Genomic DNA, 144,179 nt, shown 5'->3' with positions numbered 1-144,179 from the left:
GTTGGACCCAAAACTCCTCCAGCATGTCAAGACTGTGGAAGCTACTGAATCAAAACAGTTTCCTGATCCCAAGAACCTGAAAAGCTTTGTTAATTATATCATATACTGTTGGTCTTTCTCCTTTGGTGAAAGAGACTACATCTTTTTGGGATGTTAGTCTGACCATGGCTGAGAGCTGGTGTGCTGCAGCTGCTGGTAAAGGTATTGCTGATATACCACATTACCACTGTGGGCTTGTTGGATCCAAGTGCTGCTTCTCATTGAGTATGCAAATTTTAAAGGCTTTGATGCTGAAACCAGACCTTTAACTTTATGAATAGGACACACACTATTTTAGGTAGCAAAATTTTCAACAATTTGGGATTTGCAGGCATTTCTGAAGTAGCAGTGAAACAGCCTTAGCCTCAGATGTCTCTTCACAGTTGCCAAATATTTATAAAGCTACTCTATTCTATCTATTCTACTACAGATTTCTGTTCTACTGCAGGTTTCTTTCATCCTGTGTAAGCTGTAAAATCCACATTGCAGTTGCTTGCTTCTATGGAGGGTATAAACTCTGAAAGCACATTCTTGCCGACAAGCTTTGGCTAGAGCTTGGATCAGAAGCTGAGAAGCCAAGGCGTACCAGTATCCTGCAGAGCACTCTAAAACCAAAAATGTTCCCTCGCATGAAAAGATTTTAAACATAGAACTTCAAATACATGGAACGTTATTGGAGAGAAAAAGCAAATGTAATGAAACATCAATTTTAAAAACTGACAGCCAGGGTAGTGTAACTACAACCATGCAGCACACACTTTCAGTAGCTCTGAACCTGGGCCTCCTCCTTCAGCTGGAGCATCAGCCGAGGCAGACAGCTGTAATGCCTTCACAGTTGTGGTCTGGATTTACAGCAACCCAGCTCCTGGCCACACTGATCTCTTCCCTCTAAGGCAGTTTCCAGCTATTTTACTCATCGAGCTGTTTGTCTGTCTTCATATTGCTGCTACTTACACTGCCTCTTCATTACCACTGCGGGTTGACATGTTGGAGAAGGTAATATTTTACTGTCAGCAGCACTCCTAAAATTCTTTTGTTCATATGTTTCTGGTCTTGGATACCAATGTCTTCTTTCTCTTAACATCCAACTGGCATGTCATTTCAGTAACACTGTCCCAAAGCTGTACATAATAAATAAACAAGATTTGGCTCATCCAAACATCTCTCCTTGTCTTTCAGCAGATACTGATGCAGAGCTAAACATTTCTCTCTCTACAGCTCAGCGGCTTTCTGCAGTGGGTACCATACTCTTCTCAGCATTTCTCTTGAAGTAGGTTGTCTTTCTGATGGAAAGTACTTATTTCTTCCTCTATTTCATCAAAGATTTTCTTCTATTAGGCCTTAGTCTTACACAAGTAAAGTAAGAGCCACATCCATTACCCCAGAACTGTCTCCGAACAAACATACATTCATTTATAAAAATCCAGAATGCATCAGTGAATAGAGATTCCCTAAGTCATAAGAGTGATGGAAGCAGACAACTTCCACTTTTGCATGCAGACTTTTTCAAAGTCCCCATTCTGGAGACAGTGGAAGGGAAAGTATTCAACAAAAATATCACCCAGATTTCATAAATATGGTAAGTCTTTACCAAGATGCATAATTCCGTAATCCAGGACACACACTTTGGTGGAGAAAAACCAAACTTGAAGAATAAGCATTTCCTCTTTAAAAAGATCTCATTAACATTTTTGCTGTTCTTAAATATTACCTACACCCACATATACTTGTGGCTGAAAGATCTTCACTTTTCTGTCGATTTCTTATTTCCTGGTTCTTTTTCACACATTTAAGACAATGAATTATTGAGGAAATAAAATGGAAGCATGAGTCCTTGGAATGCTATTGCAACCTCACAAAAACAAGGAGCAGACATATGACAGGACACTGCAGCAGAAAAGGATTAACCTTGCACTGGCCTGACTGTTTATGGAATTATCCTCCGTGGAATTAAGAACATTTTCCTCTGTCTTCCTCGTAGTTCTCTGGCTGATGTTGCTCATCATCCTTGTGCGCATGTCTGTATGTACCTCCGAGGAGGGATTTTCTGTTTTCCTTCTCCCATCCTTGCCAATACAATTGCCAACACAGAGTACCGGGGAATGAAGAAGGAGGGAGAGCTCTAAGGGGCCTACTGGCAATTCAATAGGGCTTTGATTTAACAACTCCGAGTCCTTTGAAAACATTTTGCCAAGAAAAGCTTGCCATCAACACGTATAATCTCTTATCAGGGGCCATTGAAAGCCTAGGCTCCGAGGTTAATTCTTCCATCGCAATGAGTTTCAATCAGTTCAAAACTCACATCGAGATGAAAGCTACGAAGCCTTCTCGCCCGGTTAGTCCCGCAAAACCCACTGAGATCAACCGACTGGGGAGGATTAGGGCATGTTCATCTGCTGGCTCTCCAGCAGGACGGGCAGGCTCAAAAGAAAAACAATAATTAGGGATAATTGCTTGTGTCCAAACACAGGCATTAAAGCCCCTTTCCCCTTTGGTACTTTGTGAGCTGGAATGAAAAAGACACCCCCTGTTTTGACAGCTGGGCAGGCGAACAGAGCTGGTGACAGATGAAGCGAGACGTCCCCGGGCACCCGGCGCGGCGGGGCGGGCCCGGGCGGGCCGGGGCCGGGGCGAAGGGGCGGCCCCGCCTCGGGCCCTCCCCCGGCGGGCGGGCCGGGTGGCCGCGCCCCGGGCCGGCTCCGCCCGAGGGCTCTGCGGGGCCCCCGGCGGCAGCGGGGCTCGGCGGCCCCGGCCCCGCACCCGGGCGGCCCGAGGGAGGCACCACGGGCGGCGGGTCCCGCTCCGGGGGGCGGGTCTCACCCGGTCCGCCCTGCCCGGGGCTGCGGCAGCGCCCAGGGGCAGCCCCGGGAGGCGGTGGCATGTGTGTGTTGCTCGGGTGCCGCGGGGAGCCGGTATCGGGACTGCTATCTACAAGTGCTGCGTTCCTTGTACGCTTAATAGACAAACGTAAATCAGATGGGAAAAGAAACGCGCTTCAAAACAACTGACAAAAATTATACTCTTGAGCTGTAATGTATACAACGGCATGAGTGATTAATTAGGGAAACCCACATCCGACAAGAATGATTTCTGAAAGGAATCTTGGAAAACACTGCAAATACAGCTGGGATCCAGATTAATACATTTATCTAATAAAGCTCTTCCCGGTCGCCTTCTGTCTCTCGCCTGGTCCTGTCTCCTTCTTCTTCTGGCTCGCATTAGGGTCGGCTCAGCCAGTACTCTGCTGCCTAATCGGACCAAATAAACTTCTAAACAAGAGATTATATTTGTGTATTAATGGTCCATACGATAGCGTTGAGGCGCTGGACAGTATGCTTTCCTTTTCCACTGGGGAGGTAAAGCAAGGCTCTCATCTGTGAAGCGAAGATGAAAATGGACCTATATTCCTCCTCCAGAAGAGTGAGGCACCGCGAGCGTGTTTCGTAAACGAGGTCTTTAGCAGCAGCACTACCGCTGTGGCAGCGCTGCTTGCAAACATACATCGACATACGTTTTTGGAACTGTTGTAGATTAGGTGGTGTGGTACTACTGCAGGCTAAACTAGAACACGGATTAACATACAAAACTGGTCTGAAGAGTGACGGGGAAAAAGTGAGGCACAGAAAACGGTAACATATCTAATTCCAGCAGAGCAGACTCCACTGCTAGAGATCACGTCCATTAAAAACAAACAAACAAACAAAAAAACCCCACAAAAACAAAAACAAACAAACAAAAAAAATGTAGTTTCTCCCTTGTAAAATCCCAAACACACGGAAAGTGGTTGACTTCAAAATACACCGAGGAACAGAGTCGATAAAAGGGTTTAAAACTCCCAATCTTATTTTACAATATTATGAGAACTTACAAACCATAGCAGATTTCTTCTCGTTTATCCTGGATTTTACACAATTCACAGGAACTAATCTAAATCTGTCTGTGTAGACAGACTGTCTATACTTTACAAAGAAAAAAAATTTAGTCATATATAAAAATGTTAAGGATATATAAAATTACAGTCTGTTTCCACAGCTCCAAAACAAGTAAGCATATAAATCGCCCACATCCGTGCTCATATCTCTTCATAGCCCAGGCAGGCGCAGCACCAGGCTAGGCAGGCTGCCTCTGCCTCTGCCCTGCCTTTGCCTACGCCGTCCATGCCTGTGACACCACAATCCCATGGAAAAGTTAGGATAGCAAACTCTGGAGGGAAATACGATTTCTCACACACGGGCAATGCCAGCAAGAACGTCCTCGCGGTTATTTTTTGTTGTTGTTTTTTTTTCCTCAGTTGCACAAAAATAATGAGCGGATGTTTGAATGGAGAAACATTAAAATAAGTATATTACAACACAAAATGTAAGCCTGGTCCCATGGGGAAAGATGGAGTACGTCTCTGTACTTTCTTGAGGCAGCTGTGGATATCTGTGGACCGGGAAATGGAACAATTATTAAATCCAGCGATAATTAGTTTTAAAGTATCTCTGAATTGGTTTAAACGCACGAGGCACTTCTTTGAGATTCCCGGGGGTCCCCATAGTATAGCAGGTTATTATTTGTATGAGGTAGTGTGTGGGTGTCTAACGTGTGGTTTCTTTTTTTCTTTCCCCCAAGGGTAAAATCTTAGCTCTTTCTCACGAGAATATTTCGGGTGATTTTTACGGAGAAAAACTGACACCTTATCGGCGATATTTCCTAGCCCAAATGCCCACTGCAACCTCACCGGCATGGCATAAGCAAAGCCTATTCTGCTCGATCCCTAACCCACCTCCCAGCTGAAAAGATACACGACAAAATCTCATTTTTTTTTCTACCTCACTTTCACTTCCTCTGATTAGACAAGATTCGACAAGCTGATAGAGCCCTGATAGAGACCTATCCTGACTGCCGGGACTCGGAGAAGTCTACCGAAATCTTCTATTATGGCAACTCTCAGTTGCCGTACTGCTGCCTTCTCTGCTTCTCGATGAATATATTTTATTGGTAGTCTTCGCAATATTCATGGTTGTGATTATAATGGTAATAATCGTCGGTGACTTGCTAGACGCCGTAGTTTGTTCTGAAAAGGTACTAGAAAACACAGACATAGGTATAAAAACACTAGTAGCAAAAAATGCCCTAAGCTACGTTTCTCCAGATACTCCTGGGCAATCTTCCTACCTAGCGCAGAATCAAACCCCAAATAAGAAATATTGAACTTCGGTGTAGATAATAATCTGAAGTTTGAAAGAAAAACACAGGAGACATCTCGGTCTACTACAAATCAGCATCCGAGCACGAATGAGAGGACACCATGTGTTTGTTCCTTAAGCTTCTCTTTTCCTAAGAAGCTCTAGAGTAAATCAGTAAGAAATTAAAAGTGAGCAGGAAGTACCACGTAACCTGGAATTGGGATTTGCCTTGTGCAGGTGTACTTCCGACCTTGTACATATTGTAAGTATAGATAGGGAGGAAAGTGGCCTTTAAAACGGAATTCGAAGAAGTACTTTTACATTTCTTTTTCAAACGAGGTCACTTATTCTTTGACTATCACTGCGTGACAGCCTGCCGCGGCCGGGCGCCTGTACCCATCTGATTATAAATATGCCGATCAAACCTGTAGGCTGTATGCTGCATCAGTGTCTGGGGGTTTTATTCTAAATGCTACACTTCGAGTTTACTTTTCTACTTGTCTAGTCCAATTTATGCCAGGTGAATTTCTTTCAAATTAAGGAAGAGTCGCCGACAGCTGTAAGAATTATCGTGTCAAGTTTTAGGTGGAAAAGGGAATTTGAAAATGCCGCAGTCGAATATTTCAACAGCCATTTACCACTAAAAAGTGCAGCTTCCAGAGTTATCTACCTTGTACTACAGTTCATAAACTTGATTTATGATGAAATAGAATTGCTGGGTTTTACTGCTCTGGCTCTCCCAGTTGGTAAGAATTTGACTGCAACATGTGGGATTTACAGTGAGCGAAAACAGCATTATATCGAAAGCTCCTCCTGTATACGTGATCCCAGTCAACAGGTAACGGAAAACTCTCTCTCGCAAAAACACACACTTAGTTAAAACCAAATTTCCGCGGTCAAATGGCGCAGAGGGAGTCTGCCTGCCTCGCCGCTCTCTGGTCTGCCCGGTGCCGTATGAACAGCAGAAGGGTCCTGGCGATGCCTTTCAAGGAGCGGGGAAAGCTTACAGCGAGGAAGCGTCTCCCCCGGCTCGGGGACTGCCGCCGGGCAGCGGATGGGAGCCGCAGCAGTGCCGGAGGGCGTCGGGAAGCCGCTCACGGTGCTCACGAGCGGCTGGCGGCGACCGAGGGGAAATGCGGGCGATAAATTTTTAGGAACAAATCTTTCCCCGAGCATCCGCCGTTGTCGCAGTGCAATCGCATAGACGCAAGTCGGGGAAGGGGGTGGAATTTTTGACAGTTTGATATGCTAATATTTGTGCCTGAAACAAGCTGTCGATGCAGCCACGTAACCAACCTGGCGTGTTTTAAAACATCGAGGTGGACAATATACACTATTCGGTGTAAATCCCCATCTCTCGGTTCGGTCCCTTCATAAAATCAGCCCGGCACAACGATACTGTGAAGGACGACCGTGCAGTTACCAAAGCGTTAAAGTGTTATTATTAACAAAAAGGCTGAGAAATCAGAACGCCGCCCTTCCGCAGATCCTTCGCAGTCCCCCACCCTCCCGAGGGGTGCACGGAGCTCTCTGTGGTCGTTCCCCCACGGAGTCCCTCGCATCTTCCACGCTGGGGTTACGGAGGCTCCGTCAGCCCTGCGGAGGCACCGGTGCCGGCGGCTGCCGGGGAAGGGATCCCCCAGCCCAGCGCTCTCCGCCTCGCCCCGCGGCGAGCAGCCCGACATTCCTCCGCCTCGCCCCGGATTCGGGCGGCGGATGCTGGAGGGGACCTCGCCGCTGTGGGGCTTCGGCTGTGTCCGCTCTGGGGGCAATGGGCTTGTGAGGGGGCCCGCAGGGGTCCCTGTGGGCACACCTCTGCTTTTTGTCCTCCTCCGACCCTCTTCCTTCTGCCTACGCACGGCTCTGCGGCCCTGTCCTAGAACGTGAGGCGTCTTACCGAGGCGCTTGGCAGAGGACTACCTCTCAACAGGAAAAAAAGGTGCTTCAAGCCTGTGTGGAGTACATGGGGTGGCCCAGAAGAGCGGCTTTTGCTGTCTCTACCCCGGAGAGGCCGTGGCCGTGGGGTGGGAGCGGGAGTCTGTGGTACAGCCCTGCTCGCTCGCCGGCTCCGAGCACTGCAAAGCGACACTCGGGGCATTTTTGTGGGTGATTTGTACAAACCCGTGGAAAGGTCGAGAGAGGGAGGGAGAGGGAGGAAGGGACGGAAATGGTGAACATTTGTGACAGTGCAAAACCCGTCATGGTAAGGGAGCTTGGCTTTGGAAGTACGGAACTGTATCTCGCCAAGGTGATAATTAGAAAAATACCCCTGCAAGCCAGAGTTCGTATATGTTTAGCTTATTTATTTATTTATTTATTTATTTTTAAATTTTATTTTAATTTCCCTTCCCCATTCCCTTCCCAACGCGCTTTACCCCCTCCACCCCCCCCCGCCCCCCGTCCCCTCCCCCCGGTACAGTACTAGTTCATGTGAGCTTTCGACAGCTGGACTCGTCAGAGTTTCCATCCCTCATTCAGAAACCCACTAATCTGAGTTGCTTTTGCTGTGGCTATTTACAGGCAATTATAGGATAGGCATATGTTACCGAAAAGCAGGAATGAATGTAGTCTTTAGTCCTCTTTCATGCTTTTAATTAAATGGTTCTCTCTATTCGTGCACACTTAAACACTTTTTTTTCTTGCCTCCGAAGCCCTTTGCTTATAACATTCGTAGATTTTAAAGATTTAATTTATTTTTCCTGCATCCCCTCTGGGCTAAATGAAAGGTAATCGTTTCACTTTAGACCATTCTTGCGCTGATAAAAAGACCCAAATAAGGATTAACGAGCGTGTTTCACTGCAGGGGGTCCCAGGGAAGGGGAGATTTTGCTGCGCTGCCGGCCGCAGACTGAGCTTCCCCTCCGCGCCTCGACCCTCTGAGTGGGTGCTTAGGGGCCGTGGGAGTGTCACAGGGGCAGAAGGTGCTGTGGAAATGAAAGGTGGCCGGTAGTTTTTTGCTGTTGTTGTTATTGTTATTATTATTATTATTATTAAGCAATAAGTGAACAAATTCTAGTTTCAATGGCTTTGTGGGATTTACGTCTTCTCGTGGGCTTGGTACTTTAATTGTTGCTCCTCTTGCTGTAGAGATATAGTATTGACACAGCTGAATTGTGAAGTCAAAAAACCACCAAGAGACAGTCACAGGTAGGACCGTCTCCTTCACTGAGAAATAATAACTGAACACATTGTAAACGCAGAGTTATAGTCTCAGCAGCAGTTTAACTCATGCTCACCAGGGCTTTTAGCATACAGATGCTACTATTCGTAAAAAGTCCTCTGCAATAAAATGGTTCATTCTCGTCGAGGTCTCTATACATACTATTTCACGATTTTCTGTGGTGTACATTCTTTGGTTGGAATTCATAACATTAATAAAAGTGGATTTAAAAACTTCGGAGTAGTGCCTTGCTGAGAGTAAGTGTCGTTTTCTCAGGATAATATCTGCTATTAAATAACATCGTTCTTCTCTTCTCCAGATGCACTGTTTGGGGAACAGGATATCAGGCAACTACTCCTTGTTTGCAGACACATGGGCAAGGGGAGAACCCTTCTTGATAGCACTACTGAGAGTGAACAGGACATTGAGAAATCTTAACACTGCCAATGTGTTTGTGTAGTTGGTTTTGGTTTTGTTTGTTTTGTGTTTGTTTTTCTTTTTTTTTTTTTTTTAATCCGAATCTCAGTAACTATCCCCTTCCATCCCATTTCTCCACACCTCAGTTTTTGCTCTTTCTCAGCCCAACCTACTTCTCCCTTCTCTAGACCCAAATTTCCTTTTCTCTTAAACTTTTCAAACCATGACTTTCTTTTCCTCACACACCTTTAGGACCCTCTCTGTCGTTCCTGAAAGATTCTAGTTATTAGGAGACATCCCTTCAGGTTGGTGCATTCAGCCTGGACTGTAGCCTGTATGTCTCCAGTTTGACATACCGAGAATTCAAGGGGCACACTGGGTGAAGGTCCAGATCAAAAGAATTCAATCCAAACGATGCTGAAGTTTGAACTGTATCGTTTCTCCTCTCTTTCTAAAATATTTATTGAAGGTAACATTTCATCAATTGCAGTAAGATAGGATAGCTCTATTAATGCAAGTGGTATACCACAATTTGTAGCAATTACAGATCTGTATCGTGGTCAAATGTCAACCTAACAGAAGCAGACACTTAAGCAAAGAAGAAGCCTGTTATGGGGTTGGAGAGGAAGGGAAAAGAGCTAGAGTTAGGAGGTTTTTTTAAATCTAAAAAAAGAGGCAGATCTGATTCCATTTGAGGCTTGTGCCATTTCTTATTTTATCCTTGTGGTTCACCAATTCCTCGCTAAACAATAATAGACATTCCTCCATAATTTGATATTTAGCTATTAAAACAATTCAACATGTTCTATATATAAGTTAATCAAGGTCCCACCTTAAAACAATCGCTGATGTGTAACAAGCCCAAGTCCAATGTGTGGCAATTTCTCTACTGCTTTGAAACCCTGGTGTGGTGTGTGTGCCCACATAACATGGGGCAATTCCCGGGCTGTTTGCAGACAGTCACCGAAGATCTGGGCCTTTCCCTTTGTTAGACACTTGCCATGTGATCCGTGCAGAGGACTGGAAAGGGCAGCCTTGTAACAACATTATTTCAGGAGGATAATAAGTAGCCATCATAAATTCCTTTTTTAATAGTTTATTGCCGGTTGTAGTCTATTGACAGTGCCTGTTTTACAGCATGGAGGAAAACAGTTCCTTGTTGGCACTAGTCACTAAAACTGTTTGATAGCTCTGGCCCTTTTTAGTGCCTTCAGAGAAAACCTAGTGGCTCATGAAATGAATCATAAATAGCTGAGTTGAAGTCGAACAAAAGACGGACAGAGGGAGGAAAAAAGTCTTGCACTTACTGAAATATGTTTATTTTGGACAATAATCTATTAACCAGTTCAACAAAGATGCTTTAAAGCTCAATCCTGCTGTCTTAGCTGGAAGAAAAAAGTCAGTTCCATGAGGATTGTGTCTTGGGTCTTTATAAGGAGACTGTTTGGCAAATATTGTTTTTCTTCTAGCTCAGAATCAGTACATACAAAACTCTTAGGTACAAGACTTCACCTTTTGGAAAGAGGAAGCAGTGAAATCAAATGTTTAGTGTTGTCTTGCCATCGCTATCCTGTTCTGTAACACTGGACCCTTATGCAATCTCTTGGGTGGGATACAATGAAACATACAGGCATTTAGAGAGGGCTGAGAAAGAACTTAATATCAGGCTTCGCTGGACACATAGGAGGACTTTCAGTCTGTAAGGGTTCCATTGTACAATTTTGCTAAAGGTTACTATCTGGTCTTTCTCTTCCCCCCTTTCCTCCCCAAAGGCTGATGAATGCAATATGGATCCCGAGACTCCAGTTTCAGATTGAAATATTAATATATTAAATTTTTTGGGCAGGTTTTCTCCCTTTCCCATGTGACCTCTTTGAACAGGAGAATTTTAAGCTCATCTAGAAGACACCAGGAAGATCTGGCTTAGGACCTAATTCATTTTGGATGAAATATGCTGCCAGATGCCATCTTGAAAGGCAGGGCTAAATGATGGAGCCCATTATATATATATAACATTGTGACAGAAGTGCGAGGGTTCAAAGTCCTTCTCAGTCTCAGAGGCTGAAAAATTTTAAATGAAATCTATGTTTCCCATTTGTCATGAGAATATCTGAGTCATCAGCCTTCTTAAGCAGAGCAGCACTGCCAGTGGAAGGGAGTACAGCTCTGGATCCTTGGTTTTCAGGTGTTCAGTTATGCTTCTGGTGCCTGTTTCCTGTTCTGCTAATACTTCTAATCTAGTGGTTTTGGTTTTAATACCTCAGAAGAAGACTGAAAGCTACAGACCTCCCATGTCTTCCAGGAAATGAAGGCATCCTTACTACTTCCAGAGAAAATGCTCTAAACCATGTCTTCCCTCCCCCCATATAGCTAATGGTAACATTTCCTTCACCTGAGATAACCCCATACTCTGTGTGGACAGTATGATCTAAACAGGGTACTGGGCCATATTGCTTATGTAGGTGAAGACAGTTTCCTACAGATATATCCATGAAATGCTTAAACAGCAGAAGGTCAGATGAGATTTCATGTGCTCCCCTGTACCCATCATTCTTTTTTAGCCTGTTCTGCACAGCTCTGTGCTCCCATCTTGTAGCTGCTAAGGCCCTCTTCTTAGTTCTCCTCTTATGTGTGTAGGCACTGTAGAGGAAAGTTGTACACTTTAGGTTGAATTATGGATTTTCATAATTCAGTCCAGACAGACTTGTGTTGGCCCTAGTTTGTGTCAGCTTTCATTCCTTATTGTGTTGCAGTCTCATGATTTTATGAGGTGAGAATCTGGTTTTTTCTTCCAAGTAAGCTCACATTGCTATAGTAATCCTTGCATTGTTCACTTTAGGATTAGATTTCTCTTGAACCCTCCTTTTTAACACTCCTCCTGAACATCACACATTTCAGTCTATTTCTCCATCAAAAAACTTTGTGCCTATGATTTATGACTGGCAGTGGTTCTCAGTTTTGTCCGAGGGTCAACACATAGCATTGGCCTTGTCTGATGACCTGAAATCTTGTCCCAGTAAATTATTCTCTCTTCATGTTGTCTCTTGAGTGTTGGCATCGGCTGAGAAAGAAGGCCTAACATCTTTGGTTTTAGTGCAGGGAGAGAGAGGCGCCTTTCTTTAAAAAGTTTTAGTGAAGAGTCGATGGCAGAAATTGCATACCCCCTGTGGTAGACTTCTCTGAGGAGTGAATAGAGTCTGATCTGTTACAGAATGTGTTGGAAACCTGAGGGGGGATTAGGGAAATCCAAACAGAAGTCAATAATGAATATCAGATCACTCCTTCATTTCTGGCACTTATTCTTTTTTATTCCCTGTATGCTTTGAGTAAGACCTAAGGACATAAGGACATTAATAAATTAAATAAATGCTGCAGTAATCCTGTCTGTTATTTGTCAACCATCTGAAATTGCAGATGAAAGATGTGGTTGGTGCCAAAATGAGTATGCAATGCATATCTTGTCTGGTTTTTTATGCCAAGAACAAGGCTCATATGCATGAATCACTGCAGCCCCAGTGAAACTAACTGTGCAGCTGTTTGTGTGCAACAGGTTGGAGGGTTAGGGCCACAAGTCCTGATTTGTACACAGTTACACACAGGTAACTTTGCACTGATGAATGGTTTCCTTTATTTTTATGACCTCTGAAGCAGAGAGAATTGTCTTCCTTATTTCATTTATATTGTAAATGCAAAGTTGCTTGTTATCTTTCAGCACTTGCAGGATCCTGGCCCACAGTAATAAATTAAACAAATAATTTACTGTATTTCTCTGTTTCTTTTTAAGAATATCAGTCACCTGTGAGCATCTGGCAGAACAGCTCATGTTTTATTAGTGTGTTCTACCATTCTTTCACTTGGGTTTCAAAGTCCACTTGCTAGACAGAGTCAGAAAATCCATTCTTTTCCACTGTTGTAGGACACTCACCATTTTTAGAACTCTGCAGAAAAGTCTGTGCATGGGAAAGGAGTACAGGGTTTTTTGTTGATTTTTGTTTGTTTATTTAATTGTTGTTATTGGGTTTGTTTTGTTTTTCCTGTGTTTTGTTCTGTTTTTCCTGTGAGGTATTTTGTATATTCTGTCGTAACACTTTGTCTTTCCAGATGATTTATTCACTATTTTATTTGATATAAAGTCTTAAAAGTTTTCTGTCCAGCTTTTCCTCCCGTCATTGGGACACAGTATGGTGTGGAAATGCTGTGCAATACTGACACCTGCCAATACTTGTTTGAAGAGCACCAATCAACTTACAGTGTCTCCTCATGACCTGACTCTCCTGCAGGGAGGAAAATCCTCTTGACTTAATAAGTAGTTTGAGAAGGCAGGCAGAAATGTTGGAGTCTTCTACTCTTTCCTCTATTTTTTTTCCTTGAGCTGGGGAAAAGAAGTGTAGAGAAGTCTTCCAAACCAAAGAGAAATTTAGAATCATGTAAGCAAAATACATATGCACCCAATCATTTTAGTGATACATCACTGTGCCTAATCATTAACTTAAAATGCCTTATAAGAATTTGTAATCCACAGTAAATCATTTAATAAGAATGATTTAAATGTACTTCTGACTAATGTAAAACAGTCTAGTTTTCACACTTGATTAGCTGCCAAACATTGTTTAAGAAAAAAGGGGGGGGGTGATCCAAGTTGAAATGAATTATAGCAGATACAACACTCCAATATAGTGCTGGTTTGCAGTTTATTGGATTTAAGAGATAGGAAGAAGATGACATACCATGAAGATCGCCAGGTCTATTTTGTGCCTCAATTAAGACTTTTTGCAACTCTGTTTCATTCTTAAAGCCTCCTTGAAATGCCTTTATGACTGTCTTTTCTGCAATGATATTGGGAAAGTGAAAGTGCTGGAACAGGAAAAAGTTCTGGAATTGGAAAAAATCAGAAAGTGCTGGTTCATTTACTAACACGATAGGAAAATAAAGAGGCTGCTTCTATGGTAGATATACAAAGTTGCTCTTCTTAGTATGATGGTGGATGAGTTAATGTTTAAAAGACAGTTGAACCAAGCATACTCTGTGCTGAAGTTCAGAAGGAAACAAGGAGCAGTGATAGGAGACATGTCAAGTGGATGCATTGTTGAGGAGGGCGAAGGGCCAAGGGCTCTGGGTTTAAAGAACAATAATATGTGAAACACAGCAAGCAGTGAGTGTGAGGGAGACATCTTCTCATATTCCCAAGTTTTTAAATTCAGGTTTTAATTTTAAAATAAAGGAGAAACCAAGGATATGTAAATACTGATTTTAATACAGATAACCCTGAGATTATCTCAGTTGGTTAAAGGATGGTGACAATAAAGCCAAGATTGCAGGTTTGATCTCTGTATGGACCATTCACTTAAGAGCTGGACTTGATATTTCTTGTGGGTCCCTTCCAACTCTGAATATTCTGTGACCTCAGAATATTTTGTGAACTCAGAATATTCTGTGAACAGTCATTTCAGTGAAGTGCTTCCTACTTACTATCTTGTAACAGATATGTTATTTCAGCTGTCACAGTCAAAATCTTCTGAAAAATGAGACACTTATGAATTGGTTGGAATTCTGTACCTTTTGTCTTTCCTTTGACTAAGATTGTATCAGCATCACAGTGGTGCAAGAAGCAGGGAGGAGGTCTGTTCCATAGCCACTGCAATGTGATGCAACACAGCTGAAAATCAACTGTGACACTCTTATTAGTCCAGCTGTAGCATTATGAGTGAATTGTTTGCATATTTAGTCAGCTTTAAAAACAGTTTGTTGAGCCCTCCATGCTGCTCCCACTCCATCATTTTCAGTACCTGAGGCAACTAGCTCTAGCCTCACTGGTATTTCTGCCTCTTGTACTGCAGTCACAGATCTCAGCAATCTGGACAGGATACCTATGATCTCAGATCCCTTTGATGCATTGGAAAACATCTATCTCATGGTACCTGACTGCAAATCACACTGTCACAGCTTTGCTCTTGTGTGAAGTATGAGAGCATGTTCCCAGCAGAGAAATGATACGGAAATCAGCTCATTCTGCACAGTTGCTATGCAGTTCCTCCAGATATCCACTTCATGCCATCCCCTCCAATGCTTCTTCTAAAAATACATCATGATCCATCGGGTATAACTTCTCTAAACATTGTACAGAGAACAGCCTTCGCAAATACAGGGGTTAAAACACAAGAATCAATGGGTTTACAGAAAAGCAGATTTTAACAACATTGGAAACACTGTGTATAGGAGTATGGAAAGCAAGGCTGCTCTGTTCCCTAGGATGTTAAAAAATCCCTTTCATTCATATATTTTATAGCCCAAATGGCCACAAGTGACTAGTGACTTCCGAATTAATATTTTTTGGAGTACCGAGATACAACACCTTAAAGCTATATGGTTTTCAGAGTGTTATTGAGCATTTTCTGACAGTTTGGCTGCTTTTAGCAAGGGTACTCAAAAAGCACATGCGTCTAAAACTAGTGTTATGACGCAGACTGCAAAGAGGGGAGGAGGCTGGTTCGTATTTGTTCGAGAGTAGGTGGTGTTGAAGGGGTGCAGCAGGAAACAAGACATCCTGGCAATTAAAATAAAACTAGGATAAACAGTTTCAAGAGAACTATTTGACCTGTTTGAACGTACTTTCTCCTGCCATTATCACTGGTCAGCATCTGTATACCCAGGGGTAACTTACCTTCTGCATGGTGCAGCATCTGTTTACGTGGAGCTTTATCTCTCGTGCTTACAAGTCAGAAGCCCCCAGCAAGACTTGCTTAAGGTAAGGTTAGTTGTGGCTATGGTTGGAGTAGCAGGGCAGAGCCCTGGAGAAGAAGACACAAACATGAGTTCACCTGCAATATCAAAGTACTACTTGGACACAGGGACAGAGTATTAGGGAAGATCCAAAGGAGACAGTGGCAGAGGATGGTGAACCCTGCTTTTGTGACGTTTATGTGTCAGGTCAGACACACTGGTGGACGTGAGCACTGGTGTCATTGAGTGGGGGAGTTAGTCACCATTTCTTCTGCTTTGGGCACTGCACAGGTACCTGACCAGGAGCTGGAGGGTAAACATCCCTTGCAAAGCTCCTGACTCCCATACATCTTACAGTGCAAACTTGTCACGTTTGCACCACCACCTCTCTTCCCTCTCTTCTTCTCTCCACAGGTGATGATGCAGCAGAGGTCTCTCATGGCTAAATTAAAACTGACCAATGACATCTCATAGGACCTTAAAGGTCAGGAATGGGGCATACCTACAGTGATGTGACTGTAGGTAGATGGTGTCTGCTGGGCATACCAGCTTTCCCTGCAGCGAAAGAGAAGGAGATCATGTCTTCTGCTCTGGAGTTCCAGTTCTCTCTAGATGCCTAGGATTCAGGGTCTGCAGCTGTCTCCCACACCAACCCCTCCACACTATTTTTCATCACATCTGTAGCTCCTGGTTCAAAAGGAAGCTATCTTGTAAGACACCTTCAAGGCCCCTCTGCTTGAAATTCTTGCCTGTTCTTTTCTGAAATTTCCTTTAATCCTGTGGCTCAACCTTCCATAACCTCTAGCACTAGAGGATTGTCCTTCCATCCCATTGCGTCCAGAGCCTGTCATGCTCCTAAGTGCTTGACCTATCCCAGTAGTATCCACTACTGAGGGAGAAAACCCTGCAAAAATGGCATTCTGGGCCATAGCTTTTCTTTGTCTACCTCCAAAACTCTTTTCTACTTAGCTGATAGCCTATGTTACCTATGAAAAAATTAGTGTGTAAAAGGAGTCATATCTGCACGTATGTGCACATCACTATTTCGTCTAAACAGCGACATCTCCTGATGCCCAAGCTGCAGCTGTATTAGTGGGTTACTACTCCAATAAAGTTGTTGTTGTTACACACAGTAAATGACCTCCCGAGGGCCACCCTTAACAAGAACCATGTCTGCTCCTGCGTTTCATTCAATGCCAAGCATGCTGTCAGCACTTAACAGCTATTAATAATAGCAGAAGGAATTACAAAGCTTCATGGGATAGAATAAAGCCTGCTTAAAGGCAGTTCTTTGAGGGCTGTCCTACTTTGCTTGTATTCATGCATCCAAACTGGATCTATTTAAGATGACAAAGTTAAAATTACCAATGTAATGTAGTTCTGAGTTTGAAGCTTTGCCAGCCATTAACTGCTAAGACTATTTCTATAAACAAAGTGCACTTTCTAAAGGAACATTCACTTCAGATTTTAATTGTGATTTCCTGGGGGAAACAGTTGTGTTGGTGAAAATTCAAATATGCAGTTTATTCATATGTTAGTTACAAATTGTTTATAAAAGCAGCCAAGATTTCTGTTTTGGGCATTTTCTGTCAGCTATTTAATTAAAACTGATTTGAAGCATTCATCATATTCTTCAGCTCCTATAGCTGGCCGGTAAATAACAACAAATACCTTATATGAAGGTAATTATTTTTCAGATGCATTGGACCAATCTTGCATAATAGTGGGCAAGTAACGCTATTTTAGTTGGTTCCACTTAGGAAACCATGGCTGAATTTATTCCAGTTTTGCAGATAATGCACATCTTAGAAGTTTTCACAGCGAGATGAAAAAACATATTCATGTATGAATCACGAAAAGCAGTGTGAAATTTGCCACTTCTGGAACAGATGGATTTCTCTCAGTTCTCTGTGACAGGTCAGACAAAGATTCCTCTCACAGTAGGGAGAGGACAGAGAGTTGGATAACATAAAATTATACTGTTGATGGCCACCAAATTAGGATTAGGAGGCTCATTAGTTAATGGAAGATGGAAAATTTAACTGCAAGACACAAATTTTGAATTATTTTTATTATTATAAAACATATTGTAACTCCTTTCAATGGGAACAATGAAAATAGTTTATGCTCTGACAACAAACAATAATATCAACTTCTGAAAAATACCAATGGATACTTTTTCCTAATATTTCCATTCTTGCTTTTCAGTCTACAGTAACTTAATACAGACACCTGTTAATACGTTCAATCAAGATGTGTGCATTTTTGGCATGATCACATGTGATTATCAACTACATGCAATCATGCAACCCAAGATGTTCTAAGTGGGCTCATGACATGATTCTGCGATCACATAAACCGTCTTCTGACATCATTGCTTGTACTGTGCATTTCACTTGACTACAATATGTGTCTAGTGCAGCAGAGAAGAATACAAGCAGAGATCCTGTTCTGCATTCAGGATCCTGTTATCACCTCTATGCCTTTGAGAGTGAGTTCTTCAGACTAGCCTTCTTCTCTTATATTCCCACATTGATTTTCATACACTGTTGAAATAATAGCAAAAATAATAGCCAGAGGAAAAGGGTTATAGTCGGTTCTGCTTGCTGGACATATAAAAGCACACAATGAATCTGGCAACCGTAACATTTTTTTTAGTTGTTTTATGGGGTCTAAGGAAAATCTCTGATTTATATTGCTCTGTGGCAGTTTAATGGTGTTGCTCATTATGAAAAATTGAGGGACCTAATGCTCCCAACACCAATATAAGCAACTAAGTGCCAGATAAAATGAGCCTGAATTCATTAAGTTACACCTGCACCAACAGTACTTAGGCTGATATTCATTCTGAGCTGATGATATTAGAAGTGAATTATTATCCAGTTAGATCACAAACAAGGCTTTGCTTATGATGGCATGTTTATTCACATTAAGGTTTCACTATTTGTTTGGAAGCAGGGGCATAGTTTTGCAGCTCATTTGGATTTTTTTTCCTAAACAGATGGAGTAGAGGTTGTTTTTTGTGAAAATAACAGGAAGGTAACATAAAATACTTGAATATGTAACATAAAACTAAAATATCTTAGTAATGCTACCCTGTGGGTCACCACCTCCTGGTTTGTATGGTTAAGTAAACACTGAAGATTAACACATTTGTTGCTTGATTTTGATTAACCATTAATAGTAAGAGCAACACATAGAGTACAGGCTGAGAAGGCAGAGGCTTTAAAAAAGGTAGCAAAATGTGCAAAAGAAGTTTTTTTTTTCCCCCAGCCATTACCTAGTTTTCTCTTTACTGCCATGTTAAGACTTACTCTCTCTTCTTGACTTTTTCCTTCTTTCTATTAAAAGCAAGGCCAAATCCTAACTGATTTTAACATGGAGCTTGAACAATTTATGAAAGGGCTTGTGCATTTCCTACCACAGCAGGAGTCGTGCAAATCTTTTCCACTTTGATGCTCCCAGTGCTGCAGTCTGCCATCAATTGCCACATTAGTCCACTTCCCATTGAACAGCCCTACAGAAGGTGATTTTAAACGAGTCATTCTACTCTCTGAGTGTGTGTGCTGAGTTCATGTGTATCTATGTTTGCCTCTGTGGCAGCACAGTGCTGTCTATGGGTGTCCTGATCAGTCCTGCCCAGCTAGCATGGAGAGCATGAAGAGCAAGATCAAAACAACACAGAAGAGTCTACAATAATGCGGAGTGTTGGCACATTGCAAAACAGTTAAGTACCTCCAATTTGAGGGCAAAATCTGGGGAAGTGGGATATATAAGCCTTATTTGAGCAAACACAGTAAAAATAATACTTAACTTGCCCTAATGTTTTATCAGGATTAGTAAAACCAGTGTGTTGATGGGTTATAGATGTAAAATTTGTAGCTATGTGACTCGCTATTTACAATAATTTGTCTTTTTCTGTTCATTTTCATGGAAATTTTTTCAGGGAGCTGCTGTTTTGTGGCAAAAAAAAGTACTATAGCACCTCTACAAGTTTAAAGAGATTCATTTTTGCTGAAGTCTTAGTTTATTTTTCTCCTCCCTTTTGAGGGTATGAGCAGAGTGAGGCCAACTATTTATCTAATGAATGTGTTCTTTGAAAATGATAATTAACAGTTACCATAACGCATGTGCTGTGCTAACTGCTGTTCTGCTCTACATGAACGCAGAAGGTAGCGTCAAGTGGTTAAAAGCAAAGGATGACAAAATAATACAGTAAAGAGGTGTAAATCACAGCCTTCAAGCTGCCAGCTTGTGCCAGACCTCTGTGTAGGCAAAGCTGTGTCAGCTGACCACAGAGATGTGTGACAGGTATTGGGGGACACAAGGCAATGTGACAAGTCAATGCTGCCTTGAATGCCAATGTTGACTGTTTCTGCCTGGGTTTGGGTTGTGGAGCAGCAGAAAAACAAGAAGGATACCCCAAGCAGTGTCCGTTAACATGGAAGCTACCATCAGTTCCATGGCTAGAAGTTTAAAATGCACACCTCTTTGTTTTGGTGTTGGTCCTTTTGTTTTCATTTGTTTGGTTGGTTTTTGTTCGGTTGGTTTTGTTTGGTTGGTTTTGTTTGTTTTGGTTTGTGATGATTTGTTTGTTTGTGGTTGGGGGGGTTGGGTTTTTTTGGGGGGGTTTTTTTGTTTGTTGGGTTTTTTTGAGTCATGGACTCGGACTGCATTATTGTTCAATATTTCCTTAGGTATGTCTTCTAGCTGACAGAGCCTGAAGCTTTACCTTAGAGCTAAGCTCTTGATAAGACCCACTGAACTGTAAGTAAAGAGGATGCTGCAGCTATGCAAAACATGAAATTATCAGGTCATCTGCCCAGAGCTGTTAAATAGCATGCCCTCTTCCCTAAGAAGAAAGAACAGCATCTTACATATAGATTAATGATTCATCTGCAAAAATAAACAAACAAATAAATAAAATCTGACACTATATAACCCAAACAAGAGAACAACAATTTCATCATAGGATTTTATAAAAGAAGTACAGCAACTGCTCTGCTTCAGCATTCCCATGGTGTTTGCTAAATAGCGTGTGTAGACGCAATCAATTGCTCATTAGACATGCCACACATGACACAGATACAAACAATCATGGCATTACTGATTTACCCTTGACCCTGTGCTACTATCACATATGGGGCGAGGTACGAGAACACAATAGCTGGGGAGCCATTTTTCCTATTCCTTGTAGAAAAACTTCTCCATTGCTTTGCAAATATTGTTCAGGAAGACACAAACCTGCTGCATCTCAAGATGAGACAACATGTACCTTTGGAGGGTGTGGACACTGTACACTGAGACCTCGGAAAGTAACCTCCATCAGTACTGGGAAAGGCTCTTCCGTGAGATCGCTGGTGTCAGGAAGCTGAGCCAAGCCTCTCGGGTAGGTCTGCATAGGTCTGCTCTACCACATGCAACTTCTGCAGCTGCTGCTAATGACCCTATGCCTGTAGGGCAAAGAGCGTCTCTAAATCAGGAACTTTTGAAGAGACTCTCCCTACAGTCCCCACTTGCCCTATGAGGCTTTGCAGAGTAATTTCTATTGGATGAAGATGGACCAGAAAATACACCATAGGAGAACAATATGTGTATTTCAACTACTAATCAGCTTCCAGTCCACATAACTAGCTCTGATATAAACCTCTCCAACATGCAGTGAATGTGGATACCAGGTTTTCTGCACCTGCTGTTTCCTTTTCAGACCCACTCCTGCTGAGCAGCACTGCACAACCCACCTGGCTCTGCTGTATGCTTCTCCAACAGACACACTGATTCACACTGAGGATGGAGTGGCAACAGTGATGTTCTGCACATCCTGTTGATGTCTATTCATCCTGACAGCTAAAGTGGAGCCAATAATGATACTTGCAGCAGGCACAGATTATGGTAGGTGCTGTATATAAACAGCATGCCCTAGTTCTTCATGAATGACCCTTGGACTCTGCCCTGCTCCTTCATGTAGAGAGAAGCCTGTCCATTAGGTCACAGGGGTGAGGAGGAGGAGGGCAGGCGGTGCATGTGAGTGAATTGTGCAGTGTCTTCCCCCAAGCCGAAGTCTTTCCAGATGTCCACTCCTGCTGTGGGAGCCAGGATACCCTTGGCGGTTTCCCTGGGTCTTTCACCACGGGTATTTTTTTCCGTAAGCAAGCCAACTCTCGGTCGTGAGTGATGGCAGGGAACTTTTCAACAGCATCTTAGCATTCGTAGCAAAGGAGAAAAGCTTCGGCTCCCCGGGCTCAAACACCAGGTGCCACATAACGAAGCAGCCGGTTAAAAGGTACCGGCCCGGCACTTCTGCCCCCGTCGGGTCAGTGGGGGGGACACGATCGCCTTAACCCCGCACATCACAGCAGCGCTGCGGGGCGGGGCCGCGCGCGGGGGCGCGCGCGGGGGCGCGCGCCCTGCGGCGCCCCCTGGCGGTGCCGGCGGGACTGCGGGCGGAGCGCTCCGGTGCGGGGGGAGCCCGCAGGGATGGAGGGGCCGCCGCGCCGAGGGCCTGCCGTGTGCGTCACTAGGGCTCTCTGGAAAGGAACAAGCCCTACTCACCAGGGTTGGTTGGTGGTTGGTTGGTTTGGTTTGCTTATTTGTTTTTGTCGGTTTGGTTTGGTTTGGTTGGTTGGGATTTTTTGGTTGTTTTTTTGTTTTGTTTTGTTTTGTTTTGTTTGTTTGTTTTCTTTTGGTTTGTTTTGTTTCGAGACCCAGATTTCCTAAATCCCAATTCAGTTTAAAAATATCTCTTCGGAGGATTTCAGCGCCCTCGCCATCGCAGGTTCTGCGCTGGGATACGCGCCTGCAGGGGACCATCACTCGCACGGCAGCATCGGTGTCAGGAGCGGGTACCGCTGGTGGGATTCCGCTGCTGTGGGAAAGTGCTGCTAGAGCAAAGCAAATCGAACCCTGTCTCCTGTACTCCCGTATTGCCTCACAGACGCGGCAGTGCCGATGTTAAAAATCAGACTTCGGATTTAGATTTTATCCGAGAAGAAATTCGCACCCTGCAGCTCCGTTTGGTACGTGGTATTTAGTGTCTGGAACTAGGTTTTTGATCTTAGAGCAGCACTGTGCAAAGTTTTTACTGCAATGAACAGGTTATGCTCAGCTTCATATCAATAGATGTCTCAACCGATTTCATATGTTAACCAGCTTATGGTCAAAATCTTAAAAATAGAGTCCTATTAGGAAAAATCTCAACAACTCATGCAGGGTTACATAGTTGAAAACTCACATACAACATTCTGTCACTATGACTAGAATGCAAGGTGCCTTTAACTACAAAAACCCCAACATTCTACAGCTCTGCAGTAGTGTGGCAAGCAATGTCGAACAAGGTAATTTTGCTTGAAGAGCTCCAGTTTAAATGAAAACTAGATTGAGCAAAATCTCAAATACAATCTTCCAGATGCTCTGGGGAGCTAAATCAGTATAATCTAGAAGGGCTGTGACAGTTCACCTAGGTTGAAGACCTTTGCAAACAGGTTTGTTCTTTCACTCATTATAGAGCAGAAAGAATTCATAATGCTGAGAGGAGAATTCCTGTGATGGTTATATCACAGTAAAATAAATCGAAACCAAAACAATACCCCCCCCCACCAAGAAAAAACAACAACCTCCCCCAACAAAAAACCTCCAAGCAAACAAAAAAACCACCCTAGAGATAAAAAAATTGTTTATAAAAAATGGATGAAAGGAGAAGGTAGAAGGAGGAGAAGGAAGAAAAGCCATCATAGAATTTTTCCCTGTTCTTAAAAACAATAATCAGCAATCAGTACAGCAAGGAAATGTCATCAGGCTGGAGCCTCTCATATCTGTTCATCATTAAAACACTCCCACAGAATTCAGGTAGAATTCATCTGATCGGTCAAGATCATTTTAATATGTAGCTATTTAAATTCAATATTCAGTCTTCTCTTCAAAAAGAAACTGAGGACTCTCACAATGAATTTAGAGTCTACAGAACTAAACTTTAAAATAAATATGGAGTCCACAGTGCAACCTTCTAGGTTTTTTCATTTACTCTGACAGTATGATTTGATGCAATAAAGATATGATTACCCCATGAAACACGTTTATGCCATGTATATGGGAAGGAAGAGCAGCAGGAAAAGTCTGTGGTTTCTGACTGAAGGAATTTTCCTGTTGTGGGGGAGGGTGACCGAGTAGAAATTTTGACCCTAGTCCTGCAATTGGATCCATCAAGCCTGACCTCTGTGCTATTGCAGTGCTTGCTGGAGTCAGCAGAACTACGTGCTAAGTGCAGGGATCTGTCCATGTGGAACTAACTGGGGATTTGGGACCTTCCAGTTTCCTGCTGTGGAGGGAGGATGAGTTCACCTCTGCGTAAATTCTGGAAGAGGAGCAAGAGACTTCCATAAGAGAAACTTGCATTTATTTTTAGATCTTCTGTTCTCTCACTCAATCCCATAGAGATCATACTGAAAACAGCATGCCTCCCTTTCTCCAACCACACGTGCCTACCTGCTAACTCCAGCCATCGCTGCTGAAAACCAGCACGCCCCATATTTCTCTAGTGAGAAAAACCCCGCACATAGTTTGTAGTCACTGTTTCGTAGTTGCTGCTTCAGTTGCTAATCCAACTTTGAGTCAGTTTACATTTTGTGACTCAAATATGACCTCTGTCAGCGTCTGTCCACCACTGTGGAGTGCAGTGGTTGGCTTTTGTCCCTCCAAAAATGCTTTATTTCTTGGCAACCTCTATGTATACAGGACAAGGAGGTTGGTGTGCACCTGCAGCTCCATGCAACTGGACAATGTTCTGAATGCACCACTGCACCCAGAGCCTAGGGAGGCTGCATGGAAACTCCATGACTTCAAGCTGTCAGATACATCCGGTTGGTATGCAACTGTCAGTGCTCAAGTGCCAAGCTTCTCCAGCCCTTAGGAATGAGATCAATCACAGATGAAATCTGGCAAGAGCTGAGAAAGCTGCGTTGACAAGTAAGAGAAAGTTGATCCATTCCATAATGGGCACCTGCTTTTAGCTGTGCTAGGCCAGGCTTGGAGACTGACCCACAGGCCCAACAGCAGTGCACCACTTGGTTACTTTGGATGACCATTTGGTGACCATTACCTCTAGAGCATTTTGTGTGATGTCCACTCCCGCAAGTGAGGGCTGAGAACAGCTTTTGGGTTGAGCCCTTCGAGACAGACAGACAAACCTGACAGGATTCTGCATAGGGAAATACTGGCTTGTCCAGCTGTGTCAGGGCACTTCTAGGCACAGAGTGTGGAAATACAAAATAAAAACATAGAGACTCACAGCAATCTCATTGCTCTGGGGTTTAAACAGTCCCTGAGCAAAGTTTTTTTGGACCTTCATTCTGGATTGCAAAATTTCAGAGCTTATATTCTTTGTTAGATGCAGCTGTAAACACACTTTAGAGGATCACAGAATATTCTGAGTTGGAAGGGACCCACAAGTATCATCAGGTCCAGCACTTGAATGAAAGGCCCATTTAGGGATCCAACCCACAACCTTGGTATTCATTAGCACTGTGCTCTAACCAACTGAGCTAATACATTGTTGTGGATACAATGCCTGGAACCATGTTGATCTTGAAAACTGAACTTGCACAAGAAAGTTCACTGTGGCCCATAGTTGCCTGAATGCTCTGGGGAAACCTACAGACTGAGTTGTGTGCTCTACCACAGAGTGAGGGTGCAGCAGGTAGAAGCTGTGATTGTCAAAGTCCTTAACAGTGGTAGGACCACACACCCCTGTCAAGGCTTCAGAAAGGTGCCGTTTTCTTTAGAGACATTAACCTAGTAGTTATTATTTGGACTTCTGGTGGGAGACAGTGCTTTGCATCCCAGCAGGTGGAGAAGGGAACTGAATTTGACGCATGCAAGATCTCTTAGAGATCTGTGTAAAGTGGGCAGAAGTCACTATTTGTATTTTCTCTGTTCTGAGATGTTCTGGTTTAAGCAGGGTGCCCCAAAAATGCCTACAGAACTGAGCTGTGCTACAGGACTGGGTTGTGCAGATAAACCAAGCAGAGGGAGTCTAATCTGTAGACTGGACTTATTAATGAGTAAGCTAGTCTAAAGAATCAGACAGAATTAAGATATAATATGCACTTTCATGGATCAGACACTTGAGCACTTTTGAAGTTTCCCAAGCAATCAAGAGTAAAAATATATCAAGAATAAGTCAAATGTTTTCCAGTGATGCTGAATGTCCAGGAGCAATCAAGCTTCTTACTGGGGAGTCCTAGTAGGGACTTAGATCCCTGAGTTTAATAGCTTTGCTATTAATAGTTTTGCTATTAAATAATTAATAGCTCTGCTATTAAACTGCATCACAAAGGGCTAATGAATTTTGACAGAGAAAAAGAAGGGATTGGATAAATATCTTCAGTGATACTGAACTGTGTATCAATACCAAGATCTTGCTCACACCTGCTTATCACACAAGTGCTTAAAGAAAAGATTTTCTGGGATTCATGTTGGCATTTCTTAGAATTGTCATCTGTTGCCCATGGTGATTTCATGAAGACAGTGGGTATATTTCCTCATAAGGTGGAGGTGACAAGTTATTACAGTCTTCCCCCAGTTCTTCTGGCTCATTAGAACTGTCCTCTGACCTGAAAAGAGGAAGAGGAGTAGATGCAAAAAGAATTTACCAAACACAAAGCATACAAGTAACCTCAGTGCTTCATCCTGATAGCCTTATCTGGGTGAAGTACTTCCTGGCTTCTTGAGAAAATGCTATGAGATGAAGTTTTACTGAGATTCTGCTGTTTGCTCTGTTCTTTTTGTGAAGTATAAACATGCCAGGAGGTGACCTTTGTCTTCATCCTGCCTATGCCTGTCACTATGTTGCTGAGGATGAGGCAGTCAGCAGTTTTTCAAACAGGCTTTGATAAATGAACTAACAGTGACTCGTGTTCTAGGAAGGATATAATTCTGAGTAATTCCTGTAATCAGAATATTTTTCCTTAGAGGAAAGAACTATATATAATTATTTTGTGTACAATTTAAGAACTTTCATACTGCTGTGTAATATTAGTGATCTGGTTTATGCCTCAAATCTACTAAAAGAGTAAGAGCTGGAAGGTTTCTACAGTAGGAAAGGAGCATGTTGTCACCAGGCATATTCAGGAGGGAGAGCATCTGGTACCAGACTGATTACTGCATTGTTGCAGAAATGCTCTTTGCGTGCTGACTCATGTGTTTGATTGCGTTTGAGTGGAAGCCTCTGGCTGTACATACAAAAACCTAAAGGCAGTAAGATAAGCATTAAAAAACCTCCACAGACAGGAGCATATATAGTATCAGCATATACTAGTATCTTCAAAAATAACAAGAGATTTAGTAGAAAATTGAAAGGCATTTGTAAGTGAATTTAAATTAGACAAAAATACTTTCAAGACAAGTATGCCTCCTTACTCTTTACTTGTGAAGAATTTCTAACAAAGACAAAAAAAGTCTGAGAAAGGAAAATACCCTAGACTAGCTCTTGTTTCCTATGAAACCACACATAGTACTTAAAATACTCAGAAGCCTGTGTCCAAACACGCTAAGGCATTTCAGAAGATGTACCTGTGATTCCTGGTATTCTCTGCAGGATAAGTGGTGTAGTTCTCATCTCCAGTAAAAGCCAGGTTATCCAGAGGGTAAGCAGGGCAGAAGTGAGGAGAGCCTGGGGTGGGAACTGGAGAGGCACTGGAGGAAACAGCACTGCAGCAGCTAAGCACTGGGTGAAGGTAGCTGGGACTCACAGGAATGCCTTCCTGGGATGGGTACGGTGGAGGGATGTACTGTACCACTGTGGCACCATGAAAAGTTATAGGCTGGTTAATGCCGGTGAAGACAAAGGACTGCCCGCTTGCAGTCTGGTCGAGGTCTGACACATTTTCCTCTCTTTCTTTACAGGGCTTGCATGTGAGCATGTTAAATTTGCAAACAGCGATCAGAATAAAAGTCACCCCAACAGACAGCAGAATAGGTCCTAGTAACTGAGTCCATTCCAGGTGAGTAATGCCATCGTATTTTATCCATCCCATCACGGTGAAAGTGATCCCCACCAGTCCCAAAAACACACCTGAAAAGAGCAGAGTGGTGCCAGCTTTATCCCCGTCTGACACCAGGGCATCAGATCTGTTTGTCTGACAAGGAGTAACAGAAAAGACATTCAAGGAGAAATCATCTACACTGTTGTTGTTTTGCTCCATTACTGAGTATAATGTATCTTCTGCCTCAAGAGAAAGGGGGCTTGTAAGGGACTTGGCAGAGCATTTAAAGTCGAAGGTTCAGGTTAGTTATACAAGAACTTTGTGTGTGTATGGTTAACAGAATCCATCATGTGAAAGAATAAACTTTGCTTAGGAGAACAAAGGTCTGGGAAGTGAAGCCTGAAGCCATTGCTAAAAATTTCTTGAATTACCACTATCACTTCCGAAATGGTTTCACCCTTGAATGGCTGCTTATCTCTTTGTTTATCCTCTAATTTAGCACCTGTGATACTTACTGTGCCCACGCTGGATGGGAGAAAAGGGAAGCCAGAACTATTGCAGCTTTTCCTAGGCCCCAGCTAGCTGATGCATCCAACATATGGACAGCATCTGTTTAGTCAACAGCAGTGTGGCAATTCTGGCTCTCCCACTTCCAGCTCCATTTTCTGCAGGAGAACGCATGGCCATTGCTAGGAATGCTTTGCTGTGCTCTGAAACGTGACATTTATAGCTGTGCCTGGACCTCTTTTGCAGCCGGTTCTGCAGTCCAGAGCTTCCACGGTTTAAAAAAATATAAAAGTAGCCTTTCTGATATTTTGCTGGGGCAACCACCGGGGGGGTGGGGGCGAAGGGTAAGCAGCAACAGGGTGGTGAGCACTGAAAAACCTGAAGAGCTGCTGGTTATGGGAGAAATGTTATTTCAAGCCAACCACAGCTTTCCAGCTGCTTGAAGGTAGCGTAACTGCCCTGTAATTTCCCCTTAATTGTGGACGTTTTTGGTTGTGGGATCTCCACCCCTTCCTCAGAGTTTATACAGATTAATGCCTACATACCCTGAATAGCACATCACTGCAGGAATGGGAAAACATCTCCTGTAATGCTAAACCTGGTAGAGCAAGGGATCTTATCCTGTACTCAGAAGTACCTCGAATACTTTTTCACATCACAATGAATTGTTCTGCTGAATTTATGTGCCATATATTAAGCAGGAAGATTAACTGAATTTTGGGATTTTCTGTTTCCTAAGAGTTTCAGACCAAAGTAATTGCTGTTGGAGGGTTATGTTAGAATGTCTTTGTACAATTCCTTAAGGAAGAAAATCTCCAACAACTTGATCTGTTTGACTAGCATGGCAGAGGACTATACACAGGACATTGATTACTACTCAGGCAGTAGAACCCATAATACTATTTCCTGCTACCAGCAGCTCTGGGGAAGCAAGCTTATCCTGAGATTTTTAAGACAAAAATAGCTCTAGAACTAGAAAATTGACCTTTCAGCCTGCTTCTTCAAAGTCAGTAAAGGCGCCTTTAGTCTACTGTGCATTCATATCACAGAGTGTGACAACAGCTCTCTTCTGAAAGAGGCTGCCCACCAAATTTGGCACCTTTAGAACTGAACCCCATTGCTGAATGCAATTAAGATGTGTCTTTCTCATTTGTTAGCAGACAGACCTTGAGCAATATTAGTGCTGGATTCCTTCAGAAAACATCTGTGAAGTTACCAAAGTCAGTATTATGTCTCATCCACTATCCAGGGTGCCAGCAAATTTTTTGACAAATACACTCAAGACCAGCTTTTCCCACAGTACCAAGTCCAGTCAGGATTCTCTGCACCTCTTAAGGAGCAAAGAGTTCAGGCTTGCAATGCAGTGGTTTCATATGATAACTAAATTAGAAAGTGCTGAAATACTAGATAATCTGTCCTTGTATTGGTAATTATAGCCAAAATTTAAGCAATCTTTAAACTTATGTTTGTTAAACTTAATGGAATGAACTTCCGTGATTGCTCTTTGAAAATCAGGTTCTTCCATACCATGAATCATTCTTACCACTGTTGAATCTTCCAGGTTTTCCAACAACCTTTTAAAAGCAGCACTATATTATATTATAATGGCTCTCTTACTAATAGTATATACAGATGTATTGTCACCTTTTTCCTCTCATTCATTCAAGAACTCTGCAACTGCTATTTGCAATGGATTGTGCTGAAGAACTTCCTCAATCCTAAGCAATGGTCCTTAGATGCTGTTTGGAATCAGAATTTTCCAGGTTGGGTGTTGCATCAACCCTCACCTCTCTCTTTGCCTCTGGTCTAGGACATGACTTCATGACTGTTGAGCAAGTGTACAGTAGAGATGGAGAATACAGGTTTCTTTTTTTTCTTTCCCAGGCTACTTGCCACTGGAACTTTGAAAATAGGATGGAAAACACTTTCCATTTGGTGCAGTAGAATCTAACCCGAGATTAGCTCAGTTGCTTATAGCATGGTGCTAATAACACCAAGGTTGTGTGTTTGATCCCTGTATGGGCCATTCACTTAAGAACTGGACTCAATAATCCTTGTGGGTCCCTTCCAATTCAGAATATTCTGTGAAATTTCTGTGAAACTTACATTAAAATTACTTTCTCTATAAACTGCCCTCTCTTTGTAAGAGATAGTTTCCTCTAAGCCTTCTCTGATTATTTCCCCAGACAATGCTAATGCTGCATTTAGGCAGCTGTCAAGGTCCTGAGAGATTACTGGATCACACTGATTTTTTTAAGGCCAGTACTTCTCTTTGCCAATAAGTGTGTGTTCTGGGAACTCACTTAAAGATGCTGATTTACTATATGCATCCCCTTTTACCTTGAATAACTCCTAAGCAAAACGGTTTTGTGGAACCTAAGAAATTGGTCAGAGTGAGGTTTTTCAGAATGAGTGCCGTTTTCAGATCTCACTACAGTTTTGTTCTTATCTGCTTCAGACCTTACCCCTCAACACATGCACTGCTTTGCCTTCTGTTCTTCTATGTAATTTTCTATCACCAACGCAGACTTCTCCTGCAGTGTTTGGTGCTGGAAGCAGGTGCTCTGCATGTCCTCAGTTCTCTAACCTGTTTCAAGAGCCACCCCAGTAAAGACTAACAGGCCCTCACTTAACCCTTTTCTTCTCTCCTTCTGTTACTTATTTTTACACAGTTGTACATGTTATCAGCCTGTTGTAGTAAGGTTTTATTTTCTCACACGCCTGTAACGTAGGCAGGGACTTAGTCAAAGAACATGCAAATGAAGCCACATAACACGTGGTATTGCACACCGACTGGCTTAAAAATGAGCAGGTGCAAATTATCACTCCATAATGAAACATTCAGTTGCAGGGAGATTTAGCCAATGACTTGACTTAGTAAGACTTTTTCCTAGAGAAAGGCAACTGCATATGGCATCCTTAGTGGAAAATACAAATAATATGTGTAAGGCCAGCATATGAAGAACCACCACAAGTGGGCCTTGCACTCCAGGGCTTTGAACTACTGCACTGCCAGCACCAAAGCAAAAACAAATTGAGAGGAGCAGGTTCAGCCAGCTGCCCACAACTATGTTTACCTGCAAGGTAGTTTTATGTGCTCCAGGGAAATCGTGTTGGCAGGCATACCAAATTGAAAGTATTTCCATACTTAACTATTCAGATATATGCATGTGTGATAGAGGGAGGAGCACTGATCTAGATGAAGTCTGGCACATTCACTGCAGAACTGTGGAGGGATTGGACTTATATAAGTCATGACTCTGAAGAGATAGGACGGAAAAGGGATAAATGGATACAGCAACAGAAGGGGCAAGGGTGGAGTGGGTGCAATCCAGGGAGTGTCATTGTCCTAAAAACATAGCAACATTACAAAGATCTGTGCAACCTCAGTTTTTCAGATGAGGTTTTTCAGATTTTTGTGAATCCTTCTCATATTCAAAGGATTGCAGTGCTGCAGTTAGAAGCAGAGCAATGTCAGTGCTGGCAGCAAGAGAGACCTTAACTTCACTCAGAAAGGATAAGCAACCCTTACCTCCCACTTTGCTTGTTTAAGTAAGTGTGAATCAGTAACCAACTTGATTTGCTCCCTAGCATTTGTATGTCAAACACTTCAGCTAACCTTAGGACAGAAAGAGGGTTATAGCACCATTAGTGTGACAGTAAAGTATCTCATTTCCTCAATAAAAAGGCTATTCCATATTATTTTAAGCTACTTTTATAATTTTACAAGGAGTTGCTTCCTTTCTAATATAGACATTTCACTCCTACTCCCCACATCAAAAATTCCTCCCTCTAATGCTGTTCACCCAGTGGTAGTCTTCAGTGCTGAAGGCAGATCTGCTTAGCCCCTTACTCACATTTTCTGACCTTGCTGCAAGATTTCAAAAACACAGTAGGCAAATACTGTTGCACTGGCTATGTTAACTCCCTCAGTGCTGAGCACTTTATGGAGATGCACCCAGTACATCCTCTGAGTGTTCAAGTAATGATTCTTCAAGTCAAAAGTAGAAGATGCTTATACAGCTACACACTGAACTATTTCCTAAGCATCTTCTCAAAATTATACAGAAAGAAATTCAGTTTTCAATCATTGTTCTCAGAGGTAACACCTAGCCTTCACAGGAAACTCAGGTGCTGAGTCTGAAGTCAGGTCAGCAGCTTTCTAAACCATGCTTTCTGTGAAGACTGCTTTTTTAGAAATAAAGTGATCCACACTGAAGACTCTGCAGTAGATGATCAAAACACAATGATCTTGAAGAAAAACAAGAAGATCATGTCACTTTTACAGAGGACTCAGCTGAGTCAACATATACTACTTGATTTGTCTGGTCTCTTGGGTGCATCTTGGGAACAACCAACTCAGCAGGTTGCAGGCAGCAAAAAAGGTTAATACTTTTTCAGTTAGCAACCAGATGCAACTGTTTTGTTTTTTTTTTTAAGATGGTGACATATTTCAAGATTTGTTTAAACACTTTTTTGATGGTAAGCCTTTTGAGAAAATGAGTGCTCCAGACAACAGCACAAACCCAACATAGCTCTTGGTTGCATGATATCTTTCAGGTAAAATATCCCAGCTTCTGTCCTTGTTATAGAATAGCATGAGAAATCCAGAGATACACAGGCTCCTTCGACATGTGCAAGGCTTTGTATGCACAAATCATGCACAGCAGTGGGCATCACTGTTAAAACAGGTCAAACAAAAGCTAAAAAAAGAATAATCAAAAAGATGGCAAACCATAGCTTGTATTGCAGATGGCATATAAGGAGCAGCATCCTTGAAAAACTCGCTAGGTAAGAAACATTTGAGAGAAAAGAGGACAATATGCCTACTGGCTTTTGTGGATTCCCTTTTTTCATACAGACATTTCCCATGGCTGAGTCATGCCAGTTTAATCAGCTCCCACATACAAAATCCCTCTTTGTGCTGTGTTTGCTCATTACTTTGCGTGCATAAGCCCCTCAGCTCTATTGCTGGCTAAATATACCTCTTGCTGGCTGGTTTGTTTTTGTGTAGCTACACAAAGAGTTGCTCTAGCATGACTGAGTGAACAACACAGAGTTGGAAAAGGCAAATGCAGGAGCTCCTGAACATCTCTCTAAAGCACTCAGCAGGTGAGGGGCATGTTCATAGAAGGATGACACAAGGTAACCACCTTTCGCTAGGCACAGGAGGGAATTCGAATGCTTAATTCATAGTTTGGCATTCTGTTACAGCCAGATTCAGCAAGGTAGAATACAAGTTTGAGGTGTAGGTGAGGTCCCAAAGCACGCAGGTGTTCAGAGACTCAGCTGAACAATACAGATATCACTCTTGAGAGATGTTTTAATGATGGCAAGTTCATCATTCTGAACCAAGCCTAAAGATTAGCCTTGCCACTTCTTTTTCTGGGCACAGAATCATGTCTGCTTTTCTCAAACAGGGTTCAGAGCAAGTTGTAAAATGTCAAAGATTACCTGCTACAAGCAAACCCTTCTGCTCAGGAAGAGGTGCAAGCAACCACAATATAGAACTAGAACCTCCAGCTGGAGGACAGGCTGCTACCACTAACCTAGGGGCTGCAGAGGGATGGAGAAGCAAAGAGGGCTGTATTTCTGAAGGGTCTGTCAAGTGCTGTGTTGGTTAAAAACATCTGTTGCATGTGTTTCCACGAAACTGCCTCTCCTGCATTTGCTGATAAGTAATGTCTGCACCTGAAAGATACCATTGCTTTGTGGCTCTCACTCACACAACAAGCACAGCACTCCCTGTATAAACCATGAATAATGGTAAAAAACTGCAGTATAATCCCCCTGAAATCAGTCATTACCACAGTTAAACTGTCAGCCTATTAACTATCCTCAGGGTTGCCTTTGGGCTCTTAACTGTAGCTAAAACCGATTTTCACAGGGATTATACTTACATAAGGACCAGAGACAGTCTAAATAAAGCTATGGAGTGTTTGCTACCAGGCAGAACAAAATGTAACCATTTAAGTTCTTCACAGCATCTCTGGTACCAAGCTTAAACATCCTTATTTGCGAATGGTCTCAGAATACTTACAAAGTCAATAACTTCGCAAACCACTATTTTCCACAGAAGTCATGCAAAAATAGAAATGAAAACACTCTAATTATTTCTCTTTTTTTGAAGCTCCAAACAGATTTAATTAAAATAATCAAAAAAAGTTGGTCTCTACTTAACGCCTTCATTATAAAAAGAACAATTAAAAATAGAAACTGAAGCTGTAACAGAACCAGATGAGTGTTTAACATTCCTGCAGTGAACTCCCTTCAGACTACTTTAGCAGAAGCCTAGCATTATCTGTTATTTCTTGAAATCCAAATTCATTGTTCTTCCTGATGAAAGATTAGACACAGCCAACATTATTGCTTTTATTACAAAATGTAAATAAATTCAAAAATTGTAAATCTCTGTGTACAATTTAATTTAAAAATTAAGTCAACTGACAGTCTTCTATGAGCTGATGTCAGATGTGGCTAAGGAAATAGATGAAAAAGATGAGGAAGAAGATGGTGAATATTCATTATTTGTTATTGATGCTTTTTCTTCATATTTTGGAGGAGATTCAGAGCAGAGGTATAGCATTGGTAAAATATCTGAAGGTGAGCTGCTTCCAGAAATTGTACATATGGTTTCATAGTCTCTAACAGCAACCATTCTTTCATCATCTGCAAGCTGTGCTCTATAAAACACAAAACTGTGTATTAGCATAATTCATTTATCTACAGAGTGAAATTCTACTTGACTTACATAAACATACATGTATGCACACACTTCCTAAAAATCCCTGAAGCAAAGAACTTGCACAAGAATTAGGAGTTCATTCGGTGGGCTACATTATGACTCATATGAAAATTCTATCATTTCTGAGGGGAAGGGCAAAACAAGCTCCCTTCTAACCTCTCAAATCACCAGTCACAGCCTGGCTTATGGGCATTAGCTGCTTTTGGCAGTGCTATCTCACAATCTTATTAAATCTCCTGATCCATAGCTCCTAAAGTATTCCCTTTTGTAGTATATCACATACGTCTTCCCTTATGAAAGACGGTTATTAGACTTAGAACTGCATCACAAAAATCACAATCCTGAGCCATTTGAAATCTTGCATGAAAGGCCATCTGAAACTTTTACTAGGCATTCCAGCAATCCATGACAGACATAAGGAGTCATATTCCTGCTCAGAGCTGGAGAAACAGAAGTAACCGGACATGACCAGATTGCAAAGTTCCCAGTGACATTCAAGGCAGGCGGCCAAGTATTCACTGTCCTCTTCTGATGATCACAACTGAATCCAAACTGGTTGAACCCACATTATTCTGATACCCTGCTCATCTTGCCCTCAGCACATTGCTTCAGCTGCTTTCCAAGGAAAGAGAACTCCTCTCTCCTCATGCCTCGCTCCCAGAGCTGACTCTTGCCTTTGTGCATACATCTGTACCAATACTGAGTGAGGAGCCAGAATACAGGGCGTAGTCACCTCGTCTTCAGTGCTGTGACGAATCGGTGAGCGTGCGTGTTTAATAGAGAGAGAAATACTAAAAGACAAATGCTGAGGTGCTACGTAACAGATTGCAGGAATAAAAAAAAATAATTCTGGGATCACACCATGACTCAGCTTACTACAAGCTTTCTCATCCAGCACAGCCTTCACCACAGCACTTGCTGTCAGAACACCAAGCAATGGACTGAAGAGGCAAATCACCTTTGCCTAGTAGCCATCCATATATGAAATATATATGAAATACTATACCCTGCCATATTTGGGATCTTCAATCATGGCACTATGTTATGAGCAATGAGGCCATTGCTTCTCTTCTATTAAAGCACTTGGGAAACAATTTGCATTATTCAAGATGCCCTGTCTGCCAGCAAGTGCTGAGCCATGACAGAGCAGGATTGAGTGAAAAACCCAGAAGTGGTATCAACTCAGAGGGTCTCTGTGAGGACACTAGGGAACATGGAAGGGCAACAGCTAGAGCACCCCCAGTCACAGAACATCAAAGCAGGAGGTCAGAGATTCTGGGTTTCTGCATCCAGTGTTGAGGTGTTTTATGCACTCCACTAGACACTGTCTCAACAAACTGCCTCTTTGTGTATATATGCTCACAAGACAGAGAAGTCCAGACAGGCAATCAACAACGCTGACCAGATCACACAAAGTTCAGAGCACCAAAATTGAACATTTCTGTGTTGAGACAGTTGATCCAGCTGGAGAGGATTTTGTAGAATTGATGAAGGAAAGAGGGGTTGACTGGTATGTCAGCTCTCTTTGCTGCTCTGTGCACCAGCAGGGAGGGCTCAGAAAAAGTCTGAAGAACTAGATTTTTTGCCATTCTCTCACCACCCTTTGTTTGACTTTTTTCAGTGCAGGATGAGCTCTTTGAGTTCTTTCACACCCTTTGATAATCCCTTTCCAAGCAACACTGCAGAAAAGGACTGTGTGGCCAACCTTGTGGGGGCATCAGGCAAAGCATTGCCAGCTGGTCAAGGGAGGGGATTGTCCCGCTCTGCTCTGCACTGGGGTGTCCTCACCTTGACTGTTGTGTGCAGTTTGGGGCACCACAATATAAGAAAGATATTGAGCTCTTAGAGAGTGTCCAAAGGAGGGCAACAAAGACGGTGAAGGGCCTTGAGGGGAAGCTGTATGAGGAGTGGCTGAGGGTACTTGGTCTCTTCAGCCTGGAGAAGAGGAGACTGAGTGAGGGGAGACATCATTGCAGTCTACAACTTCCTTGTGAGAGGAAGAGGAGGGGCAGGCACTGATCTCTTCTCTGTGGTGACCAGTGACAGGACCAGAGGCCTGAAGTTGTGTCAGGGGAGGTTTAGGCTGAGTATAAGGAAAAGGTTTTCACCCTGGAACAGGCTCACCAGGGAAGCAGTCACAGCACCAAGCCTGTCTGAGTTCAAGAAGCATTTGGACAACACTCTCAGACACATTATGTGATTCTTGAGGCTGTCCCTGTGCAGGGCCAGGAGCCAGACTCAATGATCCTTGCTGGTCCCTTCCAACTCAGGATATACTAGGATGCTATGAATCTTGCACATTTTACCAAGCACATAGCAGGCAGCCTACATCTGAACTCAGAGCTTGAAATTGCAGGATAGAGAGAACTTGTGGCTCTGCACTGTACTTTTTCAGACAGGTGGCACAAAAGTCACCCTCTCAGCTGCTTGAAACTCCACAGCAGGTCCAGGTTCACACTCAGGACAAGTAATTTCTTCACACACATTCATTTGCTTTCTACATATATCAGTGAACATGTCAGAAGGGAGTTACAGCACATGCTGGAGCTGTAGCACAGACAGGCTCAATGTGGTGCCTAACTCCAGCAGTAGCAGCAGCTGGTATGAAGCACCATCCAGCTGCGGACACCTTCACTCTGCCCAAGAAGAACAGTTGTGTCATGTAAATCTTCTTTTTCAGCAGCAGGAGCTTACTGGCTCTCCTATTGCTCTGTCCTTTGATTGCATTAGCATAACTCCAAGAGCTGATATATTTTACTTGCAACCTGACAACAGGCAAAAACTTCTATACCGAACAAAATAAAATGTTTCTTCACACAACAATTCATGCCTGGTCATAAGAGCTGCTGTCTTCCACAAAGCACTTTTGTTCTATCAATTCTGACATCTTCTCATCCCTACATCTACCCTTGTCATCCTGAATTGGCAGGTAGGCACTGAGTAATCAACAGATTCTCATCAGCTTAGTACAAAAAGAACTCTCTATACAGCAATTTAGGGGGAAAAGCAGCAAACTGAATGAATTGTGTGTATAGCTAGGCCTTAACAGGCATTGCAACCCTCAACACAAGTCATCAACCTCAAGCTGGACAACCTTGGCCCATGGAAACCAAACACTGAGTATCTCCCTTCCCTAGGTGATATGAATATGTTCATTTTTTTGGGGGGGACCAGTCCCCCTGTGCACTAGAGTGTTATACTGGTAGCAAGGAAGAGTGAGTAAGGTTTTTGATAGAGGTGTTTATTCTATGTTAATAAAGAAGAAAGTGATTTTGACAAAAGGCAGAACCACAGTCTGGGTTGTGCTAACAGCAACAGAAGGAGACATTTGCTGTCTCCAGCACTGATGGGGAGAATGAGTTTGGAGGAGGGCACTACAAAACAAGATAGTACAATGAGCTTGTTGAGGGTGATTGACTAGAGAACTGAGTCGATCACACAGTGAAGCTGAACCTCAACAATCCACCAGGTATACTTCAAAGGATTGCTAAAAAAAAAACCAACACAGACATGTCTGTACAAAGTGTGGTAACAAGAATAAACACCAGTGCTAACACAAGCATCCCTTTCCAATGGCATTTAGGCCTTCAGGCAGGGAAAGGGTTTGTGCTTGCTTGCTTTAAAAGGAAGATTAGCACTAGAGTTTTGAAGTACCATTGACATCAGGCACATGGTACAGCTGGTCATGGAACACACTGCCTCATGTGAGTGGAAAAATCAGGAGTACAGTGGAAAGCTCTTAAAGCAGCAGTCCATCAACTACTATGACTGGATACAGCCAGGTAGCTGGGGCTCTTAGAATAACAGAATTGTTAAGTTTGGAAAAGATCTTCAAGACTGTCAAGTCCAACTGATGGTCCAACCTAGCACCATCACCATTAAACCATGTCCTCACTATTAAACCATATCTACAGGATTTTCCAACACTTCAGGGGATGGTGACTCCACAGCTTTACTGAGCAGTTTGTTCCAACGCTTTACAAACCTTTCTGTGAAAAGGTTTCCTAACATACAGCTAAGATAAACCTCCCCTAGCACAACCTGATATCACTTCCTCTTCTCCAGTCACTTGTTACCTGGCAGAGGAGGCTGACCTTCACCTTGCCAAAACCTCCTTTCAGGTAGTTGAGAGAACAATATGGTATCCCCTTGAGCCTCCTTTTCTCCAGACTGAAAGACTCCCACTCCCACAGTCACTCCTCAGAGGATTTGTGCTTCAGACCCTTCATGAGCTTTGATGCCCTTCTCTCACCTCCTCATTCTCTAGCACTTTAGTATTTTTCTTGTCATGAAGGGCCCAAAACTAAACCATGGAATCACAGAATGGTCTGGATTTGAAAGATCATTTAGTTCCAACCCCACTGTGCCATGGATAGGGATATTTTTCACTAGACCAGTTTGCTCAGAACTCCATCCAACCTGGCATTAAACACTTCCAGGGACAGGACATTCACAGCTTCTCTGGACAACCTCTTCCAGGGCTTTATCACCCTCACAGTAAAGAATTTCTTCCTAATATCTAATCTAAACCTACTCTTTCAATCTGAAATCATTCCTCCTTGTCCTGTCACTACATGCTCTTGTAAGAAGTCCCCCTCCATCTTGAGGCTCCCTTCAGATACTGGAAAGCTGCAATTAGGTCACCCTGAAGCTTTCTCTTTTCCAGGCTGAACAAACCCAACTCTCTCAGCGTTTTCTCAAAGGAGAGATACCCCAGACCCCTATAACAAACTTGGTGGCTTTCTCTAGACTTGTTCCAACAAGCAATGTGGCAGCTCCTAATCCCTGAGCTTGGTGGTGGCAGCATCTAGCACATCAGCTATACAAAATGTATTTAAAGAATGGCTGCATAGATGCACATCATCTTGAGATGAAGTTGGCTTTGCAACCTCCCTTATCAGCTCTCTGGTCGTTCCTGCAATATCAAAGTATCCTTTGATCTCAACACACTGCCAGAGTAGGAACAAGGTAGACCAGCACAGCAGGTCTCACTGCGAGCAGTGAGATAAGGGACACAGGAGAACTGAGCATACTGACAGATGAAGTGACTGTGGGTAGATGTCATGAAGGGTTTGCTGCACTGGTTCTAGAGAAGCTTCTAAAATATGGCAATGTGGATATCATGCCGTTGAAGCACTGCTGCCAAGGGCATCTTCTCTTGGACAACCTGTGGAAGAAGTCTACTCTAAGGGCCACTGATCTAAGACTTTGTTCTCACTTCAGACATTCTTTCCAATCATAATAAACTGGTAAGAGTTTAATCCTCATAAAGGACACTCTGCAGTTTGTAATTCCTCTTGTATACTACAATGTTTTAATGCCAATTCAAGTAATGTAGCTGAAGTAAACTGAGTTATGCACTAGAAAATTTTGTCATGGCTAGTAGTTAATTCACAGTGATTATATAAGATCATGATCTCAGATACCTTGAGAAACAGCTCAGATTTCCAAAGACAGAGAAGAACACAGTCTTACCCATTAGTGAAGATAGAGTGATATGGTGGAGGATTTTCACTTGCAGGCAAAACACTCGACATAAGACAATGTGTCACAGTTGGTGACATAGGGTCAGCAAAATAAGGAGGTGGTGGGGGTGGGAATACCATTACAGCATCACCTAGAATTAAAAACACCAATTACTACCTCTGAAAAACTGAGCATCACCGGTTATTTTAACAGTATCTTAGAATTTGTACTTGCCTACCTTTTAAGATAGAGTGCAATGATCCCACATACAGAATTGTTATATTCTAGGTTGTTAGAGAACACCAGAGGTACATTCAAAACTAAAATCATTGAAAAATAAAGATGCAGCATATTCATAAATGAAAGATTTAATTTAGAAAATTAAATTTCTGAAAAAAATTAAATTTCTGGGGAGGGGGACTGTTCCATCTAGCTAAGAGACACAAATACTGTTGTCTGTCTTCAGAAACTGAAAGTGCAAAGCACATAGTTACTGTTGGCTCATTTTAAGGGTAGGCAAGCATTTAGTTTTCCTCATGTGTCTAAAATAGGCCAGTCTAAGTTTCTGCACATCTACTGCAGTGCTATAATGAAAGAATTCAAGTCATTAATGGTTCCGATGACTGATTTTGTGCGTCTTGACAGTTTCTCTACTGAATTACTTGCAGATCAAGGAACAATAACCACAACCAGGACTACTGATACACAGTTTGCTATTAAGTATACTATGCAGCATATCTGTCAATTGCAACTTCAGAATTGAAAAGTTTGAAACTTTTAAACAAAGTTTGTATCAGTCAGTGAGCTGGCATAATTTACATAAACATTTAAAGCTGCCTGGTACCCTTTCTTCCTTTGTAATTTGTGTGCTGGGACAGTTCAGAGAGCATCAAAATTCTTGATTTGTGAGGTAGGCAGTGTTTTCTAACAAAGTCACCGCTGTTCCAGAACAACACTGTAAATCAGACCTCTACTCTCAGCCTTTCAGTTTTACTTTTCCTGACTGAAGTATAAAAGGAATCCACTAATTTCGCTTTCTTGCCTTAAAAGACAATCTGAATTCCTTCCTACTGCTTTATCCTGGTGGCTGGAAAACTGACTTCAAAGCCTCCTGTTTCCTAAAGGTCACCAGGTTACAGGTCTATAAATAGGCTTGAATTTCATTATGGATTTCAAGTTCAGTCAATCAGATGACAGTCAAGCAATGACTGACTTTTAATTAATCAGTGAGTTTATTACAATAATCAGAGTAATCAGAATTATCAGAACAACCTACACATGGAATGTATTCATCGGGCATTAAACCAGTGCTACATACAGAGTATTATTCTCTGCTAACACACCACATTTGCTCAAATACTGTGCAATTAACTGAGGCATCTTGCCATTACATCTCTGACGGACAGAAGATATGGCCGCAATTTAAAAAGAAATACAATACACTGCTTATGAATCAGATTATTCTGTTTAAGGGGTCAGAGGCTCAAGGCTAAAAGAAATCTTAAATACAGTCACAGAATTCATTAGACCTGTGATCTGCAGTGTCAACTACATCCTTTGAGAAAGGAATTGGGATCGGACTCATTTGTGTCATGTTATGTTGCTTCCTTTACACGGACAGTCAGACCTTCTTTTTTATGCCAAAGGAGGGGTTTTCCTTTGTGAGAAAGGTAGCTGAACTGACCATACAGAAAACATACGAGACAAAGCAACATTTTTCTGTTTTGGCTGGCTTGAAATGCCAGAACTGACATGCCTAGAGCTCGAATAAATAATATTCAGAGATAAATAATTAGTGAGAAAAAATCCCTACTAACTCTCAAATATAAAGTTCCAACATTATTTACCCACCTACTGTAACGTGAAAAGATTCAGGGCTCTGAGGATGTTCTTCACTTTCACAAGATTCGTGGTTGAGATTTAAGTTTTGTTTCTTTTTAACATGAGCTATCACGAAGAAACACAACCCAGTGAGCACAATCAAAGGTCCCATGATTTGAAGTGACAGGAATCCACAGCCCTGGAGGTTCACATCAGAACTGCCGGTGTGGTTGAATTGTACGGTATGCCAGCCAGGGCTGCAACCAGGAACCCAAATTCCCAGGATGCTAATGAGCATTCCACTAGTTAAAAACAGGAATCCAAATATGAGAAACTGGGCAAACTGACAGTTCCCATGGCAAAAAACAAGGTTGTACACCTGCTCATTTTGCAATTGTCTTTGTCTCATATACATCCTGGCCCTTGATCGTGCCAGTAAAACACAAACCAGTCCAGTTACAGCCAGCACTGGCCCAGCAGCCTTAAGGACCTCATTACAGTCACTGAAGGTTCCAGATGGGCATGACTGGAGAATAAAGACTGAAAGCAAGAATCCAGTGCACAGCAACACAGCTCCAAAAACAAAAAGGAAAAAAATAAGTTTCCCATGCTGTCCGTTATTTCCTTCACCTCCTGGTGCAGGAACAGCCACTGGATACATTACAACAGAATCTCTTCAAGCAGATGAGTTGTTAGCATTAAATGGTAGCAAACTATAGCAGATCTGTGAACATGAAAATACACAAATCAAAAGAAAAAAAACTCAGCGAGGCTAGCTACATTGTATTTTCTCCTTCCAAATTTGCTACTCAGCTTTTATTGTATACTCTCCTGTACTTTCTCTTTTGTAGTACCTCCACTATGGATTACAGGGCCTAATCAAGTCTGCTGATGTTAAATGCCAATAAAAAGACTGAACTTGCTTTACAGTTACACTTAAATCAACTGTAATTGCTGTTGTACAGCTAAATGAATTGTTTCTTTAGAGAAACAGTCTTATGATTAAGGGGACATTATTTTCGAAGGCTGAAAATTTGGAACAAGCACAGGTTAGCTTTCCCCTTGAAAACAGAAAGCTACAGGAAACTTCTGTGACCAGCAGGGAGTGACAGTTTTTGAGAGACAGTATCCTACTGCAAATAAGCAATGACTAATGGACTTTTTAACCAAGCAAATCTTCTAATACATACCTTTTCAAAGCACATAAGTCTTGCTTCTCCTTCTACAAGCAATAAAGTCCTTTCTGTTTCTCTTCTTAAATAAGCTTCCTGTCCTATACAATTGCAAAAGTAAGCATAGAGAAGATTTTTCATTCTGTTCTGAAATGACCAAAAAATCACCAAACCCCAAACCCCCCACATTATAAATACCACATAGTTCAACTCTCTGATTCCATAGTTAGAGTTAGTAAGCATAGTGCTCTACACTTCAACTTCCCCTGCTTCTGAATCCTTTGTCTGTGTTCCAAAAATCTTCGAAAAGAAATTAACAAAGGCAGCTTGCAGAAGGCTCGTGAGCCCACAAGAGTCTAGATTCAGAAGTAAAGTAGAAGAAAACAGAAAATAGTGTTGAGGCCAATAACAGCCCATATGGTACTACGGATAACAAATCTGCTGGATGTGGGTAAACTGCAGCTGGGAAAGCCTGACTGAAAGTTAGAAGAGAGCTCCATTCAGTGAGCTCTAGGAAAAAAACCGTAAAAATTCTGCCATTACTGACAGGGAAGTTTGTGCTGCTCTGACACACTGGACTACAGGGCTCAGATGAACATCTGTACTCACCTCCATGGTGAATAGCAACCACGGAGATCTTGGCTACCATCCATCAAAAGCCAACCTGAAACACAGGGGAAGTTCAGACTACAGAAAAGAAAAGTCTCATGGATAAACCATGAAAAAAGCCATTCCATACCAAGTGTAGGAAGTAAGCATGCTCATGCTGCACTGTTCTACCACTGCCCTCTTCCCCTTACTAGCAGTCTCCTGTGACAGAGAATTTCACCTATGAATTAGATATATGAGGAAGGATATATATAGGGACTGGTGAAGTTTGTCACAGACGGAAGCAGGAAATTGACTTAATTACTGCTGTTTGTTAGTTAACCTTCAGCCTTTTCTCTACCATCTTCCACTGTCCTGCTACTAATTCAGATGACTGGAAGCTAAAAAAAGTCCAATTAGATTGGATCCTCCTTACATATGCCTCACCAACAGTTATTCCCCAAGAAAAACAAAGTATCATGAGATTTCTGGAAGCAAACTGTTGAACATGCGTCAGCCACAACATGCTTTGTGTCACTCCCCAGTAACTGCAGCGCCCCACTGGGATGAAAACAAAACACAACCATAAACCCCCCTAGTCACTCAAATACATAATTAGTTACCTGCAATGCAAGGAAATCTATTCAGTCACTACTTAGCCACTTGTCAGAATCCAAATAAAGAATTGGCTGAGCAGACGCACGAATGATGAAGTTACAACAGGTTTTACTGTTAAACACCAAACGAGGTCCACCAACAGCACAGGAGAAGGCAGAGCATATCACACAGGTAAAAGGCACAGTAAGCACAAGACTTGACAGGTAAGGAAACACAGCAAGAAGGCCAACTCGAGGAAGCAACAAAATCTCCTATCTGGCTATCTTGAATAGTAAAACTGAAGGACCTTCCCTTAATGTGTTCCATTACTGTGATCAGTTAATTTGTAAACTATGTCTGCAAAGTGTTTCTTCAAGGTTCTGAATTCAGTCTAGCCCTCTACTAAGACTGATCTGAAAAACTGCTAACTGAGGCTCCCTCGGTAGAAGAGTCAGATTCACACTGGGGAAAAAAATTGGTTATAAAGAGCACTAAAGATAGGACAGCTTGTCACAAAAAAAAAAAAAAAGAAACTACAGAAATTCTGATTGATTTCAAATGGAAGACCTTTACCTCAGCACACTTTCAATACTGCATGAGCTACAGTCAGTCTGAAGGTTCTTCTTCTGAGCAGAGAAAATGGATTGGGTTGGTCACCCTTCCTTGATTACAGTGGTCTTTCCTAAGTTAATAAAATTGTTTCTGATAACTGCATATGCTCCTTCCTGTCCAGAAATTTTCCCTATTCTCGTAAATTATCCAAGGTGGCTGAGATTTACTGACTTACCAACACATACACAAAACTGACTAAAGGGCCTCTGAAACACACACAGACAAAAAAAACACCACCAAAAAAAAAAAAAAAAAAAACCACCCAACAAAACCCAGTTCCAGACACAACTGTCTTGAGATATTTTTCTGCTGAGGCACATTAACCATTATAACAACAACACATTATAATTAGACAGAACTCTAAAGCCTTTCTTTGCAGTTCCCTCTAGGGAAGAAAACACAGACATAAGTACAAGTAAATTAGGACAAAAGAAAAAAATGTGAAGGGGGGAAGAAGAAGTAAATACAAATGTATAGCCCTTAAAAAGAAAAATCTAGAGATTTGTTCTCGTTACTCCAACACAGTGCCTGCTTCTCTTTCACCAATCTTGTTGTTATGAGATTAAGTTAAAACACACATTAGAAATTAAGCTTGTGCATATTTTTTCAATTCTTTCAGGCCACAAAAGAAGGAACATTTAGAACAGTCTGTTGTGGCTTTGAAGATGAAAGCCACAGATTTTGTGCTGCAAAATCCAAGAGAGGACTAATTTTCATTTACACTATCATGAAATTTAAACAGAAAACCCCACGCAAGATTAAGCTTTATTTCTTGTGTTTCAATAAAAAGTATCTTAACAAAGAAGTAAGCCTTAAATTGACTGTGTGCTTGAAATATTTCCACTAGATCTGATATCCCCACAGGCATATTGATATAGGGGAATTTACCCAATGGGGAAAAGGGAATTGGAAACACAGCTGGTAATGGAAGTCTGGTTATAGGCTTAACTTAAATTATATAGTGCTTTACCTTTTTCTAAGTCAGGCCCATGCCAGGTACATGGAACAGGAAATAACATCACAACTTCTTACCACTTCTGTGTGTAACAGTTGTATTACAACTTTCACATTATGGACAACTTCAATAATTTGTAAACATTTCTAATACAATTCTTCTTCAGCCTTCAGAGGACAAAAGAGTCCTATTGTCCAAGATTTCCACTGCAAACAGCAGGTCTATAAATTTACTTTCCTCTTACTCATATGAAATTTGATAGCCTCATGCAGACATTATGAATTCAGGAACACAGAATTAAAAAGAAAAAAAAAAGCATTGGTAGAATTACAACACTGCTAACCCTCTGTTTTATGATTCCCAGACTAGGCCCAGTTCTCCCTCTCAGGTCTAGTCTGTATTGCTATTTCAAAAACTATAATACCCTGTCAGCTCTAGTCCACAATGGAAATCCCAGTAGAATTTTCAAGCCATCCTTTTCAAGGACTTCAAGTTTTCCACTTTTTCCAAAGTTTGAACTGCTATTGGGAAGTTGCCACTGCGTGATTATTTTTTGTCATGTCTTCTTTTATTTTAATTCCCAGGTTTCAAATTAAATCACAATTCCTTATAGGTCAAGCTACCTGTAAGGAAAAATTCTCTTGACTTCATTCAGTTTAACTTCCATGTCAAAACATGAATGGCTCCCTACTTCTTCTCATTCCCTGTGCCTAATTTCCTTCTTTGTTCTCATCTGCCTCCGTACCCACATAATTTTCTGTTCTTTACACACACAGAGTTTCCCCCTGGACTGGACTCTTAACCTGACATTCAGCAGAGACACCCATCAATGAGTACAGCTGATTAAACTAAACTGGAATGTGCAACCTTCATCCCCACACTCTTCCCTCCCCATGGAGGAACTTATTTGAAGAACTAGGGGGAGATGCCCAAAGGATGTACTTTCAGTTTTCTACTTTCAAGCAACGTTAAGACTACGTACTCTAACAAGTTCTGAGATGTCAAATACATCTAATTTGATCTCTTATGTATGCAGTCTCTAATCAGTGCTTGACAACGCTCTTACGTCACAGAATATACAACTCTGATATCTTAGGAGGAAGATTCTAAGATTTAGACACTGTGCGTAAAGATTACTAAGGAGGGAAACTCTGTCCCAGAAACTCTGCCCATCCAGGTTGACAAAATCATTGTTTCAGCTCACAGTATAGGAAGGGTAATGCTGTGCAATGATTTATGACTTGCAGGTGGGGCAAGAGTCAGTGCCTAGAGAAGTGCTAGAAAACAGCTGCAGTAGGAAATTCCAGAAAGTGGGATCCTGCCAGTCTCCAGACACATGTGCCCCAGGGATCCTTCTCACCACAAACCAGCACTATCAGGGATTCTGATCTGTGCTAGACAGAACTGCATTCTGCAAAGCTGCCAACTCCTGTCTCTTTGGCCTTCAAGAGAAAAGCAGCTACAGTAAAAGCTGATCCACATATGTTCCTCACTCACTTCATCAGGGAAGAATACTGATGCCACAGTTGGATGCAAGGATCCCAAACAGTAAGGAGCTTGCAAAACAAAGTTTGGTAATCTGTTGGTTGGATGCCATGCAGGCAACTAGGACAGCACCTAGATTCAAAAATTAGCTCTGAGCAGTTCCATGCTTGTGGGTGGGATGCTTTTTACGTGACACACTAGTGGCACACAAGAGCCATGGCAAAACATCTCCTATTTTCTAGAGTACCTGCAGGGAGACTGGGGAGAAGGTAGACACAGTTAAAGCCAGAGCTGACATTTTTCAAACAGGTAACACAAGATAGATCAGTTATGGGAATTCTGTCCCATAGGGCTGATGTACCTCAAAGCAGCAAAAGGCACAAGACAAAGAGACTTACAGATCTTTGATGCACAGGACAGACCATGGAGACCATCAGGGAGATGTAGGGCTCCAAAAGCTACCTGAAGCCATTCTGTCCCAGCTTCTTGAGGCTGGCCTGGGGCATTAAGCCACAGACAACTTAATGGACAAGCAAGTAAGCTCTACTCCATCTAGGAAAGGTAGCATTCCATGGCACACCCCCCCTCATCCACCAGTCATCCTCATCCATCAGGCACGCCCTATTCTAAGTCAATCGGTATTTTAAGACACGCTAAGGTCTTCAACAGGATGGACTATGTCCCGAAAGCTCCCGTGCATCATTCTGGAGCAAGGAGTGGGACAGGGCAGTCTGTCCACCACCTCTCCGCGAGGGAGCAGCATCTGAGCCTCCTCACCTGTGCACTCCCAGTCGTATGCCAGCATCAGTCACGAGAATACTGTGTGTCAGCAGAATAGCCGAAGAGACCCCTTCAGAGATATTCCATCCTCTCACAGAGATGGTGTAAAGCTCACTGTGGAAGCAGTATGGGGAGCCGTGGGCTCTCCAGGAAGAAGACCGAACACTTACGCTCCTGATAATTCAGACGCCGGTCGGGGGCAGCTCCGCTCGCACCCTGCAGGAGAGTGAAAACACGGGAATGGTGGCGGCTGGGAGACGCGGCACGACCCCGCTCGCCCGCCGCAGCCCCTCGCCGGGGGCAGATGGAGGACGAGCCGCCCCGGCGGCGCCCGCCCCCGCCCCCCGCGGCCCCTCTCACCGCGCTCCCGGGCTGCCCCCACACCCGGGACGGACCGTCCCCAACACCCCGGGACCCGACTGTCCCCAGCCCGCCCCGCCATGGCGGCACAGCCGCAGGGCCCCGCGGCCTCCCCGGGCGGCGCGGGCAAAGGCGGCCTGCGAAGAGGCCCTTGCTAGCCCCCCTCTTACCTTCCCGCGGCGCGAAGGACGCGGCAGCGCAGCCGGCGCCGCTATTTAAGCACCTGCGCCCGGCAGCGCGGGGTAGGGCCAGGCCGAGCCGCCCGGGGCAGCGGCGGCGCAGCAGCACCGCCTCCCCTGTGCCCAGCGCCCCGCCCGGCGGCGGCCCCGGCCGGCCCGGAGGGATGGCGGGATCCTCCCAGCGGGCTGCGGGCCGGCCCCGGGGCGGTGCGGGTGTGTACGCTGCCCGGCTGCGACATCGCCAGTGATGTGCAGGAGCACGGGTGCTGGTCGCAGGGCAGGCCTGTGGCAGGCACCGCTAGAGTCTTGTGTACGTAGAAAGGTCTAGGGTGCCCCTGAAATACTGTGGCTTCGAGGTAAGGTAGGTGAGCAGCCCTCTGAGGGAGGTAGTGCCACGTCTCCGACTTCAGGAGCTCTTCTTTTTGTCGTCACTGTAGACTTACCAATGTTTGCCTTACTTCCGCACACTTGGGAACTTGCTAGGCATTAAAGACAGGCAGAGCCTAGATATGACAGTTTTCTTTCAGTGTAGCCACTGGAAACGGGAGAAGATTCCTTCTTGCTAGGTATAGGCAGCATGGAGGAAGAAGCTGGCTCAACTTCTGGAAGTTGAGACAGAGAGCTGTGACATGTAATAAGCAGCTGTGTGAGAGGACAAGGAGCCAGGGAAGAAAGATCAGGATGTGCCACTTGTAAGTGGTGTAGCAGCGGTAGGACACTGGGTGAACGACACCGGGACTAAATCTTGCCCAGCTGGTTAGTGGCAGCCTGGTAGCCAGTGAGGTGTGGGGGAATAGTTTGAGTTTATGCAAGTCAAAACAAGATGAGCCAGGACAGGGATAGAGTGATGCCCAGAAAATAGATGTCAGGAGGAAAGGAGAGTGGATTAAAGTCTTGCTTGACAGGGAGATAGTTTGGCTACATGGTAAGATTGGGAGGAAATAGTACATATAGGTTTTTGAAGGTGATCTGGATTTGGGTAGAGAACTAGGCAAAACTTGAAATTGAATTGATAACCAAGGAGCATATGAAAATATACATTGGGTGTAGGAAGGAGCTTGTAATGGAGTAGAAGACTTCAAGCTTTCCAGAGCTGTATGTTCCTGAGTGTTAGTGACCCTTTGCTGTCTCAACTGTTTTATGTCCCGACTCAGCTACCACCGACTGGAAGGTGACTTCAGTTATGAAACACTTCTGATACTGCTGTGAAGGGTCTTATGGTAAGGAGAGACTGGGAAGTAACAATTCTTGCGTTCTGTAGTGAGGAAAATATTTCAATGAAAAAAACCCCAGGGCATTTAAAAAAAAACCCAAAGAGAATGAAAGAAGATCAGCGCTGCTTGTTAGAAACACAAGATGAAGATTAATTGTTGCAAAGAGTGAAAGAGCATCAGAATGTACAGAATCAGACTATTTTATGATGTCTGACAACAGTGACATAAGGAGATTTACTTACATTTATATGTCAGTTTCCTAATACCTGACTCTGGTTCTCTTGTTTTTCCAATATAGAGCTTAAATAATTAATAAAAACATTTCAGTATGAAGTACTTTGTCAGGCCAAACTTCCTTCAGTTGTCTGATACTTTTAAACTATCGCTGCTGTGATATATGTTCTGTCTCTTTTGCTGTTATATAAACAGTTTTTTCATTTTATGTAAATACTTCTTGTACCAAATCTAACATGTCAAGAATTTCAATTTAAAAACAACAACAAAACAAAACCAAAACCAAAAAAGGTCACTCTTAACAAAAGTTAACAAGCTTGTTGGCTAGTATCTACCCAAAAATGATTTCTCTCTCCAAAGCTTGTCATCAGCCTTTCCCCTCCATCCACCAGTTGGGTTTCTTGTAGTGTTGGGCTTATGGATTTGATCCCCATGATGAAAGAAGGGATTTCAGGGACATCAGTCTTCAGTTCTTGAGAATCTGACTCAGCCTGGTATTAGTTCTGAGTGGATTAAGGGGCTGTTGATTCCTATCGTGGGACTGCAGTTATAAAAGTGAAATCTTGAGCCATATGCTGTGATTTAAGACAGGAATTATTTTTTAACTATATTTTTTTTAACTTTTCACACAGTAACTGTTTAAGTACAGATAATGAGTATTTTAATTCCAAAGTGTAAGTGGTAATATTTGGCAAAAATGGAACCACATTATGTTTTGCAATACAGAAAAATACTGAGAGAGTTGTTTGTGTTAAGTCTGGACAGCATTGTATAACAGTTTTTGGATGCTAGTGGTAGTAGAGAAAATTAAGTATTTTTGACTGGCATGGAACACAATCCTACAGCTATGGAAAAGTGCAGTACATTCATAGCTGGAGTATGACAGAGAATCCAGAACTACCAGAAAGTCATTGCTTTTGAAATTATTTCTGGGGTCGCAGTCAGTAACACTCGTGAAGACACTGACAAGAAGAATACCATTTGGGATGATGAGCAGAGAAATACAGTGGTTGATGATTTATTGACTGGAAATCAGTTGAGGCTATTCTGATGGAAGCCACTACTTAAGGCAATAATCCGATGAAATATAAATGGAAATTACTAACTTCTCATTCCTCTGTTTTTTTTAATTGAGCAAACATGCTTATAAATGTTTGAACTGTTTGAATTGTTTGACTAAAGATGATGCTCTCTACAAATGAGGGCACAAGTGCAGTAACTAAGACTAAATACTGGTCAATTCTAGATTAAAATTCCACTGTGCAGAAGAGATGTTAATCTGTTGTGAGCAATATGAGATGTGTCAATAAAACCACAGCTGTTGAAATTAGACATGCGAAATACTGGATGTGCAGAGATTGTGCTTTAGTTCAAAACATTAAACATGATCTGCAGAACCTTTTCAGATGCTTGAAAACACAGCAAGAGAATTCAGGCTGTCCTAAAGTGTCCTGGTGAAAATGTAACTACTAGAGAAATACCCAGTGTTTATAATTTACAGCACACTTTGAAGCTTTGTAAAACATCTCTGAGTCAAGGCAGATGCTACTTGCTTTGTTTCAGTCACAGCTAACCTCTTGTTAGTATGCTTTGAAGCAAGAGCTGCTGAAGAGCACATGGAATAAATGCATAGTAAATTTTAACTTATAAATTGCTACTTGCTTGCTGTGACGGTGTGGACCAAATGAGATGCCCAAGTCAATGATGCCCAAGTCAAGAGTGACCCAGTCCTCCAGCTCCCATTAAGTTCTGTACAGCCAGTTCACAGCAAACAGTCAGTGTGCATAGGAACTGCAAAGCTCAGTTGAATAGCTAAGAACTGTGTGTTTTGCTTTATTTAGGTTCTGGTAGAGTCAAAAGACCTATACTTAGAAATACAAGGATATAAAATGTTTGTTTTATTAGGATTGTCAATAGTCAGAAGCGACAAAAGCATTGCTGTCAACATTCAGTAAGCTTTGGACCAAACTTAATTAACCCTGAAATAGTTCTCTGCAGTTTGGCAAATAGCTACAAAAGAATCACAGAAAAGAGTATCATGCTGACTATACGGGAAGGGAGGGTGAATGAGGTACTGGCACCCTCCCCACAAAACAGCAGCCAGCTGAGTCTGTGGCACTGTGCTCATGCAGCATACCCTAGTGACCTGTGAAGATCCCTCCTCCAGGAGGAACTGAGAAAGACCAGTAAGAAGACCAAGCTGACTGTTCTCTTCAGAGCCTGGGAATGCTAGTGGTGTTCATGACCTGGCTGATGGTCACTGTCTCCTCTTCCTAAATCTTATTTCCCACCCTTCCTGCTCCATCCCTTTAAAAAGTGTGTGAATGGAACAGTCGTATTCAATATGTCTGTTAGTAAATCATGGAATCACAGAATTGGAATGGTTTGGCTTGGAAGGAACATTTAAAGGTCATCTAGTTCAACCCCCCTGCAACAGGCAGGGTCTTCTCCAGTTAGATCAGATTGCTCAGAGCCCTGTCCCATCTGATTGTGAATGCTTCCAGGAATGGGGCACCTACCACTGAACTGGGCAAGCTGTTCCAGTGCTGCACCACCATCATCATAAAAAATCTCTTCCTTATATGTACTCTGAATATACCCTCAATTCAGTTTAAAACCTTTATCCTATTGCAATAGACCCTGATTGAAGGTCTATACTCATCTTTCTTATAAGCCCCCTGTAAGTATCAAAAGGAAGTGAGAGACAAGTGATTAAAAATTAATGAAATTCAAAGAGGTTATTCATTAACCATCATAAAAATCAAATAGCTTTGTTTTGGCCAGGAGAGGTAGATCCATATCTCAAATCTGCATCTTAATTTTTTGGATTTGCTTATTCTGCTTGCATTTGACTTTTAAGAGAAAGGCATGACAGCTATTTCAGCTGGTGGCACTGGTAACGCATAACCTGTTGCACTGCACTGTGATGGCACTGGGACGAGGAAATGAGGATAAGCCCTGTGAGTGCTCTTACATGCTACATCCATCAGAATAGGGGGCTGGGCAGAAAACCCTTCCCTGCTGAAGGCTGTGCTGCTTCTTGCAGTCAGAAATTTAATCCTGCAGAAAGGCAGCTTTGTTGTGCTGAAGAAGGAAGCAAAGAGGGATGCAAAGCCCTTCTACTACTTCTCATCCAGTGCATGCAGAGATCCAGTCTGGACTTGAGGAAATATTTCTCCACCTCAGCTGTGCATATTTGAAAGGGAAAAATATTTAAATGTCTGTGTGGCACCACAGGTTGTTGAATTCTCTCAAACTCAGATTTCTCTTACTTATTCAGGAGCCAGAGGTAATTTCTGAAAGCAAGAGAGAGAGAGATAGGGAGATAGAGAAAGGGAGAAGGTTGGTCTACGTGCCATGAAGAATTCCTGAATATTGATCATATCCTTTTTGTGACATATGGACTGTTTCCCTTTTTACACCATAATCCAAACAGGGAGTCACTGATATGCTTTGGATTATCTGGGTAAAGATTTCAGAAACATAAGAAGAAAGTGCCCAGGAGACCACTTCACCAAGTGAAGTCTGTGTCTCTCTTCACAGTACTTAACTGTATTATAGTGTATAGAATTTAGAAGAGCTTTGTGGATAGAACTCTTTATTTAATGGACAAGAACATTTGACTTGGTCCGTACTGTGGGCTTGAATCTTCTCCAACCTTTTGTCATCTGCAAAACAGTAACTGGAAAAATGTGAAATATTATGAAGTCTGCAGGAGTCCATCAGAAAGGTGTTTAAAGTTGATTCCCTCTTCAGTTAGATCTTGAGACCAATTTTTTAATCTATTATATTCTTGCATTGCTCTAGTTATAAATCAAATATTGTGTACTTCTAAATCAGGCATCTTACATAAATGTTTTTTTCCTTTGACCCTATTATTCTTATGATCCAGATTTTCAACCTAAATTAGTTTAAGACCTCTATTCAGTACATCCATGATTGATACTAATTATCTTAATTTTTTTTTTTAATTTTCTCACCAAGTTCTATATTACAGTTATTTGGATTGACACCTTTTTTTTTTTTTTTTTGGTAACAATGCTATCTTTTTTTTAATCTTCTAATACTTTCCAGCATTTGAGAGTCACTGAAATAAAAATTAATGATCCATAGTATGGCTTATTAAACTTACTAAATTCTTGGATGTTGTTTATCTGATATAATGATTTAAAAATATTTAGCTTTAGTAGATGATGTGTTAATATCTCTTTTAGATACTGTTGGATTGCAAACTATTTTCACCATGTGACTACATGATCTAGATATCCTTTAAGAAACGTGGCAAAATATTTATCAAATACTTTTCTTTCTCTCTCTTTCGTGTTTTTATTGATTCTGGCATTTCCAGCTAGTATGGATCCCAAAACACAGTGGAAGTTAAACATTTTTGCTGCTGTTTTTTGGAACAGACTCCTTTTTATCACCCTAAAATGATCACCGTTAAACTATCTACACATGCTTTCCTACCCCCTGTGTTTAATTTGCTTTTCTTATCAATCTCTTATTGTTTATAACTTCAGGGTTTATAGCCACTCTTAAGAGAAGTCTTCCATTATGTCATTGGAGCCAGCTGTTTTTAGCTTCCCTCTCTGACTGTGATTTAGTGAACAGGTGGCCTGGGCTGGTGATGTGTTGTTTCCTAAAGAGATCTCATTCCTATCCCTTCTCTGCCCTTAGTTTGGGAATTCCTGTGTCTGGAGTTTGCTGCAAACTGGTTCAGTTGGCTTAACTTAGCACAGATATTTTCCCAATTTTTTTCTGGGTTTGACATATGTCTGTGGGTAAGTTGAATCACAAGCAGATATGATGCACGGCAGAGGTGGTAAAAGGTGTGGTGAGTGAAGATGGAGAGCATAGTCCACGCCCTCTGATGATACTGATTGTTTGGCGACTGCATTAGAGAGTGTTTATGTTTACTTCTTTCCACAACCTCTATGCTCCAACCTCCACTTTTGAGCTCATTTAGCACTACAAATGAATTTTGCCCATAATCTGCTCCCAGCCAGCAAGCATGGGAGCTTCTGGAGAGTCTAAGACCTTCCTAGAGGAAAACAGCTGCTGTACAAAAGCACTGAATTTCTCAACTCAGGAAAGTGACAGGCCAAAGGGAATCTCCAAGATTAGGTATGGTTGACAGCAGATCACTCAAATACTAACAGTATCTCTCTAAGTCAAGGTGTAAGCAGACTGTAAGTAGCTCCAATATGACCCTTACCAGCAGGCACACGTTTTCCTGATTTAAAAGTAAATCTTAACTACAGCAAGGAGGTCTCATGCTGTGTGCTTTATTTTGTAAGGATGACATCAGTTTATTCACTGTAGAAATACTCCCACATTATTTTTAACATATTCCTCACCTTGACCTGATTGCTACTATTACCATAGTTGGATTACAGACATGACAGTGGAGTGTGTACAAGATGCTGATAGTTTTCTCTGTAGAGCCAATAACATCTAAGGACAAAAATGAAAAATGTACCTGATGTGATCTAACATTTATTTGAATCATTACTTGCAAACATCTCGTTAGATCTGGTTGTGTATATATTGTAAATGTACGATTCAGGCATGTCTTTAAATACAGCTAATGGCAGAAATAACAATTCAAAACCTACCTTGCTGTAGAAAGGTGAAAAAGGCATTGCTAAACTTTAATGGTGGAGATATAGAGCAAGTAAAGAATGCTTTTAAAGGTTAAGGAGAATAGAAGATCCTTTAACTAAAGGGAAGTGTCCAAAAGAGACTTAATGAGAATTTTAACAGACTTGGTAAGCCACGGGCATTTGAATGAAGTAGCAGGAGATTCCAAAAGTTAGCATGTAACTTTTACAGGGTTGTTGCAGAAATCTGTCTTGTGTTCAGACAGCATTGTGGCTATTGTGACTGCACAGTGAATACTTCACAGCTTCTGTGTAGGCTACTGGTGCTGCTTGACATAGGAATCTTAAGATTTGCTCCAGACACTACAATAATGTCCTGTAGGCTTTTGTCAGTAGTTGAAATAGAGAACATGTCTTCTGGATACTACTGCTCCTTTATTGATGACCTACATAGGAGGTACAGCTGAGTCTATGTTCCCCTGGGCTGGGAAGGACTCTTTAAGGGTAAAACTCAGATTTTTTGCTTATAAACTGATGTTGAGGTAACACACACCACTTAAAGAATGATGTAACATTTTTTGAAAGCTGCTTTTCAACATGTGATTAGAGTTGGCTTTTCCTAACCATCGGTAGCATGAAAAGCAGGAGAGTGCACTGTTGCTGCCTACATAGGGATGAATTGCTTCCTGAAACACAAATTACAGATTTACTCTTTTTGACCAAAACCAGGTTACTGTAGGACTGTTTTAAGCTGGATGATCACTTAGAGGAGACTAGAAGATGCTATTTGCCAAAACCCTCTGAATTCTAATGTGCATTTTTGTGGCATCTCTTGGGATCAGCTGGCAAAAGTGCTGCGACCCTGAGCAATCTGGAAAGGTTGCTCAGGAAAATGGGGGTAGAGGTTCTGTGTTTTTCCCTCTGGAAACTTATTGTTGCCTATAAGCAAAGGCAGATACTTAGGTGAACTGTGCTCCCTATGCTCACCCAGCACTGAATGCAGTACTGCCAAGTTCTAGCTCATAGCTGGGTGGACAGAGCAGCACTTCTTACAAGGGAAGGCATCCTCCATGCTCTCCCACAGTATTCAAGATACAACTTCTGTTTTGAGAAGGTTGAGGTCTTCTCAAACATCTTGCAAAACTCCAAGAGAGTAGCTCTAATGGCCTATCATCCTGAATTTTATTTTTTTTTTTAAATTTCAACTTCTCTATGGGAAAGTTGTGGCAAATATCTATTCTCCCCCTTAATCTGAAGGGAACACTGGAGCCCACGTTTGTTTTTCCCAGTAATTTCCTTTTTCTCTCTCCTATGAGTATAGTGTTTGCTCTATAATACCTAGAGAAATTATGCCAGAGTAACAGTGTGTTTTGTCTGAGGCTGAGTTTCTTGTCCTAGATGTATAAGATGCAATCCTTAAACTGAGAAATCTTTTGCATTTTAGTCCTTAAATAAAACTAAATTTATTCTGTAATCTCACTAGGTAGACATCCAGCCTACTGTTCCTTATCAAGTGACTCAGAGCATGGAAACGTGATTTCAGCAGGGGAAAAGATGTGGCAGCATTTGGCCCACAGGAATAACTGGTGAGACTGCAGAGCGATGTCAGCTGCAGAGATAGCAGACCACAGTCAGTCCTCCTGTGGTCACGTAGGTATTTAAGTACTTAATATGTTTTGTCAATCTAGGAACTGCTCAGAAGCAAGAAGGGACTTGTGTACATATGACAAGGTATTCTGGCCTGTGGAGGATAAACTTGCACTGAGGAATGAGATCAGGTGCTCAGGGGCTGAAAGCTATGTCTGTTCTCTGTCAAAATCCATGGTTGTATAAGGTGTCAAGAAGGGAGTTCAATACAGGTGGAAGGTCAATAACAGTTTCTGAGCTTGGGTTGTTCTGTTTTGGGTTTTTTTCCTTCTCAAGTTGCACTGGTGCATCTGGCCTGGATGCAATGTCATCACTGGAGCAGCCTTAGTATTTCTGTATTAGTGATGACTATTCATATAACTTACCAATGACAGTAGTGGGAAGCAGAAGAGAAGGCTGTGGTTATTATATAAGTAGCTTATCAAATAGCAAAGCAGGAGGGGACATCTGGAGGGGAGAATCAGCAATTGTAAAAATGAGCTGCTTCCTTTACCAGCATGGAGAAAGAATTGAGTCGTCACTGAACATATTACCACTGCTAATCTTCTGGAGCAGAAAACATGACTTAGAAAATGAGAACTCCAAGAAGGAAGCCTGGGAGATGCCAAGAGGAAAAGTTGAATCAGACTGGTGAATGATTTGGCAGGATTTATGTCTTATGATTATTGATTTTTTATAAAAAACTGCTGAGTTTTAGTAGTAGTAATAATAATAATAACAGTAATAATAATAATAATAAAGTTACAGAACAAGATTTCTAAAAACAAATACAGCTGGAACAATGTCAAACAAAAATAGTATTTTAGTTTACAGTAATTAAAATAGCCATCCCAGATTTAAACCAGAAAGAATGGATTCTGAGGGCAGTGAAAGCAGCTAGAGAAAACGCAGAATTAAAGTATTAAGCGTTCAATAAGTAACCCAGAAGAGGCCTCTTGTGCTTTAAGATTACTTTATTCTTTTAAGACTGTATGCTTTCTATTGGTTATTGAACAAATTAAGGGAGAACGCAAAAATCAACCTATTAGTAAGCATGGAGGTCAAACTGAGCTGAGGAGGAATATCTACATACATAAATAGTATGTAGAGCTGAAGATAAACATTAAGTTTTCAAATGAGAGACGTGGTAATCAGTCCAATCAATGGCACCATACAGTAAATATGTGATCTGCTGCTTTAATACCTTGAACTGTTTTTAGCTTATGTTATCCTTGGAGGAATTCCTGACTTTTTCCTTGAATGCTCTAAAGTAAAACTGCCCTTTCATAACAACTGAAATGGAAACCATTTATCTAGCAATTCCATGAAAATAAAAGGTACACAGATATTAAGATGCCTATCTTAAGCTTCACAAACATACAAGACTTGAAATGTCACCCTTTTTGGCATGATGCAAGACCTTCCTTTCCAGTTAGATAGCAAAACTCAACACGGTTGTAATTCTCCTGCTGTTTCAGTTCTTAATCAAATAGCTTACTTCCTCCAAATACCCTACATAAATGTTATTTTGCACTGGTAGAGGTAGTCAGGTTTGCCTGAAAAACTACCTGATCATGTACTTAAATAATCAAAAATCTGCTTGAGCAGTGTAGATCCAGTTTGCAGTAGTTAGGAGGAGTACGTGGGCACAAGTCAAATGTTAACAGACATGCCAGAGCAGTCTCTGTCGAATCTGTTGCACTTTAAGTTCAATGAATATTAAAAGAATTGGGCAGCACCCTTTAACATCCCTAAAAAATAACTCAGGATCCTGGGGGAGCAGAAAGCAAATGTCACGTGAGCTCTCTGAGGCTCTAGCCTGTTCTCTGGCCACTGCTGAAGACAGACTACTGGGTCAGAAGGACCACTCAGCCTGACCACCGAGCACTCGCATTCTTCACTCCTGCCTGCCAGCAGACGATTAGAATCAAGCCCTTGGACTATTGCTTCCCTGTGTGACAAGATGGTACCTCTATCGCAGTGATATTCAACCAGCTGAGAAAGTCAATTTAATAAGTCATTATTTATGAAACTTCTATAAGCCTTGGGATTAGTAGGAAACAAACAGATTCAAGCACATCTGTTCAGTTTCAACTTTTGCTCCTATGACCAAAGCTTAGAAGGGCTGCTGAAGCAGTATGTAAATTGCCTACTCTTTTTGACTAGTGGAACCTAAGAAATCAGGAGGAATTACTTTAATCTTGCCACTAATTCTTTTCTTGCAGACACAACAAAATATAGGCTTATTAAGAAAGACAGGGAATGTATAGCATTTGATAGCACTATTTACAAAGAGCAGCTCATGTTTACAAAGTCGAGATTTTTCTCAAAATATCTGCAGATTTGCTTAATCTAATTTATTAGTTAATCATATCAACTGAGTAAAGGCATGGGCCATTATAGACATCTCAGGCATTCCAGTTTAGTAAGGATGCAACTCTTTGCAGAAATCATCTTTCCATTCACTTTCTCCGTGGTGTTTCTAAATATATAAGAGTTCATAATTATCTCTACCCTTTACCCCTTAAAATCAATTAACACTTTTAAAATGTTCAATATAGGCATAGTTTTGTTGTATTACCTTACTGCTTAGAAGATCTGTGGAACTAACTGCAAAAGTACAGGCAATATAAATCAGTCTTTAAATTATATATTACATGTTTATTATGGGTGCAAATTTTTTAAAATTTACATTTTATGAAAATTCTGAAGTATTTACAATTTTTGTAAGATAAACTTGTATGCTCTAATTTACAGTCTGATGTAGCAACAATTCATAAAAATTCAGATCCTTTAGAGTTGTGTTTACAAATTAATTTTCTTAGGAGGCAGCTACAAGGGATATTGCTGTATACACAGGCAAGAACCAGCTTGCTACATACTTCTTTTTAATATCAGATAGCTACATGTACTTTTTACATTGTTCTTGAGTTTCTTTACAAAAATGCGATATAAACTTGTATGGCTTCAAAATTGTAACCTGCACCCAACAGAAATGTATGTAAAAACATCTGAATGAAGGCTAGTTTAAAAGTGCTGAAACATTAACTACTTCATTTAACTTAGGAATTAAAGTAATACTTGATTAGAAATTGAAATAACAGTTTGGTTTTCATTTAAGAAGTATAGTCACATTGATCAGTTTGATTACAAAGCAGATTACAATTTAAATTCCAGTAAAAAGACTGTACCATTTTAGGAGTTATAAATTTACCACCAATAAGATTAGCAAATTAGGAGCCAAATATACTCTTTCAATCAAATCTACAGCACAGTATGTTCTTAGTATTAACAATGGAATTCTCATCTGCAAAAGTATGTAGTGTACATTAGAATTTGTGTAGCCTCTACAAAGGCATAATTTCTTGTAAAGCTTCAGCAGTTCATTTCACTACTGGCTTTGCATGAATTAACTCGAGCACGTTTTACTGTTTTAACAGAGAATTTGAAATAGATACTAGTACTCTAAATATTCATTTGAAATTCCTCTATGAAGATTATTGAATTATCTTGCCCCAATGCTTTTGATTTCAGCACTAAAAAAAACCCCCTTCATAATATAAATACATAGAATATTTTCTAAATTACTGACTTGCTTTAAAAAATATTAATGATGTCACTTCCCTCTGCCTAGGCTGTGGCAAGCAGATTAGATGACAATAGAAATATTAAAATTGGTAGTTATAGAAAAAAATTAATGGACAAGTCAGTATTTGTCATAACGCTGCCATAAAATACTCCTCCCAAAGTACTATGAGAACTTTCACATCATACATCCCCAAAAGCACTCAAAGTCTAAAGACTTACAGTCAAAGTGAAGAGTAATGCTGTTTGCTTTTAGAGTTTGCTTTTACTATCTTCAGTAATTTTTCAGGATTCTCATCTTTGGTGACAATAAAGTTACTTAATGAAAGTTTCTGAGTCCTGAATGATGCATCTCCCTTTACTACAGCCACATTTTATTGTGGTTACCCCATGAGGAAGTAATTCAATATTTAAACATCTTTTAAAACAAACTCCATTATTTGCAAATCTGCCTTTGAAATAAATCCCAGCGAAAGGAATTTTTATAAAATTGTATGTATAATACAAATATCATGCTTTCTTCATGAAGAGCTAAACTCTGAAAAAGGAAATGAGGCACGTGAATATCAAATTGGATAGGCACAGGCTTTTTTGAAAGGCACAATTGTTATGCAATTCATATAAAAATAAATTAAAATCTACAGCGTCGCAATCACAACGCCCAAAAAATTTACCAACTGCAGAAGGAAATCTCTGCTGTGTTTTGCAATTTTGTAACACATTGCACTTAGGGAAAAAAACCCCTTTATAAAACAACTTACATGTTAATAATATATGATACAGGGGAATGAAGTTACTTTTCCTTTATACATCTCTAACTCAGCTGGTTTTGTGGCATCGGTGGACAGAAGAACTACACGAGACTTAGCCTCTGCTGTCTTTAAAAACTGGCAATTAAAAGCTGGCAATTAAAGAATCTGAAAAATGAATATTAGTTATGGAAAGCTCAAATATTTCTTACTTGCTGTCCTACATTTTAGGTTTAATGTTTACAGTACAACATACAGTCTCATACTTTCATTACAGCTGTGGATTACTATTTTGACTTCACCTATATAAATTTACTAAATTGTCAACAAATTTTCCCAAATATTGCAGTTGATCATTTACAGACAGTGTTGAGGTTAACTTCAGTGCTATTGTAAAGTAATAAAAAGTTTTCAAATTGACTTTCAAAAGTGCATTTACTTTCTGTAGTTTAGCCTCAAAGTAGATAACATTTTGGAAAAATTAATGCGTATTAAAATAGTGTTTGAAAAGTAGAGAGGGCGGAGTGGGTTTCTTGCACTCCTTTGATCCGATGACTTTCACAGGTACATCAACAGTCTGCCATATACCGTCCTGAAAAACAAAGGTAGGTTTTTTTGCAGTCAGTAGATAAACCACATTTTGTCAGTACTTTCCTTGGAGCAGTTTGAGTAACTATGGAAAAACAAAAAATGTATGAAACACTTGTCAGAGATGTTTTAATGAAAAGTAACTATTTACACATCATCATTCATTTAACAGTATCATATTTAAGAATTTAACACTAGAGAATGTATAATAGTAATTTGAATATATAAGCATGTCAGTGTCTTACCAGTGGCAAATCTCTTCTTGAGAAGGGAAAGCCGATAGCCAGTGCCTACAAGCTCCACATCTACTCCTGAAAGGGTGCTTCCTTCACTGATGAATTGCACTGCAAGTGTTGCTGGTTTACTGGGTCCTCCTGAAAGTTCAAATTTTGCCCTGAGGGATCCAGAACCTAAAAAACAAAACTGAAAAGTTGGTTGTTTTGCAAGAACAAAAAGATCTCCCAAAATTCTTAGCAGTAAGAAGTGTAACTAACATTGTGACCTTTGAGATCTATTCCTATTGGCAGTCCTACACAAATTTTCAAAAGAGATGAGAGGACAAGTCTGTTTTTTCCAATACTCTGTTTAAGACAATGAGCAGTGAATGATTTAAAGAGAAAAAATACACATTTAAATCACTGACATTAGTGGATGATTTAAAGAGGAGCACATACACATACACAGAACGTGTGCATCAGACAGCCTAGTAATTACTTAATGACTTAAAATACCTGATTGGTCCCTGTAATCATCATTTATGTTTGCTGGTCTGTAAGTACTTAATACCAGCTATCTCATGGTAGAAACTATCTGATATATAGATAAGTAGGACGTATCTGCTTTTCACTAGCAGATTTGAAAGTATTTCAGAATACTTAAAAATTGTCATGATCTGTCTGCATGAAAGTGCATGAACGAAACCATTGAAAGAAATGCAGCTATACAGTAATGTACCCAGAGGAAAGAAATTACTCTTTTTCTAATAAAGAAAAGGTCTGATTAAATACTTTTCCTCACAAATTTCAGTTGATTTTTTCAGAGACACTGGTGAAGTGTCATCACTTTGATATTATTACAAAGCATCAATAGGTCAAAATTACTTCAAGTACATTTCTGTAGTCAATGAAAGGCATTTAAAAAAACCCACATTGTTGCTAGTTTCTAGTTTTTAAACAAGTCTTTTCTTGTTCTTGCAAAAGTATGCTGGGAAAAATGAGATTTAAATAATTAATAATGGAATAACAAATGTCAAGTATTTTTACTTCTGTAAAACAACTTGCTATTCCTAGTCAATAGGAACTACTAAAGGACAAAGCTAATTAGTAACTGAAATGTTATTGAGGTAAAAGCCGGTACTAAATTAAAGTCTTTTATGCAGTGGCTTGTTTTTGATAAATTTAGCTTAAGACCAATTTTGTTTCTTCAGTAGGTCTGTTGTATTTTGATTAAACTGGAACTTCATTCCACTGTAAGTACTGAAACTCATATATTCAAGTGCTTTGAAAGTTTGTTTTAGCTCTCTCCAACTGACAGATTACATAATGTGTTGGACCATAAAAGACCCCAAAACATTTTATCACTATCCATCAAGACTTCAAGACATTTGTCCTAATATTGACAGTGTTTGTGCAACTTCTCCCTCCGTTTCTGTAAGTGTAGGACCAGCATATTGTTACTTCCTCTTAAACACTAACTTGAGATTACTATTGTGTATATACTCAAAGAAAAGATGAAGAAAGATGGTGGGAAGAGAGGGAATATAGCTGAAATAGTGGAATATGTGCAAGTCATATGTGTGTTGTCAACACACAAGATGCAAATCATATCACTAACAGCCGATTTTACGTATGCTCTGCAGGTGCAAAGTTGCTGCATTTGTCTTTCAGTATGATTTTTTTCTTTTAAAAGAAGCTGCACAGATTGGAAAAGGAAAGGAGGGAGAAAAGAAAGAGGGCTATTTCTATGTAATCTTAATAGAAGACAGACGGAAAAGAACTGTGAGGTCAGTGAAGGACAAAGTCCACTAGACTACAGCAACCACCTCTGTCCAATAAAATTCTCTCTGATTTTGTTTGAATGATAATCACAACCTTGCAGCCTTTGCAGGAATAGAGATCATCTTCCCTTTTCAGGCTTGTGGTTTTTAGATGAAACCAGTCACATTTACAAGCAAATCTGTGCTTTCACAATACTCTTCACTAAATTCTTAATAGGATAAAGGCCTTTCCTTTACACTAGAGTTCATTTCTCCACAGAGGCTTTGAGGATGAGATGCTTGCCTTTGGTTCCTGTACTACTTCAGAAAAATATTGCACCTGCAGAGACTGTAAGGGCTGTGACATCAACTGGAGCTCAGAGAAAAGCAGCTGGGCAGAGGACAACTATTGGTACCTTACACAAAACTGTATAAATTACTACTCTCATCAGATGTGCATAGATTCATTTTTTTCCCAGAGTCATTATGGTCAAAACCAAGACTAAAAAAGTTGGTCAAGAATCATCTATCTCAGCACACAACTTCTGGATTATTTTTTTTCTTTCCTACAGTTCTTCCACTTACCTTCTTCAAATTTATTTAAATTATCTGTGTGTGGATATTAAACCTATTTTCATTTGAATAACTGCTCGCTTCCAAATAACATGAATGCAATAATTTCCTACCTGATCTAAACTCCATTTTATAGCTAACTGCTTTCAGGGGACTTCATTATTTTCCATTGTATAGCTCATTAATAAATTTATATTTTGACATCTCACTATTAATGGAATCTCTCAGAAGACAATTAATTGACAAGGTGGCAAACTGCTAAATAGGATACAGCATGAGAAAATGTGTAAAGAGGCATGAGGGTGTAGAAGCTACGATGATTACCTTTTTACTATTAAATTTTTTCTGTACAAGAAAACAAAAGAGTATAACTTGCCTCCATTCTCAGACTTCTCTGAAATGCTAGATATTTTCCAATATGCTTTCATCTGGTCTGCATTCCTGTAAGAGAACGGTAAATTAGTTATAGGCACCAGTTTTAGCACATTATTTCCCTTGATTGCACTGGTATGTTACAGACATTTCTAAATGGAGGTCTATAAAAAACATTTGCTCATTTTAAGGTAAGTCTGTGGAAAACTGCAGTAGGAAAAGAGGAAAAGAGAAGGGAGTGTCTCCATTGTTCCAGAACAGCAAGCTCAGAAGTATACACTTCTTTATACATCTTATACAACACTTTTTTATACATTTAACACTGTCCTATGTCCCCACCTATGGCTCTTGTGGTGGTTTGGGGGACAGCTTTAAAATTCAAGATCCTCTGAAGTCTCAAAGGGTAAGTTACCCTGGAAGTAGTTTGGAAGCTATGCCTTATGCTTCATGATGATGGTAGGAGGGGGAGCAATCTTGATTGCTCTCCCCTTTGTGAGAGTCCTGGAACCATGAAATTTATTCCATTTCCATTCTAGTACAACTAATTGGTGTAAGTGACACACTGTTTAAGCTAACTTCAGACACTGTAAAGGGGCAGCAAAGGGCACCAAGCGCAAGAGTCTCTAAGCTGACAGGGCATTTTAACTCCCGGAGCACTTTCCAGCACTTCCATCAAAGGAAAGTCAACAACTTATAGCTGTGAGCAGCATGAAGTGCTGATAGGTTTGAAATTGCTCTTGGCATTGATGCAGCAGGACTGAAATGCTCACATAAGTAGCACAGATGGTAGCACTTACTCACAAGAGGTCAAGACATAAAGCATTTATTTCTAAAAAAAGACCAAAACCCCACCACCCAACCCACTAGACCAAGCAGGTAGCACAACACAAATACTAGAGCTGCCTGGGACATAACTGAATTTTTTTTTTTTTTTTTTTTTGGTCAGCTTGCCAGGCTCAAAATTCTGGCTTTTGGTAGTTGCCTAGGTGAAAGACAATTTGGACTCAAATTTCCTAATCTGATGAATCAGTAATGCAACTGTCACTAAGTCTTCCCTAGCTGATACCAGGTCTTCTGGGTGGCTGTTCCTGCTTTCACTCAGGCTTCATTATAGAGGGGTTTATGGGCGGGGAGATGGGCTTCACCAGACAGTGTAAGTCATGTTGTTCAGGCAGGATTCTGAACCTGTCCTTGCTTAGAATAAGCTTAAGATCTTGGTTAAAAGTAACATTTCCTTGAAACACCAAGTTAAGAAAGATTCGGTCCTGCCCAGGATTTTTTTTCACTTAAAATGATACTGTATTACTACTTTGTCCAATTAACACCTTTAAATGTGTTGCCTCCAGAAACATCAGAATCTACCTGATAAATGCATGAGGTTTATTTTTCTTCTAAGCCTTGCTTTTTAAGGTAAACTGATCTATAAGAAACAATGTTAACAAATCCTGACTTCCTTCAATTTGGTATTCTTTGACTTCTTCATGTTAAAAAGATCCTCTTCAAAATAAACTGTCCAGGATTTATATTACAGCTGGGTAAGTTCTTACCTGACACCAAAACACAGGCGCAGTGATTGAATTCTGCTTTTGCACCAGGGCTGTACTGCTCTGCTTGTTTTCACAAACTTGTAGTAATGTAACTACTCAAGATCTATGTTTCACTTCTAAGTGTTACTTGAAATGCAGGCTTATAAAGTGGTAGCAGATAGCTCCTAGTTGGATCACAATCTGCATTACACTTGAACTGAGAGACAGTGCTAACTGGCTTATGGAGAGCTCCTCAGTTACTGAGGTTTGTTTTAAACAATCAGGAAATCTTCTTAAGAACTGCATTTCTGCTACTTTATATAATCCATATATATGAATATATTTATACACACATGCACAAATTCGTTTTTATCCATTTCAAATTACTGTATTAAAATTGTCTATCCTATCTATTGGCCAAAAGAAAGCAAACATTGGAAATTTCATAATGGGACTGTTATTACACATCTGGGATGGGTGCATATTGTCTCATTTTAGTCTATATGAACTAGCTGCACATGATTTGTTTCAGACCAGAAAATGTCTATACACCTGATACTACACATATTGCTGTTTTTTCCTATGAAATTTTTTTGCCTATGACACCAGTGAGTGCACTGAAATGAATCTGAAAAAAGTACTGAAAGTATTAAAATTACCATTTTGCAGGTGGAAGTGACTGCATGTTTATTACTCCTCCATCTACTGGTACCACAACCTGGACATTAGACAGCATACCAGGCACATTCATAGACTCTGGATTGTATTTATAATCCACTCTCACATCAGTAGTGCTAGCATCACATTTCCAGTAAGTTGCAAGATTCAATGGAGTAGACTGTATGCCATTTGAAGATACCTGTGAAAGAATAAACCATTGACAGCAGCTTAATTAAAATATTCCCCTTTTAGGCAGAATTAGGGGATGACTGTAACAAACACAACTCTAAATACTGACAAAATATCAAGAGAACAACTGACCTTAGAGTCCTTAATCACAGAATTCTGAAGAATGTTGCAGCCAAAAGGAATTTTTGTTATTTTAATTTTAAATGAAATAGTTAAAGAAAAGGTTTAAACTCCTTCTGGCCTATGAGGTTCCTCCCTGTTCTTACTTTTATAACATTTTGTAAGCTTTGTTTTTGTCTTGTGTTCTGCCTTACACAAGCATGCTTGCAGCAAAATGACTTCAACCATAGCAGTTGTGTGCCATGCCAATTTAGCTGCCCAAGCAGCCAGCAGCAGACGACAACACTTGTCATTATGGGACAGGCAGCCAGCAAAATAGTTCTTACCTATTCAAAGCATTATTTTCCTGCTGCAGAAGGTTGAATGCCATTTCTGTAGCTAAGCTTGTGCTACTGCACTGATGCACCTCTACCACGTTCTCAGCCTACCTGAGGAAGTTTCTGTGTCCTGGTGCACACTCTCACCTTTCCTTGGCAGCCCAGAACCTTTTCTCTCTGCCTGGGCTTCCATGTGCCAGTGCCTCATTTTTCCACAAAGAATCCACAGTATTCATCTCAGCCAACTAAAGAAATGTTTTGTTCCTTCCATCTTTCTCAGGAATTCTATGTGCCTAACATGCTTTTTGTAGATTCAGTATACCAAGATTTTAGACCATACTGGGAGGATGTGGAAACTACAATTGTATGAATAGGTAGACTGACAGCTTATTTTCAGGGTGATTTTGTGGGTACAGTTGTCTCAGATATCCAGACATTTCAATGCAGGCATATCCCTGCCCCAGATTCATTCTCCATCGAGGTGAATCTGTCTTGAATATTCACAAAGGCTTTTTATTAACAGCCAGAACATATCTCACTGATTCACACAATGACTGAGGTTGACAGGAACCTCCCAGAAGTTGTCTGGTCCAACTCTCCTGCTCAAGCAGGGCCATCTTGAACCAGCTGCCCAGGACCATGTGCAGATAACTTCTGAACACTTGCAAGGACAGAGCCTTCACCACTCCCTTAGGCAACCTGTGCCAGTGCTCAGTCACCGTCACAGGAGAAAAATGTTTCTGGCTGTTCAAAGGGAATTTCCTGTGCTTCAGCATGCCTCTGGTTCTGTCACTGGGCACCAGTGAAAACAGCCCAGCTTTGTCCTCTGTGCATTTTCCCTCAGGTATTTATACATATTGATGAGGTTTCCCTGAACTTTCCCTTCTCCAGGCTCAGCCTTTCCTCATGGGAGAGATACTCCAGTCCCATCATCATCTCTGTGGCTCTTCACTGAGCTCTCTCCAGTCTCACTTGCAATGGGCAACCCAGAACTGGACACAGCACTCCAGGTGTGGCCTCACCAGTGCTGAGTGGAGGGGAAGAATCCTCTTCCTTGACCTACTAGGAATACTTTGCCTAGTGCAGCCCAGGAGACCATCTGCTGCCTTTGCAGCAAGGGCAGGTTGTTTGGCTCATGTTCAACATAGTGTCTCCCAGGTCCTTTTCTGCCAAGCTGCTTTCCAGCTGGTTGCATGGAGTTGTTCCACCACAGGTGCACTGCTTGTTGAACTTCATAAGATTCCTTTCAGCCCATTTCTGCAGCCTGTTGAGCTCCCTCTGGAGGGCAAAATGACCCTCTGGTGTATCCAGAGGGTCATTTCTGTTCAGTGTTTTCAGCAAACTTGCCAGGGGTACACTGCCCCATCATCCAGATCATTAATGAAGCTATTAAATGGTAAAATCAGTATTGACCCCTGGAGTTTAGTCCTAGTTAACGGACTCCAGCTAGACTTCATGCCACTGATCACCACTTGCTGGGCCCAGCTGTTCAGCCAGTTTTCACTTCACTTCAGTGTCTGCTCATCCAGCCTGTACTTCACCAACTTCTCTATAAGGATTCTGCAGGAGACAGTGTTGAAAGCCCTCTTCAAGTCTAAGTAGACAATATCTACTGCTCTACCTTCATCCACTGGGGCAGTTATGTCATCACAGAAGTTTATCAGCTTGGTCAAGCATGACTTTCCCTGACTACTCCTGTTTTATTATACTGTGAGAGGTCAGAATGTCTTATGTTCTCAGACAGAATCACAGAATGCTTTGGGTTGGAAGGGACCTTAAAGAACAAATAATACCAACCTTCCCTCACCATAGGCACAGGTAACTTTCAGTACACCAGGCTCAAAGGCCTACACAGCTTGGCCTTGAACATTTCCAGGGATGGGGCATCTATAACTTGTCTGGGCAACCTGTGCCAGTAATTCACCACCTGCTGAGTAAAGAATTTTTTCCCAATACCTAATCTGAACCTACTCTCTCTTTCAGTTGAAATCCATTACCATATATTAAAATTCATCAGCTACAGCATCCTAAACTTAGGGAATTGTAAAATCAAAGACAGTACAAGTACAAACTAAAACAAGTCCCTACCAAATCTTAAAGGAAAATTTGATTTTGCTAATATAAAAAAATCAATCAGTGTTGATTGATATAAAAAAAAAATCAGTGTTTGAAGCTTGCATGCATGAATTGGACTGGTGCATAAGCAAGCAGAAAAGGTCCTGAATCCAAATGAATGACATGAAGCATAGCAGGAATGTGTTAAGCCTAGGCAGAGCCTAGGCATTGTAAGCAGTGACATACCCAGAATTGGTCTAGATGAGGGATGACAGTTCATCTGCATTCTGGCAGACAAAGAATTATTCTTTTAATTTTGGGGTAGATATCAGATCTGGAATGCCTTAAAAAATTCCAAAGGAAAAAAAGTGTTTACCTGATACTTTAAAACATCCACATTGTAATAGGATGCAGATGGATTCTGCTCTGATAATTTCTTGAGGTAGACAGTTATAGCTTGCATGTTCATCCAAAAATCCTTAGTACTGGAGTCACTTTGTGACTGATCACTACAAAGAAAGATCACCAATCAGGAGTGAAGTATTACACTACTCAAACAAGAATACTAGACATTTTAACAATTTGAAAAAAGTGCTTTTTCAGTATAATTCACTCTGTCAAATACAGTTCTGCTAACATTTCAGTTTTAAACTGTCATGTCAAACAGCAATTGAATTTAATGTTGTATGAATTATTCCTTATGTTAAGAATGAATGATCAAAATGAAATTAAATTAAAAAAAACCAGATGCATATGGTTTGATTCATTATTTCAGTACTTTAAAAAATTCTGCATTTAAAAGCATTTAACTAGTTTTCAAAAAATTTTTCTCCAATAAATGAAATAGAACATATCTCTGGAACATATCTCTGCTAAAAAATTCCAGTTTTTCCTAATTTTTTAAAAAACAATATCTCCAAGTGTGATTTCAACAATAACCCTACTCAATCAGCAAACTTTTTTCTTACAAATTCTCCCAAGCATGCTACTACATGTCTGAGAGACAGTTATGTAATTAATCTGATTAGTGCAGAAATTATTTAGTTTAAAAGTACACTCATAGGTGACAAATAAGAGTAGGTGAAGCTCCTACTCCTTGTTTTCCATTTAAGGCTCCTACTATTTGTTTTCCATTTAAGGCTACTGTTTCTACCATAGTTACTATAGTTACTACTTTATATAAAAATAATTTATAAAATGCATAAATATAAAGTATACAATGCACAGCTACATTTACAAAATATTTTCTATGGCTCCTGTTATATCAGCACAAGTTTCAAGGCAAGTAATCACTGAGATTTTTAATGATGACAGTGCAGAGAACTAAGCCAAACAAGATTAATTCAAGAAAATAATTATATGTAAGTAAATCAACCAGAATTCTATAAAGAATTCTGATTTACACATACAACTCATATTTTATAAATCATGTAGTTTAAAATTACGTAAAAAAAAAAAATACAAAACCTGTATACAAGTTGTGCATTTGGAAGAATCTGTTCTAGTTTGCTTGTGTTTTTTACCCTGAAGCAGAGCACAGCAGGAGATGGGTTGCTGGTGAAGACTTTAATAATCCCACTTGGGAATGATATTGTCATATCACCAGTAATCTTCACAATACATCTAAAAGAGAATGAAAACATCAGTTTCATTGCAACTCATTAACTGCCTAGTTTTAATATTAATTTTAAAGCAAACATTGTATTTGCACTATCTGATGAACTGAATTAAAACCAGAAAATCAATCTCAAATGAGGGCAATGTGACAATGTACTGTCACTTTCAACTTGGAAGTAAGATGAAATAAGTAAAGAAAAGAAGTTTAACTGCTTAAGCATACAGTAGTCTTGGTGGATATGTTTTGGGCTCTGAAAACATGGTACAGCTATGCTTAGGCAAGGCCTAAGTAGCATAGCAAGGGATGTGACAGAGGGAATGAGGTGCTTATATCTGTCCAAATTTACATGTAGCACATGATAAATATCCTTGTCATTCTCAGTGTGAACACATTTCTGTAAAGTAGGTATATATGAACTCCTAGCAGGATGTAGGCCAGCACAGAGCAATAAGCCACTCTTGTCATTTATACCAGGGGAAAAAGCCCATTTTGAATCCCCCTCCTAAGGTATTACATTTTCCCCCAAAATATAAGACTCAGTGTCTTTTCTTATTGTAACTTATTACATTCAAAACAATTCACTATTTAACTAACTTTGTGGGATCTGCTCCTTTAAAGTAGGCGTTAACAGATTCAGTAAGGGCTACTGCAACAGGCAAGGTGTCCTGGTTTCCAAGGCTGACAGGGCTGGGACCGCGTGAAACACCTAGAATACATACAGTGTATAGATTTAATTTTCAAAAAGCTTAGCGATAGATTTCAGAATGGTTGACTACATCTGTAATTTTCACAAGAGGTCACTGCCATCAAGGTCACAGTAGCATCTGAAGTATTACTTGAAAAGTATGTAGAAATACATAAAAATAGTACAGTACAATTGTACAATCAGGAACACAGGGCTATCAGTAGATTATGTAGACAGACACAAGGAAATAGATATGAGGCAGAGGAACACTGCATTAAAATGGCCACTGGTGAAAGTGAAGTCAACAGACCCAAAGGAAATAAGACATTGACTAGAATGCTTTAAAAAAAACCCCTACTGTATGCTTTTTGTATGGAAAAATGTATGATAAAATGGTCATAGAAATGCAAAGAATTTACTTACAACAAGAATGAACTTGAATGCAAATACATCAATATTACACCACATAAGTGAACTGTTGAACATTCTTTTAACTTTTTCAGCCAATAAACATTACAATTCCCAAGTAGAAATTGTTGGAGAAGTCTTTTTTTTTTTTCTTGTGCCAATACAACACAATTCCAATACAGAAATGCAAAAATCAACTCAGATCTCATGCTAAGGCATTTTGAAATAATTTGTTGTATAAACAACTGATGAAATAGGTTGTCACTGGATTTTATTTTTCACAAATTTTCTACAGGTGTACTGAATATAAAAGACAATATTGGAAGTTTTGTCTTTTTCATTAGTGAAGCAGTGTAGTAGAGAGCATCTTACTAATTTTTTTTTGTCCCACTGCTGAAGTGGCCTGTACCACACAGTATTATCTACCACAAAGGAGGCACAATCTTCATCTTTTCATAAGCAAATTGAGAAATAAGCAGAAACAAAATGCTTCTATATAATACTGCTCATGGCAAATTAAACTTATTTACTTTAAAATAGTGGCTGTCCTTCCTGAGCTCTTTCAGAAGCAAAAAGTAAGGTGTGACCTTGTTCTTCACAGAGGAACTAATATCTCATATTAAACCTTAAATTCAGAGATAAGTAAATGAAGTAGTAACAAAAAGAGAGCAAAAGACAGAAGTTGGTCTAATTCTACCTCATACCTCACTCTCATACATCACAATTTCTTGCCTAAGACAGTAAAATGTTCAGAATACTTCTCAGCAGCATGAAAACATTTGTGCAACATTTAGGCCTCTTTAGATCAAAAAGATTTAGTCACAGCTGCTGAAAACCAAAAATTCTTAGAAGAATGAACTATTATGATGCTGGCTACAAAACAGATTTATTTAGTTTTTCTCAATGTGAACAGTAGGTTAGACAATACATGGATCATGTTTCCAAAGTTTTTTCTCTCCTTGAAAATGACCAATAAAAGTTGTGATTCCAGAAATCATTATTTCAAGAAGCAAACATGCAATAAAATAATGAGTTATCCATCACTAGAAGTTCTGTTTGATGAAATACTGAACTCCAGAATTATTCTTCACTAAAGCCAAAATATGCACTCAATGAAGGTAGTAATACAGTTGCTGAGCTATTCTATTGTCTTTTTCCCCCAATTTAAAAAGGAACAACAAACAATTGCAGAGTAGATAGGATTACCTTGCATACAGGAGTATAAATTATTTTAAAATCTTTTACATAATGGCCTTGTGTACATTTTTATATTGATATTTGAATATCATGCAAGTAATGCAGATATATCAATTATTATTCCTATTGGTAAAAGACAAATACTGTTTTCTTGACTGAAGAGTGAAATTCATTAGAAATACTAACATTGCTTTTACTTTTTTTTAGGAAACACTACGGCAAATACATATTTCTCTGAGTTCTATTTTGGGGATTACAAATGAGATATCTTCTCTTTTACGTGCTCTGTTTCCACTGTTGGTCACTCTTTGATTCATAAAAATCTATGCATTCTCCTAAAAACCAATAAATGGAAAGAAATAAATTGCTATAAATTCAATACGGCCAAGTGCCAGCTCTTGCCTTTGGGTCACAACAAACCCAGGCTGGGTGAAGAGTGGCTGGAAAGCTGTCTGGCAGAAAAGGACCCAGGGGTGCTGGTCCACAGTGGCTGACCATGAGCCAGCAGTGTGCCCAGATGGCCGAGAAGGCCAGTGACATCCTGGCCTGTATCAGCAATAGTGTGTCCAGCAGGGCCAGGGCAGTGATTGTCCCCCTGTACTCAGCACTGGTGAGGCTGCACCTTGAACACCGTGTCCAGTTCTGGACCCCTCACTCCCAGAAGGACATTGAGGTGCTGGAGTGTGTCCAGAGAAGGGCAACAGAGCCCTTCTGAAGGGTCTAGAGAGTAAGTCCTATGAGGAGCAGCTGAAGGAGCTGGAGTTGTTCAGCCTGGAGAAAAACAGGCTCAGAGGAGACCTTATTACTCTCTACAGTGACCTGAAAGGAGCAAGGGTGTGAGTCAGCCTCATCTCACAGGAAACTACTGACAGAATAAGAGGATATGGCCTTAAGCTGTGCCAGGGGAGGTTCAGGTTGGACATCAGGAAGAATTTCTCCACTTAGAATGGGCTGCCCATGGAGGTAGTGGAGTCACTGTCCCTGGAGGTGTTCAAGAAACAACTGGAGCACTTAGTACTACGGTTTAATTAGCATGGTAGTGATTGGTCAATGGTTGATGATCTTGGGGGATTTTTCCAACCTTCATGATTCTATCATTCCATTCTATAAAACAAACATAACTGCTTAATCTAACTCTGGAAGTCATCCTTTTGTTGCCTTGCTGCTGAAAATACAATTCAGTGCAGCAATATCCAGCTTCAGGGTCTTCCATGTCTGCTGTGAGGTCTCAGAGGAACAGGATATCACAGAGGTGCACCCAGGTGTCATGGCTCCAGCTTAGGCTGAAGCCCAGTGCAAAGTTCCAGTTCTACCACCTTCGGCAATGACAGAAAAGTTGGCTTAAACGCCCTGACACCTACCTCAGCCTGACCACCATTACCAGCCCCTGAGTTGTGCTGACATAAGAGCTAGTGACACAACTATACAAATGGTTGCATTGACACACTCAAGGTGCAGACCAAAATTACAGAGCAAAAGACTGCATTACTGGTCATAAAAAGGGCAAATGAATAAACCTGATCAAATGGTTTTAATTAAGTTTAGGAAAAAAGATTCAGACAATTTTAATATTGGCTAAACAGCTGTTATGAAAATAAAATTTATTTTAAGAAAGTGTTACCTTTATTATGTCTATATTCAAAGATTTGTATTCTATGTAAATATACAGACATTTTTACCTACTTGTGTTATGAGAATAAGGATTGTCAAGTTAAAAATATATTCATTTTACTTGAAAGAAAGTAGTAATGACAAACTGAAGAAGCAAGGCCAAGTTTCAGCTTGTCTGCGGAGCAGGGAAGGGGATAGGCAGAAGATTATATTATATAAAAGTGGTTATATCGAGTTTCGGTGATTTGAGAAACATATAACTTGTTAAGTAGTTGAGACTTCAAGCCATTTGTATCTGCCAGATACCATCTAGAGAAACTTGTTTCAAAAGAAATACAATTTTATTAGATGTAGTGAATTAGGATGATTAGTTGAGACATAAATCTGCTTTGAGTACAATACCTGGTGGTGTCCCACTAAGCTTTTCAATTGTAGGAGGATTTCGAATCAAAAGATCATCCTCTATTACATTTAAATGAAACAAAACATTGCAAGAAAACAAAATATTTCAAGCAAAAATAGATGTTAAAAATTAATTTATTAAAAAAATACTTCACAAATTAAATTAAGGTTAAAGCATAAAAGAAACACTCAGTTATGCATGCCTTAAAGTTCTCTTGGATAAAGACAATAAGAGTCAACTCCCCATTATTCAGGACAAATGGGGTACAGGAAACACTGGACTGTGCAAAAGTCAAAAGAATACATACAGTATTTCAGAGTATATTCTCATGCCCCAAAGTCTTTCAGCTCTCTGCACTGACCTTCCTCTTTTTCCAGGACTTTTTCACACAGTCAGTGCAGATGAAACAGGCCTTATTTATTTTTCCTAGTCCAGATTAATAACCATGTCAAACCTCGGTGTCAGCACACACCTCCTTACCTCCTCCCTCACCTCATGATTTCACTCTGTCACTGTCTCCAACAACATGCACACACTGAGAGCTGGGGATATTGATGCTCCTGCCACAAATTTTTGGTTCCTTGGCACCAGAGCTGAGGCCTGAGGATGTGAGCCTGGATGGACTTGGCAACCAAAATATCAGTTGTCTTTCTGTGATGCTTCTCAGCATTTGTGAAACTGGTGTACAGTAAACTGTAGGAGCTAAGGTTGGGCAGAACTTAGTAGCTTTGCTCCTGCACAAGGTGGAAACAGCTGCATTGATTTCAGTGCACAACTCCCACTGGAAGCTGAAAAAATGCTCTCCTGAGCTGCTAAGTCTGAGTGAGGAATCCTTGGCATCAGTAACATTCACAGAGAACTGAACAATAACTTGATAATCTTATTTAACTTGGGACTAAAGAGGTAATAGTGTTCAGGAATGAAACAATTCAATTCTACTACATAAACAAGCTAAAATGTTTTAAACCCCACTGCCCCCCAACCTAACAAAAAACCCTCTAACTAAAAAAGACCTCTATGTATCTCTTTTTCATTTGTTGGAACCAAATATCAAAACGGAAGGACTATCCTTTAAAAACAAGAGAAAAGCTTCTGAAAATAGTGTCAACGCATGAAGATGAATTAGCTTTTCATCTTAGTCTTTTTTGCTTAGTTGTTTGTTTTATTTTTACTAAACACCTCTGTTTAGCTTATATACTTAACCAACTTGAAGAAAAAGATGCATTAGATTAATTTTTTGGGAACTGGAATTACAGGACAACAAATTAAATTAAAAGAGTATAAAAGAACTCACTTTTATGAACCTTTACATTCATTCAAATTTTTCAGCATCCCAAAATATTTCTGCACCTATTATAATAACATCTTCTGAAAAAATACATGATAACATGTTGTACTTGATGGATATACAGCATACCAAATAGGAATTAATGGAATATCAGTTCCAAACAATATTTTTCTAAAGAACATGTTATAATTGGATCTATGGTCTAATCTAATTGAATCCACTTTCATGTCTCTCAATGTCATTTAGAAGCAAGTATTGCAAAGGATGCTTGAAGTACCTAGACTTGCATATGAAAAAACAAACCTCAACAAACGGTTTTCCTAACAGGTGCAACCCAGTAGTAGAGTTATCCTATTTCTAAAATAAGATAAAATGGTTAATTAAACTTACCAACTGTAGGTGTGTTTGCTGCACTGAGAGAAGCAGAAGAGGATATAGAAGAAATGCTCTCTGCACGTGCCAAAGGAGCTGCTGGAGGTGGACTTGAGTTAGAGGTCAATGGAGGGCTGAATGGCCTAGGCTGAACAAAAGAGATTACAAGAATATGACACAAAGTGGTTTTAAAGAGACAAAAAAAGGACTATAAATAGAAAAGTTCTTAATTTCATGCCCCAATCAATTTCATAATGTTTCTCAACATAGTTCCTTTAATGTTTTATCTACCTTAGTTTTAAGTGTAAAACAGAGAACCCACATTTTCCATTGGAATGAATTCCATTATTTCATAGATTATAAATTTTTTGATGGAGTAGTCAAGTCTAATATATTTGATTATTTAGCAGCCTGTCAATAGTAGTGATATAACACAGTATTAGAACCTAAGACTACAGACTACTTTGCATGTCCACAGTGAACATGGATTTAGAAAGCTAAAGCAGAGCTACTAATGAATTGGAAGTAAGACCAGCAGAAGGCTACTAAAATAGTTGTGACTGGAGTACAGGAGAGAGAGGAACAGGCTGAAGGACCAGGGTTTGTTCAGCCTGAAGAACAGAAACCTAAGGAGGGAACTATTAGTAGTCTCTCATTAGGCAAAAGCAGGTACACAAAGAAATCACATTCAGGCTCTTCTAAGAGATGCAAGAGCTATAGCAAAGGAAATTTCAGCTGGACTTTGGGAAAAATTCTTTCTTGCAACCTTGTAGTTAAATCCTGGGACAGGTTGCCATATTGGCAGATTGTAAAATCTCCCACTCAAGATTTTTAAAACTCAGCATGTGCCTAAGCAATCTGATGCAATTTTGAAGTCAGCCCTTCTTTAAGCAAGTTGGCCTAGGGAACTTAAAGTCTCTTCCATTCTAGATCTCTGGATGGTTTTATGATTCACTGAAGTGTTAAGGTATTTAACTAATGATGATATTGGGATTAACCTATCTGAAAGGTACTGAAAACCCTGAAGCATCATTTGGGCAGAGTAACTGAAGAATCCCAGAAGATAAGGGACTAATGTGTATGTCTAAAACACCGATAGCTGGATGGCTGTGGAGCCAACCAAGGATTGTTGGTAACAACAGACCAGGACTGTCAGTAATAATCGAGCATTGTTAGTAATAACTCCATGAGAAAGAACAAGATGTGGCTGGAGAAGGGGTCATGTGGAGGTAGGACAGTACTCTTCTGGGACAAACATCTTTGCTCTGTTTCCTGGAGATAAGCACAATGTAGTACCACACAAGTGCAGGAATGAGGCTGAGAAGTGGGCGTGGACTGCAGGGGGGGATCAAGACCATCCAAGACTTATGAAGCCCTCCGACCCATTTCCAGAGAGATCTGAAAGAACAGACTGCCTATGATAACTAATTTGCACAGAAAGTGAGAAACCTGTCTTCAGGGAGGGGAAACATCTATAAAAAAGGTACCCCCACGAAGCCCAGGTGGTGCTCCCATGAACCTAGACATCCCATTGGCTGGACTGACACTGGAACCAGGACTGGCGATCTCTTTTTTCTCTCTTTGTTTCTCTCTCTTCCTCTTTACTTAATGTCTTCCTTTCTATCTTTTTATCTTATCCCTTTATCCAAAGCCCATTGCCAGATGCTTGTATGGTAAGTCAGGGACCAACACACCAATTTCAATGACAAATGTATAATTAATAATAAAGCTTTGTGAGTTTTTGTGGACCCTCTGACTTTTTTGTTTCTTTCAACCACAAGCATTTATGAATCTTGGGTGCTTCCTTCTCCTTATGGGTGGGATGTCGCAGTAACTCTTCACCCCCCACTCCTCCCCACCCCATTTTATTGCACTTATTGCTGGGTATGCGACTTTGATAGACTATGGGAATTGTAAAAGGAGTTGACACATAATGAAGACAACTGACAATCTCCCACTTGTATCCAGATAATAGTCAATTTCTAAAACAGTATAAAATGAATGTAGCTTTGTGCAGGATCATACTTTACAGCAGAACGCTACCCGATAAATTCTTTTATTTAATAATGATGACATGAAGAACTGATTCCTTGGATTGAGAGGAATTACTCCCGTTTTATATTGGAATGAGAATAGAATCTCCAAATGAACCCTATTCTGACCCTACAGAAAAGCAAAACAGTTTGAAAATGTTTTAGTTTTGTCAAAGCATGAGATAAAAATTTTATTTATAAAAAGAATTAGGTGACAGTACCCTGTGTAAAGTAGGATATGCAGGTATCCCCAGAAATGCCAAGGCAGTGGAATGAATTCAAAAAGTTTATTTAGAAGGCCAGAACATGAAAAACTTATAAAAACCTCACAGTACTGTAGAAGCACTGGGAGAAACGGGAAGGCCTCACCCTCTCCAGGGCTTTTTTGTCTTCTCCTCCCTGTCCTTCCTGCCTTCTCTGGGCTGCTGGGGCCTCGTACATGTTTGTGAGGGTTAACTCTCTCCAGCATAGCAGAAAGAGATAACACAGCTCTCCCTCTGCAACTCTCTCTGACTGCAGAAGGGAAAAAAAAATTAATCCTTTTGAGAAGGCATTTTGCAGTCTTCCTTAGTGAAATGAGTTCTAGCTTGCCGTTACGAATTCTTCCGAAATTGTACCTATCCTTACACCTTGCTACTTTGAAATATAATAAGAGGATCTTACCACAGGAACATTTTTCCAAGTCAGTAAGTCAAGTGAAACACACAGAATACTAATCACAGAGGAAATTAAGTATGGCCTGGTTTGATAGGCTGTTTGGGTATCTGCATTCTTTACCACATTCCTTACTGGCAGGTGAACCTGCACTGCAGGCAGTGAGCAGATGCAGGCAGCATGCAATCTCTCACTATCCTGATGGGCAACTGCTGTGATCTGCCACCTCCCCTCTCAGCACCAAGGGCAGGGAGAAGTCACAGCAGGGCTACTTTTGTCAACACATGACTGATAAAGATCTACTCAATACCACTCATTCCCCAAAGCATTGATGGTATCCCTAAATCAATGGAGCTTTGTAAATAACTTTGCTAGTATTTCACATTTTGAAAATTTCAGTCTTATGCATGTGCCATCCTTTCATTAACAAATTATTGATTTGCTCAATTAAAAACATTCAGCTGATGCAAAAATTATGTTTTGGACCTCTGTATTTCTGTTAAGGATTACCTGTTCTAGTAACACAATTGTCATAATTTCCATGCCTATCTGGTGATGTTGAAAATCCGCTTATGTGATTCTTAGAACATTGGCTAGAAAGTGACTCCACTTACAGAGTAACAGTGTAAATAAACGGTGTATTGGAAATCAAGTCACAATGGAGAACAACAACAACAAAAAAAAAAACAAACCAAAAACAAAACAAAAAAAAACCAAAACCAATCAATACATACTATTTCATTAATCCCACTAAGTTTCCCAGTAGTCAGCTTTGGTCTTGAAGCAGGCCTTGGAGGGGGTACAATGGTGCCTACAGAAAGAGGAGTGGTGGGCCTCGCTGGAAGAAAGCAAATTTAAGAAAATAAGTATTAAAAGATCACACCGAACATAAATACTTACTCACTTGAAGAGAATAACTGGAAGTGATGTTTTGACTAGAAGCTCCTATTTTACAAGTGCCATGGTCTAAGATTTAGCATTAAGTGCTTTTAAAATAGTGCCATGGGCTTTCCCATTGCTCACAAGTGACTTTATACCAAGCAGTCGTGGGGGTTTGTATGTAAAAATAATTGGTTTTGCAAATTCAATTACTTAAATCTTTGAGATCTCACTACTGTCTAACATCCCACAAAAACACAATCGCATTTCTAGAAAAGCAATACTGCATAGTTAAGTGAAAGCAATGCCTTTAAATGAATAATTTGAGTTTTCTTCTTGTTTCAAGCTGAATATTTACTTTATTATTTATTTATTAAACTTTCAAGGAAATTGGTGCTAGCAAGCAGTTTAGTACATTCTAAGTAAGAAGACGTGTTAATTTTAGCATCAGGTGAGCAATAATAACAAAAAGAAAAATGAGTCCAAAGCTCGCTTTTTGTAGTCAGTTATTAGCAAAGAGCAGTACAGAACGCATGCTTGTCATACCCTTATTTGTACGAGCACAAGAGGACACTAAACTATAGTCCAGTAATGTTGAAGATGATGCGGAAGATATTTCAGCAGCAGTGCCAGTTTTTTCAATGAATAATTGTTCATGGCATATAGTGTTACTGAAAAGGTCTCTTTGATCCTCAGAAGCACAGCTGTTGGCAGAATTCTCAAGCCAAGCAGAAGAGGCAAGGCAGGCATTTTCAGTTTTAAAATGCAATCTTTGGGGTTCCTTCTCATCTGTGTTTGTGTGTCTAATTGTAAGAAGTTCATCAGCAAAGGAAATCCACTGACTCTGAGACCGTGAAACACAGGATAAAGTATTGGTACTCCCTGACGGTGCCGCTGTAACACTAGATTTGCACGAAGTGCTAATGGTAAAGTCTGGTGAGGATGGGCTCGTAGACCCTGAATCTGTCTGGTGTCCAAGCAAAGACTGAGAAACTCTACACCCAGCCAAATCAGTGGTAGATGAGGAGGAGCTCCTACTGTGCTCTTTTAGGGTAGCTGAAGGAAAAAGGAAGAATCGAAACTAGGAACCATACTGAAAAGATAAAACTTTCAATATTCAAAAAAGTATTCAATACCCACTGCAGGAGGATTACTAGCCAGTATGAAAAGCAATTGCTCTACTGGGCTGAAAATCCCCCCACTTACAAATAAAAGAAAAAAAGCGCTAGTGACATATCACATGTACTTTATGCATACTGCCAACCATGTCACTTTCCATTTTCGAGCACATAAAAAAGACTTTATTGTCTATCTCTTCATTTAAGGCTCTGCTTCTCACAATTTCCTTTATTCCTCTTACTTCCCCCCTGCTGTGATTTAATTTTCTCTCATCTTTGTCTTTTCCTTCTTGCATCCTAATCCATTTTTGGTTCCTCTCTACATCTTTCTCTTTTCATTTTCTTTCAGAGTTATTTAATTAAATCTATCCTGTTCATTCCAAACATTTTGGTCCTCTTAGCCCTAACACTTGTAAAAGAAAGGCCCAACAGAACTGGCTTTCAGGTGAGTCAAGACAATGCAGTTACATGATCCGGTCTGAGATATTTATTCTGTCTGTATCAACCTGTGTCTAATGAGTAACAATATAGATGAGGGATCATACACCCCAGGTTTTTCCTTTCTCATCCTACTGTCTTCAGACTGCTGAAAAAATGAGTTTTCCACAAGTATTCCTTGCACTTGCTGTTGCCTGTTGCATGAGATGACAATAGAAGCAGAAAATGCAAGGTTAGGCAATTCTCAACATCTTGCAGATTGGCAGAGCGAGGAGCAACAGCAGAGTGACGAGCAACAGCAGTGACATAGGAAATGAAAAAAGAGAAATACATTTAAAAGTTCAGATCAAAAGTACAATTGTCCTCTCTACAGGACCACGGCCATTTTGCCATGAACAAGTACATTCTCTAAGTCCACGTAAACTTTAGAGTTTTAACACAGTTTTCCCTCTCTAAGAGATACTTTAAATATTATTCAAAGGCTTTAAAACACTACAATAAATCCTATTAAAAGACAACGTGGAAATGTTAAAAACTATATTAAAAATACATAGAGATGAAAATAAGGAAGAAAATGAAAAAGAAGCATTTTTACATTATCAAGAGCTGGCTAAAAAAATGTCTGTTGTGTTTGTTCAAGATAACAAAGTTATCTTAAGCTTGTAATAAAGCAGGATTATTCATGGATGACCAAAGACAACTTCTGTGCTGCATAAACCACTGTCTGCTCAAATGCCATGGTAGTTTGAGTGTTCAATGATTAACACAGTTATGAAACAATAGCTAAACAAATGTTTAAACAGTAAAAAAAATAAAGTTCTCTGTGAGGCATGCTATATCATTATATACAGATATGATGTATTCAAAAAAACTAATTTATGTAAGTGTTGGATTGAGATTTTCAAAGTTTTAAGCATCAGCTTACTTACATGAATCTTCAAGTTGAAGATAAAACATGGATTTAAAGGAAAATACAATCAGATCAAAGTTGTGTATTTTTCAAAAGTCTTTAGAACTAAGTTGCAGCTTAGTAAGCATTTGAACTCTATTTAACCAATACATAGATCCAGTTGTTTTTTCCCCAAATATATTAGTAATTTGTTATACTTGAGAACACTTACTTTCTACTTAACTCTACAGATTATTTCACAAGGCTAAATACCTAGTTAAGTCCTAGAACAACAATCCTTGAAATAATTATTTAATAGATAAAGTTTGCAAAGGCACAGATGTATCTAAACTTGACTTATGTCCACAGGACACAGTATTCCATCAGGTTCAGTGAAGCCTAGGGCTCTGTGCATAAGGCTCATGGGTATGAGGACTAGGGTAGATGACTCCCTGCCAGATACGGCTACAGAGGATGTAACAGATCTCTGTCACTATTCATCAGACAGAGACTACCTTCCTCCACAGTTCTGCTGCCAGGAGGGACTGTATGAAGATGTCCTAACCTGCTCTGACTTCCCATCCTGGCACAGCAATAAACACTGAATACAGCAGCAACCACCAGCACAATAAATTAAGTACTCTCTGCCTTTCTCTGCAGATTGCAACACCAGATCAAAGCTAGCAAAACAGACTATTTTGATAAAGCATAATTTCTTTTCTGAATATCCAATAATATCTGTCTCTATATAATTTATTCTTAGATGTGTTATCACACATGTGGATTCACTAGGCAATACTATTAACCAGTTACCTAAGTGAGAATGAGACAATCTAATGAATTCTATAAGCCAGATTTGTTAAGACCATAACTTATAAGGGACAAGAATTTGTAGTGAAAGACTAAGTTCTACTGAAAATCCAAAGAGTTACATAGCGATACGGATTTTTGCTAAAAGAACGCTACTAAAGCCAAGAATTAACACCAGTTTTTCATAATTCTCCTATTGATACATGTATTTTTCTTTACTGTTCTTCAATCTGATCTTCAAGTATGATCAAGCACAGAGGAAAACAGCTAGAAAGCCATAATCGTGAAAAAAGAAGGGAGGTCTATTATGGTTTTTTTGAGAATGAATACCTAGTTAAAAAAAATAATCAGTGAACATACTTCCTTTCTCAGGCATGTGGGAGGAAATAGGTGTCTACATTAAGAAAGCAAAGGTTGGGAAATAGATACATAGTAGGTAGATGGAAAAGAACTATGGAACTATTTTTTGCAAAGACCAAGTTTCAGGAAAGCCTGCCAGTGTTCTGCCCACACTAATATCCTACACCCCAAAATGCCCATGCAAGATAAGCCCTTACACTCCACTTCCCACACTCCACGGACCATCCTTTTCTTCCCAGTACCCTTGCTCTCAGGATCTCACCTTAATTCATGTCTCAGTCCTGCCATTTTTATCCATCTGCCCCTGGATTATGCACATCTAACAATCATTGTTAACTACAGGAAACAAATTCCTCACAGCAAAGCTGTGCAATGCCTTTATATTACACAGCTCAATCAACTTTCCTGAAAAGAAGAAACTCATCCCTATTCCTTGTGCAAGGTCAGCATGTCTCACAGTTGCTGCAACAGGCTCCATTTAATCTCCCAGCTCTACCAGTAGAACATAAAAGGACTACATTCTACATGGTAAGCAATTTTTTGGAAAGTAAGAAAGGACAGAAGAAAGAGAGAATTTTCCTAAGGTCTCAAGCACTCCCTCTTGCATCTTGCTCTCTAGCTTGAAAGCCTTGTATCCTCAGTTGTGTAACACTTCTAAGGTAGTATACTGCTTTATAAAATTCTTTCATTTTATAGTCAAAGTATGTCCTCTTGCAATAACTAAAAAACCAACACCAGAACATCCTCAAGTATATAGAGAAAAAATTATTTACTATTAAATATTTTACCTGAGGAGGATGAGGATGCCAAGGAAACTGAAGAGGAAGATTCAAGAGAACTGCTGAAGAGTGGATCCCATGCCAGGAGGTCACTGTTCCCCTTTCTGTGTTAAGAGTTACAATTGGAATATAAATGAAAAATGTATGCATTCATAAAAATCAAATCAACTTCAGTAGTTTGATAATGTAATAAAGATAATAATCACAGAATGGTTTGGGTTAGAAGGGATCCTTAAAAACGTTGTTCCAACCACCCTAACCTGGCCAGGGACACCTAACCACTAGACCAGGTTGCTCAGAGCCCCATCCAACCTGGCCTTGAACACTTCAGGGATGGGGCATTCACAACGTCTCTGGGCAACCTGTTGCAGTGCCTTACCACCCTCACAGAAAAGAATTTCTTCCTAATATCTAATATAAACCTACTCTTAGTTTAAAGCCATTTTCCCTTGTTCTATCATTACATGCCCTTGTAAAAAGTCCCTCAATAATACGATAAAAACATTTGATCTCTTCGTCCATATTGGTTATTCTTTGCATCTAAAAGGAAAAAAAATTACAAACTGCAGGTCAAAGAACTGAGTCACACATAAGGAGACTATCTGAGCTGACACCTTGCTGTGAGTTTCTGTGTGGGCATACTTCATGATATCAGTTAAATGACTGTCATTTTCAAGGACCTTCATCTTCAAATCCATTTATTTCAGTATATATACATATAAGGAATGGATGCAACTTGGAGGTTGCAATCTTAAACTCTTTACCATGGAACACTGTAGAATAAAAACAATATGTCTTATTTAAAAACTGAGAATTTAATAAAAAAAACCTTGCACAATCATGTAATTATAAATATCAACTGAGACAGATCACAATAAAGCAAATGTATTAAAAGGGGTAAACAAGTCAACAGAAATCTCCATGGTTACATAATTCATTCTTAAGTCTTATAATGCAATAGATGACCAACTTCAAATAGGAGTCAGCTGTTATTTCTAATGAGTTTCTGAGTATAAGAAAAATAAGATCAAATTCCTGAAAAATTGCATTTGACAGAATTTTAAATTTTAACTTACTCATTAGATGGAGCAGAAAGCTTTGATTTTGTTAACTCTTCACCTAAGAAAAGCATACAGTATTATCACCAAAAGTGTGAAACTATAAAATAAAAATTTCAGTTTTGTTATAAAAAGACAGTAAATATTAATGTTGGCAGTTCAAAATGAAATATTAAAATGGAAAAAAGAAAATACATTATTTCTGAAAGTTTAAGTTTAGATACTCCTGAAATAAAAGACTACCCAGAGCATTTCAGTTTTTGAGGAAGTGTTGTTCACTTGAAATTTCTTCCTTGAATTATACTGCTTTACTGTTTACATCAATACTGTTCTTTAGCAAATTTGTCCTGGTTTCCCACTGAAAAAACCCTAAAGGATAGAATGCTCTGTCCTCTACCTCTATGGCCATATTTTATATCATACAAATAGAGACACCATGCTTTGCTGGTTTGTGAATCGTACTAAACTTGAGCAGGTGGAAGGGTTTTAAGAACCTGCACAGGAGTTTTTTCCATGGAGTACCCCCTTTGGCTTTTGGATGTGTACCTCATCACTGTCAGAGACAGGCTTGTCTGGTCCCCACAACAGTGAACAGTCAAGTATATAGATAAAGAAGAGGAATATAAAACTGACAAGGGAAATATTTTTTTTTCACTTAAAATACCACTATTTAAGAAGCTTATTTCTTCAACAATTAAAAAAAAATCTACTTTCATTCTATGTTAAAAAGCTAGCATAAACTAAAAGATTCACACTTACTGGATGAATTTTGATTCATTTGTGCCTGAAACAGGAAAAAATAATTAGGAATAAATTCTTCTACTAACTGTAAAATAAAACAGTTAATAGTCCCAGGGTTCTTATTTCCACTCAACTTCCTGTGAGATACTCTGCTTTCAGTGTCAGGCAAAACATTATGAGCTTGCAGAAAACCATGGAACATGAGCCAGGACAGAGCAACCAGTGCACACCTGCCACACCAGTAAGAAAAGGCAGCAATGAATACTGTAGAACTGACAAAGGGAGCAGTATTATTAAATCTCTTTACTGCCTGGGGCAGTAAAACTAAACAGCTTCTATATCACACGGTATACATGAAAAGAAATATTCCTAATGTTTTCTCAGTAACTCCCCTCACGTACTACACTTACTTGGTTTTAACTAAAAACAGGAATAAAAAACCATTCTCTACTTACAGGACTGTGCCTCTGCTTTCAAAATGTGGTGAGGGAAAAAAGAGAAAAATTATTATTTTAATATGTTATGCACACTATTTTCCTTAAAATCAGAGCCAGTCTTATTCTGATCTGAATGTTGTACTAGCATACTTTAATACTATTTATCATCTTGTGGTATAACGGACTATTTGGTGAATTGAATACATCAATAAAGCTGCACTGTAAATGTTACATATATCCACATTATATGATCTGTTTTAGAAGACTTGTATACTATTGATTACAAATTAGTAAATTATGTTAAAAGACATGCTCAGCTAATTCCACGATGTATTCAAGTGTCTTGTGGTGGCCACTGCACAAAGACAAAAACTGAGCACTCACAAGACTGAAAGAAAAGTCTAAATCTGAGAAAAGAGAAGTACATAATGTTATATTGCAATGAAGTGTACCAAAAACAACCTAGTGCACAAGAAAAAAGAATCATTAAACCTAGAATAAATTCTGAACAGTAAAATACATGTTTACACTACAGATTCTCTACCCCTTTTCTACACACTAAAAATACAAGGTACAAAACTTACAGATATTGCTGGAGAAAGAGTGATGTTCCCTATAGATACTTTTAACTCATCCAAGGAAGGCATAGTATATTGAGAGCTGTTATTTGGCTGGACAGGTTTTATTTCTACATGGAACCTCCTGGGTTCATCATCTTCAGAGTCAGAATCACTGGATGAATAGAAATGATTCTCTTTGGTATGTTTTTCTCAGTTAAGGTGGAAATACTTCAAATTCATCTGCTTAATCTATTTCATAATTATGCTCCACAAAATGTTCATATTAAGTGATCTCTTTTGCGCTTAAACAGATGTTTCACAAATATCCACAGTCCAAAATTCACAATTAAAATTCAAGAGTTTTATTCCATTCATCTCCATAATGATGACTTTGTTCAGAAAAGTATGATGTCATATAAGTGAAGAATGGCAGTATCTGCCATATAACTGAACAACTGCATATTTGAAGGCATCAGGTTAAATTAAAGATTCTAGAGTAGTAACATCTATGATTTGCAAGACTCAACCATGGACTCAAACACACATAAGAAAAATGTAGAAATCCTTTCAACCAAGTGAAGAGGTGCCCTAGTCTTTTTAACGAGCAGTGAAATGTCCATGGTACCTGCACCTAACACTAACAGTGGAGGAAAGAGCAGCAGCCACCATTACTTACCCCTTTTGCACTGTGTCACTGAAGATTTTGCAAGAAAGGATGCCAGTTAAACAGAAGGCTTCACAGAAACAGAACAATGTCAGCTGCTTAAAGCACTGTCATGTTTGGAAAAAAAGGAATCACAATGACAACTCAGCCCTCAAAATAAGGAAAATATAACCTTGGCTCTTCATACGCACAGGAGCTGTACTGAACAAAAGCTCTAGAAGGGCTACGCTAAATCTTAAAAAATGCATTTGTTTTGGCAAGACAAAATTTGACAATTTTCCTCTATTGAAACATAAAAGTTTTGCACCACCTGGGGGAAGCATACATATTCTGTAAGTCACTTCTGTTATTTTCACTTGAAAATATGACAGGCATTTGCAATAAATTCCTTCAAACTATTCCCTAACAAAGATTTAAACCTGAACCCCAGAGACATTCCAAATCCATTTCAACTGAAATGATCTGAAAGTTACACTAGGAAAAAGCCAAATGTCTTCATCTTATAGTGTATCTGTTCCATCAAAATGGAGCATATCTAGAAAAGTTTCAAAGATGAGTAATTTTAATTTCATCAAAAGATCTCATCTTAAAGTTATTGCTGACCTTCAAGATTAATTTCCTACAAATCAGACAGTTCTTGTAAAGTGCTTTTTCAACACAGATTTAAGTCAGACTTATTAAGACTGACTGTAATTATAGTAAAATAATGTCCTACGACAATTATCTTAAGAGTTCCATCAACAAAATAAATATCCCTTCCTAGAGGCTAAGGGAAGAAAAGAAGAAGGGAACAGATGAGTTCCTGAATCTGGTCAAGATTTTCAGAAGCCGAAGTACTACCTAGGTGACAGATTGCAAATCATTAATATTTTTCACTGAATATACGTCTTTTCTCTTGTTTCACAACAAAAAGAGATAATATAGGAAAGGATGCCCCAGAGGAATCATTCATCACAAACATGAATGTTGTTCACTTCTCTCTCCCTTTCATAATATATGTAAGGCATGAAATAATGCTCTTCTCAAAACTGGATCAAAGTCTATCACTTTTATATTAATTCTGTAAATAGGAGAGAACACTAAGTGCTTTAATCACTACAGAAATCTTCACTGTGGACACTAGAGGCATGTTCTGCAAAGTTGATAAAAAGATGGAGGCTATGAGGATGGACTGGCCCCCTTTTAGGCTGTTAACTGCCTAAAAGTTTTTGCAATTTAAGTAAATTGCATAGCCTAATTTTACTTTTTATCTGCAGTACCCAGAAAATTCAGTGAATACATTTCCAAAAATCAGCTATCTTGCTAACATATGAGACTCGCTTAGATCAATCTACAGCAATTATTCCCAGCTTTTAAGTAGAGCTTTCCTCTGTGATGGTTGGAAAAAAAGTGAAGAAGAATTTTTCCTCCACAAGAAGAGCAGAGAAAAATCTTCAGCCTCTATAAAGATGGCTCAGAACAAAATCTATTCTGTATATGAAAGCTATTATTAATTGGAAACATTGGAAACAGCATGTGGTGTAAATAATGACACCAGATATAACAGAAATTCTATTTCTACATTGCTCAAGCTCCCAATCATTTTAATGGTGTTACAAAAAAAATGGGAGGATGCAGGTATAGAACAGAAAACCATTCCACATGTTTTAAAAAGTTTACAAACTTCACAAACTCTCTGAGACTCTTCAGGGAGAGAGATCTGCATGGCTACCTTAAAGTTTTTGTTCTGGCTTTTGTTTTAATTTCTATTTTTTACTGTCCTCTTAAAGTTCCCAAGACACCTGATCTAATCTTTAACAGTTGCACACACACAGATTTTAAGATACACCAAATTCGGTTCATTTTGCAAAAGCTATGAACATAAGAAGACAAAGCCGCAACATAAGCATAAATGTCATTCATCTTTCTTTACTTAACACTTCATAGTCAGTAATTTCTCTCTCCAAAGAATTGTAGTAACATCAAATAACTTGGCACAGTAACAGTGAAAAGGATATCCTGTGTTGCTTCTGGTTTAATGCTGTATCCTTCGTCATCTACATCAGGAAAGTTCTAAAAACAATAACAAAAATTATGGTATTGACAATTAACTGAAAAAAGTCATTTTTACATCTGAATTTTATATAACTGATAAATTTTGATTATAACAACTCATGAAAGTTATTTTTATTAAATATTAATTATTACAGTTCTCTGATGTTATGATCTGTAGTTCAGAAGTTGTGTTACAAGATACCTCAGCAACAGAATACAACAAAACAACGTCTAAATTTTCTATGAAAACTGAAAAGTTTAAAGGCATCTGCTCTTACTGACACTTGGCCCCAAAACATTTTCCCGATTTCTACTTCTGATTCTCTCAGCTAAGTCACTAGAGGTTCCAACAGTGCATTCCCCCTAGAAAAGGCAGCAAGCCTGCACTGTTGCTTCAGAAAGAAATATGGATACCACAAGTGCTCAAAATTGCTTTCCAAGGTTTTTCTTTACACATCTCCAGCACCATCTTGGATCTCAAAAGCCAATAAGCATCTGGGAACTTCAGACTGGTTTTGTTTTTCAGTTCTTGCAAGTAATTAAATAAAAATTGACAAGAATTATATTAAAATATCATTAAAAAGACTTGGGGACAGAGAGAAACAAGTCTCTAAGATAATCTAAATTTTAAAAATGTGCAAAAAACCAAATTAACGTACATTATATATACAGGATAAAGTGTATGTGAACTGCTTAATGTCCCGCTAAGTTTATTACAAAAACCTACAACTGAGGTGCCTTCAAAATGCAGTGATCAGCAGTTATAAATATCTTATAAAAATAAGAATATTAATATAAAAAAGGTGATTTATTCTAGTGTAGCAATCAGTTTGTTCTACCAAAAAGCAGATAATGGGAGGCAGTTTGACTAACAGATATATACCACAGTATGGCCAAAATCTAACTTGTTATTAGAAGTCATGAGATATAACCAAATTACTTACACTGGAAGTTTCAAGTGGACAAGGAAGGAAACATATGACTTCAGCTAAAGTTTGAAGCCAAATTTAAAGAGAATATCTCTGAATAGCTTTTGAGTTACAGAATAAGACAAACATAAAAATGGAGTTATCCTTCTATTTCGTTTACAGATATAAATGGGATATCTGATATTTTACCAAGAAAGATCCTCCTCTATACAGCTCCCTAAATTTAGCACTTCTGAATTAAATGGAATTTAAACATAGATCAAACTTTCTGCTAAAAAGACTAAGAAATATAGTGCTGTACAGATGTAACACTGTATCAAAGTAAATACCCCATCAAACTAAGGCCAAAAAGCAATACTTAAGCTCCAGCCTTAAAATATGGAACACAGAGATGCAATTTCTTGAAATACTTGTAAGATCTAGACTTCACTGATTAAAAAATAAATAAATTTAAAAAAGAACAAAAAAAAAAAGAAGTAATAAAAGTACAATCACACGGTCCAGTACTTTAGCTCTACTTGCTCAAATCAGAGTTCTTAGCTACGCTTGACCTCAGGCTGACCTTGTTTATATACCAAAAAACACTAATGAAACTTGACATCAAAGTAAACAGAACCAAAACATATAGCTAGAGGGTAGGTATATTTTCCTGTAATATTACAAATTCTGAATCCTGAAATTATTTTAGTTGTCACACTAGGCAATTTTCAATAGATCAGGATCATTCACGGTTAAGATGAATTGAAAACCAATAAAAATCTTTAAATATACAACATTTAGTTTTTCTTGCAGCTGGGCCATATATGTAAGGGATATTATTCCTGAGCACACAGCATGCTCAGCCATAAATTGTGAGAGAACTTAGTTTGTAGAAGTTATTTTCACCACATTATTTTTAAGTTACTGAATAATCTCTAGGATGAAGTAAGTCCTTAGAAAGCACTAAAATCTTAAAGTATCTACCTTTTCTAGTCTTTCAAAGGCACTTGAATCATTTATTCCTCAGCAATGGCCCTTTACCATGTAGTCTGTTTCCATAACTTCATAAAAAAAGTCAAAGTTAGTATGTACATAACAGAGCTGGATACTTTACAGTTTAAGTTCTGAACACAGGAGCACAAAATTCCTTGCTTCTTTTCAGCAAGCCTACATTAAAACTTTTTTACTAGCTCTGTGCAGAAAACTTAATGTATATTTTTTGTATATCTAAATTTTAAATATATGTAATTTAAAACATCTGACTCTACACAGTGTATGCAGAGTCAAAAATCATCTGCATTGTATTTCCAGCTTTGTCAATGATTCAGATTGATCTTGTACCAATTTATGGTCATTAGTGAGATACTGAATTCATTTTTTTGTGTAAACCAACAGAAGAAATGGGTAGAAGAGATACTTGATGTGCCTTTGTACAGACAAATTGTGTCATGTACAAGCAAAACAGTACCCAAAAATCTTACAAGTAGTAACTTCAAAATATTGTTTTCAATATTGTGAAAGATTGAACAGGTGAACGGTTCTGTTTTCTGAAACAACAGAACTTAATTTAAAAAATTACATTTTGTAACAGTGGTAGATGACACAGCTCTTGAGAGAGACACATACTCATGAATCTGATGTTAATGAAGGCATTTATATCTACTTGACTAATTTTTACTCTCTTCTTCACACTCCTGCAGTTACACAGATAACAGTGTGTCTTAAGTATCGGGCACACAATACAGACAAGACCTGATTTGCCTATGCTGCTGATCAGAGGTGAAGTCCACAACCTTCATGTATACCTGTGTCATTTATAAACTTCAACACATAAGATGATGATCTTGGTAAACTTTGGCCTTTGGTAAGTGTAGTTATTAATATGATGGGATTAAGGTCTGGTTTAGCCCCCTAAACAAACATATGTAGTAGTCTTTGCAGTTAAAAAAAAAAAAAGTTCAATATGCACGTGATTTGAAGGTTTCACATTCTCTGATATTCTATTAAACAATTAAACACGTAGCTATAAAAGACACAGAGTTTTCCCTGTGTTTGTAGATGTAACATAACACATTAACTGAGGTCTTATATAGCTTTAAACATACACTAAAACTTAAGTCCTATGACTCTGTCTTCTGTGAGCTTTCTGGGGTGAATAAATTTTCAAAGAAATAAAACAAGACCTCAGTAAATAAAAGAAAAATTGCCTGCATAAACAGCTTGAGAACTAAGCATTCTATTGACAAAACATATTTTTTTTAGTTTTGGTGAATACTTTATTTTAATTTCCTTGCTCTGTCCCACCTGTCACCCAAAAGCAACGGAAGAAGTCACGCCATTACCCTGTCATTAATATCTCTGGGCTGCATACAAAGGACAAGAAAGAAATATGAGGAGCATACCGCAGTGTAGCTACTTTATTTGGTCCTTTGTCTGCAACACTAGTGCTGCCTACAGGTGGGTCATTAGTCAAGAAGTGAAGAACCTTCACTATGCTTCAGCTTGATTTCTTTCCACTTTGTCTTGTCCTGGGATAACTAAGTGGTTATGAGAGCTCCTTATCAAGTTTTCCTCAAGGTATGCTTCATGATACGGCATAGCTGAACAGCTCACTGTTTTTTTTATGCCACAACTCAACTTCCTGTAATCCAGATGAGGACTGAGGTGGATTCAAAGTAAGCAGCTGAAGCTCATAGGCTGCAACAAGAGAACAAAAAGCCTCTCCACTTTTGACATACTTGAGATGTAAATTTGACTCTGGCATATCCTTAGGTTAAGACGGAGGCATATTATTGGCCTCCTCTCCTTAGGGTGCCTATTAAGCCAACAGACACAGAAGAAGAGAGTAGACAATCAGCTTCTCCCATTGTTAGAAATGCAGAAAGAAAGAAAAACAGGTATGCAAAGTGCCCCTGATCCTGTGCTGTGACTAGAAAGCCTTGTACTCTATATTAATGGTAGCTATTCAAAATATGCCAGAATGAAACATTGTAAAACGCAAAGAAAGAAAAGCATTTGAATTTCACTAAATACACTTGTGTTCCCCTTATTAAAATTTGGTGGTTCCAAAGCAATAAAAACAGTCTATAATTCTATATAACTGTAGTTATATAGAATATAACCTCTTCACTCATATGTGAAGAGGTTAATGAATAGACTTGTATGCCTTGATATATGTTTGCATTTCACTTTCCCATGAAGAAAACTTTAAGCATTATGTTCTGTACATCTGTGACTCCCCTGTTAATTACTTTCAAACTTACTGGACAATTTCAAATGGATTTGACAGACAGAACAGAGAACTCAAAGATAATTACATTACTACACTCTTCATGAAAATATGCAGTCAAGTAGAAGAAGGAGATCAGCAAGTATCCCAACCAAGAGAAGGGTTGCAATTCCAATTCAGATCTTACTGGACACAAGTGGAACATTGTAAATGCTTCCCCAAAATAGAAGTTTCTTTTAGAGCTCCTATCTTCCTAGAGACCATCCCTTGAGATATGGCAAACCCATGGGAAACAAGACAATTAGTTCATCCTTTAGAAAAACTTTCTAGGCAAAAACCACATACAGAGCCAGACTTCAGCTGCTATCTCTTTCTAGTGCTCACACTGTTAATTTTCTAAGGCTTAGCTTAATGGAAGTTACATGTGTAGGTTGACATATAAAAACCCAGAAATTTTAAATCTCAAGAGATACTGTCACCTATATTTAAACTGAGATTCCTTACTGAAGTGGTCAACCTTTTTAACAAAAAACAGTTCTCAGTTCACATCTACCTTCCTACTCATGAGCACATGAAAACTTACGGCAGTTACAACAAAAATACTCAGAGGAATTAATATTTCATTAATTTATTTTCCAATATATATAACCTGGCAGCTACAAAAAGGATGAGCATAAGTGGCTTGCCACAGATAAATTTGAGAACTTCCACTTTTGGACAAAAGACATTTTTTAGGATGTCTCACTGTTTTGTTTTTTGGAAACAGAGAATACAAATTCAAACACACTGCATTATACATTTTGGACTAGTGAGAAGGCCATAATGGTATACACTGTGCATTCAAAGATGCACAGTACACGTAGAACTGGTAGATAATGTATTGAAGTCAGTTATTACTGAACTTTTAACTTTTAAAATTTCAATGTATTTACCTCAGTGCCTACAGTTATAAATAACTGTTGAATGGTTACCTCTGACAGTCCTTTCACACAATTAAAATGCTTGACAAATAAAAGCCACCTTTAAAAAAAATTGATTATGTTAATCATATATAAGCCAGACAGATTTTCTGTGACTGACCAAAACTGACCAAGATTGTAACTGGGACATCTTAACTTGAATTTTCTGAGGTCTGGTCCTCAGCACTTCCTAGCAATCAAACAAAAATTATAATTGCTTTAAATTTTTTTCAATAATACTTTTTCAAGTTCTATTTCTTGAAGTGTGTAATTTATTGCAAAGATCCATACAAAACAAATCCTCATAGAGATAATAATATAGATGGCTACAATTATTTAGATGAAGTTTGAAAAATTAAACAGGAAGGAAATCTAAAAGCAAAAGTCAAGAAAAATGAAAAACATTTTAAATGAGACGTTCCAGAAAAGGACTCCAACCACAAAACATAAAAGCACTCTGGGGTGCTTGTTTGTAAGGGGTGAAATGAAATTTCATATCACAGAATGTGGTATGCTGCATCGTGTTTTCACAAAAATTACAGTAATGGTGTCTGTTTATTAAAGCATTCTAACACCATATTCAGAATAATACTATTGCTTGTAAAAAGCAAGAAGAAATCAGACTGAACTTTAAATTCCAAATACAGTCATAAAATATTGGGCAGGGAAAAAAAAAGGAAAATACAACAAAAGCATCTGTTTTTATTGATAGACACAACGAAAATTAGTTCTCTCATTTAAAAAATGAAATATATCTAGACAGAATAATTAACTTAGGTGATCATATGGAGTGCAGCCAGAAAGAATGTCAAAACGACTTATAGTTGAATTTTTTAACTAATTATTTTCAATAAATGTGGAGACCAAAATAAGTAAAGAAGAAAATAAACACTGCAAGTCAAACCCAGTTGCAGTTCACTCCAGTGACTCAACCTGAACCGTCAAACGATATTACTTCCATGGAAAGCCTGATAATTGTAAGGACAACTCCAAAGTTACTTTATTTTAAATGTACCCAAAAAAAGAAATTTGCTCTAAGTCAAGATGACTGCACAGTATAAAATAACTGTCTTGATGAAGATTACACAGCTGTTCTTAGGTATATAGTTTTGTTATGTGGCAAAACTTACTTTTCCCTGTTTAGAAGAATGGTTCCAGTAGATGTTTCAGAAACTTCAGTTTCTCAAAAGAAGTTTTAATATTAGCTACTAAAACCTCCCAGTTATTAAATACAAAGAAGAAAATCCACAAAACAGTGAACTTTAAAACTTAAATTGTATAATATAATTGGCATCTAAATAAATGAACTGGAAAACAAATTAGTCTCCAGAAAATCACTAAATTATTCTGTTGATTTCTGCCTACTATAGCTATAGGGAGCTACAATATCTGCTGCACATTAATTCAAGAGAACATACATGTTTAAATAAAAATATTCAATTAAGGAAATAAAAAAATCATTAACATACCAATTTAATTTGCAACTGTCACTTATCAAAATTTATTAAATAAAATTGTAAGACCTATCAAACTAACATCAGTGAAAGGAAGGCCATTAATAAAGTGCATCTAGACATACTACATTTAAAGCCATGTTTTAAAGGGTATATTCCTACACTGTTGCCAGTGGTAAAGCAGAACCCCGTCAATACTAGAAGGATTTCTCAAAGGAAGCAGTGGTAAGAAGAGGAATATGGTAACACAAAGTTAGGTCCACAATAACCCAAACCTTTTTCTTACTTAAGATCTATTAACCAAGGAATTTAAACTATTAACTTGAAGAATAAAGTAACATATACTTGCAGTAAAAAGACCTTGCTTAAAACCTAAAATTATTAGGCAACAAAAATGTTACTCAAAACGTTATCATACTCAAAACGTACTTGAATGTAACTGACACCTTTGTATATACTGCTGAAGATTACCTACTGAGCAAAATTAACACTTTAAGTATGCTTGAAACTACTAAATCCTCTATCAGATAAACAATGCATTTCAAGGACTGTATGTAAATTACGTTTCATCAGACTGTAGTGCTTGCTAATATCAGCATATGTATTTATTTTAGAAATAAGTACTTACAACTGAGTCTGCATCTGGACACTCCCTATTAAAAAAAAAAGGAAATTTACAATTGTAAAATGCTCAGGTTATTTTATTCATGCAGTTATAAGTACTTTCTTTAATATTTTCAATTAATTTGAAACAGTGCCTTTGACCCCTTTGGCTCTCAGACTATTGAAATTTTTACTTTAATAATCCACATTCAACTGAATGAAATTGAAATAATAGCTGACAGTTTATGCTCAAAATACTGCGAAAGAAAAACTCAAAAGAAATTATGAAAAAGCAAAATCACATATTAGTGGGTGGAAAAAAAAAAGTATTAAGGAAAGTGATGACTACGACACTGTACTCTGGATGAATATACTTTAAGATTCAGGTCTCCACAGTTGATGTGTGAAACAAGTGGAAGTCACCAATGCTAATGAAATAGTCCATATACAATTGCAAAACATTTTGGACAATAACCAGTTCCCAAAGAAATTAAGACTATTCTTAGAGGAATTCAAAGCCTCCCCTTCTAGAATTTCATTCTTAGTATATGTTTGTCAAGCACAGTTGCGGTCAAGTACTAGAAGATGCTGAAAAAAATAACTGAGTACCCTCCTAGTAAGCACTTTGAAGAAATGTGTAGGAATATTTAAGTAGCATACAAGTCCTCTCTAATTTGCATCCTGACAAATAAAGCCTTAAGTGATGGTGTAACTGAACAACAGTGATTTTATATCATCAATCTGAACATCCTAAACATGCACTTAGAGAAAAACAGTGTAAAAAAAATAAAATTTATTGCAATCTAAAACATCTCTGAAAAGCTAAATAGGTTAAATATAAAAACCACAGTTTTTACTACATTGCATTAAAACAGGTACAAAAACTTGCTAACATGGAAGCATTAATATGAAATGCAGTACAGCCTGTTAAGGAACTGACAGCGAGATGAAGGATCTCATCTCCTCTCAGAGGCCTCACATAAAAGAGGACATATGTTACCAAGTTTCTAGTTGATTTACATCTTATCTCCCTCTGCTGGCTGAACTGAATTCATAGCAATAGAGGTATTCTGAAAGCTATTTTATTGCTTAAAAAGAAAAAGTCTTAGGCTTCTCTCAAGACGTGGTTTCAAAAGCACCTGTACTCAAACAAGACAGACTGAAGTCCAATACAAATTGAGAAATGTGAAATATGAGGTAAATGAATGACAGTAATTGCATATAAAAACTAAAACAATCAAATCATGCAAAGCAGTGATTAGAAGTGAAATCCTTGGCTAAACTGTATAGCAATATGCAACAGAATACACCCTGTATGGTATTTCCCCATGTAAAAGCATTACTAGACACACCACCAGTTCAGGCATCAACAGTTTAAAAACTGTCTAGATAAACTGAAAAGTCTGCTAATCATGAGAGGTTTTCTAGATGTGGAAATCTAGCCCTACACAAACTAAACAAGTATATAGACTAATAAAACAAGAGACTAAGAGAGGACTTGACTTCTATGTGCAGAGAAGTTTCTGCTGACATAGTTTTATTATGTGCAGTCTTTAACAGGATCATCAGCTGAAGACGAAACCAGACAAAATACAGACAAGCAATAAAATTTTTTAAAGAGATCATAAAAAAGTATTAGAGCATTTTACAAAAGCAGAATGAATCCTATGTCATTTATTTGCAATTTTCTAGTTCATTTAGAAGTCATGGAATAATGCAAGAATCTCTGTAAAAGCCCATGTCACATGTTACATAGAGGTTGATATCGTGCCATCATGGCTTTTTCTTTCTGCTCTCAGAATCTATTCATTTTTGTAGAAATAAAATTGTATTAGCACTTGCTTTCTTAGGTCATGAATTTTTCAGCATTATGTAAAGAAAACTAAGGCTGGTAAAATACTTTTTAAAAGTAATTTTAAAAAGTATGTATGCAGATGTTGCCTCTGAGAATATTTCTATACTGCTAAGTTTGTCAAATTTTAAGCTATTTTCTGTTAAGTGAAAAAAATACACTGAAATACAGTAACTGTAATTACTAATACAGACACTGTGACCAATCCATCTCAGAACTATTATTCAAACTCACTTTCTGGAAAGTTTAACTCCTGGCAGACAGAGCACATGCAAAGAATATGGCAAAAGGTATATCTGGGATATCAGTCCTGTGCTAGATTGACAGTCTTTGAGCATGGAGTGTGCTCATGATGTATTGCAAAAACATTCAAAGATTTTTCTCTCCTTCAATACTATATACTATATATTCTTCTGATGGAAGAATAACTGAAAACTTCAATTCTGCACACACGGGCATTCAGTACTTTTACCACGCACAGAGCTACTATTTCGTTAGGAGTACACATGCAAATTACATTATCTACAACACTCAAATATAGGAGAAGGGAAAACTATTTACCTATGCACAGGAAAGAATGCAACATGACTAGACTACTATGAATACACTTAAGTTATTTCCTTAAAATCCTTGGTTACAAAAACTGTAAATAGCTATGATGTTTTCATATTCATTGCATTCCTTTAAACTGCAGTTATAAACCTGTTTTTTTTTGGTTAAACATCAGCTGATTTTTACTCCCATGCTTTTACTAGTTTTCATATAAGACACAGCTTCAGGATGGAAATATACTTACACAGATTCAGTATCTTTCTCTTTTTTCATTATTCCTGATAAACCAAAAGGCTTCCTCTTCCGTGGTTTTATTCCTACAGAACAAACACTTTTCATTTAAAGATCAAGGACATAAATACATGTTTAGTACTGTCAAACATTGGCCTCAGTTGTTATAAAAATTTAACAGTGGAGACAGGTATGGAGCAAAACTAAGGGAACATTGTTACAATTTGTTTTAATTAACATACCAATAAAAAAATAAAATCTAAATACGGTTCACATTAATAACCTAGGTTCTTATAAAACTGATTTGCATCTCCAAGTTGGGTGCGAAGACTGTGGTTTTTTTGATTGACAAGAGGTGCATTGGCAATTTTGAGGAACAGGACTCTGCTCAAAGAAACTCAACAGGAGCGCTATTGGTCCAGGCGATCCTGAATAGCCAAGGCACTTGGATAGAAACAGAACGTTGCCTTCCCCAGCTACTGCAGTTCAATATCCTGTTGTTATTTCTCCGCATGTTCCCAGCAGCTGCAAGACCCTGTCTTTCCTCAAAAGTAGGATCTTGGTCCTTATAAAAAGGAGATTGTCTCTTGGATTTCCACCTGATGCTGAGCTCATGATTTCCCAGTGCTGTAGCCAGCTCTAAGACTGGTTCTCACTGAGTCTGGAATCATGGTTCCCCTCTGTTGTTTCTTTCCTGCTTTTAGCACTGGATACATATAGCTACAGTACTGAAAAAAGTTTGCTTTCATTCCCATTTAATGTACTAAAATTAAAATACATTTAAATATTCCATCAGACTTACTGTCACATCTGCTTCTTACAGCGTTTGCTTAAGCAAAGTGGACTGCCAAACAAAATGACTACGTGCAAGCATCTGATCCAACTGTAGTCTATAATTTTGTTTCAATGTATGATACTACTGAGAGCATGCTTTTGAGCAGAATAGTGGAAATAATTTGGTTTCCAAAATTTAACAACTGACAATTCAAGCACTTTATTATATTCTCCTTCATAGTAATACGTTACACAGTGCGTAAGTGCAGTCTCTCCCCTCTCTTAAATTTTCAGGGTTCAATAACTCAAAACTTCTCAAATCAGCTAGCTGTAGAGTCAGTCATATATACAGAGGCACATCAGTTGCTCCAAGATTATTTTTAAATGTCCAGGCTTTATTTTATTTTCTTTCTGTGCCTTATGCAGCCCAAAACAATGGCAAACAAAGTACGAGAGTAATTTCTGAATACAGATGCTCTCTGCTTCAGTCAAGAGATTTTAAGACTCAGCTGCAACTTTGGCAACTTATAAGTTTTTATATGCTACAGTTATACTGTCAACTCCTCTGTCTCACAAGTAAATACATAGCTTATGGACATAAAGCAGTTCTTAATCACTTAAAACAATCCCCTAAGCAAAATAAGCAATGGCAACAAAGAAAGACTTTGCAACCATAACACTACATTAGACTTGGTATAACTAACATGGTAACAATGGGAAGAGCCTGGGCCATGTTTTGACACTTGTAAATTAAGTTACAACACAGTCATAAATGAATTAAATCCAAACCTCTGCAAAGACAGGGCTTACCCAAAATACACTTGATATAAACACTCAAATTATTCTCTGACATTTGTGCATTAGTCTTATTGTCACTGTATTTTGTTTCCCAAAAGGAAAACTGCTTTTCAGACTACTGGAGCACTTCAAAGTTATACAGATTCACACACTGAGTACCCTTTGCCTCATAGCATTCTCATGTAAATAACTATGCCTTGGTAACTCACCTTCAACTACACTGGATGTGTTGCATTCTTCGAATTCAATAGGGCCTTAAAGAAATGACAATGAAGATAAATATTAGGTCAAATTTAATCTGTTTTAATGACTATTAATATTTCCTGAAAATCTCAAGATAATCTAACTAAAAATTTAAGTGGCAACTGAAAAGCACAATTACCATGCCCGTGGTCCTCTTCTCATTCAAAATTGCATCTATAATGCAATATTAGCGTAAGGTTTTACATTTATCCTCTTCTAAAGAACAAGAGTTGTATAAAGAAAAATAAAAAAGGAGAAAAGCACAGCTATAGCCTTAATTTTGATGTTCACACTTTTGCTAAATCTGCATTGCTAGTTCTAGTGTTTCCTCTCCACAGCCAATTACCTACACAGTTAAAAGTGGCATATAGAACCTTAAACACAGCAATAAAGGAGATAAACTTTAAAAAAAATAATCATTAAGTCTCAACAGGACCAAAAAAAAGCAGCGAACACTAGTTAATTTCTGTATCTAAATAAATTCATTAAATTACAGTTGACACAAGGTGACCGTCAACTGCAATTGCAAAGTGATGTCCTAACCCTCATTCATTCAGTTTGGTCATTTCTAGAATTTATTAGAGTCACTTTAAGGAGAAAATGTGCAGAAAAAAGCCTGAATTTCCATAGGACCTTGTTCAGGAAATGGCAGAATCATACCAGGACTTGTGGAAGTGCAAAAAAAACCAGAGAGCTCACGGAGGCAGGCACCTTTTCCTCCACCCATGTTGGAGTGGTTTGCAGCTGTACCCACAGAAGAAAAAGTTTAGCATGCTAGTACTGTGCTACAGGGGTTATTACTTACCTTTCTGTAATCATTTTGAGGGCATGCACACAAGTTTATATACAGACATACTACAGACAAGACAGGGGGAAAAAAAGAGTTCTAATGACTTTTTTCTTTAATTAAGGCAGGCTCAAAGTATTGACTTGTATTTATTGTAACTAAGACTATGTCTGCAAAAATTTCCCAGTCAGTAAAAGGAGACCTGTAAAAAGAGTGCTTGTAAAACTAGCAACAGGATGAGAATCTGGGACTAGAACCTATCAATAGCCCATTTATCATAATAAAATTGTTTGGCCTCCAAATGATGCTATTGAAAGCAGAATATGAAAAGACAAATCTCAAATGGCAGTCTCAACAGCCCTTTAAATTTCAATTATTAAATAATTTCAAATGCAAGACTAATTATTCAATATAACAAGACAAGATGCAAATTCCTAACAGCTCTCTCAGTCTCTTACATATTGTAAATACATGGGCATTTTAAGCTGGTTTTCCAATCCCTTCGCCTTTGCTCTCCACTAAATTCACAGTAAACCCAAATCACCATGCTCCAAAAATCAGCAAACTTGGGTATCTTCCAAAACAAAACACAGAAAAAAAAAATCCAGAAAAACAGTTTCAGAGAACTGTACATGTCTACATCTCGACACTGATTTCATCAACATTTTATTTTGCGAATTTAAACTCTATTGCTCAATAGATACTAAGCAAGAAATTCAGAAAAATGCCATAAAATACAGAAGCTGAAGAACAAATCCATTACTTTTTCAGCACTATGTTTCAGATAGCACATTTTTCATCACTTTGCAAATAATTCAGCTACTTCTGTTTCTTGCTTCTATACATATTCCCATTTGCCTGGGAAAAGAAAATAAAAAAAGCCAACCCAACCACAAACACTCATGCCCAAAACAAAAGGAAAAAAACCTGTAAACAACTGAGATTTAAACATATTTTTAGAGGAATAAACTACTCAAGCTTTTTCAGAATTCCATCTTTTCCTTTACCCTTTCCAGCTACTAAGACTGATCCCCAGACTATTAAGACCTTTACACCAAGGATTAAAATAAATATTAAAGGCTTGTGTAATAGCTCATCCTTATTCAGATCAGTATCTTTAACTTTCACTTCTAAAATAAGCAGAAAGTAAAGAATTTCTTCAACAACACATTCAACTTCCTCTGTTTTGCCCAGTACACTTGCCTAAAACACTTGCTTCTGAACATGGGTTTTTTACAGCTTGATAATGTCATGTCATGGCTAGGCTTCATGAATGAAGATTTGGGAAGGGCTCTACCCACATTTGCTGCAGGTGTGTTGGTGGCTAAAAAGGCCAATACGAGATAGACATGTCCGATTGCAAAAGGCACAGCAGAAAGACTCCTCAGGTGTATATTCTGTATATACCTTAGGTGGTATATTCTGCAAGGCACGATTCTCTCTGTGTTGTCTTTTCCCCTCAAGAGTGACCCTGCGTGCGTTCTCAAAAGCATCAGCAGCGTTATAGATGGTGTGTCTCCAGACCTCCCGACTGGAGGCCAGAGTAGACCAGTTATGTTGATCAATATGGCCCAGGCTGAGATATTGTTTTAGGGAGTCCTTGTATCTTCTCTTTGGGGCTCCTCTCTTGCGGCAGCCGGTGGCAAGTTCACCATAAAGCACGATCATAGGGAGGCGGTGGTCCTCCATCCTGGAGATGTGCCCTTGAGACGTGCCCTGCCCAGTGCAGCTGTGTTCTCAGTAACATGGCCTCGATACTTGTGATTGCTGCTTGTTCTAGAACAGATGTGTTGGTCACATAATCTGACCAGTGGATATTTAGGATTGTGCGGAGGCAGCGTTGATGGAAGCGTTCTAGGAGTAAACAGGTGGTGGCGGTAGATGACCCGTGATTCAGAACCGTATAAGAGAGTAGACAACACTATGGCTCTGTAAACACTGATCTTTGTACTTTTCTTCAGGTGTTTATTTCGCCAAACTCTTTTATGAAGCTTTCCAAAAGCTCTATATGCCTTTGCTAACCTGTTGTCTATCTCTCCGTCAATCTTACCATCCGAGGAGATGAGGCTGCCTAGGTAATTAAACTGCTGGACTGATTTGAGCTCTGATTGGCCAATGGTGATGTGGGGATGATGGGGGACTTCCTGAGGTGCAGGTTGATGGAGAACTTCTGTCTTCTTTAAACTGACTTCCAGCCCAAAGAGCTCAGCAGCATCTGAAAAGCAGGATGTTAAACACTGCAGAGCTGCTTCTGTGTGGGCAACAAGGGCGGCATCATCAGCATAAAGCAGCTCCCGGACAAGATGGTTTAAGGTCTTGGTGTGGGCCTTCAGTCGCCTTAGGTTGAATAGACTTCCATCAGTACGGTATCGGATGTAGATACCGTCCTGATCATCGAGGTCTGCTGTGGCCCTTTGGAGCATCATGCTGAAAAAGACTGTGAACAGGGTAGGAGCGAGAATGCAGCCTTGTTTCACACCATTCTTTATTAGAAAGGGTTCAGAAAGTGCGTTGCCATATCTGACTTGGTCGTACAGCTTGATAAACTTTAATTTGAATACACATTCATCCTTAGTACAGAAACACACAGATACACATGAATCCCCACCAATATAACACATGTTGCATTATTTGCTTACATCAAAGGCAAATTCATAGTTTGCCTGTTGAATGGAGCAGAGCAGAGTAAAATTTTTAGCAGTTTTGGATTTTAAGAGTTTTTTCCTGTACCTTCAGACCTCCCAACAGTTCTGCTTCCTATATGCCTGCCATAAAAAGTACCATATTTTGCCTTTGGTGTAGTATTTTTAAATCAAAATAACATTACAGAAATAGACATTTTATGTGGCACTCTATAGTGAACCAATTCAGAAAACAGGACAGCTGTGAGGAGCTTTCAGTAGCCTTCATAACAGCTGGAGTGTCCTGTGGACAGATGTCTTTGTGTCCAAAGAGGCAATAATACTGTATGCCCAGCCAGAATTGTGTGTTGTGACCACACTGTCCTCTGCTAGAACCAGTTGCAGTCTCCTAGCCAGCCAAGAGGCCCTAGGCATACATACTACTATGGGAGCATAGCACCAATAATGAACTCAGATGGTTTCTTAAGAAGTTCCCTCTGCCTTGCCCACTGTCCTTGTGTATATGGAAATAAAAGCATCTGCACTAGCACTTGAAAAAATGCAAACAAACAACTCAACTCAGAAAGCTTTCTTCTCTGAAGCACCATAAGGTCTATCTTTCTGATTCCTTAATCATTAGCTGCTATAGTTAAAAATTACCAGTGGGTTGGTATTAACTTCGGATGCAAGTAAACAGATTCACTGTCCATTGCAACATCCAACGAAAGAAAAGTTGTTGCTTCAAACACTTCAGAAATAGAGCTGAAGTTGAGGATTTATCAAAGTCCATGCCACATGGTAGCCCAAGGCACTGAAAGGACTATCTAGATGTTGCCATACTGCAATGCAGGTGATAATGCTGATACTAATGCTCTTCAGCAGTATTGCAGGCAAAGCACTGAAACTTCCTTTGCTCTTTTTCTCATAACAAGAAAACAATGTGAATTGAGAAGGAAGACTGTTCTCAAGCATTCATATGAACACAAAAGCAAATATTAAAACTAAAGCAGTACTGTAAAAATCAAAAAGACATTTGAAGACTCTCATCAGAGTAAGTAAAATGTTATAGCGAAGATCTAGTCCAATCCTTGCAAAAGTCTCTGATTTAACCTTCTGTTGCATGGATAGTTCCAGGCTCAAGACAACTTTTAAAGTCTGGCCTGTTGTTACATTGATCTGTTACATTATTGGTAACTACAGCTTAAACATCTCAAATACCTCTGCACAGACTTGCATGTATTTGATACTGTAGAACAGAAAAAAAAGAATAAATATGGTGCATAAATGAAGGTTAGCCTTTATAATAGAAAGAGATCTGAGTATCTAGTGGGATTTCAGTTGCTTTAGAATACATACCTAGCTATCAGGATGCTAATGAAAATTTAGTATTTTGCAAAAGGAGCAGGCATCAAAAATTAGTAAGCTCCTCTAACTGTATGTAAACATTCCCACCAAGCATCACCCTAAAGCATTTTCCAAGGCAAGCTGCACTGAGTTTTTGAATGACACAGCATTCTACCAGCTGGGACAAATAAGGACACAAAGAAAAGGCAAATGGATGGTGGTTTCACAAATACATAAGGCAGACAGCTGCTATTTGACAAGAGACTGAAGCAAATACGTCAGGACTGGGTCAGTCCTTAGGCTCTTGAAAATAAGGAAGCTTTGGTTTGCTCGAACAGAAAAGGCAAAAGGTAATTTGAATAAATGGAAAATTTTCATTTTAGTTAATCCCATAACTTACAATAAGTGACACCGGCATAAGTAAAGCACCAGTGAGTCTGCAGCTCAGGATGCATCTCCTAGACTGTTCAGTAACTATATGTATTGTTTCTCTTGTTACAAGTGGCATGTGATATGTGGGCTTTCATGCCGCTAAAGGCAAAGTATATGGCTAGCAATAAGGAGATACTGTTCTTATTGAAAGACAAATGGAGAAAATGTAATTGCACTGTAAATTATATTACTGTATCTCCTACATATTTAGTCCACATCCATGGGAACAGTATTTTCAGAGTATACACAAGGCAACTATAGACACTACTATTTAATACCTTCTTCTTAATTTATCTACAGTGACACTAATTATCTTGAGGACAGTCAAAAAACAGTTACAAAACCTCTCTGTAAAATCTAGATAAAGCTTTTCCAGTCTGTCTGTAATACTCTCATACAAGACCTGTGTGAGAGAGACACTGGGATAATGTTTTGCTCAGGTCAAAACAATAAAATTTGCACTTTCCTCAACAGAGAGGAAAAAAAAAAGGTTTTACTGTTTGGATTCTTAAATAAAGTGAAATACAAAAGTCAATTACTATTACTAGGAAGGAAAACATAATATTATGTCATACCCTGAAAAAGTGCCCCCAGTAAGTATATTAATGAACTGGAAAATCCTGCAGAGCTAAAAAGGTAAACAAATCAAGAAGTCAACAAATCAAATAAAAACTGCTTTACATTTGCATCTGCTTTTGAAAATGGTCTCCTTTCTGTTTTTTGGGGCGTATGGGGCATGACAGAAAGAAACATTATCCCACCAAAGCTTATATTGGTATTAACTGCATTTAATTTTCAGTAACTGCAAGCATTCAGACACTCAACTCCCCCTCCAAAACTGCCCTTCCCTGCAACCTGAGGAATCAGTATACACACATGCATGCACACATATAAACATTAACATATCTGTTTCAAGCAAAAGCTTTAAAAAGCACTGTCTAAATCTGTACCTGTAGTTACATTTACAATAAAAAACCATATTCTTGTTTTTGATAAAAACACAAGTTTGTCTCTGAGTGTAAGTCATGCATGAAAGCAGGATAATTTTTTTTTAAACTGCATATGCTTCGCATGCTGCTTCAAATGGCAAAGCTTTGCGTGCCTGGCTCAGTGCCAATTGACAGCTCAGCTGGATATCAATGCATATTCTGACCCCCCTTGCAGCGTGTCACTTCTGAATTGTTTCCGCAGTAGAAAGTTTATTCAACCTCTCTCTCAAATTCAGTGGACCGACCATCATTCTGCTATTTAATCATAGCAGAACAGGTTATTTTTCTGACAGCACTAAAGCCAGACAGCAATTCCTAATGAACAGCTTGATACAAGTGGAATTTCGACTGTTTTAGCCTCAATTAATTCTGCTGTCAAAACAAATGACTGCTTTTAGTGTTTAGATGTCAAGCTGCATCACAAAGGTCAATTTTGTAGGTACACAAACATATAAGCAATCTTTTTCTTGCTATCATCTGATCCTGTGACATGTTTAGCAAAAAATTTCAAGCTTTCAAATTTAGAAGCCAGCAAGTCAAAATATACTGTCTCAACATCCCTGCTTCTAATACTAACTTCAATTTTTATTGCCTGTCCAAACATGAGAAGTAATTTTATAAAATGACAAAGAGAATTTTATTTTTCCCAGGGAAAGGACTTCTTATTTTACATATAAAAAAGAAGAAACAGAACCAAATTCAAGCATATCTTATTTGTAGGAATGCAGACTAAAGATGAATGGCTATTATCTTTGAGGTAAATAACATATATGTGATATATCTATCATGCTAGTACCAGACTGCCACAGGCAAATGTTAGTTTATGGATTTGGTCACCTCTTCTTTACAAAAAGAGGATAAGGAACAGAAAATAAAACCAGCCTGTTAACCTGTCAGTCTGAGGGAAAACATTGAAATAATATTGGTAAAACCATATCCTTTAACCTAATCCTATAAATACAGTTCCACTACAACAACAAATTTTCAACTGCTCTTTGTTACATCCTTAGGACTATATATCAACTTAGCTGCTATATAGCCTCTAGAGACGCTGAAGGTTTGACCAAATCCTTCTTTTTAAAAAAAAAATCATGTTGAAAAGATAAAATTATAGCATGGTAATAGTATTCATATATATATATATATATTAAAAAAAAAAGGCAGAGGTGATAGTGGCATCAGAAATAACAACTATTATCACTATCAACACATGTAGCACTTCCAGGGAGCATCTACTAAACAAGCAATCAATTCTAACCCTGATTCTGTTACTAGGCTTCCAGCCCTGCACCCAGTTCACTGGATCAAAGGAAACATTATTCGTCTCAGGCTTTTCTCATACTCTAGGTACAATGGTGCTGTGAATACAGCAAGTACACTGTATTCAAGGGACAGTATTTCTATGTGGCTTACGGAGCAAAAACAAAGCAGGAAAGGATCATAATCTGAGTAGCCTTAAAATAATTACTATCAATCAAGATGTTTTTCAACAGTGAGGAGAGATCAGATTTTTTTTCTCTAAAATAAAAAGGTGGCAAACATCAGTTACAAAGTATTTTTTACTGCTCCGATAACACAAAAATTTTCAAGAGACAGGAAACATGTACCAAATGCAATGGTTCAAGTCAGAGGTCCAACTAGACTGCAAACACCAATCTACAGACTGTTACACTTCCAGTCTCTTTCCTTATCCTCTTCTACTCTTGCTTTTTCTTCAACTTCATATTTCCTTTCTGACTGCATAAAAAACAGATGTGAGATATGGTTGGTTTTAGCTATTCACAAACTAAGTGGTTGGTCAACATACACAATACATACAAACACACACTAAGCTGTCTGCTGGCTCTCTAAACGAGTAGCTTACAACACTTAACTGGCTTTCCCTAACATGATATTACTAGTTTGGGTCCTTTTTCTCTCTAGCAAACTCCTCATTATTACAATTTCTTTGAAACTTCTACTTTTCCATCAAATTGAGTTAAAAGTAGCAAAATCTTTTGAAAATTATAGGGAGTGTTTGGAAAAATACTAAGAAGAGCAGAATTGCATAATTCTAGTCTAGAAATACAAGTATCTGTAACAAATGGCCCTGCCTGACTGCATGGTGCGTGATTCAGCTGCTGAAGGCAGACCATGCAAGTACGCAGTGATGAAGGAAATGCACAGACATATTCAAGTACTTTTCAGCTAAGATTTTGGAACACTAGACATTGTAAATATGTAAAGTTATAGCCTGCATCTTTAAAGACCACTTCAGAGAAGCATGTCTTTTGTAACAGTCACACCTTCTCCCCGTAAACTAAGGGGGTATGTTTTCTTACTGAAGTTCTGAACTTAAACTCATCAAGTTGTTAGACTTTAATATGTTTATGTGACCCTAAAGAGCAAAAACAGGCTAGTGTATTTTATAGTATCCAGAATTTTTCAGATAGAAAAATCTTTTTTCATTTGGTAAAAAAAAGAACATTGCCTATCTTAAAAGAAAAATAAATAAGTTAATAATAAATAAGTTAATAATTGCAAACCTCTCCCTAAATATTAATTGCATACAATGTTATATTACTTTATGTAACTGAAGTACAGGCCTTATTTACTTCACTAGCATCTCAGTATGTTATTTCTATTTTCAGGTGTTTTAAAACTCTTCAATACTTTTTTATCACAGTAGAATCTATCCTGCATACTACCACATTTTCTGATGACTACCACCTAATTAATATATTCTTCCTACTTAAGTTACTAAAATGGACATTGCTTTGCTCCTCCAGTCCCATAAAACTATTAGTGTCAGGCTGCAACTGATTTGTTTGTTTGTAGCAAAAAAATTCAAGTGGATCCAAAAGCATTTAATCTTACTGAGTGTTTCAGATCACTGAAACATCAGTGATCTGAAAGGCCAGCTTTTGCTCTGTTGTATCTAGAGAAGTTGTCTAAGATATTTTTATCAATGCTACTAGCCTTCCACTTGCATTAAGAGACTTTTCAATAAAACTTGTACATTTACAGCTGTCCAGACCACCACCACCATTTAAAAATCAATAAATTGCAACCTAAAACAAGTCTGCAACTTATATATCTGTGATTATTAAAAACCTATTCTGGCAGATGAGGCTTCCTAAAGTCCACAGAAGTTTTAGCAGGTTTGTTGGTTATGAAGGGACTCTACAGCACAGGACCCTTAAAGACTCTTTTATCTACCTTAAGCCCAGCTTCTCATAAAAATTCTCAAAGATACCCACATCTAATTTCTTCCATTAACTTCTGAGATACACCAATACTCTGCCTTCCTTTACAAAGACTACTGTCCTGAACCCCTTAGATACTATCAGTGTTGATAAACTAAGTTCATTCCTCAGTCAGCCTTCTGTGTAGAATTAGGTGTGGACACAGGCTTTGAGAAATTGTGCTAGCACTTCAGGCTATTTGGCGTCTAATCACAAGTGTCAGCAGCACTAAAATATTCACAATATTTACAGAAAATATAGAGAAAATAATTTATAACAACATAAAATAAATACTTGCTTTGTTACACTTCCTTGTGGAAAAGAAGCTCAAAGACATCCTGCAGAGGTGTTCAAAAGTCATTATTAATGATTTTCAGTGTTTATTTCCATATATTTGTTGCTGTTTTGTGTCTTAGAAAAGTATTTTTATAAGTGCTATAAACTACTATGTTATGAAACAAACCCATGGAAATAATAAGTGCCACACCTAGCACTGTTTCAAGTCTTTCTTTCAAAGCGGAGTTCATTATTCGAGCACAAAAAAAGCTTTAATCAAAGCAAGCTTCAATACTCCCTGCTCCTGTTTTGCCATTTGAGCTCTGGGAAAGGATTAACTTATTTCTAAAATTTTTGGGGGTAATACAGTTATTATTAACCCTCTTTCTCCCCCCTGCTTTATCTTATTCACCTAGTATACTTCTTCATTAGATAGAAAACATGTAGTTTAACACAACACACTAACTAAACAGGAATATTAACATGGAGTGAGCACAACTGTGCATTAACACTATTGGCACTACCTTCCGGTTGTGGTGCAGCTCATTTTGACACTTGCATTTGCTTTGGAAAAAACACATAAGCAATACCTTTCATGCACATTCAGGACTAAAATGCTCACATAAGCAACTACAAAACTTAAACACATGCCATAAATTTACACGAATCTTTGCACTAGCCCCTCATCACTGCCAACAGACAGCCACATAAAATGTTATTCTAATCAAATAATCAATGATTCAGCTGAGTTCAATGAATCAAAAATCAGTTGAATTAAAGCCTCAGTAAAATTTGATTTTTAAATGTTTACTAAATTGAAGCTTAATGTTTCATGATTCTGCTAACAGGCAGAGCTCCCAAAAGTGTGTGGGGACAGTATTGGGACAGACATTGTTTAACATGTGTCAGTGACACAGTCAGTGGGAGCACCCTCAGCAAGTTGCTGATGACACCAAGCTGTGTGGTGAGGTCGACACGCTGGAGGGTAGGAATGCCATGTAGAGGGAACTGCACAGGCTGGAGAGATGGGCCTGTGCAAACCACGTGAAGTTCAACAAGGCCAAGTGCAAGGTCCTGGGGCAGGGTAATCCCAAGCACAAATACAGGCTGGGCAGAGAATGGATTGCGAGCAGCCTTGGGGGAGAAAGATTTCAGAGGGTTTGTTGGGTCAACATGACCCAACAATATGCACTCACAGAAGGCCAACTGTATACTGGGCTGCATCACAAAAAGCAAGGCCAGCAGGTTGAAGAAGATTCTCCCCCTCTACTCTGGCTCTCATGAAACCCCACCTGGAGTACTGCATCCAGATCTGGGGTTCTCAGCACAAGAAAGATGATATCCCATTGAAATGAGTCCAGAGGAGGGCCACTAAGTTGATCAGAGGTCTGGAGAACCTGTCCTATGAGGAAAGGCTGAGAGAGTTGGGGTTGTTCATCTTGAAGAAGAGAAAGCTCCAGAGACACCTTAGAGCAGCCTCTCAGTACCTAAAAGGGGCCTGCAAGAAAGCTGGACAGGGACTTTTCACAGGCACATGTAGTGACAGGAAGGGGGGAATGGCCTTAAGCTGAAAGAGAGTAGGTTTAGATTAGATATTAGAATGACATTCTTTACTATGAGGGTGCTGAGACACTGGAATGGGTTGCCCAGAAAAGTTTTGGATGCCTCGTCCCTGAAAGTGTTCAAGGCCAGGCTGGATGGAGCCTTCTGAGTGAACTGTGTAGTGGGCAAAAACTAATAAAGAACAAACACACACATTTAGCTCTCCATACATAAGAAGAGGACATAGTAATTCAGTAACTAAAATTAAAAAAATATTCATGATCAACTATAGCTTTATAGGCATTGACTAATCTCTTAAGAGACATTTGACATTATCTTGACAATTTCAGACATAAAATCTAAGAAAAACATGAGCTTGAATTTCATACCAGTCTCTATGCCTTGAGCCATCAACTTTCCACACTAGAACAAACCAATTTTTAAATAGATTATTATAGGATTAAGTATATAGAGCTAGAGCTCATTGATATGTCATTAATCTGGAATAGGGTTATTCTGGTATCATCTCCATTATTGACTTATTTAACATATAAATTGGGTGGAAGAGAAGCAGAGCAGGCATTTTCTGCCATGCATTAAATGAATTTTCCAACGAATATGAAGCAACAGACTTCCAGGCTATCACAAACAGAAAACTGATTTGGCAGAAGTGGCAACAAGTTTTGATGAACAATGCACGACCATGCGAGTGACAAAAGCATCTTACAATTGATGGTATCAAACCTGCTATTAGACCTAACAGCAGGAACACTGGGTTGGAAAGGATTTAGAGATCTTCTAGTCCATCCTGCTCAATACGAGTAGAGACATCTACTCTAGGACAGAATGACTTCCCTAGACCTGCTGCCTACACTGCTTTTGATGCAGCCCAGGATACAACTGGCTTTCCGGGTTGTGAGTACTCATTGCTGGGTCATGTCCAGCCTCTCATCCACCAGCACCCCCAAGTCCTTCTCGGCAGGGCTGCTCTTGATCTGCTCACCCTGTATTGATACCAGGGGTTGTCCGACCCAGGTGGAGCACCATGCACTTGGTCTTGTTAAACCTCATGAGGATCACATGGGCCTGCTTCTTGAGCTTGTCCTGGTTCCTCTGCATGCTGGAGACAGTTCACAAAACACAGTAAATTCTGATCTGAAGCCTTACTGGTCCTGCAGCTCTCTTCCTGTTTTTCAATGTTTTATATTAAGTGACTTTTTTTTCAGCTAAAATTAAAGATTTGCAGCTCTATGTATGTGGTTTGGGTTTTGTTGTTCTGTTTTGGTTTTTCGTTTTACACTGAATGGAAGTCAGAAAACAAATAAGAAATATAACTTAAATACTGTGTTACTAAAACCAGTAAATTCTAAACTGATTGAAAAAAAAAGAATTAAAACAAATTCATAAGAAGTACATTATAAAGCTGACTAGATAAGTTATTTAAGTAGCAGTTCAAAAAGAGCTATTGTAAAGAAGTTCCTGAGTGAATTAAAAAATGCTCACAAAACATGACTGCTTGAAAGAAATTTTATTTGTAAGAGAAAAACTTAAAACTCTAGATGTCCCTGTGTATTATGATTCCAGAGGATGGAAGTTAGCCACCAGAGGGAGCCCATATAGTCTGGTACAAGGACATCACTGTACAGATATTTCAGCTAAGCAATAAACTTTACTGTGAATGGTTTGTAGTCTACATAATAAAACAGTCCTTCTCAGTACTTCATTTCAGATTCATTCTTATTTTTACAGATATAAATAAAACCGAGTGAACTATGAAGAACTATAACCATATCTAGAATATGCTGAAATAAACTAAAATACTCTATACATTACCTCTTTAGTTTATTTTGTTTGAAAATACCCACCATCTAACTTACCATAGTAGCCTACAAATAACATGGATGAGAGAAGACCTGGGAAATTTATAGTGTTGCCTTCAAACAGATTTAGGACTGGAATCATAAGTAACAGTGACATCTATAAGACATTTTTGCTGCCTTTGTTTTGCATGCCAAGTTAGTATAATTTTTTACATTGAATATTTAGATTTATCTGAGGAGTCATCTCCTTCTCCAGCCTATTTAAAAAATTACATCCCACAGACTTCCAACATTTGCCCTATGACTTAAAATATCTTTCTACCATGAAAAGTTCTCAAATAGAAAAAAGTGAGGTTTTAATCAAGAAAAAGCAGTCCTTAACACAGTGGATGTTTTCACTTGATCCTTAGAAGGCTGATACCTCACTCTACCTTCAACGTCGTTGTAACTGTCAAAGTTCTATGATTCTAAGTTAATAAAATAAATATAACAGAAGTAGAAACTATAATTAACATCACTACTAGTCCGTGTTTCTAGTCTCTGACACTTCTCATGAATTTGTCTTCCTTTGCTGCTGAATTTAACTGTGCTTTCCCTCTGCACCATGACTGCTTTACAAAATTGATATCAATACAATAATTTAATGCTGTAAAAGAAAATTCAAGGTGCATATATTTACACACTAAATGTGTTATCCTTCCTTAGAATACTTTTCTTATTCCTTAGAATATATTTGATGAAGTTTTTACAGAGAATACAAATAGGATTTGAAGAACACTATAAAGCAGCAAATAAGTACAAAATGTATATAACTTCTCCATAAAATTAAAAAGTGAAGTGTTACTTTTCTTACAATTACTATTTTGTCTAGCAAAAGCCACAAAAATAATGTGGATGACTTGAAGTGCACCACGCTCTAGAATACATTAGCAAGGGTCTTTGTAACCCTGGCAATCAGAATCCTGAATACTAGATGGAGATCCCTAGCCATTCCATGACATGTCAGCAACAGCTAATCAAAGAGGTCTGAACACTGAATTTTCATGTGTCTTTGTCCTGATTTCAAAACAACTGAACTTGAAACTCCGACATTCATACATTTTCTTTCTTAATCTTTACTGAAAAATTGCAAAATACACAGGAAGCTTTCAGAAATCATTCCACATACAATCTTACTGCAGCCTACTACGACCATTAGTGGAAGGAATATGAAACCATACTACGTTAAAAACACCTCACAGACACACTGCAAGATACCTAGTAATCATATTTAACAATTTACTATAATTTTTCATGATCTACGTTAGTATGTACATTCTTGCTCTGAAAAAAAAAAAAATCTTTCTGCGCCTACACTAGAAGACAGAGATGTTAGTAAGGACTCCCAGTGCTGAAGAAAACAGCTAAGAGGTACTAACTCCTGTATTCACACACCTAGTGACTGTTTCACGGCAAATATTAGAAGCGACACTAGATATGCAGTACTGTGAGCCTGCTTTATGATGCCAGTCCAGGGAAGTCTTATACACCATACCCAACCAGCATTACCTTCTGAAAGTAGTATTCAATTTGCTGCTTAGTAAAGAAACAATATGCATTATTGTATATTAAAATATATATTTTATAAAAATATACTATATATCTATTAAAATGTTAATTTTGTAAACTAACCAAACTGATACAACTGTTTCAACAGATCAGTAAGCAGCTGTATAGACATCTCCTCTGAATATATTAATAAATTTCTAATAAATAAAGATTTGAAATGTAATTTATGCAGAAACACATAGGAGACAACACATAGTTTGTACAAGGAACTACAGTTGCTTGACAAATTTCACTGAGTACCAAGAAACAGTATAGTTTAGTAGTATAAATCTACAAATTACCAAGCTTTATGAACACGAATACCACGTGCACATAATAAATTCTGTTATCAATTTCTATGAATCATTTAATATCAAAGGTAATGAATACTACGAACTTGAAACTGCAAATACATTAAAAATATTGCACATTAAAAAACACGGGTTTGACCTTTTATGGAGAGTGGAAATTTCCAGTTTTAAAGCTAACTTTTCCTATTCTGTTAGTTTCAATCTCTTACCAGGTCTTTCCTTCCCAGTTCCTTTTGACTCAGCAAATTTCTGTATTAAACTCTCAACTGTAGTATTTGTCATGTTATTAATAAACTCTTCGTGCACCTTCAAAAGAAAAAAAAAAAGAATGCAATTAATTTTAAAAATTAGTTTTCTCTGTAGTTAAGGTTCAAAATACTTTCCTCCAAAATATATTACAGGACTTAAGAGACATCAACAGATATTTTAACAAGGAAATCCCTACTTTGCTTTAGTATTAGCAAGTGTGGATACAATACAGATTAAAAATGGAATGTCAGGTCTAGTTTTTACTTCTATTTCTTCCATCTAAAAAACTTGTATATATATAGTTTTCTGAACTTGTCAGCAACATGTCGCACTACAATGTCAGGAAGACAAGCAGTTTCTTAAGCCAGCACCAGTTAAGGGTGTGAACTGTTACTACTAATTATCACAGCTCCCACCTGCTTAAGTAAAAGCATTACTGTTGTAATGTTTTCGGTCTGACAAAGAAACAACAACATGTTGTTGATAGGTTTTTCCAACAAAGCAGTATGTGTATATGCTTTATGCTTTAGAAATACATAGCATGACCCTTGTGACGACTGTTCACTAGCAGAAAACCTCAGTACTGAAGAAAATAGTGACGTTAAGTGTATGGAAATAAAAAGACACTTCAAAAAAATCTAAAAAAATAGAACTGCTTATAACGATTATTAACCAAACCAACTTATATCCAAATAAAAGAAGATACTATATAAGGTTTTGTTACTAAAGATCTTTTGCTCATAAAAATCCAGGTGTATAAAAAAATTTGGAAACTTTTCCAAGTGATCTAATTTCTAGTTTTAATCAAAGAAGTAGTATCCTGATTATGTGTGAAATGAGTGCTAATTCAATATCTAGGGAGCATCAATTAGAAATACACTAACATTTCTTCAAATTGTCATAATAACTTGTTTTCCATTAAGACAATATTCAGATTTATCCTGTAAATTTTGTGACACTGAACTTACAAATTCAACAGGAAGCCATGGAAATTTGAGCTTATTTGAATTTCCATAATTTGAAAAATGCAATTGCCACAAACACAGTAAGAAATATTGCATTTAATAGTTAAGAAAAATACATAGCATAATCCAAACAAACAAAAAATAGTATAAAAGTTACCTCTCCTATTTGTATATGAATTTCTTTTATAGTATTTGACAATGATTCTATAATCTCTTTCATACGAAGAAGGTGTGTTTCTTCAATGTCTTGAAATTTCTGCAAACCAATATGAGCAATTAGTCATAACAAAAATTTTTTTAAAGACTAAACTTTTTATTTTAATAATTAAATACACTAAATGGAAAAAACCCCAAACAAATAACTTTTTTTCCCTTCCAAATCTTTACCATGGCAATTACAACATTTAAGAATATTGTAAATACTTAAGAATAATTATTTAAGAATACTTAAGTAAGGTACAGAATTTAGAGTTAGGAAATAATGCACTTTAAAAAGTAACATATCCTTTTAGAACCATTACTGAAGTTTTTTTACTTACTCTTTGAACTTTCATCTAATCTTTATTTTCAAAAAAATCTGATCCATTTCCACCAAAAGAAAACAGGTTTAGGGGGTGTTCAAATAACCCCTCATTTCTCCATTACTGACGAGTCTTATTTCTGGATATGTTTTGCACTTCCTTTTTAGTACCTTCTCCTCCTCCTCAGAAATATACGCATGCTTTCTCATTTTCTAGTTAAGTATACATCCTTTCCTTCTTTAAATATGATTAGTTTGTTTGAATTTTAAACTCATCACATATAATTTTTGCAATTTGTTCCATTTTACTCAGGCTTCCAGCTGACAGCCATTTTAAAATCACTTCCAAATTTCTCAATGGCTCCTTCCTGGCCAAAAATCAGAACTAAAAATGTCCTCATCCTCCCCAATGGTCAACCATAATTGTCTGGAAATCTTTGTTTACTTCTGCTCTTTCCTAGTTCTCTGCCTATTTCTGTAACTTCCCTTTCAAGTGTGTCCAAACTTTGGAGCACCACTTAATCCTCTCTCCAATTTGCACAGGGTTCCCTAAAGATCATCTCTCCCCATTTCACACCTCCTGCTACTCCGATTCACAAATACAACTCTGTCCAGACAAGACAAATATCTGTAACTTCTAACCCTCAATCTTCTGCCATACCTACATACCTCTCTAGCCATCAATCGGGTAGACTAAAATTATTTTATTTTTCTCCAGCAGCCTTCCTCTTAAATACAGAGGATATGATTATCCTCTGTAGCCTATGCTATGATGTTACTCTTGTACTGATTGCCTTATTATGTAAACTATCTCTGGTCTGCCTCTAACATCTGCTCTCAGTCACAGGGGTGTCAAGACATGGATACAATGTGTTCTTTAAACTCTTCTCCTTAAAGCACATGAAAACAGTTGTCCATACTGACACATATTTTTTCTGTTAGTGGAAAGCATCCCCCCAGTTGTCTTCTTCCTTCTTTTTTATTGTTTTATAATTCAGATTTAAAGTCTCTGAAGTGTAGCCATCTTGAATAAAGCTAGGTATTATAATACAATCCCATAATTCTTATCACAGGTATAATCACTAGCCAAATTGTTTACTTTCCCTTTCGAAAGATCAATTTTAAAAAGATGCACTGAAACGGATCTGTAATGTTAATAACCCAACAAATACATGATGCTGCTTAGTGCTTTAAGCTACAATACAAATGAAAAATCATCATCAGAATCTCTAGCTGTCCAACTCAGTATACACCATTTACTCAAGCACTACATCTTTTTTTATAAACATGTACGTTTTCCTGTAAATTTACAGTGTTTCTTAAAATGCATTCTTACTTATTCTTGACATTTATTCATATGCAGGCTGCTCAACAGCAAAATTATCAATATTCAACTCTACCCAGTTCTAAAAAAGGTAGAGGACTTTCAAAGAATACAGCATTTTCAACATTTGATCCTTTCCAGTAATTGCCTGAGCTACATGATTTTAAAAAACCCTCCAGCAAAGTGGAAGATCTGGCAAATAAGACAACATGTTTTCTTAGCAACTGCATAGCAAGTGCATAACAATACTATAGATGTACTCAAAAACGTCCCTTCACATGAGGAATTTCTGTCAAATCTAATTTCTAAACAACAATGAATTGTGTTTTCCTACTTCTTCAATCACAATAAACCTTTCCATATTTATCGCAGCAATAACTCTAACTTGTAAACCAAGATTGAAATCAAAACTTGCAGAATGCCAATTTTCATTTCCAATATGGACAGATGTGGAAAGTTTACAAATGTCCAATATAACATTAAGTGAAAATTTAATCTTAAAGTAAAAGGATTGCTACAATTAAGGAACTAAGCACATTTAGACAAGTTTGGTTTAAAATGTAGCAAGGAATGGCACATGCAATGATACAGAGAACTTGATATCCTCTGGGAATTTTTAAGACTCAGTCTGTATTCCAGAAACTTTAACAGATGTAAGGGCTTTCCAAAATCTCAGGTAAACCCTGGGAAGACACTTTAACAAGCTGTAACTAAACTGTTTTGATGGAAAAGCCACAATGTATCTCAATATTAAAACTTCTATGAATGATTTCTGGGTGCCCAGCAATTCAGAGGATTTCCCACAAAATCACAATGCATCTAAAATACGTCCAGAAGTTCGTTTTGCTTTCTTCCTAAAATTTCTTCAAAAAGTCTTTCTTGAGCTAGTGCTCAACTGTGTCATTCAAGGACAGTGCTATCACAACCACCATAGTCAGTGTCTGCCTTTCAAACAAATCTATTTCCAAATTAACCACTTTTTCAAAAACTTTGATTTTAGATGGCTTCAGAGATGAAAGTCTATAGACATTAGTCTATTTCAAAGGTAACTCAATTAATATAACACCTACCTGTGCTGTTTCTGTCATTTTCACTTCAAAATCAGCTTTAAACACAGCGTACTTCTCCACATATAGTTTATAGGTATCTGTAGCTTTTTTTGTTTTAACTGCTGCCTGTAGATCAGTACAAAAAGTGTCAAATGTCACACATATGGTCTGAGCCAAGGTTTTTACAGTCATTATTAAAAGACAGCCTAGGATGATCCCTAAAAATTATCCAGGGACATATCAAAACAGGGAAGTGTCATAAAAAAATTTTATCACCAAATAACTCATATTCAAGCTATTAGAGATTTCTATTTAGAACTACCATAAACCACATAAAAAAAAAATCTAAAAAACCTGTTACGTCATTTAAATCCCTTCCACTTACTAGCAGTGAAGAATTTGTAATACACTTATTTGGAAATCAAATTCTTATTGCTGACAATAACTCATTAGCTCTGTCAAACATTTACAACAAATTTATATTTGCAACAGCAAAACAGGAAAAAAAGCTAGGTTAGAATACAGAACAACAAGTTATATGTGCAATTCTGAAAGAGTCAATGGTAAAAAAACCCAAGATGGTGCAATTCTCTTAGAAAAAAAGGAAGAAATTGAAAAGTAAAAGCGTTACATCAACAGATTAAGAGGCGTTATCAATGGATTAACAGACACTTGAAAGTGAAGCTAATGCAGAACACACTGATAATCAGATTTATGCAGGTTAGTGTTATTTATAATAGTCCTTGCGAGATTTATAACTGTTTTTTCATTATTTGTTGCTAATAAACCAAAATCATCTTTCTGGGAGTTAAATAAAAGACAAAACAAAACAGGAGAATCTCAGTATTACATGGAGAACAAAACTGAATGAAGTGACTGATTGTGGTAGAGAAAAAGTTATTTTCAAAGTCTACAGCATGATGAACGAGATGAAGTCTTTCAAACCTTTGATATTCTATTTCCAAGTTAAATGCCAATGAAAATAAAAATAATTTTGAACATCATTTTTCCCCCTAAGCTTTTTTGTTAAATGTGCCTACTTTATCTCATTGAAATTTCCGATCAGTTGTAAATCAAAAGAACTCCTGAATTGTTAATGACATCAATAAAGACAGCTGTATATTCACCATTTGTTCCAGTTCTGAGTAGCCCTCTTCCCCTTTCCAATTAATTTCATCTGTCTCACAGTAAAAACAGAAACTATTTTTTACTTGCAATGAGTTGTAAAGCTGATCATTATCTCTAACATTCAAATGAATTAATAGAGAGATTGATTCTGCAATTTCCAAGAGAAAAATAACAGAAAATCATGAGTAACAATATAGCATTAGCACTTGTTCACCTGTAGAAACATAACCAAGACTTCAAAGGAATAGGAAACAAAGCTACAGTTTCACTTTTCCAGTTACAAAGAAAGCTTAAGCAGATCTTAAGTCATATAGTCATGTACACTCAGCATAACAGGGGCTGAAAATAGTTCATGAAAGAAGAACATGGCATTAAAATGGACCATGACAGGTTGTATCAAGCCCATCAGTTAATTATCCTGAATTTTACTTCATGATTCTCGCTCTTATACATTCACACAGGGGAATCATGAAGAAGCACACAGTCCTATCCTGTTTCCCATATGCCATTTACTGTGATAAAAGTAAAAGGTGCTTCATGAAATCTTATTTTTAAAACTGATTCAGACTGCTTTGCAGTAAGATCATTCCAAATATAACCATTGAAAAGGAAGGAAATGCTAAGTAAAAAGACTTAAAAAGAAGGGTTTTCTGGTAAAGCATTATGTAACTGAACCCCACGTGCAAGGGATTTTGACAAAACAAAAACATTCTCCATCTCCTATCATGTTTAACGATGAGCAGAATCCAAGTATTAATGCTGAAAAGCATTTAAAAAACTAACTACTCAGCAGGACAGACAAAATGACAAAACACATGAACACTGATTAGCAACTAATGTCTCCTGAAAACAGGATGTGACTATTCTCAGGTGCAGCAATTGCTAGAACCGTGTTTAGCAAATTTACAGTAAGTGAAAGAAAAGGATCAGTCAAGAATTTTTTGTTAAGTCACTATATATAGAGAAGTTCACATGTCAGAGAACAACAGGAAATCATTACACAACTTAGTATTAACTTTCAGCTGCAGATACCTCCTCAGATTCTTCAATAAACTATCTCTCCAAACATTTGGCTTTGTATACTGGTATAGATCCCTTGTTTTCTTATAAAGCAGTTATTCTGTGGTTTTGATAGAAAATAGTTTTCATGTTGTGCTTAATGTAATAAATCTATTTTCTACCAAAGAAAAAATAAATGAATACAATCTTTAGTCACCCTGTTTATGAAATTACAAGTGTAAATTTGCATAGATGCATGACTGAAGAGATGTGACAGTACCAGTTACATTTTTTAAGTACTTGCAGAGCATTCAACTATGATCTAATTGTATCTAGGAAGATGCACAAACCAGTAAAAAATGACCTTCCTCCTACAGTGCTTCCTCCTTCTCTCTTCTCATGTAGTCATCTCTCAGGCTGAACACTTTTTTGTTTCCAAATTAATAAGGGCAATGCTACATCTTAAAAACAAGCTTTCCATCAAGTCAGCTTTTCCTACTGAAAAGTTTTAATGTATTTACAAGAATTCAGAAAAATTATACTTTGAATATACTGGCAGGAAAACATCTGCCAACACACGTATTTCTGATTCACGTCTAGAATCCAACATCAACTGTTGTTTGAGACAAAAGCTAGGGGAAAAAAAAGGCTAGATTTATATCAATCTGAAACAACTGGAACATGGTGAACAGAATCACTTTTGTCACCAGTGAAAAGGCAATAACCAATTTTATCAAGATAGTAGTAAAAAAAGCACAAAGATCATTTTCATAAGCACAAAATCTTACACAGATCAGTTAATGAAAGTGGAAATCAGCAGAGAAATCAAGATTTAATAAGAGAAGTTCTAGTTAGAGATGAGGAAATGTGACCTCTTTCCTCTACTAGTTAGATTCCTGAAAACAGGAAAAAGTTGCAGTGATGTCAGCAGGCCAAGGAAGGTGATCCTTCCCCTCCACTCAGCACTGGCAAGGCCACACCTGCAGTAGTGTCTAGTTCTGGGTTGTCCATTGCAAGAGAGACATGGAGGTACTGCAGAGAGTCCACTAAAGGGCAATGAAAGTAATCAAGGGACTGAAGCACCTTTCCCATGAGAAAAGGCTGAGAGCACTGAAACTGTTCAGCCTGGAGAAGAGAAGCCTTAGGGAGAATCTTATCTATACATATAAATACCTGAAGGGAGGGTAACACAGAGGACAAAGTCAGGCTCTTTGCAGTGTTGCACAGTGACAGAACCAGAGGCAACGGGTACTAACAGAAAACACAAGAAGTTCCCTCTGAACCTCAGGAAACACCTTTTTCCTGTGAAGGTGACTGAGCCCTGGCAGAGGCTGCCCAGAGAGACTGTGGAATCTCCATCCTTGGAGACACTAAAAAGCCATTTAGATGTGGTCCTGGGTAACTGGCTTGAGGTAGCCCTGCTTGAGCATGGGGGATAGACAGGATGACTTCCAGAGGTCTCTGCCAACCTCAGACATTTTGTACTTCTCTGAATGGATCAAATCCTGCCATAACCCAAGGGCAGTACTAAATACAACATCAAGATACTCATCCCTTGAATTTCTGGTCCATGAAATTGGAACCTTTTAAATTAGCACTGAAAGTATTGATTACGTTTTTCTTCTCAATGGAACAGACTTCAAATATTCGTGTAATTAGTTACCTTAGCCCATAAAAGGGACAACACAATTACTCCTTAGTTCAGTAACAAGGGCACTGACTATTTGTGTCAATCAAACAAAATTGACATTTTATTTTAGGTAATCTAGTAACTAGTGTATCAGAAGAACTTATGAAGGAAAAAATTAAGTCTAGGGAAAAAATATCCATACGCCACATAAAACTATATAAGGAAATATAATCAAAAATATAATAGATGCTAAAAAAATTATGCGTGATTTCTGTAAAAGCCATTAAACAATACTACCATATAATGCAGGTATGTACAAAATAAAGAATTAGAACTGCAGTGTGATTAGAACAGAGAAGGAAGTAAGAATAAACAAAACATCACTGGGTATTCAAAATATCATGCACATTATAAAAGTCGCAACTACTACTTTTAATTACACTTAACCCTTTCAAAGCATTTTATTAACACAAGGTGAACACATTACTGATTAACAACACAGTTAAAGTAAGACACAGCTACCTTATCAATTTCTCTCTGTGTTGCTCCTTCCTTTTTCAGGCGGTCTTGTTCCACACACTTTGTATTGTAGTTTTCCTTTGATTTCTGCAAGGCCTGAGTGATACTTTGAATATTTTGCACTGCTTCCAAAGTTCCTGAAACATCCTCTTTAGTCTGCCAAATATCACACGGTTGTCAAAAGCAAATCACTTTAATGTTAACAAGTCATTGGACATGCATAAGAGAAAATTAATAACCTTTTTATAAGCTTTGATTTGTTCATCTCCATACTTGTGAACTTCTTTTATTAGTTCTTGTAATCTCCGCACAAGATCCAAATGACAGCTTGCTAGTTTTTCTGTTGAGGTTTTGAAAACATCCCAAACTGGTGCAAATGTCCTAGATTGAGGAAAATAATACTTAATGTTCATCTGGATTTTTTTCTTTTAGTAGGCTTTTTTTTTTAATAGTGCCAAAGGGTAATCAAGAAATTCACAGTTCACTTCAGTTCCTAAAATTGAAACAAACAAACCCCCCAACAACTGCTGTAAATTCATATTAAATATGTTCCAAATGTACTTGGCATCCTATCTACTAATTTTTTATGTTTTCTGTTTTACCCGTATTGACTCTTATTAGTAAAACAAAGCAAAGTTAATTTAATCCTCTCTATTATCAGCACACAATAATACCAAGTGGCAAGATGGTGCAAGAGCAGCTCAAAATAATCTAACATGCAGTAAGTATTTTTATGTATATACTTGAACAGTGAGAACAAATCAGAAATGTATTGGTCAGTTAATTTGTAGTTGTCTTACACCACTGCAGGCGTAAGATGCAGAAAAATATATTGCCAAAGATGGTCTGTTGATCAGTAAAAGGAATTTACTGATCAACAGACTTGAACTGTATGGCATAGGAAGGTGGGATCATTTCTCAGATTGAGATTTCTGTGCTGAATTGACTTCTCTAGATATTCTAAAGATACATTTCTAACTCAATTTCCTGGTTAATGCTGCTAAAAAAAATTAATACTAACCATATCCATTAAAGCACTGGTCTAATCTTTCTGATGAAAAAGCATCCATTAATCATTCCTTTTTTTTATACTCTGTGTATTAAACTTCCATTAAGCTATGGAATGAATCTATGGAAAAGTCTCATTCTGAACATCTCTGAGGACAGATAGCACTCCAACACCAGAAAAAACAGAAACAAATAAATTAACTACCACATTTACAGACCATAAGTTCTCTCTTCAAAATAATTTCCATAGGCTTGAGAACACATAACAGAAGTCATATCTCTGAAAAGAACTGTGCCTTAAGCACAGGGGAACAGGCAGTTTCTCCATGTTTGGGTTTTGGTCTTTTTTTTCATAGTTTTAAAAAACTGTGCTGTCTTAGTTTTTATCATAGCTGCATGATATTTTGCATTGTTACTGAAGAACTAACAATAATTTTTAAATGTGGCAAAGTTATGCTAACCTTCAACATCAGCAATAAAATATTCAGAATCAAACTTGATTCTTAATAGGTATGCAGATATTTATTTCTCTCTTATGTACACTTACTTACCCGAGTTGAGTGTAATTGCTTGCTGATTTGGCTAGTTTTGTCATTGACCTCGAATATGTCTCTTCTATTGTAGCCCTGACAAAGAAAACCATCAAAAGCATAATTGAAATTTTGAAGACATTTGAAGAGAGTTGAATATGCATTCTAAAGGTACAAGACAAAGGACTTTTTACTTTAGCTGAAAATTATTCCATTTTAATGACCCCTCAAAATCTTTACGAAAAATTACATTACTATATTTAAAAAAATAATCTAAGAACCCTGTGACAGAACATTATAGGGAACAGAACAAGTAAAACATAGGAACTGAAGACTTGAAAAATACCATTCCTTCCTTCCTGTTTACTGTTCTCAACTGCTTTTAACATTTTTTAGTAACAGACAGAATGAAGTGTCATAACAATCACCTGTCTAGCACTGTCTAAGCAGGAGAGACTTACACAGCAACAAAATAAAATATATTTGTAATGAAAATATCACAATAAACAAACTGAATGCTTACTGAGCAATCACATTAAACAAAATGAGGTCTTGTCTAGTCTTGTTATGGGGGGTTGTTTATTCCTTTGTTTAAATTCTTTGCATAGTGATATCTGAGTTTGGAAGCCAAATATTATGCAGTGGTAAGTCTTGTGTTCTTCTTTTTATACTTATTTTTAAAGAAGGTTGTCTCAGTACATTCAGATTTATTTTGGAAAATTTCTTCCCTACACAAAGTTTTATTATATTTTCCTTCATTTGAACACATAATTTCACCTATCTTGCAGAGATGCGAAATCCATGGGTCAGCACAGATTTCCTCCTTAGAGCCTCTGCTGGGGCAATTGACATGGAATAACCTATTGCAGGAGTGACCGCGCAAGTCCTTCCTCACCCTCCTATTATTGAAGACACACAGTATTTTCCACCCTAAACCAATATTAATTATGTAGCACCAACTTAGACTTAGAAGCATCCTGTATTTCAGTAAATACTGTAATTGCCTTTTTTTGAAAAGCTTGAAGCAATTTCTTTCCTGCTGCATAATACCTTTACACAGGGAGAAAAGAGAATAAAAAAGGGAAATGAAGAATTCACCCCTCTCTCAAGTTACAGCACGACTATAATCTAAGACAAAGGTTTTTATCTCTCCTGTACAGCAACGCTTTCCAAGCAAAAATAATTGTTTTGTGAAAATATGTAACAAAGTAGCAGTAGTCACCTGAGACAGAGGCATGTATTAAAACCTTCCAAAATAACTATCCTATTAGTTCAAAATCAATTTGGAAAAGGGGATTAAATTGCAATATGGAATAAATAAATTACATTTTAAATATCATCTAGTGTGAAGTTATTCACCACAAAAAAAAAAGGTCAATTAACTTTCAATTAACTTTATCCTACTTCCGCATATGAACATACCTTTGATTAAGTTTAAATTTCCAAGGTTTGGAATTTTTGCTTACTGTACAGCAGCAAGAACATACACACCAAGCAGAGGCAGTGTTTGGGTTTTTTTAATTACCACAATGACTTATTTATCCTCCTTATTTTTTAAATACAAGAATTCTGACCAAAATTCACATCTCTTCCTTGGACCAATTTACAGCATACTTACCTGAGCAATCTTCACAAAACTGGAGTTCTGTCATTTACCACACAACATCAACATACATCCATTATAAACACCAGCCACTAGAAGATGCTGTTATGGACCAGCTGGGAATATATATTTACATTTGTCCTATCAACTGACTTTCCAGAGCACTCTGACGTACAGGTAAAACACTATGAACTCCTTAAATTAAAAAAAATAAACTAATTTTCACCCATTTGAACATCTGTCTTTGTTTGAGACTTGCTTAACATTTAAAAGTTAAATGGGAATATATGCATTGCCAATTTCATCTGATCTAGAAGATTCTTTTTACAATGCTTACAGGCAAGTGGTACAGAAAGACATTAAAAAATCTACTGGAGAAAAGCCAACATATTCCTGTTCCTATTTGGCTCCTAGATGAGCAGAGTGGTTTCTTACATATAAACAGTTTAGATACTAAATACACACAAAAACAAGACAGCTCACCTACAAAAATCTTCCCAGTATTTAAAGGAAAAACACCTCTGTGGGCAGCCCAACCTTCTTATTTTCACTTCCTTAAAACCCCAAATTTTCTACATGCTTTATCAAGAAAGCATAGCCTTTATATTCAAGGCCAGGTTGGATCGGACATGAACAACCTGGTCTAGTGGAAGGTGTCCCTGCCCACAGCAGAGGGGTTGGAATTAGATGATCTTTAAGGTCCCTTCAAACTATTCTGTGATTCTAACAAAAGGTATCTCTCTTTTAGCAGATTGATAACCTGTCCCCCCCAAATACTGAGCAGACTGCCTGCCAGAAAACTCTTTCGATTACATGCTCCTGAACCACAGATCCTACTGCCTTTCAGTTCTTTTAGTACTTGACCAATAACAAATACTCAAGAGCAAAACTGAAAAAGTGAAAATTGAATTGGTATTGACTCACTGAACACAGACAAAGAGGAAAATCTCTGCTCCTTCTAGGGATATCCACTAGGAATAGTAGATAGAGTATAGAAATATTATTACAAATTAATACACTTCAAACACTTTTGTTTTTCTCAGAGAAAACAACTTTACAATCTCAGAATGGTCTTACAGAAATTTTGAGAGAAAATTCTTAAAAAAGAAATCCTTATGCTACTATAATTTTAAAAAGTTATCCAATATCTTATACATTTTTTCCTTTTTTTCATTACTAATCCTGGAGAAAAGGAAAAAGGATGCTTACCTAATTAGGCTACGCACAACTAAGCAGTAGTTTAGTTACTTGTTCTGAACAGTACAAGTAACAGAGATGGGCTTCATATAGACATGTCTCCTTTGTGCCCTAAGCAGTCTGTACATCCAAACACAGTGCCAAGAACATGTAAGTACTCTAACTTGTTAAAAGTATCACCAAAAACTTGGATCTATCTCTACCTGTCCAATAGTTTTCAGTTTTCACTCTCTTATATCTCCACTTACTAAAAAAAAAAAAAACAAAACAAAAAAGCTGGTGTGTCAAAAGGCATGGAAGGACAGATGTGAAGTTCAAATTTATATAAGTTTAGTTTTCACAGTGAAGGGTTCAGAAAATCAGGTACACAAAAGTCAGAGCATAAAAATAAGAGTATAAAATCTCAGCGACTCCTAATAAATGTTGCCCATCCACTTAACATATTTCTAGCAGAAAACAGTACTGTAAAACAATATTTAGACTGTAATCTGCAAAACAAGGAGGGGAGCAGATAATTGTGTGCAACATCTCAATTTCTTTGCAATAAACAAATATGCAAAATAGATCATGGACAAGACAACTGGACCATTGTAAAATACTGCTGAAATACTGTGCAATCAAATTTCTTTTTGAGAACAAGAATTTGACTCATGTGAAAAAATGTGTCCTACTCAACTATTTTAATCTCCCAGGATGTTGACTGACATCCCACAATAACTTCACAATGGCAGCAAAGGGCTTCACTGCCTAGATGTGTCTCCTAAAAGGTTTTAGTATAGTGAGGACACCAAATTTTGACGCGTCTCCATTTCTCTGAAACTAAACTGTATCCCACAAACTACTGGTAGCTTAGGCTGTGACTGATCAGTGATTCATCCTCTCACTTGAAAAGAAGTATCTATTCATTACTCAACTGTTTTTTTCTAATTGCAGCCTGGCACACTCAGATGTGGCAGTAAAAGAGGGTTGAAGAATACTCCATGGAGGTTTAATATCCTGATGGGAGAAGGTCATTGGAAAGGACTAAACTTAGTGCTTATGGTCTGCATCACTGACAGATGTTTTCCAATCCCAGGGAGTCGCTCTTAAGGAACTATACTGCAGTCTTATCAAATAAATTCCAGGGTAGCACTAAAATTCTAGCGAATCTCAGTGAGTTAATGCGAACTGAATTTTTTTAACAAATCTTACAAAAAATGCTGTAAGATGGCTGCATATCTTTTTGGCACATCCTGATCCATGCATAGGAAAAAACATTTCTTGACTTCTCACTGAAGGATAATGTATTCCTACATAGTCATTACTCTTCAGAAGTTATTTAAATGCATGCTTAAATGAGGAAAAAAAAATTTTCCCCTTCTTGACAAACCACAAGAACTAATTAGCAGAAACTTGGGCCAAAATGTTTACTATGTGCAAGTTTGTGAAGCGTTAAGCATTTCATACTACTTGTGAACAATGTGATATCCGTCTGCTCAATCCAACAGAGGATTTCACTGGAATCCTGTGTGGCTTCATAATGCATTCTCTGAAATCAGGGCTTCTTAAAACACAAGATTACTTGGGCTGTGCCCTCCTCAGTCAGACCCTTGCGAGTATTTTCCATGTGTTATCTAGTGTCCGTAACTGAACGAAGACAAAATCCTGAAGCAAACATACAATTTCCTTCAGAAAGGAAATTCTTTTGTTCAGCACAGCAGAAGCACTCTTCTTTCAAAAAGAACTAAAAAAAGCACTGTTTTGGAACTTGTCACATTTTCAGATTTCAGTCTTGTTCCTTCCATTTCAGAGAAGAACCTGTGTTATTTTCTGCATGCTATTTTCCTGTCCCTACATATCACTCTCTTTTCTTTAACAAACCTATTCTCTCAATATCTGAAAGTATAATTTTTTAAAGATTATACTAGCAGTTGCTATAATTCTGCATCTCTAATCAAAACCTCTGTAAAATTGATAATTTTTGCAACTTTAAATTATCTTTTTTCTTCCAAACAGGATGAAAAATTTCAAATAACTTAAATAAATTGCTGGACAGCTAATGTGACACTTCTAGACTTTTACTCTAGTTTTTTTAATGAAACCTGAAAAATTAGAAGGTTGTTATAAACTGGTGCTTAACTGGTCTCTATTCAGTTCTAAGTGAATGGAATAAATATAGATATTCCTGTAGGATATAAGAGATGTATTAAAATTATAATTGATTTTCACATATTTTGCACATTACTGTTAAAACACAATGATAAATAGAAACCACGAACATTATATTAAAAACCTGGCATTACCAAGGATGAATACTTACCTTTCTCTTATAAAGTCTGCTAAGTCTTTTGTGGACAAATGTCCGTGTTTCATGTTATGATAGAGGACATCAAAGCCATTGTTCCTTTCTCCCTAAAGATAAATAGAAAGCAGAACTATGAAACACAACGTGTTTGAACTTACGCATTTTAATAACTGCTCAAGTTTCATCAAGTGAATTATTTCTAATGCTTCAGCTTTTTAAAAACTGCTGTTAGTTCCCACTAATCCCATAAATGTAAGCCAAACTAAAATCACCTCACAGCTACTACTACCCATCTATCACATATTTGTAGACTATATCACAAGTATCGAGGCCATGTTGATGAGAACACAGCTGCACTGGGCAGGGCACATCTCAGGGATGAAGGACCACCGCCTTCCTAAGATTGTTCTCTATGGTGAACTTGCCACCGGCTGCCGCAAGAGAGGAGCCCCAAAGAGAAGATACAAGGACTCCCTGAAACAACATCTCAGCCTTGGCCATATTGATCACCATAACTGGTCTACTCTGGCCTCCAGTCGGGAGGTCTGGAGACACACCATCTATAACGCAGCTGATGCTTTTGAGAAAGCACGCAGGATCACTCTTGAGGGGAAAAGACAACGCAGAAAGAATCGTGCCTTGCAGAATATACCACCTAAGGAGTCTTTCTGCTGTGCCTTTTGCAATCGGATGTGCCTGTCTCATATTGGCCTTTTTAGCCACCAACGCTCTTGCAACAAATGTGGGTAGAGCCCTTCCCAAATCTTCGTTCGTGAAGCCCAGCCATGATGATGATATTCAAAGCCATTTCTTTTGTAGATTTCTAGCAATCTTGTATTCTTTCACTAAGTACTGTACTATCTCTTCATTCTTTTATATCTTCCATTATTTTCCATGAACTGAAATTCACACTTAGAGACCACTAGATATCCTGTTTCCCCAATACATCACACTTCATTTATCTTCCTCTGCTTTTTATAAAAAAAAATCACTAATCTCTTCCTTCTAACAAAAAGCTTTTCTTTTTCTGTTCTTAAGTTTTAAAACATTTTCCCTCGAGTAAAGCATACGTCAGTAATAAAAGTGAGACACTGCCCTAAACACTGATTAATAAACTCAGTCAGATTATGACCTCTGGCACTATGGTGAATTCCACCTGACAGGAGAATGCAACAATAGAAATGAGAGGAAGGAGACGCAAGACACGGCATAATAGCACTGCTACTATAAAAGTTTTCCTGTCAAACTATCCATTCCCCTCCTCTCTTCCAGAAGGTTCAGATCTATAATGCTGCTCCTACAAAAGATACAAGAAGCATGCTGTAATGAAAACTGCATGCGTGTTCCGAGTGGAAGGGAAAGAAGACTGGGATGGGATAGGATGGAATGGAATAGATTATTTCAGCTGGAAGAGATCTACAGTCATCATCTCACCCAACCGAGGCTGACCACCTCGGAGCTGACCCGAAGTTAAATCATGTTGTTAAGGGCATAGTCCAAATGCCCCTTTAAAGACTGACAGGCTCAAGGCATTGACCACCCTCTCTAGCAACCCTGTTCCAGTTTTTGATTACCCTCTCAGAGTAAAGGAATGCTTCCTAATGTCCAATCTGAATCTTCCCTGGCACAGTTTTCAACCACTCCTATGCATCCCTATCACTGGATTCCAGGGAGAAGAGACGATCATGTCTCTCCCCACTTCCTCTGCTCAGGAAGCTGTAGAAAGCAATGAGGTCACCCTCAGCCTCCTTTTTTTCCCAAACTACACAAGTCCAAAGTCCATAGTAGTTCCTCGCAGGACATGCCTTCCAGCCCTCTTACCAGCCTTGTTGCTCTCCTCCGGATGCATCTAAGTACTTTCACATCCTTAAAATCCTGGACTTTTCACAAAGGCAGCTCTATATTGTCAGGGAGAGGAGCCTGAGAATTTGGTCATATACCCTTCCAAACATTTCTGTCTGTTCAGTTCTGCAAAAATTTGTTTGTGCAGCCAAAGGCAAACCTGATAAGGGAAATTATACAGCTGAAAAATAAAGCTGGCAAATAAAAACAAGGAGCACTGATCCAGATCACTACAAGGACACGAACAAGCTGCATTGCTCAGCCAAAGAGGCGGGAGCAAGGAGAAGGCGGCATGCAGGAATCTGCCATTTCAATAAGTAGAAGCAGTCTAGAAGAACTTCACAGCAGCCATGGTATTAAGTCCACTTCTGTGAAGCTGCAAATTGCCTTAAAGGATACCATACACAGACATATAAATTTACAAATAACAGATAACTGAAGGCAATTTGATTCAGATTACTAGCCAGGATTATTTGCTTTACTTCTTCCAAGCACTGGGGAAAGCAAAACCAAACAAAGAGAAAAAAAGTCCTATAAAATCACAGTTCCTAGGATTGCAGTAAGTTGTAACCTGAAAAAGTGCATCAAAATTCAAATCAGCTTGGTGTGAGTGTAATTACAGACTGTAAAAAGTACAAGCAGTATAAACAGAACACATTAAATAGAGCAAACTCTAAAAGGACTATCTACAGAGTAAGACTTTACCAAGACTGAAAAATAAAAGTATAAGAACACCAACTAGTAGAAAATGTAATTTCTTTTTAAATGTTGTTTTACTCTTTGAAGTACCAGTTTAAATAGTTTCACTCCCCTTTCACTCCTATCTAAACACTTTTTCTTGTCGTTTGAAGCCCACAATAACTTTGAATACTGGTACACTAACTTATTAACTTCATGCAGTTAATCAATATAAACCCTGAATGCCACTGCACTATAATTAAGACTTCACCAATGCTTTCAATTAGAATACAGAATATAATTCTTATTAAACTACTCCAAAGTTATTACTGTGCTGAAATTTAGAGATAAGCATTTACAAGTAATTATTAGGCATTTCTTCCGGAAAAACTAATAAAATTCTCCTTTATGAAATGTTCTTTCCTGTAAAGTGTTTATTCTTTCTAAACCAACACGGTCAAAATGCACTGAACATAGGCCACTTCTCAACTTTTTGAGAAGGTCCCATTAGGGCCTTTTCTACACTGGAGCTCCATAAATTTCCCGTCACTTCAGAAATGCAGGAAGGGTAGCTTAGCCATGACCCAGTCTCTGGCTGCAGCCCTTCTGATAAACTGTCAGAAATGTAACTGTGCAAATCTTCAGAGAATGGAACGAACCAAAACAACCAATTGCCATCATTATCTTGTTCCCAAACTGTAACTGAAGGTTACTGCAAAGGAAGTAATTTTTCCACTTCAATTAGGTTTTTTAATCAGTCCTGCTCTTGTTCCTGACTTCACATAAAATAGTAGAAAGCATGACAGAGAATCAGAACAGATACTGTTCTTAATTAAAATAAGTCCTTTGAAAGCCATATTCCTTATACGTTATCAATAGTTATCAGAGCTTAAGAGTCTATGTGCAAAATACATTAAAGTTTCAACAAAACACCAAGCTGAGAGCAGGCACCCAGATTTGAGGGCTCATGGGGTTTAAGCCTGGCACAACTAAAAGACATAGCTTCACATATAATGTGAAGTACAACCTATCTGACCAATATCAGGCTCTACCTAAAAGCATAAACATCTAGACTTCAAAACTCTTTTACATGATCAACAGTTCTGATGACAATGTTACTCATGTTTGGAGACACCTGTACCTAAGCCAAATTAAGTACAGTATCTCATGCAGAGAGCAGATATTTTTCTGCTTTAGGAAAAGCTATACAACATATTCACAGTTTCTCCACTCAGTAGTTATGTTTGTGAAGAGCAGCAACTAGAGTTATTTTGTATTTAACATTTATATTGTATATGTGGTGGCTAAGATGAAAAGTTGTTCAATTTACAAAAGCCAACTATGTATTCTCTTGCATACACACAGTCCATAAACACTGTGTTTTGGTTGTTTTTCCTCAACAGTTCACCTCCCCACACGTACTGCACAGAATTCTGTCCATGGAAGTTGTGTGCCTAGACACTTCTTCTTCATTGGGTGTTTCTACCTGCTCTTTTCTAGGGGCAACAGTACAGCTGTGATCACTAAAAGACCAGTACTGGCCTACTTAAAAATAAATTAATGCAGCACATAGTAGAAGGAACTGGTGAAACCTTCCACTCCCATTCAGAAGCAGCTACCATCCACTGCTATAACAGATAGACAGCGAAGTCAGATGAATGTTCTTCTACAAGCTGCATATCAAAGAAAGAGGATTCTCTGTTGTCATGAACAACATCAGGTTCTATGTAACAGACTTCTAGATCAGTTTGACAGACCATTCTGAGTGTCATTCTGCAGGTAAACCACCATCTGGTGAGGATGATCCTGTCATTACTCAACAGAAAACAACTGTAAAACTGTGTATGAGAATGCAAAATAAGTGGTCCCCTCTCCATATAGGCAACATTTAATTGCTCTGAAGTTCATTAGCAGTTTTCTCCTTCTTTCCCAGAGCTAACAAAACCTCTTTGGAAGCTGGTGTTCTTGTTGAGGTTTCCTATTATATCCTGCTGTAAGAAAGCTCTTTTGTATCTACAGCACAGGTGTCCCCCGACAGCAGTCCGTAGGAGGAAACAGAACTCCAAATGCAAGTAAACACCTCACTTAAATAAGCCTACAATGAAGCACTACTGACCAACCTGGCACACAAAACAAATTAAAGTTACAGAAAGCAAGGGCAAGCAGTCCTTCCATTTCCCTTCATCAAGAACTAGTTGCAATGATTTCCTCATGGAAATGAAAGTAGCCCTGTCAGCAAATGTGAACTCAGAAACCAGCATTTCCATGGCTTGTGCACAACAGGAAACAGATTACAGGAACTGTGTTCCACCGAACTACTTGAAATAATTTTAAAAGTTTTAAGACTATGTTTGTTTGTTGCAATAAAAGTGATTCTGAATTTAAAATCTACATTTAGTAAAGTAGCCAGAAATTTCTGGGCAATCTGCAGTAGCATTTATTTCCTATATTTCTAATCAAATTGAGTGCAAGCACTATCTCCTCTGGATCAAAACTATTCAACATTAACATCTATTAGTGTAAAAAGCTTATATTCTGTTAAAAGCACTTTCTATTTACCCAGTTCCTCCGGGGGTGACCCTAAAGTTCCCATTACTGATTAGATACTGAATTCAGGGATATGTAAACTCATGTTAGATACTCTGAAAAACACTGTTGTCATTTTTTTTAGACTGTGACTCCTTGTTGCAGTTTCAAATCAGTAACATGTGTTTCATGCTTTCTACCTAGATAATGATTTATTTGGCCCTGCATAGAGAAAACATTCCTGTGTTTAATCTTACGTGTGTTACACTTTTGAAAGCTATCTATTAGTAAATTTCAAATTGTGAGTGTCTGAAAAAGCTGTAAAAAACCTTGGAATACTGAAAAAAAGCAATCACCTGATGCTTACAGATGCAACATATCTTCTTTAGTTCTGGAAGTTTTGAGAAGATTGAATACAAAAGCAACCTGGCAATTTCACTTTCCTTCTTCCAGCTTCAATATATTAAATAAAGATCAGCTCCAGAGAAGCTGTACACATATGAGGAAGGACAGATATTTTTCTCCATAAACAGACAACTAAAAATATTTTCTAACAAATAGATGGAAAGATGGTAACTCATGCTAGATGCACACATGCACAGGAAGGAGACTAAGCAAATATTGCACAACAGCTCAGAGCATCCAGTTGTATGCCAAGCAGGAGAGTAATGCTGTGTAAACATATGAATGGAACTACAGATGTCAGCATGACAAGTCTCGGTGTCACTCATATACTCACATGTTTGTAGGAAAATACATTTTACCCTTAATAGAGCAAGTCTTTTTGCAAAGCTAGGATTATTAAACCTAGATACTGCCAGCCATGTTACAAAAGCTCCTGAAAAAAATGAATCCTCCACACAGCTATTCTTAAAAGTTACAAGTAACATAACCAATTCAAAAAATAAAAGAAATTCATCTAAGCCAATATGAACACACATTTTTATATCCCAGGACTTCCAGAGTTACCAAGCACAGAATTACGCAGAAATCAGTTTCAACTACACACAGAACTTCCAACAGTTTAATCAAATTAATTTTAAACTATTCATAAACAAACACTGACTGGTTTGGAAGGGGCTTATTTTTCTGACTTGTTAATAGTAATTCTATTAAACTATGTCAAAAGCATCATCTGCACCAGTCAGTTTAAATACAATGTCAAAACTTAAGCAATATTTTCTGTTAAGGAAACAGTAAGTCAACAATAAAGAACACTTTCTATTCTACAATACCAGTCTGAGTGTACTCAAAGCGACAAAATGCAGCTATGTTTAATGGAAACAGCTTATAATGGTGTTACCTTGAAGGTACAATATTGTTTTGATTCAGCACATACATAGCAGCAAGCACACAATGTTTTATGACAACATCCTAATTAGGAATTGGGAATGTTTGGCCACGTGACTTGTATGCCTAAAATTCAGTCATAAGAGCCAAAGCATTTATATCCTGTACTACTAGTTCATAACTTTTGATACCCAAAAATACCCTCCCAACTTTGAAAACCGCTGCTTTAGACTGCTGCGCTCCTGTAGCAGACTTCTGCATTTTTCAAGTGATAGTAAAATTTTTCAAGAGACAGTACAGGCCTCTGTACTTCAGAGTCTTATCTATCAAGGACCTCTTACCAAAACCCCTTGCCAAGAGATGGTAGGCCCATAAAACATTCAATTTTCTTACAATCCTCTAACAACAGCACATGTAACTATTCAGACACTTCTAAAAGCAATGCAAGAGGGAAACCTCATAAGCTTGAAGACTGTTACAACAAAGAAGGTAAGATTTGTTTTGTTTACACGAGTACTTTTAGCAAGACAACAGCTTAATTAGTATGTAAGGAATTGATACATTCACATATTTGTCCCTCTCCTTTTCTGAAGAAATCATTTAAGACAGTCAAGTCTCTGATGTCTTTTCCTATCAGCTACAGCAAATTACCAAATCAAGGGAAAGCACCATACAGCTCAAGATCCAGACTTCCATTTCCAATGAACAATTTCAGCTGCAAACTGCTGACAGCATGCATGTCAAATATTAATTATGTTTTGGATTCATTTTCACATCAGTACTTAAAAAAGCCTAATTATTCGATTTCATAGGTGACGTAAATATTTTACCTGGTGTTACTTCGAAGGGTAAGGCAAAGGCAAGAAATAAAAGACAATTCTTCATAAGTTCTACACACTACCACGTTCCTTTCTCCTTACACATTTCTCTTCATTTTAATCATCTAGAATTTTTAGTTATTATGCATTCAGTGCATTTTAACATTCTTATTTCCATCTTAACTTTCTCACCACAATTCAAAGCCTATAGAGACTGTGTACCAAGTCTTTCAAAGCACAGCAGTAGCAATACTGAACAATAACCTATTACGAAAAGTTAGCAGAAATGGAGAAGCCTTATGATTCAAAATGCACAAACTTCTAATTTACGCCTAGTTTTGCTGATATATAGAAACTCAATACTTTAAGACTTTACAAATCCATCACTACAGTTAATCTTGAAAGACACTTACCCACAAGAGTAAAGAAGGAATATTACCCGTTCCTTTTAATTTTACTTCTACACAAAAGAAAACCCTGCTCAGGTATTACAAAAGTTTCTTGGTTAAGTTTTGCAAGTTAAGATCCTGTCTAATGTCTTGGTTGTCACTGCAATACAAACAAGTACACGTCTTGTTCTACCTTATGTCATTTTTGGAAGCAGGAAAAAAATCTGCAGTAATAGAAGAAATTTCCCTTCTCCTGGCACACATTGATGACCCACGCTAGGAGTTTTACTAACAGAGCTAAAAGGCAGAGACTTTGCAGAGCAGAAAGAGAGGATGGGAATTTTGGGTAGATGTCTACTACCTCATATTTGCCAATAGGATTTCTGAAGACACAGACAGGGAAACAGAACATATGGGAATGGCCCGCTGTCTTTAACGATTTAACAAAATTACTAACTAATTAACAAAATAAAATACAATTGATCAGACAAATAGTTAAATGAACGTACCATAGTACTTAACATAGTTTAATAGAAAAGTGTTTGATTTCCATTGCTATAGCTGAATAAACAACTCCTATTTTACTTTGATCTTAGGTGGAAATAGTAACTTTTCCAATGAAAATGCATCTTCTTATATAAATTTTCTTTTTAGGAAAGATAAAAATTTTTCACATTAGTTTAATACTGATCTCCCACACTGAGGCTTCAAATTAAACAGATTTTGTAAACCAAGAGAGCAAATCTAACATTTTCTTTCAATAAATTTTAATAGTATGTTGAGAGCAAAACGTAAGGAGTCAAAACTAAATACAAAGCTGCAAATAAAACACAGATTTGAACTATACCCTATATTCAAGAATAGTGTATTATAATTGTGAAAATAGTTTTCCCTAAACTTTAACTGTTGCTTACACTGAAGAAACAAACATGTAAAAGATATTTTTCTGTCACTTCAGTCTCAACAAATAACAATTTTTAAGTTTCCCTTATTAGTTGGTAGAGAGGCACACTAAAAAAAAACCAAACATGTAAAGAAATACAACTTTGTAAACCCATAGTTTAGCTTTTCATCCATATGTATCTACCCACTTAAAAACACGCATATTTCCGCAGAGATGACTTATAAAATCGTCCGGAGCCAACGGGAAAGCCTGTTGTTTCCCTGGACGGCTGGTGCTCGGGCTATAGCTCCTCACGGGCAAAGGAGACGAGCGACGGGTCTACAAGCGCGGAGCGTCGAGGGGCGGCTCTGCCTTGGCACGGCACAAACGCGAAGCTGCTACAGCCAGTGCTGCTCCCCCGCACAGCAGAGACCGTGACAGCCCAGGGCACACCCAGGCACCGCCGTGCCCGCCAGAAACAGACCCCCGAGCACACGGTCGCGTCTGCGCATCCCTCGGCCCAGCGCCCCGCGGCGACCACCCATCCCATCCCGCCCCTCTCCCCGCCGTCTCTCCGTAGCGGAGCCCGAGCACGGCGGCGGGGCAGTGGCGGCGGTGCCCTTGCCCTGCCGCGGGCTCCAGGTCCTCCTATGCCGCACGGCCCTGCCCGGGCGCGGCGGGTGCAGGGGGCGGCGGACATGAGCCCCTCGCCGCCAGGCCCTGGCCCAGTCCCGGGGGGTGGCGTAAGAGCCGAGGCTGGTCCCGCAGGGGGGACCGCGGCTGCCCCGCGCCGCGCCCTGCCCGTTCCGCCCGCGGCGCGGCGGCACCGGCCCGCGGCGCCGACCTACCCAGAAGCTCTCCACGAAGTACGCCATCCCTCCTCCTTCGCCGCCCCGGCAACACCGGCGAGCCCGGCCGTGGCCGCCGCAGCCGCCGAAGGAAACGGGCGCCGCCGCCGCGCTCCGCTCTTCCCGTGACGGAGCCGCCGCCGCTCCCGGCCCGCCCCAGCCCCGCGCCTGCGCCCCGCCGCCGCCGCTCCTGCGCAGGCGCGGCCGCTCCGGCAGCCAGAAACACGGGGCGCCATCTCGGGAGGGTGGCGGTTTGAGGTGCCGGCCTGCAGCAACACGGACACAGCTGTAGAGGGCAGGCTCGGAAACCTCCAGCAACCCCCCCCCCCCCCCCAACACGTATGGAGTAACCACTAGGGAACGGCTACACTGAGTGCCACGGTGCACGGAGGAGAGGAGACTCTCCTGTTTGAAGGTTCTTCACCCAGAGGGTGGTTGGGCGCTGGAACAGGCTCCCCAGGGAAGTGGTCACAGCACCAAGCCTGACAGAGTTCAAGAAGCTTTTGAACAATGCTCTCAGGTACATGATGTGATTCTTGGGGATGTCCTTTTCAGGGATAAGAGTTGGACTTGGTGATTCTTGTGGGTCCCTTTCAAACTCAGAATGTTCTGTGATTCAGTGAAGTGGCTTCACAGCCAAGCCTTGTTCCAGCCAAGAAGGGTAAGGTCCTTCAAAGCAGGTGATGATGACTAGTCCTGCAGGGAATGTTACTGATAAAGCATAGTGTACCCTCCTAACTGCATCCTCCCACAGGATTTTACAATTCCAGTTGCATGGTCCTAGCAGAGATGCACCTTATCTAAAGCCTAAGTGTGAGAAACTCTGACTCATCTTCTTCAATGACAGTTCAGTCTCCAGACCCTTCATTGATTCGGGATAGGTTATTAGCCAGCAGGGGTGATGCCAATTGTTGGTCCAGAACATGGAGCCACTTAACTGCCACCTGTGACCAATCTGTACCTGGAGTGCTCCTTTTCAGTGTGTATATATACTCTTTATGGCAGAGTCAGCACGACTGGGCTCTTTCTGGGACCCCAAAGAGTTCCTGTTCTACCTTAATGAGGTGATTCATTGCCCAAAACAGCAGTTAGGTTTTCATTATTGACTAAAATTAGAGGACCAGGTCTAAGCAGCAATATGATGGGCTGCAGCTCATTGTCCAGTGCAAACCTGCTTTATCCCAACTTGATCTACGGTTATGTCAGCACAAAGTTTTATCCAAGATACAAAAAGTAAGACGCTGATATTCTTTGCTGGGTCTTCAAGGGACTCCCTTCCCCCTGACAGAAACCCTATTAGTTCTGGTTTGAAAAACCTCACCTGTCTTCAACTTAATACTGATGGTTTTTGTACTTTGTTTGGTAAGTTATTAGGTAAGGGATAGATCAGAACATGGAAGTCATCCTTAAGAACCTGATGAATTCACCAACTTCTATCAAATTTATGCTAAGTAAAGACTTCCATGAAAGAAAATAGTTAGGAAAAATGTAGTTCAGAAGTTTACGGCGCTATAGAATTTCATCTACTTTTACCAAAGATACTTTCATGGAAGATGAACAATATCATTCTGAACTGGTATTACAGTTATTAGTGAATGACTGTAGCTCTAGTCCATCACTTCCTGTAGTTCCAAGGTGAGTTTAGAAGTTCCTTTCTTTCTAGCAGTGTTCTCCCAAAGTTCCAGTATATGCAAAGCTTGCTAAGTTGCCAAAACCACAACAGAGAAAACTTCTGGATCCTTTCCATAGTACTAATTTCTTTTAAAGTCCCAAGACTGTTAGATCTGGATCTCTCTCTTTTGATAAGAGTAGTAAGCCTGTGTACTGTAATTTTAAACAGTAATAACATGCTGTTGGACTACATTTAAGGAAAACTCCTTTATGCATCTGTTTAATTGATATAAGCAAACAGTCTTCATTATGATCTGAAAAAACATATGATCATAGTACATTTTGCAGTGTTCGCTGTGATCTGTAAGGATGTACACTAGGGCAAACAGTGAGATAAAAGCTGCATGATCAAAGCTGAAGCTTTCTATTCCATAGAAGATAGAAATATACCTTTCACAGGACCAGATACTATGATATGATGGAAGGAGAGTCAGGTTCCCTTTTACATTTCACAGAAAAGTTCCCATATTCCACATTTTCAAAGCTACGTAGTAACCCCTTATACACTGCTACATCTAGATG

General features: G+C 38.7%; 3 protein-coding genes across 6 annotated transcripts; all 3 read right to left on the bottom strand.

Annotated features, from left to right (window-relative positions):
- Positions 1–23,882: 23,882 nt before the first annotated feature.
- On the bottom strand, positions 23,883–30,012 carry TMEM174 (transmembrane protein 174). Its single transcript, XM_027709737.2, has 2 exons — positions 27,073–30,012; positions 23,883–26,114 (listed from the first exon to the last, which is right to left on the bottom strand). Exons 1-2 carry the CDS (start codon positions 27,702–27,704, stop codon positions 26,018–26,020), a joined length of 729 nt encoding a protein of 242 aa, XP_027565538.1. The 5' UTR covers positions 27,705–30,012; the 3' UTR covers positions 23,883–26,017.
- Positions 30,013–32,822: 2,810 nt separating this feature from the next.
- Positions 32,823–48,856, bottom strand: TMEM171 (transmembrane protein 171). Of its 2 annotated transcripts, XM_027709767.2 has the most exons (7): positions 48,744–48,856; positions 48,211–48,429; positions 43,806–43,860; positions 43,215–43,297; positions 42,055–42,748; positions 40,213–40,354; positions 32,823–34,675 (listed from the first exon to the last, which is right to left on the bottom strand). In XM_027709767.2, the coding sequence occupies exons 5-7, from the start codon at positions 42,683–42,685 to the stop codon at positions 34,447–34,449; spliced, it is 1,002 nt and encodes a 333-aa protein (XP_027565568.1). In that variant the 5' UTR covers positions 42,686–42,748; positions 43,215–43,297; positions 43,806–43,860; positions 48,211–48,429; positions 48,744–48,856; the 3' UTR covers positions 32,823–34,446. The 2 variants fall into 2 exon arrangements, with proteins under 2 accessions (XP_027565568.1, XP_027565570.1); XM_027709769.2 differs by lacking the exon at positions 43,806–43,860.
- Positions 48,857–60,066: 11,210 nt separating this feature from the next.
- On the bottom strand, positions 60,067–142,111 carry FCHO2 (FCH and mu domain containing endocytic adaptor 2). Of its 3 annotated transcripts, none has more exons than XM_027709761.2 (26): positions 141,987–142,111; positions 132,728–132,819; positions 127,650–127,724; positions 126,330–126,471; positions 126,094–126,246; positions 121,836–121,940; positions 119,079–119,177; positions 117,917–118,013; positions 102,741–102,785; positions 100,973–101,045; positions 98,350–98,374; positions 91,135–91,189; positions 88,498–88,676; positions 87,932–87,946; positions 87,495–87,519; positions 86,754–86,796; positions 85,687–85,781; positions 81,139–81,242; positions 77,736–77,865; positions 72,348–72,459; positions 71,603–71,758; positions 70,512–70,644; positions 67,454–67,653; positions 65,273–65,337; positions 62,594–62,758; positions 60,067–62,352 (listed from the first exon to the last, which is right to left on the bottom strand). In XM_027709761.2, the coding sequence occupies exons 1-26, from the start codon at positions 142,011–142,013 to the stop codon at positions 62,330–62,332; spliced, it is 2,433 nt and encodes an 810-aa protein (XP_027565562.1). In that variant the 5' UTR covers positions 142,014–142,111; the 3' UTR covers positions 60,067–62,329. The 3 variants fall into 3 exon arrangements, with proteins under 3 accessions (XP_027565562.1, XP_027565563.1, XP_039240483.1); XM_027709762.2 differs by having other exon boundaries at positions 87,932–87,943; XM_039384549.1 differs by lacking the exon at positions 87,932–87,946.
- Positions 142,112–144,179: the final 2,068 nt, after the last annotated feature.

The sequence above is a fragment of the Pipra filicauda genome, unplaced genomic scaffold (assembly GCF_003945595.2).
Source record: "Pipra filicauda isolate LSUMZ 115617 unplaced genomic scaffold, ASM394559v2 scaffold35_size7292922_pilon, whole genome shotgun sequence".
In the NCBI taxonomy this organism is placed as follows: domain Eukaryota; kingdom Metazoa; phylum Chordata; class Aves; order Passeriformes; family Pipridae; genus Pipra; species Pipra filicauda.
Note: the sequence above shows the minus strand (reverse complement) of the source record. Positions and strands in the feature narration are given on the sequence as shown.

Excerpts from the sequence above, each read along its gene's own strand:
- TMEM174 (XM_027709737.2), bottom strand. The coding sequence starts at position 27,704 with ATGGAGCAAAACAACAACAGTGTAGATGATTTCTCCTTGAATGTCTTT. Across the intron at positions 26,115-27,072 it reads GAGAATACCAGGAATCACAG|GTCAGAGGACAGTTCTAATG; the intron begins GTACATCTTCTG and ends TCCTCTTTTCAG.
- TMEM171 (XM_027709767.2), bottom strand. The coding sequence starts at position 42,685 with ATGTATCCAGTGGCTGTTCCTGCACCAGGAGGTGAAGGAAATAACGGA. Across the intron at positions 40,355-42,054 it reads ATCTTTTCACGTTACAGTAG|GTGATGCTGTAATGGTATTC; the intron begins GTGGGTAAATAA and ends TTTTAATTCTAG. Across the intron at positions 34,676-40,212 it reads CACTCTATCTTCACTAATGG|AGCACAGCTTGCAGATGATG; the intron begins GTAAGACTGTGT and ends TGTGTTTTATAG.
- FCHO2 (XM_027709761.2), bottom strand. The coding sequence starts at position 142,013 with ATGGCGTACTTCGTGGAGAGCTTCTGG. Across the intron at positions 85,782-86,753 it reads CTTTCTGCTCCATCTAATGA|AAAGGGGAACAGTGACCTCC; the intron begins GTAAGTTAAAAT and ends CTCTTAACACAG. Across the intron at positions 72,460-77,735 it reads AGCAAACACACCTACAGTTG|GTGTTTCACGCGGTCCCAGC; the intron begins GTAAGTTTAATT and ends TATGTATTCTAG.